This window comes from Pyrgilauda ruficollis, unplaced genomic scaffold (genome assembly GCF_017590135.1).
Source record: "Pyrgilauda ruficollis isolate IOZ18807 unplaced genomic scaffold, ASM1759013v1 scaffold34, whole genome shotgun sequence".
Taxonomy (NCBI): Eukaryota; Metazoa; Chordata; class Aves; order Passeriformes; family Passeridae; genus Pyrgilauda; species Pyrgilauda ruficollis.
This window is the reverse complement of record NW_024524822.1, coordinates 6,917,014-7,056,715: the sequence shown is the minus strand read 5'-3', so window position 1 is coordinate 7,056,715 and position 139,702 is coordinate 6,917,014. Positions and strand designations below refer to the sequence as shown.

The 139,702-nt window shown below is 46.5% G+C and overlaps 5 protein-coding genes across 7 annotated transcripts in view; 3 read left to right on the top strand and 2 right to left on the bottom strand.

Moving 5' to 3' along the window:
• The window catches only part of DDX31 (DEAD-box helicase 31), a 44,384-nt gene extending 21,916 nt beyond the window's left edge, over nt 1–22,468 (top strand). Inside the window, 4 exon segments of the mRNA XM_041474842.1 lie at nt 2,504–2,585; nt 9,182–9,293; nt 14,448–14,628; nt 22,057–22,468. Coding sequence (XP_041330776.1) covers nt 2,504–2,585; nt 9,182–9,293; nt 14,448–14,628; nt 22,057–22,207 — 526 coding nt within the window. The 3' untranslated portion in view covers nt 22,208–22,468.
• Nucleotides 22,469–28,225: 5,757 nt separating this feature from the next.
• Nucleotides 28,226–33,827, bottom strand: BARHL1 (BarH like homeobox 1). The gene is made up of 3 exons (XM_041475166.1): nt 33,377–33,827; nt 30,059–30,281; nt 28,226–28,520 (listed from the first exon to the last, which is right to left on the bottom strand). Exons 1-3 carry the CDS (start codon nt 33,825–33,827, stop codon nt 28,226–28,228), a joined length of 969 nt encoding a protein of 322 aa, XP_041331100.1.
• Nucleotides 33,828–39,316: 5,489 nt separating this feature from the next.
• CFAP77 (cilia and flagella associated protein 77) lies at nt 39,317–96,496 on the bottom strand. Its single transcript, XM_041475180.1, has 6 exons — nt 96,371–96,496; nt 63,672–63,771; nt 62,558–62,780; nt 50,466–50,568; nt 48,985–49,080; nt 39,317–39,418 (listed from the first exon to the last, which is right to left on the bottom strand). The coding sequence occupies exons 1-6, from the start codon at nt 96,494–96,496 to the stop codon at nt 39,350–39,352; spliced, it is 717 nt and encodes a 238-aa protein (XP_041331114.1). The 3' UTR covers nt 39,317–39,349.
• Nucleotides 96,497–96,866: 370 nt separating this feature from the next.
• TTF1 (transcription termination factor 1) lies at nt 96,867–107,821 on the top strand. Of its 2 annotated transcripts, none has more exons than XM_041475121.1 (12): nt 96,867–96,886; nt 97,540–97,640; nt 97,797–98,611; nt 99,404–99,660; nt 99,985–100,170; nt 101,193–101,271; nt 101,550–101,680; nt 102,183–102,411; nt 103,451–103,540; nt 103,758–103,823; nt 104,203–104,288; nt 104,662–107,821. In XM_041475121.1, exons 3-12 carry the CDS (start codon nt 97,806–97,808, stop codon nt 104,853–104,855), a joined length of 2,124 nt encoding a protein of 707 aa, XP_041331055.1. In that variant the 5' UTR covers nt 96,867–96,886; nt 97,540–97,640; nt 97,797–97,805; the 3' UTR covers nt 104,856–107,821. The 2 variants fall into 2 exon arrangements, with proteins under 2 accessions (XP_041331055.1, XP_041331054.1); XM_041475120.1 differs by lacking the exon at nt 96,867–96,886 and adding an exon at nt 96,896–97,222.
• A 738-nt stretch (nt 107,822–108,559) lies between these two features.
• On the top strand, nt 108,560–138,057 carry SETX (senataxin). Of its 2 annotated transcripts, XM_041474870.1 has the most exons (26): nt 108,583–108,664; nt 110,179–110,365; nt 111,488–111,668; nt 112,893–113,100; nt 113,281–113,390; nt 113,817–114,036; nt 114,177–114,296; nt 115,301–115,472; nt 116,048–116,138; nt 116,587–120,789; nt 121,613–121,712; nt 122,118–122,294; nt 122,908–123,137; nt 123,632–123,799; nt 123,913–124,069; nt 124,881–124,982; nt 125,411–125,523; nt 126,189–126,260; nt 126,529–126,678; nt 127,145–127,252; nt 127,992–128,179; nt 128,816–128,908; nt 129,510–129,674; nt 130,113–130,250; nt 132,609–132,696; nt 133,176–138,057. In XM_041474870.1, the coding sequence occupies exons 3-26, from the start codon at nt 111,489–111,491 to the stop codon at nt 134,193–134,195; spliced, it is 8,373 nt and encodes a 2,790-aa protein (XP_041330804.1). In that variant the 5' UTR covers nt 108,583–108,664; nt 110,179–110,365; nt 111,488; the 3' UTR covers nt 134,196–138,057. The 2 variants fall into 2 exon arrangements, with proteins under 2 accessions (XP_041330805.1, XP_041330804.1); XM_041474871.1 differs by lacking the exon at nt 110,179–110,365 and having other exon boundaries at nt 108,560–108,664.
• Nucleotides 138,058–139,702: the final 1,645 nt, after the last annotated feature.

Here is a 139,702-nt window from a genome sequence, read left to right as displayed (position 1 = left end):
GTTTCCCTCCCTGCTCCAGTCGTTTCCCTCCCTGCTCAGGGCTGTGCTGTTCCCCCTCCCTGCTCCCTGCTGCGAACCCAGTTCAGGGATCTGTTGCTGGCGACACGCCAGGGGAGGGGAGGACCCGAGAGGGGGTGACAACTCCGACAAATCAATGTCAAAGGTTTGACATTTTCATTCATAGCCGTGTCAAAGCAACCTTTGCAGGGGGAAGGGGGAGGTCTGCTTTCCTCTTGCTTAAGTGGTTACCATTTATGTTTTAATTTGCTGTTATACTTTTCAAAACCAGACAGAGGAACCCTCGGTTGTCATTTTATGCTCCATTTCCCTTTCTCCCCCATCGATGCCCCGCCTGTCTCTGCATCCTCTGTGAAGGAATCTGTGCATGGGGTGGCCCAGCTGTACTTGGGGGGCTGCTCTGCCTTGTAGGGTGTCCTATGGCCATTCTGGCCCATCCCTTCCAGGCTGGATGGCTGTTCCTCTGCACCTTCTCCTTTCCTTATGCTGTGATGCTGACTTGGCTGAGGTTGAAAAGGCAGGTTGCAAAAGTAAAGGTTTTGTTGCTTTAGCTGGGAAGGATGGGGAGCAGGTGAGGATCACAATATCCTGTCAACACTGTGGCAGAAATTTATCCATTCCTGCTAGCCAGGTGTTAGAGAGCTTGGAGTGAAAATAAGAAGATACCTTTGTTGTTATAATTTCTTTCTGTACTTTACAAATTGAAGAATAGCAGCAATGCTTCCTTTCAGAAACCACAGGCAGCTTTCTGACCAGCTGAGATTCAGGTATCTGAAAATTGTTGGACCCCAAAGATTTCTGTCTTCTTTAGATGGATTTAATCCCAAATGAACTCCTTGGCTTCTTTCCTAGACGTGACCTTTGCCCATTACTGAAAATTTGGGCCCACAGACATCAGCTTTTATGATCTGAGTAATTCCCTTGGAAAGGGGACCCAGTTTGGATGCAGCTGTAATATTAATGGCCTGAAGCTGCACAGCTGTTCCTGTGCTGTCACCTGGAGTGTGTGTGCCCCTTAAGACAGTGTTAAAGAGGACAAAGAATTTCTGGTGTCCTGTAAATGCACCTTTAAGCAGGGCTGCTCACTTGGAAATGAAGCAGTTTTCTAAGCATTTCCTTATCTGGGCCATAGCAGGACCCAGCAGTGTCATGCAAGCAGGACTGGAGAATAAATCATCTGGTTGAGCCTACAGGAGGAATGTGAGTCGACAGAATGAAAATAAATGCCCAGTGTGAAGCCTGGCTAGGACAGCTGAATGAGTCTCCTGTATTTAAAAAAAAAAAAATAAATGTTGTGGAGTCCCTAATGGGCTGGGCTTTGGCTTTGCACTTCAGATGAGAGGGGAGGTGAGTTCTCAGAGCAGGAAAGGAAATCAAACTGTGTGTCTGATGTCAGAGGTGGCTTTTGAGGCTATAAATGAATTGGAGGGTGAGTTTGTCCATTGGGAAGTGCCTCTGAGCTTTCACCTGAGTGAGGCAGCAAGGAGCTGGAATCATGTAGGATCCTTTGGGAAAGAAAGAAATGTGACCAGAGGGAAGGAAGCTGCAGGGGAATTGTCTGATGGGAAAAGGTCCTCAGGGTTTTGTTGTTACCCTCTGAGCTTGAGTCACTGTGAGAGGAAGGAGCTGTGTCTTTGCACACCTTTACTTTCAGCTCTTTGGTGTTGTGAGTGTGGTCAGTAACACAGGTGGAAACAAATGTGTGTAAACATGAAAGTACCATCCTTTGAGTGAGGTTTGAGCACTGTGTCTCATTCCAGAGACTCTGGGAGCTGAATTGGAGGAGGTAAGATGTGGCAGGAGTAGCAAGCAAAGTGGAGCAGGTGTTTCCAGCCTGTGGGTGCCTCAGTCAGTTTCTCACAGTTACACAACCAATCTTCTGCTCCTGAGTGAAAAAAGAAATGTTGGACAACCCCTGGGTTCAAAGTGGAGGTTGCAGATTTTATTCTTTACAGTTACAGAACAAATTTACAAGAAGTATTAATGTTATGAGCTGCTTCAGCTCTGTCTTGAGTTTCTTTTGGTGAAAAGAATAACCAGGTGTTTCCCAATTGTCCTGGTGCTTCTCAGTGCAAGGAAAGAAAAATTATGACAATAATGGAAGTGTAATCCAGTTTATTTCTTTAATCAGTTCCTCTTGGTTGAGAGCCAAGGAGACTTCCAGTGAATGGAAGGTCCACCCTCAGTTATTTTGATGCTCTGCCAGAATTGGAGTGTATGTGTTGTTTGTGACTTAAAACAGTGACAGAATTGTGGGTCAGTTGTGTCTCTGTGCCACTGAAAGCAGGGGTTTGGATTTTACAGTAGTTCCTCTTCCAGAGGTGATGAGGGAGTGTCTGCACCAAGACCTTGTGTATTTCAGGAATAAATTCTCAAGTTAAACTCTGAATCTCAATTGTTTTGCTCTCCATTACCAGTCTGTGGCTCATTCCACACTGTGTTCCACAGCAGGAGAAACAGTAATTTTTTGTCTTTGTTGCCTCAGTGTTTCAGAGCTGAAGATGGAGAAGGTGTTAGCCACCCTGATGAAAGATGATCGCTTCAAACTGCACAGACCAGGAAGCAAGGTGAGTTACTCTGCTGCTTTGGAGTTGCTCCAGTTTTCACTTGCCAGTCCAGCATCACAAGTGTTCCTGCCTCCGTGTCTTTCTTTACATCCATGATGTCAGACAGTGTAAATAATTATAGAACTACCTTATATCACAATTTTTCAGTCTTTTGTTGTTCCCAGAAAGCAGTAGCTTGCTAACTCTTCAGGGACAGGCAGGGCAGGGAAGGTTTCTGGATGCAAAAGCTCTGTGTTTCTTCCCTCACAATGTTCCTGTTTTTCCTGCGTTTCTGCACTAAAATTCTGTTGGAGATGACAAATGGCTCTAAACTTCTCTGAAGAAATGAAGAAAATGCATTTGGTGATGTGCTACGTCAGGGTTTTTATCATCTGTATTTACTTGGAGCCTAAAACAAAGCTCCCTGGGTTGACAGGCACCTTTTTATTGACTTGGGCAAGCTTTGGGTCTGCCTTCAAGTTGCTAATTCACAGAATTCACTCATTTGCAATTGATGTCTCGGGCGTTGCTGTGCTCTGGCAAATTAAATCCTGCCAGAACCTGCATTTTGAATGCAAGTCAAGAATGTGTCAAGCATGATGCAGCACACACTCTTTTTTTCTCTCTTGTTGCTGTTTTGCCTGCCCATGCTTTTGTTACCCCGTGTCTGAGGCGTTGGCTGCTGGGAGCCGGGGTGTTCCTGGTAAACATGGCCTGGGAAGGATGTTCAGTGTTCCTGCACCTCTCACACAGCCAGGTCTGAGCTCAGCTGAGATGCAGCTCTATTTAAAGCTCTCTCCCACCACTGTTTTTGGCTGGAATCAGCCTGTAATGCCTGTGTTTTAAATGGCTGGATCGTGCATAGGATATTGCCTCGTAACAAAGTTCAGTTGTGCTTTCTTAGTGCAGAAATTATTTTAAATAGTTCCATGTATAAATACTTCCCTTTTGTCCCAAATGTGCTTACAGGGAGAGTGACTTCAGATTTCCTTTGAAGACTTTTTCAACAATTCCATTTATGCAGAAATTGTACTTTAAATTTGTTACTCACATGGGACAGAATATTCACTGTTCCAGATGTGGGGATGAATGTTATTTCAAGGAAAGTGGGCAAAAAAGAGAACATGTTTTGTTCCAGGAAATTTCAATTTTAAGTTTTGAAAAGCTGCGGGAGAAAATCCCTTTTTAGCAACAAAAACCTAACCAAGCCTGTTTGGTATTTCTACCATGCTTCCAAGTTGTCAAATGCTTTACACATTTAAACACAGAATTTTTTAAACGCACATCTTTTGGTTTTTATCCTTTCCTTCCAAAAAGCTCTAAACCCAGCCCCTCTTTGAAAGGAGCAGTTGCTGGTGTGGGCAGGCCCTGCCATGCCAGGTGCTGCACACAGGAACTTGCACAGAAGGACTTGGTTCCTTTTGCTTTCAGAGGTGGGATTAAATTCCGCTTTTCCCTCTGACATCAAAGCGAGTGGGATTTTGCTGTTGACTTCACTGGAGCTGAGATCCATCCACTGTGGTTGTAGGATGGTTTTAATCTCTCTCAGGAACTTAGAAATACAGAATAACCAGTTTTTATGTGACTCAATCTGAAAGAACTGGGATTTAAGAATAGAGTTTCTCTTCATGGGAAAAATTCTGTATCAGTTATTGGGGATGGAATTACAGCAGTTCTGTCAGTATGAAACAGACTCCTTCAGGAATGACTTGAAAAATATATTAATGCAATCAAGGACTTGTTGTGTTTATTAGCTCCACGTTTATATTGCATGGAGACTCTGAGTGGTCAGCTCAGAATCTGCAGGAACATTTCCCAATTTTCAGGAGAGTTAATCTCTATTAAATTCCCTAAATTTGCACACGGACAGTACAACAAACTGGGAGTGCAGTGGGACAGGAGGGATTGAGGAGGTGTCAGGAAGAGCTGAACTGATCCTATTGGGACATTGCCTTTGGAGGGAGGTTCAGCTCTGCTCTCAGCTCTCCGTGCTCTGAGTCATGTATATATTATAGTCCTGCACACAGGAACCTCATTATGATGCTCTTCAGTTCTCATTGCCTCAACTCAAGTCCATTACAAGTACCACGTTGGAACATGTATTTTTTGGGCTTCTGTGTGCAGCCGGGGAGCAAGCTGAAGTGCCTGTAAAATGTATATTTTATATTTAGGTATATGAAATATATATGTGGCTATGTCTGGGCGTGTGAATGTTCACCTGCCTACAAAGAGAATAAATTTGATCTTTCAACTTTTATGGAGGGGGGCAAGGGGGACTTGGTGAGTTCTAGAGAAGGTGTGTGGAGGTTAGTAAAAAGTTGTTATTAAAACAAAATCCTTCATTTTGTTTTGAAGTATAATGGAAGCAGGAGATGTTACAGCCTGGCTTTTTGGTGGGTTTCCCCATCCTTCTTTTTTTTTTTTCCTGTTTTAAGAATGAACTTCTCTACCTCAGTCTAGTCTTACTGTGTTTCAATTTTTTTTCCATTATCATGTTCTCTTAATGAAGTCAGAAGTTTTCAGTACTTATCCCAACCTCTCAAACCTAAAACCTGCCATCTTCATCACTGCAAGTTCCCTTCTTCTGACTGAAATCCATAAATCTTTTCCTGGTGGAGTTGGCATTTTTAGGAGTTACCCTGATGTCTCAAACTGGTTAAATAACATTGCATCCTGACTTTTTTCTCTTGCATTTCTTCTTTTAGCTGATAAATATTGTTAATATCCACACTCATTATGCCAGTGGTTTGGGATCTGCCAGAACAGGATTTTAAGGAATCACAAGGCAGAAAAAGTTCTCCTATCCCTCTGTTTCTCCATGATGGCAACAGTGCTGCTTATTTAACAGAGGGATGAGGATGCAGATCAAGCAAACCTCTGGGGTAGGCTTTTATCTTTGGGGTCTTGGAAAAATGTGTAAGGTCTCAAATTAATTGTCCTGCTCATCCAAACCAGGATTAAAGCTTGCCTGTGTGAGTAAAGAACATGGAATGGCTTCCATGCCCTTCCAGTGGCACTGATTTATTTGATCTGTCCAGACACTCAGTCATGGGCAGGTTTTATTTTCACAGTTCGCCTCTGAGTCAGTTTTAAATTTAGATTCTTTTTTTTTTATTATTGGGGTGGGGTTTTTTTGGTTTTTTTTTTTTAGATGAACTTCCCTGGAAGACAGGAATCAAACACAGGTTTTTTTTTCATGCCCATTAGGGTGCAATTTTAAAATGAGTTCTGTCTCAAGGGTCTGAAGGGGATAAAAGACAAAGTGGAGATGGGAGGAGGGGAGAAGCTGTTTTCCGAGGACATTATGTTTCCTGCCATTTGCTTTTTTTTTATTTATATCTCTTGCACTGACCTCACACTTTGGAAATTATGCACCTAGCTTTTTATCCCTCATTTTTGTCTTACTTTTTTTTTTTTTATTTTCCCCCAGCACCAGGAAGAAGAGATGCCTCATTTTGAAACCTAAAGGGGGGAATAAGAAAAGTCCTTTGTAATATATTGCCATATTATCACTAAATCCCCTGACAGTTGTGACACAGAAGCAAGTCACCTGTCACTTAAGCTTGAGGTCTCTTTAATTTTCTCCTGGAATTCGCACCAGGCTGTCTTTAATTTGAGGCCTTTATTGGAATTCTGAAACCTTTCTGCCTCCCTGGTGCTCAGATCTATTCTGAGTGCTGTTACAGAATGTATACAATAACCAACACAGGGATTCAGAGGGGGCTGAAGCACTGTTTATTTAACACTCTGGAGGGATTTTCGTGCTTATTCGGTCCTGGCTACCCAGCTTTCAATATCGCTTTGACAACCGTTATGCCCTTCTCATTAATTTTAAACAGTTAAAACACAGGAAAAAGAGAAAAAGTTTTCATTATTAAAGTGCTTTACTTTTTAATAACAGAGGATTCTGTCCGCCAGGGGAAAGGGCAAACCTCACTAATTTCACATTCATATTAAAAAGCGCTGGGAAGGTGACACTTGGTGCTGCCAGGAGGCTTAACAAAAGGAAAGTGCTGGGGGCCGGGAGGAGCAGGCGGGGCCAGGAAGTTTTGTGTTTCACCTCGGTGGAAAGTTGGTGGTGACAACAAGGAGTGGCCACTTCGGGCAGGCAGCTGCACTCGGGGGTCACTGAACCTCTGCAGGGTCCTTGGCTGGGGAGGGTCTCAGCTTCAGGGCACACCTGAAGTCAAAGGAAGCTCTGAAAGGAGTGCCCAGAGAAGTTGAGGAAGGTCCAGAGAGTGAATTATGTGAGGAGCAGATGAGGGAGCTGGCTGAGCCTGGAGGAAAAGAGGATCATGGAAGAGAACTCACAGACAGGAGGATGCAGCCAGATGGGGGTCAGGACCTGCTCCCAAGGAACAAGGTCAGGAGGAGAGGACACAGCCTCAAGCTGTGCCAGGAGAGGTTCAGGTGGAAAATCAGAAATAATTTCTTCACTGCAGGAGTGGTCAAGCACTGGAATGGGCTGCCCAGGAAGGTGGTGGAGTCCCCACCCCTGGAGGTGTTCAGGAAAAACTGGATGTGGCACTCAGTGCCATGGTTTGGTTCACAAAGTGATGATCAGTCAAAGTTTGGTCTCAGTTATCTTGGAGGTCTTTTCTGACTTAAATGATGCTGTGATTCTGTGAGGTGGGTTGTGAGCCTTTCTTGAGGGGACTGGGAGACAGCGGAGATCAGAAATCTGGGAGAGTTAATGAGTTAAAATAGCCAGGCTGTCCTTGGAGGTGCAGGTGGACAGAAAAGAGGATCATGGAAGAGAACTCACAGACAGGAGGATGCAGCCAGATGGGGGTCAGGACCTGCTCCCAAGGAACAAGGTCAGGAGGAGAGGACACAGCCTCAAGCTGTGCCAGGAGAGGTTCAGGTGGAAAATCAGAAATAATTTCTTCACTGCAGGAGTGGTCAAGCATTGGAATGGGCTGCCCAGGAAGGTGGTGGAGTCCCCACCCCTGGAGGTGTTCAGGAAAAACTGGATGTGGCACCCAGTGCCATGGTTTGGTTCACAAAGTGATGATCAGTCAAAGTTTGGTCTCAGTTATCTTGGAGGTCTTTTCTGACTTAAATGATGCTGTGATTCTGTGAGGTGGGTTGTGAGCCTTTCTTGAGGGGACTGGGAGACAGCGGAGATCAGAAATCTGGGAGAGTTAATGAGTTAAAATAGCCAGGCTGTCCTTGGAGGTGCAGGTGGACAGTCAGTCCAGGCAGTGAGTGAGCAGGAGCTGCAGCCCAGGTGTGTTTGCTTTGCTGAGGAATTCCCTGGAATTCTGGAAGCTGTGGGATCCTGAATTTCAGAGAGGGCACAGTGCAGGGCATTTAAACTACATTTGAGGTCTGTGTCTGGGCACATTTGCTGTTGGGTGCAGAGTGGCACATCTGGGACAGGAGAGCATTTTGTGTCAGGTGCTGGCAGCCCCCACGGTCCCTGGGGTTTGTTTGTGGTGTCAGGGGGATGTGGCTGCTCTGGCCTGGCAGCAGTGCAGAGGAAAGAGGGGTTTGCAGCATTAGCATGCAGATCTGCCAGAGAGGAACAGCAGGATTGCTGCCTTGGCACAGGGCTCCTCCAGAATCCCAGGAGCTGGGTGTTTGTATTCAGTCAGCCCTGCTGGGGTGAGGGGTCTGACCACTACCAAGTTGCTGCCTTGGATCTGGCACTCTCACACTTGGATGCTGGTTCCTGTCTTGAGTCACACTGGAGAGCTGTGCCCTTTTCTGGGAGAGGTGCACATCCATGGATGCTTGGCTGTGCACTTTGCTGTCAGCTTCCCATCAAAAATTTCTCTTGTTTTCTGGTCCACGTTTCCTTTCTCTGCCTGCATCCCTCAGAGAGGGGGAGAGCCTCTCTTCTCCTCCCAGTAACAGCTTGCTCCCAGGAATGTTTGTTTTCCATTTCCTGAACTTCATCCTGCAGTCTGATCCCAGGAAAGCTGGAACACGTGCAAAATTGCCCTTTTGGCCTGAGGAAGTTTATTCTGTCGTGCCTTTGGTGCAAGGGGCTTGTCCTGCTCTAGAGGAGCCAAGTGATGGCAGTTCCAGTCAAATATGATGTGTTGGCAGTCAGGAAACTTCATGTAGAAATCCATGCTGGAATTCATGAGAAGTTCATTTGGTTGCCTTTGTTCACAGCTGCTGAATTTGGTCTCTTCTCTGGAGCTTGGGGGTGGTTGTGGATCTCGTGGTCTCCTGCCCTGGGTGTTTTGGGGAAGTGCACAGGGGAGCTTGCAGCATCACTCTGAAACTGTTAGTTTAGGGTTTGGGGAGAGTTATTCCAAATAATTCCAATGGAAACTGGCAGTGGGATCTGGCCTGTTGTACCTGGAAGCAAAAAAAAAAAAAGGGAAGGGAAAAGAAAAGTAAAGGAAAAAGATACATGATAGATGTTAGAAAACACAAAATTAAAACTGATTTGTTCTCCCCACCACACAGCACTCACTGGCTGCTCTGACTTTAACATCTTTATCTGGATTTTTTTTTTTCCTCTAGTAATATTGAGAGGATTACCTTTGTTGGCCCCTGGGTAGTTGCTGTGTGATTTTACTGTTATTAAATCTATTGTAAACTGCTTCATTATTCCTGACTCAAATTCTCTCTTTCCTCTAATCCTCCTGCCTCCCTGGTAGAAATCCTGTGGCAAGAACCCTCAGGAAGTCCGGGAGAGGGCCACGGTCCTGCAGACAAAATTTGAAAATCATGTCCACTCCAGCGAGGGGACTGTCCAGTGGGCAAAGAAAGGTCAGTGAGTTTCTTTCCACTTATCCCACAAGGGCTCAGAGGAGCTGCCAAGGAGCTGCTTTCTTCTGGGGCACAGCATCAGGGAAAAGGCCTGGAAGAAACATTTTGGGGCCGTTGGGCTCTGCAGGGGGCTGAGGCAGGCCCAGAAGGCTTTGTGGTGATATTAAATGTTAATTTCTGGCGTTCCCATATTATGTGCAAATGAGATTTAGTCTTGGCTTTCAGTGGGATTCACATCCAAGGGCTTTGACCCAGTAACAGGAGCCAGTGGGTTGTGTGTGTTATGCTGGGAAGAGGATGGGTGACTTCCTCCACCACATCCTGCTGCAATTCCCATCAGATGCCTCCAGTTCACCCCAGGGGTGAATTTGAAGCCTGGAAGGCAACATGTAACCCTGAGCAGGAAAGGATCTTGGATTGAAGCTGGTTGTGTGGGATGGGAGATAAAAGAGAGAGGGGCAACAACTCAAAAAAGCAGGAAGAATAAAAACTGGGATGGACTTGATGATTGTAGCTGTGTACAGGTCTGGGGTTTGATGTGCCATCCTTTCCAAGCAGTTGTCACTGAGCAGTGTAAGAGACTCTGCTCTTCTTCCTCTCAGTCTGGAAAATTGAGAGGAAGACAGATTTGGGAGAAAGATTAAAATCTTGCTGGGGATGTGGTAGGAAAAGAAACCCCAAATTGTCCCCTGAGAGGAGCCACAGAGGTGGTGCAGAGTAGGCTCTGTGGGAAGTCAGGCTCCAGAGCTCCTGGGCAATTACTGGAATTTGACTATGAGTTACTGAGACAGGTCCACAAAATGCAAACCCTTTATGAAAGAGACTAAACCATTCTTGCTCACAGTATTTAGGACTGGAGCCTTTCCCCTTTTTTTGAGTCTCCTCTTCCCACATCTCTCTTCCTGACTGTTTTCTTTTTTACCTCATTCCTCTGAGTCAAGCCCTGCTCTCAAAGCTTGTGTAGAAGTTATTTCAGTTCTGCAGCATTTTGAGTTTTAGGGAGTTCTGGTGGGATTAATTTTAATGGTCTGCATCATTCCTGTTTGCCATTCTGGGTACCTGCTGTGTGCACCTGCATACAGGTGTGGGACAGTGTGCCTTGTGTGCTCACCTTCTGAGAGCACCTTCCAAGGGGTCCAAAACCATATGGGGAAATTGCTCTTGGAGTTATACAGTGTTTGAAGAAACTGGAGAAGGAGAGGCTGTTCTCAAGGTAAAAGTTCAGCATGAAAATTGTTTGGAATCTTGAGAAGTGATTGTTCAGGAGGTTGAAGGTGCTGTTTTTTTCTGAAAGTTGTACTCCCTTCTCAGGTGATGACACAGCAGAGCAATCAGAGTATCTCCTATGACTATCTGCTTACCCCAGTTATTCTGCATGCTTTTTTATTTATGTGTGGCTGTATTGAGGGGCAGAGGATTTGAAATTCTGCTGTTTCACTCTTTGCTCTCCCCGCCACCACTGCACATCCCTGGGCTGAAATCTCACCCCACCTCCAGCTGTTGCAGTGCTGATTTCAGTTCCTTGGGGTTTTCAAACACCTTCTCCTGCAGTGGAAGTGCTGGACTTGCTACACAAGCAGCTTGCAGGTGTGTGGTGTAGTTTTGTAGCTGCTCTTTTAAATCCACAATCTCAAAGCACGTGACTGACATGATCATAATCCTTCATTCTGCATGGATGAGCTTCTTGCTGCTCCCTTGGGACTTCTTGTACCCCATGCAAACTTCTAACCTGAAATGCCTGTGACAGGAACAACCAGAGAATAACTCTGGTCACACCTAAAAACCCTCTGTGGTTCCTCTCTACCCAGTGTCACTGTGCACACACCCACCCACACACACACTTGTTGCTGACCTCAGCATAAATAACTTCTTTAACCACAGAAAAGAAGTACAGAAGATACATTTCAGGAAATGCTGAAATACTGTGCATCCCATTTATCTTGTAGAGGAGCACTCCACCTCTTTTTCCAACTCTGCTATCTACATATGCAAATTTTCCACTGCTGAGTGGCTTCCATAAGCCCCTCTTCCTCCCCTCTGAGCCAGGCGTCATGAATAATTAACATGGCAGCTGGCTTTTGCTTTCATGGCAGACAATCAATTGGAAACTGTGCCAGAGATGCATTTGTTTCTCTCTCTTTTTCTGTTTTTCCCCATTTTCTGACCTAGTCAATGTTAATAAGCAGTGTTTGCGCTGCAGCCTGCTTTCAAAAGGCGAGTGGCTCCCTGCCCACTCTCCCCTTCTGCCTCTGGGTCCCGTGGTTTTCACACTCAAATCAAATGGTTCAGGGAAGGTGCTGCCCTTCAAACTTGATTGACTGATCAGCAGTGAGCTGGCTGGGAGGAGGGGTCTGGCTGGGCCCTGCTACCTGAAGGATGAACCTTAGCAAGAGTGGAGCCCCTTTTGGGAAGTGGAGGATGCTCATCGCAAGGCTTTGCGTGGTGGTAGGTGCTTCATTTTGGAGCTGTGGAGCCAGAAGGAGCTCAGAAGACTGATGCTGAGTTACAGAGAGGGTAAGGAAGCAAACCCTGCTTTCCTCCTCCTCATTTCCCCGTTTTACAGCCAGCAGTTGAGCATTTTGCCTCCTCCTTTCTGTCCTCAGTGCCTGTGTGTGGAGAGGCACAGCAGAGTCACAGGAGCCCAGGGCTGTGGCACAATGCTCAAATCCATGGTGGTTTTGGTGCATCCTTCCCTCCTGCTCCCACCTGCCCTGGCAAAGTGCCTCCAGTTTATCCAGCCCTGCTGAGGCCCTGCCCTGGGGCCAGTGCTGGGAGCTGGCTGCCAGCTGAGAGCCTGGTGAACAGGTTATGTCACCTGTCTCCCTTTCATATCCCATTACCCTCTCATCCCCTGGTTAGAATAACAACAAACCAGCCCATCTAACCCCCATCATACATAGAACACACTGGCTTTTTTCTTTTCTTCCTTTGATTTTCCACAGTTGCATTTTCTGGAGAAAAAATGGGGATGCAGGGGTGCAAAGGACCAGTCTAAATCCTCTGTCTTTGATGAGCACAAGTCCAAATCCCACTCCAAGCCAATACATGTTACCTTAGACTTGTGTTGGTGTGGTAAAACCTCTCAACAGCTCAGTCAGTTTGTTTTTGTGGCATCAAGATAAGGAACCCTGTACATGAATTATGGCCTGACCAGCACTGTTACCAGTCTTTGTGAGTTGTTTTCCTAAAGCTCTGTCTCTTTGATCACAAAACCATAAAAGAATTTCAACTTTAAAAAAAAGAAAAATCCAATAAAGCGTTCAGTATCTGGCTACTCTAATTGCACATAAAAGCCAGAAAACATGGCCCTGGCAACACTGAGAGGTCTAAAGACCTGATAGTAAAGATTTTAAAAAGAATCTCATCCACAAAGGTCTTCATTTCAACCTCATGGGTGCTGTAATGAACATCTCAGCTCTGAGCTGCTTGGAGGTGAGCAGGTTCCTGGGCTGGCACTGACCTGCAGCTCCAGCCAGGCTCTCAGCTCGGCTCTGGGTTAGTGCCTTGCAGCTCTCCCTGCTTTTGTGTGCCCTGACTCACAGCTGGATCTGGCAGATGTCTGTCAGGACTTTGGGAAGAGGGGAGCCTTTGACACTTTTGATTCTCTAACTCTGATTTGGGGAGTTGGAACCAGCAGCTTTTCCTCTCTGCACGGCTGGGGGAGGTGAGCTCAGCCTTCATAATAACAGGATCTTTATATCAGCCATTTCAAATGCTGTGAGGCAGACAGCTGTATTAGCTCCAATGGGACTGAATTCAAAGCAGGAGCAAGTTCCTATTGTTCCCTTTGAAGAGTTACCCCTTCTCATAGGTGAATTTGACCAATAACTTTATGGAAAAAAAGAAAAGCAGCAGAACAGGAGTTTTGAGAGCATTTGAGCTGGTTTATAAGCCCTCAGAAGGATGGCCTTCAGACAGGAGACTGAGACAGTATTTGGAATTTAGCATTCTCTTTTTTGGGAAAACACAGGTCTCTTGGTGCTCAGAAGCCTCTAAAAGAGCAGCATTGTGAAATTGGGAAGAAGGTGCAAAAAACTCAATCTTTTCTTCTCATCGATTGGGAAAAGGAGTTCGCTTTGCTCAGTAAACAGAGCTTTGATGGATTCCCTGGGTCCTTCCAGGAGCTGATCTGCTAAAATGACATTTTTATTACTGTTCATAAACTCCAATCTCCGGCTGCTGCCAAGAGATTAGACATAAGCTGTGGGCAAACTTGCTGGTCCGGTGGCTCAACAGGCAAGGGCAGGAGAGGTGAGAGTTTAGAGCTCGCTGCTGCTGGGAGTGAGAGGGAGAGGAAGATGCAGAAGGTGCTTTGGAGTGAGGGCTGGGGGGACACAGGAGGTTTAACAAGCAGAGGAGCAGCAGGGGATTGAGGGGAGGCATTTTCTCAGCTGCAGAGTTTCCTTCCTGGAAGTCCCTTTATTCCCAGAGCAGGGGCCAGCCCGGGTGTAGTGAACGTTCTGGGGACGGGGAGGAGCAGAGGTAGTGCTCATATTAGTGGATGATTGTCTTTAGAGCAATGAGCCCTGAGGGAAGGGCATTACAGGAATATAAAGATGGGAAGGGAAATTTGCACACAGTTCTATTATTTTTCCCTTTTGAGAAGGTGAGCTCTGTTCTCAGTGTGCTGATGAGTCAGGAAATCCATCCGGCTCTCAGATATTTATAAGGGACTAGCTGGTAACTGGTGAAAAATGCATGGACTACTGGGACTCTAATATCAGAGGAGTCTTCCTGTGCCATCTCCATGCTTCTCTTTCTTCATCCCTGCATCTCTGTTCTCACTCTCCTCTTACCTGCTGCCACTCAGTGTCAATGACTCTGGAGAGAAGTGCCACAAACTTAGCTTTTGTGGCTAAAGGAGCAGCCTTGCAGGAGCCAAACCCAGTGCAACTCAGTGGAGTTGTGTTTCAGTTCCTAACACCTCCCCAGCACCTACCTTCCCTTTTGGGATTGTACCAGTACTGTGCAACCTCACAGGTTTTTAACATGCCAGCCTTTTCTGCCAGCTGCTGACCAGAAGGTGTCCCAAAGGACCAGCCCCATGTCCTTTCAGCTGGAACAGCTGAATCTTTAAGTGTGTGTATATATATATATATATATATATAAATGCAGCAGCAAACAGAATTCACTGGTGTTTTTCCTTCCCCTCAGCACTGCAGTCTTTCCTTTGTGCCTATACCACCTATCCCAAGGACCTCAAGCACATCTTCCACATCAAATCTCTCCACCTGGGTCACGTGGCCAAGAGCTTTGGGCTGAGAGATGCCCCCCAGAACCTGACTGCTCTTCCAACTGCAGGCTCAAAGAGGAAAGCCAAACCAAGCCCAAAAAGGTAGGTCAGTCTGATGTTCCTGAGCTGTGCTGTGCTTTGCTCCTCAAGGTGGTTGGGCTTGCTCCAGGAATTGAGTGTAAAAAAAGCAGATCTGTTGGTAGGAATGATCCTTCTGCAAACCTGGAGGTGTGAGTAGCTCTGGCCAAAGCATTTCTGCAAAATCCTGTGGGATCTCTCCTGAGAACAGTCTGCAGCAAGCCCAGAGTTGCAGCTCAGTCTCCTCTGCTCAGGGCTGTTCTGGGTCCTGTTCTGTGTAAGGAGCTGGAGACTCCCTGGTGCTGCTGGAGGAGCCCTGAGCCCTCTCCTGTGCCGGCAGGGGAGCTGAAGGTGCTCAGTGCATCTGATCCTGCCTGCTCTGAGCTGGGTCCACAGGACAGATAATCCTCTCTTTTGGGGTCACAGTGCTGAGGACACGCTCTCTTCCCACTGCAATGGCAGGATCCAGTAAAATCATTGCAATAATTCAAAGGAGGAAAATCTTTTTTTTTTTTAACAGCATCAATTGTGACTCTTTCCGTGTAATTGTTGCTACAAACCCTGTTAGCAAACCTTAGCCATGCAATTAAAGCACTAATCCACATAATTGTTCCAGGGCTGGGCACTTCTCTTGCACATGCACCTATCCTGTGAAAAGAAAAAAAAATGCAAGGGGAAGGGATTTGAAAATAAAAAGTTGGAGCCTGCATTGTCCTGCTTTCAGCAGCCACCAGGGACAGGCCACTGCTCTGCCTCCTGCTCCAGCTGACCCTCCTCAGCAGATGGGCAACAGGATGGGAATGCCCCTGTGAGCAGGGGATTTAAGGGAGCTTTATTTCGGGAAGAATAGCCTGATTAGCTGATAAAGAGCATGTAAGATGGTATGGGGTGGGCTTTGATGTCTTGCTGGCCCAGCAGGGTGTCAAGCTATGACTGACAGTAGCGTGTCACAGGATTACTTGGCCTGTAACAATGCCTCTCTCTGTTCCTGTGATGTTGCTACTCTGTTAGAGCTACTTTTTCCCTTGTTACAAACCTCTTTTAGATGGGGGTTCCTCCTCCCCAAGTCTTCATCCCATTATAGCACAGACAAGCTCAAGATACAGTAGGTATTTACACACAGGACGTGTGGGGTTGGGGGATGTGGAGGTGTTGGAACAAATGGTCTGAGAGTGATTTGGGAGCTCATTTACACGTGGATCACAGAATTGCAGCTCAAGGAAAGTGGGCAGACTTTGCACAGCTCTGTCACGGCTCCAGCTCCAGATTTCAAATCCGGGAGCATCTGCAAAGTTAAGACCCTGCAAAAAAATAGCAAAAGTTGTGGCGTGCAACAATGGTTCCTGCCTGTGAAACTTGGCTTTAATCAGCTTTCGCTGTGTGTGCTTAAAAAAAATAAATATATAAAGAGAGAGGGTATATTAGTATTTATAGGATAGTTTAGAGAAAGTGAATATTGATTCAAATTCAATCTGCACTTGCATAAATCCAAGATTATGCTATTAACTTAGAGAATTGCTCTTGATTTCACACTGACAAAGCAGAAAGCAAAACTTAGCCTGCCATTTAGAAAACAAATGGTTTCTAATTGTAAAATGCAAGGCTTGAAATTATAACAGCACAGTCACAGAGCAATCTTTTTAATTATATTTCTCACATGATGCTGTGAGTGTTGGTTGTCGTATTACACATTGTCTCCCAACATCTGATACTGGTTTTTAATCAGGCTGCTCACTAAAGCCTCATCTCTCAGCACCTGCCTAGAGAATAAAGAGGAGGCACTCCAGGTTGAAAGTGGGGTAAAGGCAATCATTAAATGTTTCCTTACGAGGACAAAGAAAACTTTTCATTTCTTTTGAAGTCTCCTTTTGTGCTCGGCGCCTCCTTGGAGAGCCTGCTGGGGGAAGGTGAGACAGTGAGAGGGAGCAGCCAGGTGTGTGATGTTTCAGTGCTGAAATGTGGGAGCAGCCCTCTCCTCATTGCCCACGTCAACTTCCATGCATTTTTCAGAGGTCTTTGTGCAAACCAGCTGTCCCCTTAGCTGTAGTGGATCTCGCAAAACCCGATCTGAAGACGGAAAAATAATTGCTGGCGATGTTTTCAGAAAGTTGCAACGCTGTGTTGAGGTGAGAGATGAGCACACGAACCAGATACTGCATATTGAATTACAGCACATCAGCTTAGTCAGTGTCTGGGCTCATGCTTTGACTGCAGGCTGGAGCAAGGAAGCTGATCCCAGCTCCATTGAGGGATTAGCTGTCCTTGCTTCACCGTGGAGTCGCAGCACGCCGAGGAAGTGGCTGACAGGCCAGATAGACTTGTCTTTTAACTCCTTCAAAATGCAAATGCCAAAGACCCACTGCCATTCCACCGTGCATCCCTGTGCTGCTCAGGCATTCTGGATCAGCTGAGGGTCTGCTTTCCCTTTGAAATCAGGAAGGCCAGTAGTGTGTGTGCCCCCAAAGGCTTTCACTGCAGTGAGCAGTTGCAACTTAATTTGGCTTTTTGGTGAGTTCAAGCCATCACAAAGAAAGGTGACTCTTCAGTTCAGCTGATTCTGTGGAACTCCCTACTACAGGAATTTCTGATGCAAGAAATGCTCAGAAAGATTGAATTTACTTATGAGTATCAAGAATTTCTACAGCATATGCAAAAAGTGATATAAAAACAAAGGTGCTTCAAAAAACCCCCTGGTGCTTCAGAGTTTAAGCCCAACCCTCAAGTGAAATGGGATCAGGAAGAGGAGTTTGAGAGCTGCCCATCATTATCACAGTGCCATTGCTCTGATGTGGAGATGGGCATGGCCTGAAGGCTTTGGCTGCAGGATCTTTGTGTTAATTCATTCTTCAGCATGGTCAGATAGAATCAGACAGCTCCTGGGAAACACGTCTTGTAGCCCTGTGTCCTTCACATGGCCAGGGCAGCAGTTTCCTTTGGGTGCAAACTCGTGGCCTTTTACCTCATCTCCCCCCTCACATCCTTGGTTCCACTTTTGAACACCTTGGCATTGACAATTTTGAAAAAATACAGGGCTTGTGACTCAAGGCTGCAGCTGAGCCTCCCTGCACAGCAATTGTCTCATCATTAGAAGCACTTTGCTTGCCAGTTTTTATGTGCACATTTAGAGCTTTCCTGATATCACTTAATTAGTCAAAATGCAGCTTTGGAATTCTGCCCACTGGGAATTTCACTTTGGGCAGTCTGCTCTAGAAAGCCAAACTGGAGCTTAGGTGAGAGCATGGGCAAATGGAGCCAAAAATGAGAGTAAGAGACATGGCTGCTGTGAAAGGAAACATCACCATCACTCTTCATTAAGGCAGTTCAGGGACACAGGTGAGTCCTGGCTACCACATCATGATGTTATAAAAGAAATCCTAGTATGAAATTAAAGTTTTATAGTTGTAAAATCCATCTGATTGTTTCCTGCATACAGCAGTGCCCTTTATTACTGCCCTGTTCCACTGTGGCTGCAGCACAGAGCCTTTGCTCCATCTCTAATCAAGTTAACAGTGCTTGCCCACAGAGCTGGAAAACCTCTGTGCTGGGGGCTGTGCACCAAAAATTATCATCTCTCTCTAATTGAAATATATTCTGTTCTCTAGGCTGGGAAAGGGCCTGACAGAAGCAAGAATCCTGGGAGGATCCCAGCCTCCCAGTGCTGCTTTTGGCCTTTTTCCATAGGGTGAAGACCAAGGGATGGCAGTGAAAGTGAGACTGGGGTTTCTGTGTGGCTGAAATGCATTTGACTTCAGTAGGGCAAGGTGGGCTTTGCTGTTCAGCACATCCTAGTGTGGAGACCACCCTGCCCTGAGTGTTCTGGAACAGGCTTGGTGCTCATTCTATCAATTTTCCTTGATCTTCTCAAGCATCTGCATCAGCTGGGAGCAGAGGACCTGGGCCATCTGTTGAGCTGTCGAGAGCAGGGTAGGATTGCTGATGGATTTCTTGCCCCCACTCTGCAAAAACAACAGCAGCAAAACCAACCCAAACAGGGTTGCATTGGCTGCAGATGGTTCATCCAATGCTATAAGTAGGAAAAGCAGGTGTTGCAGCAGCCTTGGCCCAGAGGTAACCCAGCTCTGCTGCTGGCACAGTGTCAAGGAGCTGTTGGAGATGCTGTCAGGCAGATTGATAGTGCAATCCACGTTGAAATGTTTTCTGATAAATGGAACTGCCTCCTCGGGTCTCCTCCAAAGACACACCGTGAGTTCTGGGACTGTGTGTCAGAACTTCATCCTCCTCCTTGCTCAGCTGGAGCAGTTTGGGAGCCTCTGGATGCTGCAGATGCTGGGAGTTGGGTAAAGGTCACTACACCTGTGCACTGCATTGCAGCAGCATCTCACACAGCAAGACAAAGGAGCAGGCAGTGATGCCAGCCAGGTTCAGAGGCACCTCCAGGAACAAGTTCACTCACACTGAGGTGAAAGATGAGCAGAGGCATCTTCTGAGCCAGGAGATCAGTCCAAAGCATTCAGATTTCCTCAGAGCTGGAGGGTTGGGCAGCACCAGCATCCCTAAGATCCCTGTGGCTCCCAGGTGGGGAAGGGGAGCAGCAGGCTGGGAACAGCTCTGCAAGTGTAGAAGGGAACTGAAGCAGAGCAAAGAAGGATTTTACTCTTTCCTTCACTGGACACTTCTTCTTCCACATGTTCCTCTCCTGCCTTTTCATCATTGAGTGATGTGTTTAGTAAAATTCACAAGTTTCTCATGTTTAAACAGTGAATAAAATCATTCCAGTTTTCTGGAGGATAAGAGTTTTTTTTTGGTTTTTTTTTTTTTTTTGTTTTGTTTTTTTTTTGTTTTTTTTGTTTTTTTTTTTTTTTTTTTTTTTGTCTTTAAAATTCCCTGTAGCTCTTTTCCAGCCTTTCAGGAGATAACAAAGTCGTCTGGGGACAGTTCCTCTTTTTCCTTATTGTCTCTCAGCTGAGGGTCTGGGTACCAGCTTTTGTGAGGTTGCAGCTTAATTACAGATGTGCACAGGCAGCTCTAAACCTGAGTCTTTTATTCCTTCCTCTGTCTCAGTATACCATGATACCTGTACATGAGATGCTCATCCTCCATGTGCTTTTCCAGTGATGGGAACATGGGTTCTGTCTGTGTTGCAAATGCATCTTTACATTTACAGCCTTTCTGTGAAGCTTTTAGCCACAGTATCACCACACAGCTCCCTTAAATTAACATCCCAGCAGCCCTCAGCAGCAGGGAAAGCACAGGGAGGATGGACATGGAGGCCAAAGAGATAAAACACCTTGCCCAAGGATGCTCAGGGGATGAGTGTTAGGGTCTTGCTCAGTTCTCCTGGGGTTTGTCTCATAACCTTGGTGAGGGAAGGTGCCCTGTGGTTATCTTGTGCTCTGGCAGAGCCCCAGAGACTGTCACCAGTTGGGCAGAGAGGGGAATTCTCAGCTTTACAGCAGCAATCAGGGCTCCTGACCTGCTGCAGTTTCCTGGTGTGCTGTCACTGCAGGCTGCTGTTCCCTGTAGCTCTTCCATCTCATGGTTACACAGGGCCTTGACAGCTGCTTTTCTTCTGTCTGTGATGAGCACAGGTTCCACAGCACAACTCCATTGATTTTTGTGGCCCTGGGTTAGAGGGAGAGAGCTCCCTTTTCCCTGCATCCCTGCTTTTCTGTGTACAGCTGATCACCTCAGCAGGGAGTATTGATTTACTAATTGGGCAGCAATTTCACCTGATTGATAATAAAGTGTTGGACAACCTCCCTGCTGAGCTGCAGCTCAGCCCTGCAGCTACTGGTGGATTCCTTGTCCTTCTGCAGCAGAGTGCCCTGTTGTTAAGTAAACTTGTCTGTTGCTTGGAAACCCAGGAATTACTGTAGGAAATGCTTGGAGACAACAATCAAAGTGTCAAATAGGAACTTCACCCACTGGTGGAGGGGGCTGAGCAGAGGATACACCTGCACAGGCTGCGGGAAGGGAGCAAGCAAACACCCCAGGCAGCCAGGAGTTCACTTCCCTTGTCCTCCCTGTGGGTTTGGCCTATTGAATGCCTTGATCCATTGCTGCAGCCAGAATTTCTTCCTTCTCTTCAGCACCCAGTTTGGGTTTGGACACCTGAGGGGACTTTGAGGCAGTGCTGGAAGGTGTCACCTTTAGGACTGAGTGTTTAGGGCTGAGTCCCTGTGCTGTCCCCAAAGCTCACTGGTGTGTGTGGAGCTGCTGTTCAGTTCAGTTCCCTCGTGTGCAGAGGGACAAACAGGTTTCTGTTCTGTTTTTCTGGACACAGCTGAGGTCTGTTACAGGTCCTTACTAGAACTTGCTCAGAGAGGTGACCCTGGAGGTGTTCAAGGCCAGGCTGGAAGGGGCTCAGGTTGGACTGGTCTAGTGAAAGGAATGAGGTGATGTTTAGGGTCCCTTCCACCCAAACCAGTCTGTGACTCCGTGGTGATGAGGAGGAGGGTGGGACATGCCAACACCAGTAGCTGTGGACACCCTGTTATGCCCAGGACCATGGCAATGAGCTAGGGAATGACTGGTCCTGCACCCATGAAATTGTGTTTTAAATAACTGAGGGTGAGCTTTGCCCAAGGTTGTAGAGCAGGACAGTGGCAGAACTCGTGGTGGGAAAATGCTGAGTGGGTTTTTATATTTATAGCTGGCAGTTTAGGGCTGCAGGGACATCCATGTTGGAGCTTGGTGGCCATGCAAAATGCAGCTACTCTTGCAAAAAACAGTCTCTGGAGAGGGAGGCTGTGAGGTGCATGTGATGGCTGCAGGACACTGCAAGAAAAGAAAATCTGTTGGATCTGTTGAGTTTAGACTCATGATATTCTGATTTTCCCCTGGTTTATTTGGGAGGGAGTTGTGCTTTCAAGCTCTGGATTTAAGCTGTGTTTATAAAATGTTTCCATTGTTCAATGTCATTGGGCTGTTAGGATTATTATTATTATTATTATTATTATTATTATTATTATTATTATTAGTTCCATCTGTTGGGTTTAGACTCATGATATTCTGATTTTCCCCTGGTTTATTTGGGAGGGAGTTGTGCTTTCAAGCTCTGGATTTAAGCTGTGTTTATAAAATGTTTCCATTGTTCAATGTCATTGGGCTGTTAGGATTATTATTATTATTATTATTATTATTATTATTATTATTATTATTATTATTATTAGTTCCAAACCGCTGTGTCACCTCACTCATCAGCCTTCAGGCACACAAGCTTTCCTCCTTCTCCCCACCACCCTGCAAGAGCATTTGTACAGAACAAAGGCTTGCTTTGAAAAACGCCGTGCTATTTTGCCACCTTTGTGGAAACCTGTCACAACAATACCTAATTTTGCACGAGGCAGAATTTCAAATCAAGCCTCAAGGAAAGGGAGCTGCTCCTTCTCTAATGTGCTACTGTCAGTGGCATTGCAGGAACCCACCCAGCAGGAGAAGGGGTTCTCAATTCCTGAATTCCTGAATTCCTGTGCTCTTCCCCCTGCCCAGGTCTGAGCTGCTCAAGAAGACCCACAGCAAACGCCGCCTTGCTGAGCTCCTGTGCTCTGAATATTCCAGTGGGATGGACACTGCTGGAGCCAAGGTCAAGAAGAAGAAGAAAAAGCAGAGAAAAGCTGGCAACCAGCAGATTCCAACATAAGCCAGGCCCTTCCAGTCATTGGCTGTAAAAGCTGCTTGAGTGCCTCAGCTGGGGGTCAGGGTGACCTGCCAAATCAACTGAGGAGTGTTTCAATTTATCAGGCAAATGTGGGAGGGATCCTGGGGATCTTGGCCTCCTCCCCTTCATTCCATAGGTCCAAGTGGAATGGAGCCTAGGCGTGTCCTGCTGTACTGCTGCAATTGAATGTGGCCTCCTGAAGATGTTTTTTTAGCAACAAAAATAAAAAAAGGCTAAATATGATTTTCAGAGAATCGTGATGTGTGTGCAACATGAAAGTGAGACAAGTTTGGGCAGGCAGGAGGTGCTTTGGTGTTACAGGAACACTCCACAACCCAGGTGAACACGGCAGGGGAGATGTCCCAGGAGCACTTCTGCTCCTGTCTCAGGTAATGAAGCCACACTGCTGCCACCTCCTCTCCTGTCCTCTGTGCACTGGGCAAGGTCTGTCCCTGGTCACTGTTGGTCAGAATTGCCACCTGCAGGGATGCCAGTGGCAGGATTGTGGAGAACTCTTCAGTGCAGTGACACACAGTCCCTTTGGAGCTCATGGGCACAGAACTCCCTGTCAGAGCTCCTGGGAACAAACATTGTCACTGTGGGAAGGAGCCAGAGTGGAATCCAGCAGTCTCCAAACTTCTCCTTGCCTGCAGCGTGCTGTCATTCCTGATTATGTAACACAGAGGGAGTCTGAGATGGCTCACCTCTCTGAACATTAAAGCCTTTGCAGGTTCTTGCAAACCCTTGCCAGCCATGACCCAGCCTTTTGGGGTTCTCTGCCTTGAGCTAATGGATTTCACTTCTTGCTTTTCCCATTTGCCATCCATCTTGTTCCCATCAGAGAACTGGGACACTGGGAAAAGGGATGCAGGATGGCCCCCAGTGTGCTGAGACTGGCACTTGTTCACCACAGTGGGTGAAATGAAACCCAAATTTTCCCACTGTGAGTGGGAAGGTGCCCCCAAAGCCTGCAGGTGATTTCCCAGCTCCTGCAGGTGAGCCCCCTCTGTCCCTCTCCATGTCCCTCTGCTTCTTCCAGCCCCTCCTAGAGCACAAGCACCAAGCAGGGCACAGGTGAGAACAGCACAAACCCAGCCAAAACACAACTTTGTGCTCCTTGCTTGTGTCTTCCTTGAGGAAAGGGATGAGGAAGAGCAGCCCACCATGACCTGAGCCAGGCATGTTTAATGCAGTAGCAGAAAGTGCTCAAATAGTGGCAATTTCAAATGTCAGAAGGAAGACAAGTACTGAAAAAGGAGTGTAAACAGATGAAAATGATGCCTGGTAAATGCAGAATTGAGGGCACCTACTTTGGGCTGTAGTGAGTCATACAAAGGATTGTAGGAGAGCAGCAATCAGCCCCAAAGTATTTAATTTCTGGAGTGAAGGTAACTTTTGAAACCAGAATTTTTATTTCCTCCCAGGCAATTATCAAACACTTCAATTTCACTGCAATACTTTTTTCAACACTTCTGAAAGATGATAGAAAGGCTCCAATATCAAATTAACCATGATTTTTCAGAGAGAATGAAGTTACAAACATTTATTAGATTAAAATAAAATAACAAAGCCCACCTGATTTTGTTATGAGAACTATTTGGAAGAGCAATCAGGTTTAAGGCAAATGTCAACTTAAACAGAAAAGAAACCCCTGAGGATGAAAATGACTCAGAATGATGCAGAGAGTGTAAGTTTGGGAATGATCTGGTGCATGAAGGGAAAGTACATGACCTTCTCCTGGCTGACTGTCACGTAGGAATTAATAGGGACTATTGGCAAATTCACAATAGTAGGAAAAAAGGCCAACAGCACATAGGTGAGAAACATCAGGAGATCTCATTGCTGCCTGTATTAACTGGGCATGAAACTGTACAAATGGTTATGATGAATAAAGCGATTTTTAAAAAATATTAGAGTGCCTTTTTCTTTCAGCTTCGCCATCTGTAGCAGACAGGGCTTGATTGCTTGAGTGATTTGGGAAGGAGAGAGGGGAGGAGATTGTTGAATAAGAAAGTGTTAAAAGAAGTGCACATGCACCTGAGTTTTCTCCTAATAAACTTGAAGGCTGATGAGAAAAAGGTGTTTGAGTTGTGGCTGGGTGGGCAGGAGTCAAATTGTGCCCTTATTTACACTTGGGCAGCTCCAGATTGGCTCTGAGCTGGCTTCACCCTTGTGCACCACTCAATTCAGTAAGAACCTGGTAGGTTTGGGGTTGATTTCACCCAAATCCCCCTTTCATTCAGGCAGGGCAGGGTGTGGTGCTTGGAGCTGTGAGCTGCTCTGGGGTTCCATCATTTCCACCAGCTGCAAATCTCCACCACGTGCAGCAGGACCAGGCTGTTGTGTGTGCAGAGCTTCCCAAATCCTCTGAGCACCCAAATGCCAGAGGAGCAGCCGGGGGTGTCAGTGGATTCCCGTGGCATGGAGCAGGTGGATGTTGCCCTGAACTTCTCCTGAATTTGTCTCCTCTTGCCCTGAGGTACGTGGCGGTGCTGAAGGGGTCTTGGCTGGGTGGGAGCTGCCTGCACAGCTGGCAGGGGAGGGGAGCTGGGTTTGGCAGTGTTGGTGGAACTGCAGCTTTGGTTTTGGCTTTGGTCCCTTTGGCTTGTCTGGATTGTGGTGGAGGGCAAGGGCCTCACTGCCCTGCAGCCCAAAGCCCCTGGGTTTGGTCTGGAAATAGTGGCACTGTGTAACTTTCCTACAAAGCTGCTCGTGAGTCAGACCAGGCTTAGCTGGGTTTGCCTTCCCTGCTCTCACACCCTGAGATTGCAGGAGATGCTCTTGTGTTTTCTCAGCTCTCTTCTGGCTCTGTGTCCTTTACCTGTGGTAGGAGCTCACATCGTCCTCTGCAGCTGGAGCATCTTGAGCTCACACTGCAAGGCTTTGGGTTAGGAAAAAGCAAGGAGGTCACCTTGGGGCAGGGGTCACAGTTAAACACCAGGGGCTGGGTCAGACACAGGACCAGCCCTGGCTGCTGAGAACACCATAACTAGGCAGGGTAGGAAGCAGCAGAACCTCTCTGTGCACAACACCTTGTTTTCCCCATAAACCTGGGAGAGGGCAGGAAAAGCAGCAGTGCTCTGGGCTTTGCATTCTGACATGGTTTGGTTTGGTGCTCGGATGAAGCCATGGAATATCTTGGCTAGAAACAATTCTGCTGATTGCAATGGCTTTGTGTGTGCTGGCATGTCCAGCAGAGCAGCTCTTGCTGTGGCTGTGCTGAGGGTGCTGGTCCTGGTTAAAGCTGTGCCAGGACAGGAGGAAGGTGGCCCTTGAGCTGGGTAAAAGCCTGGAAGGGACCTGAGAGCCAGGGCTGTGTTTGGCCCTGGCAAACCCACTGCACCCTCTGGATCCAGAGCCTGGAGCTGACAGAACCCAACCAGCAGCAGCAGCTTGTCTGTTGGGCTTTGTACCCTGGAGAAATCCCTGGAGCAGAACTGCTGCAACACCCAGAAGTTTCCCTGCTGGGACTGGTGCTTCTGTACTGTTCCATTTTTTTGCTTCATATAATTTCAACTCAGCACAGCCTGTCCTACTCCTGGGGCTTTGCCAGGGTTGTGCCCACCTGGCACCATCCTCTGGAAACATTTCCAGCCTCCTCAGGGGCTGCTGTAGGTGCAGGGCCAGTGCTGGTGGGTTCTGCTGAGGGACACCAGCTCCCATCTCAGTCCCTGCACACAGGCTGGAGGTGAGGTTGGTCCTCCAGCAGGTTTTGAGGCTGCTGAGATCCTCCCACACACAATGCTGTTCATGTGGCAAGTGTGCTGCTTCTTCTTAGAGCCTGTGGTGTCTTCCCTAAACTGTTTTGTCTTGAAGCTTGACTCTGCTGTGAGATCTCCCTGGCAGCAGCAGCTCCAGCCCTCCTGTCCCCTCTGCTTTCTTTCCTCCCCACCACACCCATTCCCCCTTCCCAGGGCAGAGGATTCCTCGGGACTCTGTCCTGCTCTCTCCTACCATGCTCCTAGCACAAACTGGACCCTGGCACCGTGTTATGGTGCTGGTTCCACTGGTACAGGGGAGTTTCCAGCTCCTTCCAGATGTGAAATGGCAAATTTAAATATTGCAATTACAAACGTGTAACGAAGCCTTGTACTTCATTAATGTAAGAGGAGGAATCTGCTACGGCTACAAGGACAATTAAATATTAGAGAATGTCTTTGATTCACATTCCTGCTGTGTAAATGGGAGGAAGGTTGCTGTATGCTCCTTGCCTTTGCGCTCACAAAATGAAAAGCACACCCACTGCAAGTTGTCCTTTGATAGATTTTTAATATGATTTTAAAGAGTTTTGTTTGGCCTCATTCTTATTCAATGAGATTAATTTAAAGCACTTATCCCCTGGGTTTAAGTCAATCCATGTAGGATTTGGGACGGGGGTTGTTGCCCGGGGAGGGGGTTGTTTGCAGGCCTCTCTGAAAGACTCCTTTCCCACTTCATTAACCCCGAGCCGGGAGCGACCCCCCCCTTCCTCCTCCTCCTCCTCCTCGCCCAGCCGAGGCGCGGGGATTTACCAAACTCCGCCATTCACATGCAAAGAGCCGGCCCATCCACAAAGGCCGGGGCTCTGGCCCCCAGGCGTGGCTGCGCATTTGGCCGAGCCGACAATCGCGGGGCTCAGGGTTCCGGGGCAAAGCTCCCGGCACGGAGCCGGCCCGGGGGCACCGCGCTGGGACCCGGCCCGGGAAGCCGGGGAGGGGGATCTGGAGGGTCGGTGGGTGCCGGGGGGGGCTCCGCAGACAGCCGGGCCCGCCGGGGGGAGCGGCCGGGGCCGGGGGGAGCCGCAGCCCATCTGTCGGCTCCCCGAGCCGGGAGCCGCTGCCCGGCTGTCCCGGGCACCAGCTGCCGGGCCCGCTGGCCGCGGCCAGATGAGCGACACTTTTAAAGGGTGGAAACAATCCATTTTCCAAAGCGATCATTTAAAGCACTTTAGGCAATTATACACTTAAGATTAGCGTTATTAATTCACCGGAGTCGCGGCTATCACCGCTCCGGGCTGCCCCGGTTCCCCCCCGCCGCTCCCGTGGCCGGTCCCGCATGCCGGCACTGGAACCGAGCCCCGGGGGGACACCGAGCCCCGGGGGGACACCGAGCCCCGGGGAGCAGGGGGCTCCGTGCGATGGGAGGTGGGAAAACTCCTCTTTGCTTTTCCCTTTCCCTCAGCGGGGCCGTTCCGCCAGAGCAAACAAGCGGGAGGGGAAGAAGGGGCCGGCGGAGGCGAGACCCGTTTGTTTGTAAAGAAGTTTTATTTCCACATTTAAAAAAAAGAGGGGGAGCGGGAGCGGCCGCGGCGCCCCGAGCCCCCCCGCCCCGCGCCCCCAGCCCGGCCGGGCCGGCCCCGGGATACAGACTGACAAGAATCACTTACACAAATACGCCCTCAGGGTTCACAAATAAATAATTCATATACATTTTGCACCGTATTTACATTCCACCGCTTTTTTTTTTTTTTTTTTTTTTTTTCTTTTTTTTTAATTTTTTTTTTAAGTTTAAATTTAAGTTACGGACGTCCCAAAGTCTCGCTGGGGCCACCGGCCCGGGCCACCCCGCGGTCCCTCCCGGCGGCGGGAGCGCTGCCCCAGGCTCGGGGAGCCGGAGAAAGCGGGGAGGGGTCTCCCCGGAGCCCCCTGTGGCAGGTGTGGCTCGGCTCTCCTGATTATTCCGGGGGAGGGGGCGGAGAGGCGAAGCCCCCCCGGAGCATCCGGCCCCATCCCGTGCCGAGGTGGGGCACACGCAGCGGCCCCGCTGCCCGTCGGGGGCACAAGGGGGTGAAGGTGGCGAGTGCCCCGCGGGGTGAGGGGCAGCTCTGCCCGCTCCGTCCTGCCAAGCCTGTCCTTTGATTCTTGCATTCTTTATATATTACTTTAAAAAAATGAGGGGGTGGTTTCATTTATAATTTTTTATATATATATATATATATTTGGGGATGAGCGGGAGTCTGTCTCTTGCTCGCGGCCCCAGAGGTGTGGGGTGGCCCCCTCCAGCCCCCCGGCCCGGCGGGGCTCACCGGGGCTGCGCTGCCCGGGGCAGGACGCCGGGCAGCGGGGGCAGGGGCGGCGGGGGCTCGCTGCCGCCCTGCAGTCCGTGGATGAGGATGCGGGGCACCAAGGGTCTCTGTAGGGCGGGGGGCGGTGCGCTGGGTCCGCGGTACAGGTAGAGGGCGGCGCCGGGGTCCAGGTTGGAGACCAAACTCTGCGGGTAGAAGTAGGGCGAGGGGAACATCCTCTGCAGGGCTGAATAGTTGCCAGCCTCAGCCAGCAGCTCCAGGCCCACCGCCGTCTGCCTTTTCCACTTGGTCCTGGAGGGGCAAGTCGAGAGAAGGGGTCAAGGAGGGGAGGATGCTCCCAAAGCCGCTCCCGGGCTCTTTTTACCCTTTGCACACCCCCTTTCCCCGGGCTCTGCTCTCACTGAGCATCCCCGCTCCCACCGCTGGCTCCCAGGGCCGGCCTCTCCTGTGGGGCAGGGATGGGCCGGGATATGGTGGGATTTAACGGGACGGGATGCAGACCCCGTTAATGGGCGCAGGGAGCTCATCTCCCTGGCGGTCCCGGTGTGAGCTCCCACGGAGCTTTCCCGGGAGCACAGGAGCCACAGCCCGGCTGGGACCCAATGGCGGGATGAGAATCCCGGGGCTAAAAATCGCGACAGAAATTCAGTCTCTTCCTGGGGATGTAAATCCCAGATTGTCACACGACCCGAGGGTGACACGGGGGATCCGTGAGCCGAGCTCGGATGCTGCGATCACCGCGATGCTCCGGGACCCTCTCCCCGGGCCGGGGCTGCCGGTGCCGGGCCCGGCCGCTCGGGAGGCTGCGGGAGTCCCGCGGGGGGACAGGCGTGGGGCAGGGTCTCGGGGAATTCGTTTGCGGCATATATATATATGTGTGTGTGTATATATACATTTATATATATATGTATGTATATACATGTGTCTCTAAACACACATATATATAGATATAGATGTGTGTATGTAAGGGTGTATTTTTATATGCGTATATAGGTATAGGCATGTATATATCTATAAAAATGTATTAAAAATATATATATTCATGTGTGTGTGCCGGATCTCGTGGAGGAGCCCGGCCCCAGGATCACGCCGCCGGCGGGCCGGGCTGGCTGGGGAAGGGCTGGGAGCTCAGTTTCGGCTCTGGCGTGTCCTTGCAGGAGGGATTTGGGGAGAGGAGGGATGATCACAGCCTCCCCCGCCGCCCCTAAACTTCCCCAAAGCCCCAACGTGGGGAGATCTTTGCAGATGGAGAAGCGGGACTGGAAACCATGGGGAGGGAGGGTAAAACCCTGGAACGAGCGAGAGGACAGGGCGGGGGCTGCTCCTCGTTTGGTGGCGGCGGCGATGCTCGGGGCTGGCGCTGTCGGGACAAACCCACCGAAGCCACCGCGTCGCCAGCCCTTTCACAGATTTGTCTCTGAAGCGCTAAACCTATTTCCACCAGTAAATTATTCATCATAATAATAATTGTGTAATTACTGTAAAGGGTGTTAATTATTGATGCCCAAAGCAGTAATTGGTATCTATTATTAATGGGCCGATGTGTTATGCTGTTGTGTTTAGCTGGAAGCCCGCTCCTGCCTCTCCGGGGCTGGGGGCACGGATTGCCCCCTCCCGCCCTGCCTCGGCATCGCTTTTCTCCCCTTGGCTTTGGGGTAAAAAGCCCCGGGAGAGGCGGGGACGAGCCGGACATCGCTCCTGTCCCGGTACCGGCGGAACAGGGCGGTTGTGGGGTGCAAAAGCCCTGCCTGGTTTGGGGGTGCGCGGCCGGGGAGGGGAGCAGGGCGGGATCCCGGCGCTGTGGGCAGGAGGGAACGGTGCATTTTTACCTTCTGTTCTGGTACCACGTTTTCACCTGCGTGTCGGTGAGGTTGAGGGAGGCGGCCAGCTCCATCCTGTCCTGCACGCTCAGGTATTTTTGCCTCTCGAAGCTGCGCTCCAGCTGGGCCAGCTGATGGTCGGTGAAGGCGGTGCGGGCTTTGCGCGGCTTTTTCAGCCGCACCGGGGGACTGTCCCGGGAACTGGAGATCTCTCGGTCCCCTTCTTCTTTCACTGAGGAAAAGAGGCCAGGTCAGAGCAGGAAGGGAATTACCCTCAGCACAGGGGGTGACCCAGTGCAGGGCTCGGCTCCGAGCGGGGCTCAAGGCACGTTTGCTCTGCACCCCCGTAAATTTTAACCCCGACTGCCAGGGGGAACTCAGGGGCTCCCCGAGCCGGGCACGGCTTTTCCCCGTCCCGAGGGTCTGGGATCGGAGCAGGAACGCCGGACTGTGCCGGGAGAACCCCCGAACCGGCCCCGCCGCCCTCCTGCCCAGACCCCCCGATCCCCCTCATTTCTCTCGGGGCAGGACCTTCCTCTGGGCGTATTCCCCCAAACTCAAAAGCTTTCTCGGTGCTTGATTTTTTTAATTTTTTTTTCAAACCCGTAAATTGCGAGCCACATTTCACATTTTTTTTGGAGGGAAATGTTGCCGTGCTGGTCCTGTCTCTCCCCTCCGAGGAGAAGCCTCCGTCCTCCCGGGGATGCTGCCGGGGCACGCAGCAAACCTCCCTTCTCCAGGGCGTACAACGAAATACTGAGGAAAGGAGTTCACAAACCCCTGCCCGGGCTGTTATTTATCTTTAAAAAAGGCCGAATGAGAGGGGTTGGTGGCGGTTCGTTAGCGCGGTCGGTACATACGCGCCGGCGGAGCGATGCGGGAATTTACGCCGCAAAATGTTGGAAGGTGATGGAAAAATTACGGAGCAACAACAAAAATAAAAGGGGAAAAATAAATTCCTGCTTGTGCTCGCCTTCTCCACCCTCCTGGAAGAGATTATGGAGCAAATAGGTTCGATTTATACAAATCGGCAGCGTTCGTGTTTATGATTTTGTTTTTTTACAGGGGTTTATGTTAAATTTGCTGGTGGCGGGGGTGAGCAGGGACAAGGCTGGAGCCGAACGCGAGCTGATTTCTCTCTGTAGGAAGACAATAATCCGGTTAATTGAGCCACCGGGGAGTGAAACCCTTCAACCAGAAATCCTGGCTCTGGCCGAGCGGGCAGAAGGAGCCGGGGATGATCCTTGGGCGGGGAGATCCGGCCCCGGTTCCCGGGGAAGCGGGCAGGGGCATCGGCCCCGCTCTCTCCCGGGAACGGCCCCAAAGTTTGTAGGACTTTTTCGCGAAGTAAAGCGGGTCTGGCCTCTCGCATCCCGAGCAGGAAAATCCCCCCCGGCCCCTGGGCTGATCCTCGGCTCCTAAAAAAGTTCCTGCTCGCCAAAGGGCCGCAGGAACGGCGGCGACGGCTTCCCTGCTCGGTCCGGACCTGCCCCTGGCTACCCCTAGCTTAAAAAAAATAAATATATACATATAAAAATATGTATTTTAGGGTTTTCCGGCACTTTGGCCGCCGGGGGTTAGGCCGAGCTTCGCAGCCCCTTTGCGGAGTAAATCTGGGGCGTTTTGCCCCAGGAAAGGCTGTTTCCAAAGCGGCACAAAAAGGATCGCTCTGGGAGCGGGGATCTTCACTCCTCCATTGATGCAGGGGTTTTCCCTCATTTAAACTGTGGTTTCCTCCCCATTTAAACTGGTTTTTTTTGGGGTTTTTTCTTTGTTTTTTTTTTCTGTTTGTTTGTTTGTTTTTCTTTTTCCCTCCGCTTCGACAGTCTTTTTCCCCTTTCATTTAAGCAGTGGAATTTTTTTTTTTTTTTTTTGCGCCCCATTTAAGCGGTGTTTCCCCAGCAATTTAAAGGATTTTTTTCCCCCATTTAAACGGCATTTGCAGCGTGGCCGTGGCTGGGACGGGAGAGGAGCCGAGGGGCTCCGGGAAACGACCCCCACCCAAAGCCGAACAGTCGGGCCGGGCTCGGCCAGCTCAGGAGCTGCAGAGAACACGCTTTTCTTCTCTCCCCTCGCTTCTTTCGCGATTTGGGGCGGGGGGAGAAGAGCTGCAGGAATTCGGGCCGGGTGACAACAAACAGCCAAGGAGGGAATCGCGGCGCTGCCGGCCCCGCAGAGCGCTGGGGCCGATGCTTCCCCCCGGGGCACTCCCAGCCCCGGCCCCGAGCCCGGGCTCCATCCTTCGTTAGGAGTGGAAATCGCCCCGTGATGTCCAGAGCCTGAGTGGATCCCGCTCTGGATGTCCAGAGCCTGCCGCCGCCTTTGAGGCTTAGTTGGGTGAATATTTTTTCCTCCATGAATCAGATTTCAGCCCAGCGGCGCCGGGCGAGCCCAGGGTGCATTTGTAGCCGGGACGGGGCTCAGCCTGTCCCTCTTTTTTTCCTGCCAATCCCCTCAAATTCAGCAGCCCCACAAGATGCCATCACCTCCTTGTTCTCCGCCCGGCTGGATGGATTCCCTCTCCTTTCCCTCGCAAACAGCCGGAACAGTTTTCCCGGAGAAAAGTTTCTGCAGAGGTGATGAGGGTGGGGTGGGAGAAGGCAGCCGGGATAAACTGCTCCGGGGGGCGAGGTCTGACCCCAAACCCCCCGTGCTGTTCCTGTGCCTCTCCCTGCCCCGACTGCCGCAGGGGGAGGCCGGCAAGGGGCTGCGGGGGCCCGGGAGGCCGAAGCCCCCGGCCCGGGCTGAGCCCCCGCATCCCCCCCACGCCCCGCCGGCGCTGTGGATGCGGCCCGGGATTCCCTGTCTGCACTGCTCGGTTTTGAACGATTTCCAAAATAATAACCCAAATAACAACAATCGAATCAAACCCCGCCGACCGGCTTGCTCGTTTCTCACCGGAGCAGAGGAAATACCCGGCAATTACGTGATTATTTTATTACGGTTCTGTTTTGCTTTGTTTGTTTTGGTTTTTCTTTTTATTTTTCAATTTTTTCCCCCCCAGCAGGCAGAAATCCGTCTCCGCTGCTCCTTTCCCGGCGGGTGGAAGGGCAGAGCCGGATCTTTGCGGCGGAAGGCGGCCCCGGAGCATCCCCCGGGCGCGTTCCATGAAGCGCCGATCGCCCCAACCCCTTCCACCGGGCCGAGCCCCACCGAGCCCCGAACCCCCAAGTTTCCCCAAGTTGGCGCGGACCCCTCGGTCATTCCGGGGGCCACCGATGCCGCGACCCGCCCTGAGCGGGGCAGCGAGATCCCAGAGCTCCGGGAGGCTCCCGGGCCGCCGCAGGCTGCGGGTCCGCACAGCCCAGCGGGCTGAGCCGCTCTTACCTTTGTACTCCGAGTCCGATGAGGAGCTGCTGGTGTTTTTTTCCATTTTCTCCCTAAAATCCTCGCCGGGCTTGGTGGGAATCCTGCCCGCCGGCTCCTGCCCGCCGTGAGGTCCATTGGTGCTGGAGTAAGGCGCGCAGGCTGCCAGGGGCTTGCAGTCGGCCAGGATGTCTCTGATGAGGAAGGAGGAGGTGACGGTCCGGGACTGCGAGGGAGCCGAGACCTGTCCCGGCTGGAGATGCGCATCCAGGCCCGGCCGCGGCGCCGCCGCCTCCAGGCACTCGCGGCCCGGGGAGCGGGGCGAGGGGCACCCGCTGCTGCCCTCCGAGCGGGGGCTCAGCTCCAGCGGGGACCGCCCGTCCCCCACCAGCGGGTCCCCCTTGGGCACGGCCGGGCTGCCGGCTCGGTGGGAGAGGATGGAGTCGATCCCAAAGCCGGTGGAGCCCTCCATGGCCCCCGCGAGGTGCCGGCGCTCACACGGGCATTGGCGGGGAGGGCGCGGCGGAAGCGGGTTGATAATGATAATTAACAATAACAGGAGGGAAAAACAAAAAAACAAAACAAAAAAAAAAAAAAAAAGAAAAAAATAAAAACAAGGTGAAAAGGAAAACCGGGGGGCGGTGGGTGCCAGCAGTCTGGGATCCGGGCAACAATTGCTGCAAGGCTCTCCGAGGCGCCGCGCGTTAGATCCAGGGCTGCTCCGTCTTCAGCATCGCGCCCAGCTGCACTCACAGACAGACAGGAGAGGGGGGGAGAGGGAGGCAGAGTCAAACTTTGGCCGCGAAGGGGGTGGGGTGAGGGGGGACGGACCCCAACCTCACCCGGGGTCCCGGCCACCCCACCCGTGCCCGGAGCGGCGGCGGCGCGGGGCTGGGGGGCAGCCCGGGGGCTCCCAGCCGGAGGTGGGGAGGCAGCGATCGATAGTGAAGGCTTCGCAGCGCCTTAACCACTTAATGATCCAGAAATCAATGGGGAAGGGCGAGGGGAGGGCGGAGGGGGTGGCCAGTCGCCGGGCCGCCGCGGCGCCCCCCTTCCCCGCCAGCACCTCGGACAGCTCCGGGGGGAAAACCGGAGTCACTCCGGAGCCCGCAGCACCTCGGACAGCGCCGGAGCCGCTCCGGTGCCTTCAGCACCTCGGACAGCGGCGGGAGAGCCGCGCCCTCCCCGGGGGGGAACGGGGGAAATGGGGAGAAAAAGCTGAACTTGGGCAGCTCCGGCTGGGGGACCCCCGCACCCCCCACCCACCCGTGTGAACGCGCCCATTGGCCGCCCGGCGTTTTGGGGGATGTCACTCCCCAACAGGCGACACCTCGGGGCTTGATTAACGGGAATTAATTGTGGTCCGGATCCCCGCGCTTTCCGGGCGGTTTCCGCCCTCTTTTGCTGTCATTATCCCGCTGATGGGGCTCTTAATGGGATGATTAGCCGCGGAGGGAGGGGGAGTGTGGGTTGGGTGGGTTATCGAGGGGTTACTGCTTTCTGTGCGTTTCCCCCCGTAATTAGCTGATCTGTCGCTCCCTCCCGAGCAGGGAAAGTTTTGCTGGGCGTTAAAATTAAAAACAAAAAATTCAGGAAAAATAAAAAATAGAAAGAAAAAAAAAAAAAAGGGAACGAAAAAGCACCGAAACCTCCCAAAACCCACAGCACTGAGGCGGCTGCTCTGAGCCCGAGATGAGCCTCGGAGCTGCGAATTTCGTTGCATGCCCTGGAAATCGGTTGTGGCCGAGCAGAGAGGTCCACGGGGCCGCCGGGGCAGCCGCGACCCCCGCCCAGCGCTGCCGGAGCGGCGAGGAGCGGGCACCGCTCTGCCAGCGCCCAGCCGCGGTACCCGCTGGTGCAACTGGGCACGGACCGCACTCTGAGCGGATTTTTTCTGCCGTCAATCGCATTTTAAATAAAACACCGATGGCCTCAGGCAGAGCTGCCCCGTCCTGCCCGGTTCTGCCGGGGACACCAACTTTCCTCCCTCCCGCCCCGTCGGGGGTTTGCTGTTGTTGTTCTCCCAGGCTGGAGAGGCTCACGCAGGATTCCCACCTTCCTGGCGGTCAGACTGGCTGCTGTCTCCTCGAGGGTTTATTTAGGGGTTTTTCCCGTGGATAGAGCCTTCGCCGCGGCGATAGGAAAATGTCCACAGCCGGGTGCGTGAAGCTGCGTCACTTTAAAGCGATGTCGCTGGTTATTTCTCAAATACTCGATTTCTTCTGTTTCCCACCTTCCCGGCCAGTCAGCTGCATCTTGTCCCTCTTCCAAAGCCGCCCTTGGCCGGCAGCTTGGAGGCGACCAAGGAGGGGAGAGCCCCCCTGGGGAAGCCCGGCTGCCAGCTGTCGGGCAGCGGCGCAGGCAGGGCCCCCAGCACCTCCTGCCCTCGGCCCTGCAGCTCGGGGCCGGCTGCGATCGGGGCAGCGGAACAAAAGAACTTTAGAGGAGGACAAGCCCAGGAACAAAATCAGCATCACCAGCCCCGGTCCCAGCCTGTCCCCACCTCGTGCTGAGGGCTGCTCAGCCTCCCTGCCCCTGCTGAGGGGTTCCTGCTGCTGCTCTGCCCTGTCTCCCCCCCAGCACAGAGAGCCGGGATGTGGATGTGGATGGGGGCCAGGTCAGTTTTGCAGTGTCCCCCATCCACGAGGCTGGGCCAAGTGTCCCCTTGGACCGGGGTAGAGCAATGGGTGTGCAGGAAGTGGTGCTGGTGAGAAATGGTGCTGAGACCCCGATGGGGTTTGGCAGCTCCTGGCAGTGCTTGTGTTGGTTCTTGGGCTCTGGGAGCCTCCCTGTTCAACCAGGAGACCACATTTGGGTTGGAAATTTGCACTGGGATCAGGACCAGCGCTGAGGTTTTATTTAGGACCAGGAATGGGAGTGGGAAAGGCAGCAGGGCTGGGAGTGGGATTAGGATCAGGATTTGGATCAGCCATGCAGGGACAGGTTTGGGCTGGTGAGGCTTGCTCTTGAAAAAAGCACCCAGATGAGACCAACTCCCTGATGATGTGCAAGGTTTTGGGAGTATTTGATTGTGGTGTACAGCCCTTCTCCCAGAGCAGGTGCCATGCCCAGCCAAGGCCCTGGGAGCACATATGTCACTCCTAGGCCACACTTGGGGCTCCCAGCAGCTACAGATGCACTGCTACTCATGTTCTAATGACACTAAAATTATTATTACTACTATTATTATTAATGCTATTGTTTTATTAAGTTGTTTCAGAGCTACACTCCCCAAGGCAGAAATGTGCCCCATTCTGCCCATGTCCTACATCACCAGACCCTGGACAGGTGGGGATCCAAGGATTTTTTTTGGCTCCCAGCAGAAACAGGAAATCCTGTGCACAGACCACGGAGCAGTGCACACTCCTTCCCTCTGTGTGCCTGCCCTTAAACCCCGATTTTCAGACTGTTCCTATTCCCAAACAATCAGCCAGGAGGAGACCCCTTATGCCAACTGCATTCACAGTCACCTCCTCACAAGCCTCAGTCACAATCCAGTGTGGATTTAGGATCGTGGCAGCTTTGGGAGCTGCTGTTCCCACCCTGCCGGGTGCTGGGCTCTCCTGATTCCTGTCACCAGCGCAGGTTTGGCCCTGGGGCCAAGGGACAGGGCTGACCCCGGTGTTCCCGGGTGGCTGCGGAGCCCCTTCACAGCTGCGCCAGGGGCTGCTGAGCTCTGACGGTGACTGAGCAAGGGTTAATCCAGAAATATCTGCACAGCCCGCTGTCCTGGAAAGGTCTGGCTGAAGGAGGAACCCCTCCTGAAGGGCGGCTGGGTGCTCGGGAGGCCGAGCCCAGCAGGAACAGCGAGGGATGCTCGGGCTCCGCCGGGATGCTCCGGTAACCAAACGCACCGGCAGGAGAGAAAGGGGGGCTCGGGGTGGGGGCAAGAGGCAGCAAGGGGGGCACAGCCAGCCGGGGAGGAGCCGGGGCCGCTGCAGCGGCGGTGGAAGCCCGTTACCGGTGGGTGTCACTGCAGGACAAGGAGCGGGGGCGGCGCGGGGCCGGGACACGCGGGCTCACGGCTCGGACGGGCAGGGCAGGCCGGGGGGCGGTGGGTGCCAGGGCAGGCTCTGCCCATCCGAGCTGTGACACCACGGACGTTTGGGGCACCACCTTGCCCAGCATTTCGTGGTCAGATCCGTCGGCTCTGAGCCGCACTCAGAGGTGTCTCCTGAACGTACTTTGTTGATTTGTCGGATGATTTTCGGGTTTCTGGTTTCTTTGCTGGTTTCCTGCTCCTGTCCCGAGCAGCAGCTCTGCAGGGGTTTGGTTCACACTGTTTCTGTGCCAGCCCTTCCCAGCCCGGCAGGACTCTCTGGACGTGCTTCCTTCTCTGAGCACACCCCAGGGACCTCGGTGGCTGCTGCAGGGGGACAGGGATGCTGTGGCTGGGCTGAGAGCTGGATGTGGCTCCCAGCAGGCAGAAGGACAAACCCCGTGCCTGGGTTTCTCACACTCTCATAAACAGTGTCATTTTTGGCAAGACAAGTCACTTAAGGCCCAGCTTCCTCCTTCCCTGGGGAGGTGGGGAAGGTCTCTGGTTATAATCCACCTCTGCCAGCTTGGCAAGCCCTGCTGTTATCCCCCTCACTATTTTGGATGGTTTTATTTAGAGGCCTGTACCAAAAAGAGGCAACCAGGTACCAGGGTTTTCCCAGTGTGGAGCAGGTGATTTTGTTCCTCCCTCAGCTCAGATGTGGGCAGGGGGAGTTTGTTACAGCTCCTTCCTTATAAAAGGGCAGGCTGAGGTACAAGTGGTACCCTAAGGAGGGGTGTGGGAAATGCTGGAGCAGCTCCTGGGGAGCCTTCCTTGTCCTGAGGGGTAAAAATAAAAGCTGACTTTGCAATTTACTTTGCTGTTTCATCTTGAGCAATGCAGTGTAATGTTATAAAGAGCTCTTCTCGTTGAGGTTTGGGGTTAAAGGTTTGGCTGGAAATATGAGGGGCACTGAGCCCTGAGCTCAGTGTGGGTTTTTCATGTCCTTTGGCTGCTGGTGGCTGGGCTAATCCCAGTGCCAAGGTGTGGGGGGCAAAATCATGCTGGCACATCCACCTGAGCTCATGATGCAGTTGGGGCTGCCCAGCACAGCAGATGCCACCTCCCAGAGCTCTGGGGTGAACACACCTGAGCCTTCCAAGTACCAATGGGAGAGAGAATATGAAAATTGGGAGATAGATTGGCTTAAAAAGCTGGTAACTCTGAGCTGTAATGGTAGATGTGAGAAGCAGACTGTGTAAGAGATATCAATTATTCCTTTAGTGATAATGGAGATCCACAGTTTAAATAATGGCACTTTTAACCAAGTGTTACTTGAAGTGAAATGCTCTGTTGGGGGAAGATGGATTCCAAATGTGTTGGTTCCTGACTGAGCCTGTGGGTTGAGTTGATGTTGGTAGAGTTTGAGTTTGTTCAGTGAGTGCTTGGACAGGCTCAGCCCTCAGGGACTGCAGGCACCAGCAGCTGCTGGAGGGTGAGTGAAGCTGGCTGGAGCCACCTCAGAGCAGAGGCAGTGCCTGTGGTGAGGCCCAGTTTGGCAGAGCACTCAAAGCAGGTGTTTGAATTCCTTCACACAGGCAATGGCTCTGCTGAATCAGGCACTGATGGGAAGCTTTTCTGGCAAAGAAATGAGGCCTGATGAGATATTACAGATTTGATATCAGCTAGGATGTGGCTGTATCCAATCTATTTGTCCAGAACCAGCAGGGAAGGAGCCTGTCCTGCCTTTCTGTGGGGCTGTGCTGGTGTGAGCACTGCCCTGCTCCCAATATCATCAGGATTGTGCTGTGCACCTGACACAAAGAAATGAACAGGCTGAGACAGAATTGTTCCTCTTATATTTATGATTTATTTGGCTATATCTGCATTAGCATAACTCTGTAAAACCTGAGAGAAAGTCTATTGCATGTGGAATCCCAGGGTCCAAGGGCTGTGCCCAGCACCATCCTTGCTGTGGGGGTCCTCTGGGGAAGGGGACAGCTCACAGGCACTCCTCAGTGGGAGGCACTGAGAGCCTTTTGACGGGATTCAGGGTCTGGAAAAGTCCTGAGATGAGGCTCAGCCTATGAGGAAAGGAGCAGAGAGAGGATTGGTTACAGCCAGGAGCCAGCCACAGAAAATAGGTTGAAGCACAGACAGGGAGGAGACTGCAGATTGCACAAGGGCTTTTGCCTGACTGGGAGATGTGTCTCCAGCTGAAGTTAAACACTTAACCTGCTTAAAATGAGGAGTAGCTTTCTGATTGACTTCAGGAGATTCTGATCCTGCTCTAGCATCAAGACCCTATAGTTTTATTATGGTGTGTTTGTTGTCTGACATTTTCAAAGGCTGCAGTGCCCTAAGGTGGGCCCTGAAGTAAATATGAGTTGTTTTCTACAGCACTGGGCTTGGGTGCTTCACTGAGGGGCCAGGATGGGCTCAGAGCTCCCAGAGAAGTCCCTGGTGAGGTCAGGGGCTCTTACATGACCTGCCCTAAAAACAAAAAAAAGCAGCATCTCCCCAGGAATCACCTTTGAGTGAGGACAGGGTGAAAAAATGCCCATGACAACAAACAAAAGGGAAGTAATCTGGGGGTAGAGAGGTGCCAGGGCCCTTTGGGGTGAGCAGTGGGGCTCACACACAGCTGTGTGCAGCAAACCTGCACGGCAGATGCAGTGACTGGGACTGTGGTGTTTTCCATGGGGGGCTCCCAGCACAATTCCCTGTGCCATACATCTGCCTGTGTGCCTGTGCTGAGCTGCCTCCCACTTCCCCCATCCACCCTGCTCAGGCTGGCTGGATGTCAGGTTTTGCATATGTAAAAATACAGAGCAGTCTTTGCCCTGAAAAGCTTGCTAGTGATCTCATTAATCAAGACAAACAAAGCGTATTTAGCTATTCCCCCTCTCTGGAGGAAGGCGTTCAGGTACTTAAATATGCATTTGAGTGCCTAACTTCAGACAGCTGTTTCTGGATGTTTTTGCTTTCTCACAAATAGCAGCAGTGACATAACCCCTCCTGGGGAGGGAGAGGTGGGGAAGGCAGAAGCAGGGGCTGCTGCAGGAGGTGGGTAACCCCTGAGAGCTGGCAGGGACAATCCCTGCTTGTTCCAACTCCAACCTGCCATTAAAGATGCAGCAGTTTTTCCTTTGCAGCTGGGATGTTTAGAAAAAAATCCAGTGCTTGCAGGTAGGGACAGCTGAGCTGCTTCTCTTGAATGTTCCTCTGCCTTCCTGTCATGCTCCCTCATCCACCAGCACTGGGAACTGGGCACAGGGACATTTCTGCCTGGGATGGGGGTGATGCCACAGGAGAGGAAACAGCAGTTTATTCACTCCAATCTCGGTACAAAGCTCCTGGGTGAGAAATGTCCCACTGAGCCACAACTGGCAGTAATTAAAGTGAGCAGAGCCTTGAGGAAGTTGTGAGGGATGCCAGCTCCTGCCCTGAGCATGAGTGAGTGGGGAGCACCAGGTGTAGGACAGGGGCAAGTGCTGTTGTAAAAAATGAGAAACCTTCCCAGTCATTAGAGTCCAGATAAGGGTGTCCTTGGGTCAAAGGTCTTTTTATGACAGAGACTGGTGTTGAGCAGTCAATGCCAGTGATGAATCCTCATCTCTGATTCTTCTAATTCCTATTTTAAATGATGAACCCAAAGGTACCTCCTCTAGAGACAGCTGATGATCTTTGTCATTACTCTGCTGCAGTTATGGGTTGTTAATGCCAGGGTTTTGTTTGGAGCACTGGCTGCAGCAGGACAGGAATATGGCTTGTAGGAAAAAGCTGAAAGGTTTTCCTTGCAGGATGATGGAGCTGCCATGGGCTCCAGCTGCTGCTGAGGAGCAATGTTTGCTGCTGTTCGTTTCATTTATTATTGACAAATGAAAACCTGCAGGACCCTTGCAGCTGGGGCGTTGTGTTGGTGTTTGCTTCACAGAATTAGAGGGGCAAGAAAAATAATGACCACTCCTAAAACTTTAATATGTATTTGGAGGGTATTATCTTTAGAGTTTCATAGTTATAATGATGTGTTAAATTGGAGGACACATTAAGGCATGTGTGTTAATTGAGGGCTGATAAATTGCAGGTGAGATGCAGGGAGGTCAGAGCTCCCCTGATGGCAGCAAACCCCAGAGACTGAGCAGGGTTTTGTGGCTGCTGGGCCACCGTGGGTGCAAAATAAGCTCAGCTTAAGGGGGGAGTTTTAGTTACTAGAGCTGTGTTTAATGCTTTCTAGTGACTTGAGAAAGAACCCATGGAGAAGCCTGAAGGAAGTAATGAACAGCACCAGGCTCTCCCCCTGGCCTGGAAGGATCCATGGAGACCTGGCTGTCCCTGCTCCTCTCCCAGCACCTGCCTGGCTCTGCCCAGCTGCTCCAGGCAGCTCCCCAGCCTTGCACCATTTTTCACTTTAACAACAAAGCTGCACCGGGACTCAGCCTGCTTCCTCCATCATCCATTTGATCGAATCCTTTTAGCGGGTGACAAAACACTTTCCTGTGCTCACTTTACAGGAAACCAATCTCTATTATTTTCTTTCTTTCTTTTTTTTTTCCTTTCCCAAACCTCCTTCATTTACAGGAGTCTAACAAATCCTGGGGCTTATTTTTTTTTTTTCTTCCAAAACAACACAAAACAGTGGATTTTTTCAGGAAAGGGAGGGAGGAGGGAGTAAAACAAACAATACAGAGAGGGGTAGGTTGCGCTCAGCGTGCCGAGCATCCCTGTACAGACAAAATAAAAAATAAAATAAAAAAACCCACCCCGCGCGCACGCACGCATCGAGATGCAAATGATTTTTCCGCCAAGCCACCGCTTGTAAAGCTTGACAGAAAATAATGAGAAACACTAAATCTTTTATAAGGTCAACACTCAAGCAGCTGTCAAACAAGAAAAGAATTTAGCGAAAGATCCGCAAAAACTTCCATCGCCTCATTAAATCCAACAGGGCCGGGGCCCGGCGTGGTGAGGAGGCACCGGGGCGCCTCCGTTTTGTGTCAGTAATTTGCGGCGGAGGAAGAGCCAAGACCAAACAGCCAACGCCGAAGGGGCCTTGGGGAGGCTGGGGAATCGTTAGTGCGCCAGCAGCGGCCTCGGTTCCTAATTGGAAGCATTGGGCATTATCAACGGAGGATTTGCCTCGGCTCCCTGACAGCTCTCTAGGCCTGGAATGATAGCCCACTTGTCAGTGTAAAAGACCATTAAAAACAAACCATTTTGATTTAATTGGAGGCGGTGTGCTGGGGGCCCAGGTGAGGCGCTTCATCAGCCGATGTTGGCTGCTGATGCCTTTTTCCCCCTGTATTGATGGCTTTTTTCTTTTTCTCCCCTCCCTTTCAAAAACTGTCTAGGAAAGAGAAAGAGGTGCTGAAAGATCCTTCACAGCCGCATCGAGAGCGGCTTTCAATAGGGTTGTCAACAAATGCCATGACAAGTTAGAGAGAGGCAGGTACTTTTAAAACAGACGTTATTCTGTCCAAGATGAGCTGTGCTCAGAGGTGAGTGTTGGATTATTAGGGTTACAAATAATGTGGCTTTTCCTGCCAGGAGCGTGCTTAACTGGCTTAACGAATGGGGTTGATTTTTCTCTCCCCACCTTTCTAAGAACAGAGAGAAATGCAGGATGAGGGAGCCTGGGCTAAATGATCTTTATTTGCTTCAAGCCCAGGAAGGTTTCAAACAGTGCTTGGAGATTTTGGGCTGCTGTATTTAATGTCCTATAGAGATTTGTGGGTTTTTTTCTTCCTGAAAATAATAGCCACAGATATTTGCTGGGGTTCACTGGTCACTTGGTCTGGACAACAGCATGAGGAAAGAAGAATTAACGCACTGGAGCTGTAACCTGGAGTGTGCCCCCCACCTCCCTGGCAGATGTTTCAGGGTCAGACCAGAGCTGGCAGCTTTCACACTGACCTCGTGTGCTTGACATCTGAATCCTGACCCTTTTCATGCCAGGCAAGAGTTTTACTTAAAGTTATCTTGATAAATAGCATCTCTGCAGAAGACAGAACGGGGCCATGAATGAAACCCCAAACCCATTTAAAACACATTTCCATGGAGTTGTGCACTGGCAGCAATGGCAGGTGCTCACCCATAACCCAACACAGCGTGTGTGGTTTCACCCTGCCACAAGCTGTGAGCACCCAAAATCTCTTCCTTCGTGGGTGAGAATCTCCAGAAGAGCAATGGGAATTGGCTGCCAACTCTTCCTTGTGCTGCCTCTGGCTGCTGGGGCTTGGTTGTAGTTGGGGCCTGCCCTGGAGATGATCGAGGCTGTACAGCTGCACAGGAGGCTGTTGTTTTCCTGTGTCAATCAGGATATGTCAGAGCAATGGAAATGGCACAGGAGTGATGGTCACTCTGTCTCTGAGGGAAGTGCTGAGCATGGCAGGCAATGGTTTTTACGAAGAGAGCGTCAATTGAGATAAGATATAAGAAGTTTTTTACAACGAGGGTGTTGAAATACTTGGACATGTTGCCCAGAGAGGTGGTGGATGCTCCATACCTGGAAACAGTCAAGGTCAGGTTGGATGGGGCTCTGAGAAACACAATCTGGTTGAGGATGACCCTGCTCACTGCAGGGGAACTGGGCTAGATGGCCCTTAAATATTCCTTCCAAGCCAAAATATTCTGTGACAGAGGGCAACATTGGATGGGATGAGAGGTTGAGTGTTCAGGGCACAAGGGATAGTGGGAAAACCTGGCTCATGAAAATGCTTTGCTGTGATTTGATCAATTGTATTGCTGGAATCTTTGACTGTGGAGGCAAAATCAAGAAAACCTCCAGAATCTGCAAGTAAATGCAGTGATGGTGACAGGGGCCCAGAGCCTGCAGTTAGCCATGGAGTGGCTGTGGGCCCAGAGGAGATGTGCAGGGATCATGCCCAGGGCAGCTGAGTCTGTGCTGCCTGTTTGGAGCCCCGCAGGGTGTTGTGGTCTCTGTTTGCATTGTGCCTGCCACAGGCCAGTGATGCTGCTTTGGATTGTTACTGCAGGGCTGGGAGCCACCAGCTCGTGTCACTTGGGCCATTGAACAACCATCAGCTGACACTGATTTTAATTCTTTTTGGTCAGCCAAAGTCCCAGCTGAAGGGAGGATTGATCTGGTAGTGTGGTGACAGGAAGCTCTTGAACTCATTGCTTTATTATTTAAGCACTCTTTAGGCCCCAGGAGATGAGTTTTATAGCACTCCATGTCCCAGAAGTTTTTCTGCCCTCAAACCCAGGAGGACCAATGCTGCACCTGAACAGCCAGCCCTGTGTGCTGTGCGTACCAAGCCCAGGTTATTTAAGCAGAATCTGTGGCTTTTCTGACAAGACAACAGCTGCAAGATTACATGAGCTGTGCTTGTCAGTTCAGCTCCATAGACAAAAATAGAGGTAAGGCATTAAAAAAAAATGCAGAACATTTTTGTGTGTACGTGTTAAACCTCAGCTGTTAATTCTGACGAAGGATCAGGCTGTGAGCAGATATCGGATCCCTGGTGAGAATCAAATTCCGGAGCCCAGAATTTTTGCTGCAAAGTTTATACAGTGGGGATTCCTCTAATTACTTTCAGTGGAAATTTACCTGACAGAGCTTTCCCAGGTAATGCAAGGCGTACGCAGGAGAGCCGCTCAGCCGTTGACAGAGCCTTTGATTTTGTGCCAGGTTGCAAATTAAGTCTTTTGCCAAGGTACCCGAACACTTGCTCGTCAATTGCTTATCGCTTATTCATATCGCGCATCCGCGCCGCGCGTTTCATCTGCTCAGGGAGGCAGCGCACGGTGACAAAAGTCTTGTCCAAAGTTGCTGCATTTCCTTTCCTTCCCCTTGCTTGGTCAAGTAAACAAGCCACCTGAGTGTGTCTGTGAGCTGGGATTCTCTAATGAGCAAAGGAAGAACCCTGGTGTGTGTCAGTGACAGGAGGTGCGCGGAGCTGTTTTGACACATTGGTGAATTCTGTCCTGTGTTGCTGCTTTGTTGCTGCCTGAATCCTTCTTGACTTGATAGAGCCCTGGAAATATATTGGGGGTGGCCAACATTGACTTACTGGTTTGGATAGTGACTATCAAACGTTCAGATGGAGGTGGCTGGAGCCTCACCCTGGCCTGGCACAGGTGGACATGCTACCTTTGGGCAGCAGTGTCCTTCCCAGAGTTTGGCTGACACAATTCTGCCTGAGACAGCAGGTGAGGAGTGACACAGGGACAGGACAAATGTGAGGGACAGGAGGCTGAGAGAATTGGGATTATTCAGTCTGGAACAGAGAAGGCTTTGGGGTGACCTGAAGGGAACTTACAGGAAAGATGGGGCAAGACTATTGATAAGAACCTGGAGTGACAGGACAAGGAAGAATGGGTTCAAATTGAAAGAGAGTAGGTTTAGATTAGATACTAGAAATTTTTTTTCCCTGTGAGGGTAGTGAGGCATTGAAACAGGTTGCCCAGAGAAGCTGTGGCTGCCTCATCCCTGGAAGTGTTGCAGGCTGGGCTGGATGGAGCTCTGAGCAACCTGGTCAAGTGGAAGATGTCCCTGCTCATGGCAGGGGGGTTGGAACAAGATGATTTTCAAGGTGCGTTTCCAACCCAAACCATTCTATGACTTATGTCCATGCTGGGTGCCTGGGAGTACAATCCCCCGGGAATGTGGTCCCACATCTACAAATAAATTAAATTTTGGGGCACAGTCCCAGCCAAGCTGGCAAAACTTGAGCCCTGAAATTGTATCACGGCAGAGGCTGTTTGCTTTGGGAGTGGCTGAGGAAGAGGAGGGCAGTAAAAGCATCTTGCTGAGGTGAGTAAGGAGTTAACATCTGCTTGGTTTAGTTAAAAAAATAAATAAAAAGCCACTTGGATGCAGCAACTTTCCCTAATGAACTGCCCATCAGGACAGGACTGGCTCCCTGTGACCTGCTTGCCTGGGTGAGCTGGGGGGCCCAGGAGACCTCGGGCCAGGTCAGTCCTGCAGAGAGACAGCAGGAGCACCCGGTGTGGGAGAGCCTGCAAATCACCCAGTTAGCTTAACAGTGTGGGCCATTATTCTAAAGCAGTGGGGCTGAAACCTAAATCCAAATGAAAATATAGTCAATTTGTCCATACTTTACTGACTGAATGACTATGTAATGTCATGCAGCTCTAGCAAGGCAGGGAGCAAGCAGATGCAATTAGTGGGGAGGGAAAAGCTCCTTTGTTTTCTTCTCTTCCAATTCTTGGGCAAGATTTCATGGTGCCAGGGACTGAATGGAAAGCCCAGTTTAAGAGCCAGCAGAGATATCCATGCCCAGTTTCTGCTGCTCTCTGTCAGGGGTCACGGTCGGAATAAAATAAATCATTCTTGATGATTTTTATGGGCCTAAAGAACAAAATCTCACCTTCCTGCTGCCCCTGTTTTGGATTATAACTATTTCAGCATGTGGGTGTTGCCCCCCTCAGACCCAGAGCAGGGCAGACTGAAAGGTGTTATTATGAGGTGACTGAGTGACCAGAAGGATGGGTGGCTTGAGAATATCACACTCCTGCACCTCACACCTGCCTTGGAGCACATGGAAATAAAGTTTAAAGTGAGGCTGTGGCCAGGCAATGGAGTCTCTGAATATTCTTGCCCAGGGTCTGAAGTATTTCCCAAGTCATGAGCATCTTTTGTACTGGTCAGTGCAGGACAAAGCCACCAAAGAAATATGAAGAGGGAGTGTGCTAACAAGCTTTCTGCGAGGTGATACTTTTGTGGTTGCTTTTCACATTCTTCTTGCACAGTAGGACGAAGTTTTTACATGGATTAGAGGCAGTGTTTTGGCCATTTGTCACCTCAGTAAAGGAGGGACTGACATTGACTCCTGGAGTCCCTGAGTTAGGTCAGTCTGGCGTTCAAAACCATTCCATCATCTCTGTAGAACCCTCCTTTAGAGGAGTAGTTAAAGAACAGTTTGGAGACCACCAAATATCTTTGGGAATCCTTAACTTCCTCCAGGTTGTTACTGCTTTTAATTGGGTAAACATTTATGGATGTTCAAGAGGAGTTATTTTTCCATGGAGGAAACCATGCACTGAAGGTCAAGTGAGTAACAAATTCCTTGATCCAAGTTCTAATGTGGGCTGTGCCTGTTAAATCTGCAACTGGGGAAAGACAAACCTTCCATGGTAATGCAATGAGAAAGGAGGAGTGTGGAAAATCTGCAGAGGCTGTGCAAAGTGAGCTGTCCCTCCTCCCTGGATGCCACTTCTGGGAAGGAAGAGAAAGGGAGAAGAAGAAAAAGGAGAAAGAGAAGAAGGAAAGATTTGAAGGTTTGAGAGCTGCAGCTGGGGCAGGAACCCAACCACAGCCATGGATGAAACAAAAGGGAAAGCACGAAGCAAAACCCAGGCTGAAAAATGAGCAGTGATGGAAAGGTCTGGGGTGAGAGGAGCTCTAAAGAGGAGGCTTGCCCCAGGATCTCGTGTGACTCTCACAATCTGTTTAACAGCGATCGGTCATGTTCTCGCGCTGCCGTGCAGCTCCGAGCTGACAGGCAGTGGGGATAAATGATTACTGACATATGCTAATCGGGCACTCTTAGACAGGACAGGAGAGGAATACATCAAGGTGGTGCAAAGCACATTTCTTGGGCAAAACTCTCCAACTTGTACAAGTAAATTACCTTCAGGAAACCACAGGGCTTCTTTGCTGTTTAAACTGTGGTTAGAAATCAACAGAGTGGCAAAAAAAAAATAACCCCACCAGAAGAAGGTCCAGGACAGAGAGCTGAGAGCTTTTTGCAGTGGTGTCTATCAATGCCAAATATGGTTTTGGCCCCTGCAAAAAAAATTCCCTGCAGGGTTTCAGTGCTTTCACTTTCTGGTGTCTCCTTTCCATTCCACTGGTCCAGCTCTTTCCCCTCTCCTAAAATCCCCCCTAGTTCTTCTTGGGAAGTTTCCATATAATTTACACCACAAACAAAGCTAATGGAATTCTAACAAGGACCCAGAGCACAGCAGGTAGCACAGATGATTTCAGGGAGATGTTTAGATCCCATCACTAGAACAAGAAATCTTCACCTTTACTCTTACTTGGATCAATTAAAGGAAGTGTCAAGGACATCTCTAACCTGGCCAGACCCTTTGCTTTGTCTCGGGGTGAATATTGTCAATCAGGTAGTTTAGAGAGGTACCAAGAGTGCAAGCTTTCTGGAAAACTCTAATCCTGGGGTGGAAAAGCTTCTTGAAACATCTGGTGTGGAGTGAATTAGTTATGGGGAGAGCTGATGAAATGGCAGGGTCCCTGAATGCAGGTGTGACTGTCCTGCTTGTGTAGGGCACTTGTAGAGCAAAGGCCACCCCTGTACTGACAGTGAGATATAAAAAGATGTTTCTCATCTCAGGAAGCTTGTGACAGAAAAATTGTGACATTAAAAAATGTTATTGTCTGGACAACTGCTGCCTCTCTTCCAGGACTTATGGCTGGCAAAAAACATCCCACCCTGATGCTCAAAAGGGGCTGATGGTTGAACATATCTGGGACCATTTTAAGGTCCGGGCCATGGGGAGCTCTGAGTTAAGAACCTCATTCATTGTGTGCTAAGGATGTTATTGGGACACATGAGCAAGGTTGGAGAGTGTCCCTGATTTCAATTAGGTGCTTGTAGAGGCCCAGAAAGTTGTCTTTGGTTAGGGGATGGGTTGTGGGGGCCTGTACCTTCTCGTAGCGCCGGGGGTGCCAGAAGGACTCCTCCTTCACCGGCAGCGGGTGCGTGCGCAGGAACGTGGTGCGGTTCTCGCGCACCTCGCCGATCTGCAAGCAAAGAGAAACACCAGGGCTCAGACCGCTGCACTTCTCTTGTCTGCAGCCAAAAGTGAACAAGAGTGGGCTCAAACTGCTGCACGTCTCTTGTAGCAACCAAAGGTGAACACAAGTGAGCTCAAACTGCTGCACTTCTCTTGTGGTGACCAAGGAGAAACACCCATAGCTCAAACTGCTTCATTTCTCTTGTGTGCAGCCAAAGGGAAACACCCGTGGCTCAGACTGCTGCACTTCTCTTGTCTTCAGCCAAAGAGAAGCACCCATGGCTCAAACTGCTGCACTTCTCTTTTCTGCAGCCAAAGAGAAACACCAGTGGCTCAAGCTGCTGCACAGCCATGCACATCAGCTCTGTGTCAAACAATGCAGTGACACTGGGATGGACGAGGCCAGAAGTTGCTTTGGGGTGATGATCACAATTCCATGATCTGGGGAGTTTTCCATGTCCATGCAGCCAATGCTCATAGTTAAAACACATGAGCAGCTGTCAGCTCTCAGTTTATAGAGCATCCCAGGGAGGTGACTGCTGCCCACTGGAAGCCCTGAGCTATAGCAATGGCTCATCCCTAACTGGGAAAGTCACTTCCAGCACCCCCACCATGCTGGGGTTTCCTGGCTCTCCTGATTAATTTCAGGTCACAGTGCTCAATAATCCCAGCACAAGCCAGTGCAGGCACCTGGATACCCTTAGTATCTGTCTGCTCTGTGGTCTAGGATACAGGTTTGTGTTGCTTAACTCAGTAATTGGTGGCTGCAGGCTTTGGGAGCTTGCAACTTAGTGATTAAAAACATTAGTCATTAATAGATAAAGTAGGGATGCACTTTCCAACGTCCCCGGCTGGTGTATTCATAAAATAGCTGCTAATTAAGGACATTGTATTCCTGCACTTCAACTATAAAGCACAGTTTGTGATGGCAGTAAGCCCATTGAAATTGGTCATTACCATATTAGCCCGACTCTTCTTTGAGCCATTAACTAATAAAACAGTCATTGGCTGCTTTTAAATGATATTACAATTGCTGGTTTGTTTAACAGCACAGCCTTACACTCCAACAGCTGCTGTGGGTGCTGCATCAACCTCACCCTGCCAGGCTCAGGGCTGGGGCTGTCTTTTCAGCATTTGCTGCTTGTTCCTTTCTTGTGGCCACTGTCACAGGTCACCTGAGCAGAGCTGAAGTCCAAAGGACAGCCTGGCAGGGGGATGCTCATCTTTGTTAGGCTTCATCAGCCCTTTAGTAGTCAGGGGGGTGTTTTCCCAGCTGAGAGCCCTTCCCAGGGCTGGGAGCAGTCCATTTGTCCCTTGTGGGGTAGGACAGTGAGGGGTTGTGCCCAGTGGTGCTGTGCACATCAGAGGAAAGCATTGCTGGACTATTCCCACCTTTTTCTTCACCATGTGCTGGACTCTAGTCCGGGCTCTCTGCTCCTCCATCCACAGGTCCTTGTATCTGTGTTGCATGATGTCAAACATGGGAGTGGGAGGCCTGGAAAACATTGAAAAGACACCAATTTAATCTCTGTCTCCTTGTGCTGGCTCACATCTCTGCTCCTGGAAAGTGACGGGTGAGATCATGAATGAAGCCTCGCACTGGGAAAGGATTTCTCCTCCTCAGGAAACCTCAAACCCACAATGATTTGCAGTGAACACACCACAGCCTGCACACACCTGTGGTAACTGTGCCAGGGCATTCCCCAGGACTGGAACCATTGCACAACCTTTTACAGGGCAGGTTTCAGTAGCTCTGTCTGAGCCCTGGAAGGACCACAGGGCACCACATGCTGCAGCTCAACTTTGGGCCCTGCTAGAGCTTCAGGAGAGCATTTTCAGGAGAGCAGCTCTGGCTGGATTCCCTCCAGAGGAAGAACCCCTGGGTGCCAAGTGTGTTTTGCTAAAATAGCACTGCTTTTGCCATTGAAACCTCTCTGGTGGTGCACCAAAGGCTGCAAATGTGCAATGATGGATGGGGTGGAGGAGTAAGTGCTGTCCTAAGCAGTCTGAGTAGGGCTAAAAATGGACCTAATGCAGATGGGCAGGTGTCTGCAGCAGACAGGGGAGCTGAAATGCTGAGCCCTGGTCTGGTGCCTCAGCTGCCCAGAGCAGGTGTGTTTGCACCTTGGAAGAGGATTTCAGGGAGCAAGGAGGAGACAGCAGAGGGGAGGAGCTGCACATGACCCAGGTTCTAGAAAAAGTCTAAAAAGGCAGTTGCTTGTTGGCCAGTGCCCCATTTAGCTGCTCTGAGCTGGTATTAACCTGACCAGCTGGTGGCAAAGCTGCAGCCTGAAACTGTTGAGCCTTGCTCCTTGCAAGTGAGGATAGTTCATCAGCCACCATGGCAGCAGACCTGGCAGTGGCAGGGACAGCAAATCAGTAATTCCCATGGTCCTGCTGCTATTCCTTTCCCCCAGAAGCAAATACTTGAAAGTGATGAAGAACCTCAAGCTCAAGTTTTATTGGTCCTTGTCCTTGCACACCTTGCTGAGGAGGGACTTTTCCCGTCTTGGCAGCAAATGATGACTGTGGAACTCTCATCTCTAGCTCTGCTTCCCCCTGTAGCCTGCAGAGCCCTCAGCTGCAGCTCCCACAGCAGAGCCACGGCTTTCCCTGCCTATCCAGAACAACTGCAGGACACTGGGGACTTGGGGTAGCTGCTGGGCTGCTGCCGGGCCACCAACTCCACCTGTTTCTGCAAAGAGCCCACATGCCACAGAGTGAGCTGGTGCTTCGTGGCTTCAGGCAGGAGTGGATCCAGAATTGACAGCTGCCAGCTTTTAGCAGCCTGGAGAATCCTTGATGATCACGGAGGGCGGCAGCAGCCTGTATGCAAATAGTAACTCTTCTGTTTCTTGTTCCTTCACCCCCGTGGTGACTTTTATTACTTAATTATTGCACACCACATGCTTCAAAACAGCCTAATCTATGGTTGTGTTTTCTAATGATACTGGATGTGCAATCCAGCAATATCCATCCCAAGGGGACATTCATATCAGAGGAGACATCCTTCTGCAGGCCTCCTGTTTCATAGATCACATGCTGCAGGGCTTTTCAAGCCTTTGCTTGCAAATCAGCTCTGCTGCTCCAGATCGTTATCTAGAGACACGTAGTGCCAAAGGCAACGCTGACATTTACCCTTTGTCCCCTCTTCTTTGCCCTCCTTCCCTTCCAGTTTGGCATTTCATGCTGATCACAGCTGGGCAAAATATTTAAAAGGTTAAAAGGTGTGGCAAAGCGGTAAAGTGTGTTATTATCTGTTTGAGTCTCCAGTCTTGTAGTGTGGTGTAAATGTTGGTACTCCTGACACCAGCACATGGTGAGCATTGCTTGTTTGCTGCTGTGCCTTTGCTCTCCAAGGCAGGAGCTTTCCTGTGTGCAGGAATAGCAGGGAGGGATGCAGGAAAGCACTAAGCCTTTGTGTGCAGTCTTTGATTATTGATTTTTGGGGTTTTTTTTGAAGTTGAATGTATTTTCCCATCTCTATGGAGGTGACTTTTACCATCTCCAGTGGACCAGGCAGTTGGTGACTGATAGTCCACAGCTGGCTTGTAAGTAAATGCTTGAAAGGACACATTTGGGTTGATGCTCTTCAGAGATCCTTCCCTGCCGTGTGATTAATCACATTTAAGTCCTGATCCAGCAAAGTATAGAATCATGCCTGGAACGATGCACGCATGAACTGCCTCTCTCAAATCGGTGGGAATGACTCGTCTGCTCCAGGCAAGCCCTGGTGGGGTCTGAGGCTTCCTCTGGCTTTTCCTCCTTTGAGAGAAACTCTGAGAGAGCAGGGGAGAGCAGGGGACATCAGGGAACACCTCTTTAAGGTGACTGCAGAGATCTCAGCGAGGTGGCTTTTCCTTTGTAGGTCAAAGCCTGATCTCAGCAGAGGGATGGGGAATTTGGCCCCGGTCTCGGCGCTGCTTGGCAGTGTGACAGCCCTGACTTGCAGCTGGCCTTTGGGAAAATGTCCTTTTGCCTTGGTGTTACTTAAGGACAGGGATCAATGGCTGCTGTGTTCCCTTTCCTTTTGTCACCCTGCCCAGATGTTGCTCCTGAACAGGGAGGATTTTGCCGTTGCTGTCTGCGGGTGCTGCAGGGAGAGCAGGGGAAGCATCCTCTGGAAATGCTTATTGCACATTAAAACCCATCTCAGTCACAGTAACTCAGATCTCCTTGTTTTGGCACAAGCACCCTGCCACAGAAAGGAAAGGCAAAGAAGTTCTGATAGGATGTAACAAATTATTTATAATTGTAGGGGGAAAAAATACTCATCTGCTTCCTTTTATAGTCAAATAGTTGGAGCCACTTCTAATGCTGACATTTCCTAAATATTTTAAAATTTATCTGTGCACATTTTCAAAACTATTATCCCTGAAACAGTTCCTGTCTCTTTAATAGAATCTCTATAATTTACTTTCAAGAGTCAGGGTACAGACCTATTTTCAACTGAAATGACAAGCACCTGCTAACTTGGTTATACAATGTGGAATTCTAGTCTGCCAGACATCCCCTGGAAAAGAAGCTGCAGCCTCCTAATAGGCTATTTTACTGTGAAAACAGTGTTAAAAAGTATAATAAAGTATTAACAATATTAAAATAAAACAGTGTAGGCCTTAAATGAGCTACAAACTAGTTAAATCTATTCCATTCAATATGAGCCTTCAGTGCTTTGCAGCTGATACCTCAGAGCTGGGATTTATCTAAAATGAAGGCACCAGGGACATGCAAGAGAAATGGTAATTATAATTTGCAAACATTAGGCTGACACTTTTTTTGTGTATGTGTGTATAAATCCTGACAGCTGTGATTTGTGCCCATGCCAAATAGTGGTCCAGTATGCACGGAAAGGCTCACTTTGTGGCAGGCTGTCCTCAGAGCAGCAGCTCATTAAAACTTTGGAGAAGGAGAAGTTGCCGAAAACAGGAAGGCATCAGAACCATCTGAGAGATTTTTGGTACACGCTTGTTGAAAGGCGTTTGAGAAGAGAGCCTTGGGTCTGACAAACTGGAATTTTAGTACGCCTCCCCGTTCACAGTGGGGCAAAATAATTGGTCATCAGTGACTACTAATTTGGTTTAGTAGCCAGAGGCATTTTTTTTCTTCCCAGAAAATCAATGACAGTGCCGAGGTCTGTTCAACGTGATTCAGCTCAAGACGGGTCCTCATTTAGCTCTTGATGCTTCTTCCACTGGAGACAGCTATTTTGTTAAAATAAAATTAAAATCTATCTATAATACTGAGCTCAGGGAGCCGCGCCCGTCAATGCCATGCTGCTCTTGAGGTTTCAAGGTTGTCAGTCTCCCCTCAAACTTATTTTCAAAGGTTTATATATCAGCTGCAGAAAAAAGTGCTTGGCTAAAGTGGATGCAAAGGACTTTGCTCAGGAAGGGGGTTTACACCAGCTTGAAAGGTGCAATCAATTTGATTGCTAAGTTCTGTGGCAAAAGGGTAAAAACTTGACTTGTGAGTGCTTTTTTTTTTTTCCTGTATAATTCAAAAGCACGTAAATATTTCAGTGCAGAGCTCAGCCCGTGGGGTTTGTGTGTGGCTCTGCAGCCAGGGCAGGGCTTTTCCTGCTGCTGGAGCAGGGAGCAGAGGATGGGTGCAGGCAGTGGCTCCTGGGGCTCTGCCCAGAGCACTGCTCCAACCCCAGTGGCAGCTTCCAGGCAGCAGATCTGGCCCTGCACAGCTGCTCATGCAACAGATCCATCACAGAATGGAATTTATCCATGCCTGTGACATTAAAATTGTGTTGCTGTACCACTGCCTATGCTGAGACTTTAACCCTTCATTGAAAGGTTAATGAGGTTACAGGGGGATTTAGTTCTTGTTGCTGTCCTTCCACCTAAATGTGCTTTTGCTGCACAGTCAGGATCTGTCTTTGGGGCCTTCAGTCCCCAAACAGCTACAGGGGCACCACTTTTATATTCTTTACTTGTGTCTTCTTGTTGGGAAGGATTTGTCCAGTGACAGAAGTGTTCATATAGAATCTCCCAGCAGAACCAGTTCCCACCAGCTCAGGTTGGTTCCTTACAGAACCATTAGGGTTGGAAAAGACCTTCAAGGTCGAGTCCAGTTTCTTACTGGGGAACACTTTGGTCTCCAGCACCTCTGGACTGTGAGGCTCCTTGGGGCAGCTACCACCAGAATTAACTTCAGCAAGCAAAGCTCAGGCTGGGCTCTGTGATTCTCTTTGGGGCTGTGGGGTACCCCCAATGCAGGCAGCAGTGAGGTATTAGTGCTCAGGTCCCTCTGCCCTAAAAGGGGGCTGAGAGCAGAGGAAAATTCAGGTTATGGCTCCCTTGTAGTGCTGCATTGCCTCCTGCCCCGCTGGTTACTGATGGGCTGCAGGTAGCAATCTATCTCCCATTAATTTCTCTCTGTGTAGCCCAGCAGGAAGCTGGGGTATGATTACAGCTCTGGCTCCTGTGTGAGAGCCGGCACGGCCCCGGCATCCCCCTGCAAACTGCGGGCTCTGCCTCGCCTTAATTGTTCCCCTTTGGCCCCTGGACCTGTCTCTTCTAACAAGGGCTGCGAGGAGGGCCGAGGTAATTGAAGCACTTAACCACACTCCCCAGCACTGCCTCCTGCAGCTAATTAGGAAAGAGGGCCGCTGGGCTCTTCATTATTTCTTTTAATTGTTTGTGGGTTTTGCATAACAGTGAATGGCAGAAGAGGGATGTGCAGTTAGTGGTGAATCCTTGACTTTGAAATTTGTATAAAAGGTCACTTACAATTTGTTAAGGCTTTCATAAGGGTGAATTCAATTAGCAGCTCCAAGTCCCTGCACACACGTGTGTGGGTGTGTTTGTGAGGAGAGGGAGACATGGCAAAATGAACTGGTGTGAGTCCAAAGGCTCCTCGTTTTCCTAAACAGCTTGTGGAATATACAGTAAAGTTATAGCCCCCTTACAGCTTTATGCTTCTCTAAATAGGTCCTGGCAATAAACCCATGGAGAGGCCCAAAAGATCATTTTTAAATGATCTCCACTTGTCCTTGATTTCCATTAACTATTGAAGAAAACAACAAGAGAAAAATTGGTAGAAAACACTCAGGGACCAATTTTTTTTGCAGGCTTTGGGCTCGCAAAACTCTCAGTTACAATAGTGGGTCTTCCACTCATGTGGCAACTGCAGGATCTGAGCCTCCAAAGCACTGATTACTCTGAATTTCTGAAGCTTCTTTACAGTCCTTGTAATTTGGGTGAGGAAATAACAATATAAATTATTTCACTGCGGGCAGCCAATGAGGCAGTGGCTTCTTCCAAGTGTCAGAGGATCTGTTATTTTGCTCAGAGGGCTCATATGTATAGAACAGTAAAAATAATAAAATCCATTGTAAACATGCACTTTAAAAGATTTATCAGATGCTCATAGCTGTACTTAGGAGTACACATGGTTACAAGAGCACCAATTTGCTTTACTGTTCCCTCCCAGGCCCAGTGAGATGTTTGCTTGCACTGGTCCTAAAAGCACATATGGAAACCTGTGTCTTGCAGTGAAGATACCAAGCCAGATCTTACCCATTAAATAACTGGCTTGACAAGCTGAAATTTGTGTGCTAGCATTGATTTTAGGGCTGGAGATGCCCTTTGGCTGACTTAATTGAAGATTATTTAGGTTTGTCTTCAACACATTTGTCTGCTGTTATCTGCTGTTGTCCTCTGAGAAACTCAGGTGGGATGTGATTGTGGGACAGAGCCTGGAGGCCTGGAGGTCCAGATCTATGGCTGAGAGTGAACAGTGCTCAGTCTGCAGCCATCAACAAATGCAAAACATCCCAACAAGAGAAAAACCAAGAAAAAACTGCTCCAATGCTGAGCAAAAGAAATCAAAGCATGAGGTCTTCCCCTTGACCTCCATCCCATGCTTGAATCTCTCTGGCTGGGTGGGAACATGACTTTGTTTGAAAGGAAAAGATGTTGATGAGGGCTGAAAAGCTTTCTTTTCACAGAAAGGATTCTGTGATTATTCCCCCTGACCCAGGTTTTCATTGAACAGGCTAAAAAAGCAAAAGTTGGCAAAGAAAAAAGTCCACTTGTGGCCAGAAGTAGCTCTAGATGGTGAAACTTTGGAAGAAATTCTTCAGCTGGCTGTAATCAATGGAGATAAACCCACAGACAACAGTCAGTCTGTGTGAGAGTAAATTACTTTCCTATTCAGTGCAAACCAATTGGTAATAAGGGATCCTAATCTGTCCTTCAGATCTTTTTTTTCCCATCTCTATGGCTGATGTGCAGGACTTGAACCTTATGTCAAACCATGACTTGGCTGTTTATTTTCTCTTAAACCATATCAGCCTGAAGCAGTCAGAAACTTTTACAGCAAGCAGATGACCACTCTGGAGGGGAATCAGTATCTTCATGGTGCACTCAGGGATTTTTGGAGGGTGTAACAGGTCCTTCTGCCCCAGCAGATGCTGCAGGCACCACCTGCACCGCGGTGCAGGGAGCTCTGCGACCACACACCCAGCCTGGAATGTTTCCAGGAGAAGAAAACTACTCTTGAAATAGAAATTCTTGTCTTAGCAGTGTGAGAATGATGGCAGAGGCACCAAGTGCCTTTCACTGTGGAATTGGATGGGATGTGTAATTATCTGAGCTGGTGGGAGTCCTGTGTTTTTTAACTTGCTTGCGTTTCTCTGTCGCCATGAGCCTGACAGTGATTCCACTCACTGTGTTATATTTTTACAATCTGTTTTGTCAGTCCTCAGGTTGTTTTTTTTTTTTTTTTCTGTAAAACTTTTTTTGCCCTAATCTTTAGGATTTTGGTGGCTTTACATTCTCTTTGGCTTCCAGTGATCATGGGTCAGATGCACACTTGCTGTAATACTCAATTTTATTGCCTGTCCAGCTTTTCCTGGTGGGTTCTTTCCAGTAATACATTATTTCCTTGACATATTTGCAGCTGGTCTACATCTAGATAGCAAGCTGAAATGTTCTTTAAGTATCTCAAAAATAAATCTACACCTCAGCACCTCTTGAGCAGCTTTCTAAACTTTGTTCTGGCTGTGTGCAAGCAGCACAGACACTTTGGGCGGAAAGGCCACTTGCTAAGCAGAGAATGAGCATAGAAATCTCCCTTCTCAGGGAAGGTGAAAGGTTGGGATGGTTGCAAATGATCCCAATTAAAGAGGAGCTACTGGGTAACTGATGCCCTTGGCCAAGTGTAACAATTTGAAGAAGAGAGATTGCAGTGACCAAATGCTTTGGAGAGGTGAGTTTGCTGCAGGGACACGATGAAAACAGCTGCCAAAGATTAAGGAGCAGTTTTAGAGAATGGGAGGTGGAATGGAGGCAGGAGATGAAGACAGAAGGAAAATGGGCTGTAAAATTCAGAAAAGGGACAGTTGAAGCGAAGGCAGACAGTGGGGGGGGCCCGGCAGGAGCCCTGGGGATGACAGAGTGCCAGGGAAATCCTGCCAGCACACCCAAGGTCAGCCCAACCTCCAGGCCAACTGCCAAGTGCATGGCAGCCCGTGGGAGGCAGGGTTATGGCCATGCAGGGTTTGGAGCAGGTACAGGTGCAGGATGGCAGAGGATGGCACGTCTGTGCACTCCTCGTGCCCAGGAACAGGTTCTGGGGCGTAGCAGGCAGATTTAGGACGCTCATCAAGAGGTGACTGGAAGCTTTTCTCTCCTGGCAGGGCTGGGCAGTGTGTCCACGCTGAGGGTGCACTCTGCCCTGCTCACTCCTGGGGACAGAACTGGTGCTGGAGTGTTCTGCCTTCAAACTCCTTGTGTGACCTTGCACATATCAATAGCATCTAAAATCCAGCTGTAGACAGCATCCACATCTTTGTGTTTACTTCTCACTCCAAAAATGATCCTTTAATGTTTCCTGATTTCAGCGCACAGTGAAGCTCAGCCAGAAAAGGTGGCCAGGAGGATAAATGTAGGTCTGGACATCTATTTAGGTTTCCAAATGCACCTTGAATAGCAGGCTGGAGTGACACCAGTGAAGATCCTAGATCTTCACAGACCCTCTTGCCTTTGGGTTTCCAGTATCATCAAACCCCAGCCCACTCAGTACCCTGCAGCCTTCTCCTTGTAAAACAAGGCCATTATTGCAGAGTATGGGGCTGGACACACCTGTGGGGTTATTTTGAATGAAAAGACCTGGGAGGGCAGCAACCCTCAGCAGCTCTGTAATGTGTTGTGCACAGAGCACGTGGATGGGGTTTATCTCCTGGAGGAGACTGTCAAAGATGGGAATTTTCCTTGGAAGATGAGCCTGTGGAGCTGCGTGTGGTGGGGAGGAGGGCTGGGAGAGGTGAAGCTGAGCCTGTGTGCTGTGAGCCCAGCCCTGCACTCAGTGTTCCTCTCCTGCAAAGTGTGGTTGCACAAGGCAGCTCCTGGAGAGCTCAGAAGCTGGAGCATGAACTGGGGGAGCCTGGCTGGAGGTTGCCCCACGGGGGAGGCTGGGAGCCCACCCCATCCTCGTTACTGCTGACCTTGGCACGAGCACTGCCTGCTGATGGATCGGCTCTGGAGCTGGACAAGCCCCTGGGGAACCACTGCATTATCTGTTATGTTCCATCAGTGCCTCCCCTGACCCCTCCCAGCTCCAAATGCCACAGGCATCAGGGAAGGAATAAATCTCTGTCTGCTACTGAGAGAGAGAAGGGAACGAGAGCAGGAAAAAGGAGAGATGAAAAATGTCCTTTTTATGACTCTCACAACAAAGCTGGCCACGTGATTCGTAGCAAACATTACTCTGGGAAAAGGGAGGGAGAGAATGGGGGGGGGGAATCAGCAAAAAGCAATGCTGCTTCTCTCCCCTGGAAGGTGCCCAGGGGGAATATAGAGGGGTATGGGTGACCTTTGAAGGTAAATATCCCAGGAAAAGAAAGGAAAGAGGCCTCAAAGCTTCAGAGAGCTTGCCGCAGTGTCTGAGGCTGCCTGGTGGAATGCTGCACACACCGTGAGCAGAAAGCAGAGGCACAAGTGATCTGAGTTAGAGCAGCAGCAGGGCCAGGCAGTGATTAACAAGGCACTAATAGCAACCACAGCTTTGGTTCTTGTTTCTGTTTGGGATGATCCAGGAGAGCTCCAACCTGTGAGCCTAGGGAGAGCTCCTGACCCTGGTGCCTCCAGGAGACAGAAGCCTTTAGCAGCACAGCCCAGGGCCTGAGGAGGGGCTGGAGATGAGTTGCCAGGGCTCAAGAAGCCTCTTGCCCATTACCCACCAACCCCAGCCACGTTCCTGTGACAGTTATTTGGATTATTTGAGTTATTTGGTTTACCAGGGAAGCAGCCCAGCCCTGAGGCTGTGGGCTGGCACCAGCTGCAGTTCCCACTGTGCAGAGAGCTGCAGACTGGGCAGGGTCTGCATTGGGATTCTGGGCTGTCCCAGAGCACCCCATCATCAGGCAGGGTGTCTCAGCTGCATCCAGTGCCATGGGAAAGCACCTTTGCTCTCTGGCCTGCTCAGCCACCGTGAGGAGTGCTGTCAGTGCTGGGGGATGACAGGCAGGTGCTGTTCTTGCTGAAAAATTCACTGCACCCGAGATGTTGATCAGATCTGTTATTTCTTAAAGACATGAAGTGCTTGGAGTTGTGAAAAATTACCTTTTGCCACTCTTTTTTTCTGCCCCCAGACAAGCATGTGCCTCACTTGTGAGCACCTTCCCAGGAAGCAGCACTGAGATCAGTCAAACAGGGCTTGGAGTCCAAACCCAACTGAAATCCATTGACAACCAGGTCATTTTTAGGAAGATGGGTCTTGCTGTAACCAGAGATCAGCTTGTCCTGGGAATGCTCACTAAAGCTGGTCTCTCTAACTTGCCAGTCATGGAAAAGTGTGTTAAACTCCCACTTTTACCAAAATGGCTGTAACAACTCCTTGATAATCCCAGTAATTTGGTTTTATCTATAACGTGCTTTTAAAGTAAAGGGATACATACAATCAGTCTGCATAAAAGGTAGCTATTAAGAAGAAGGCAAGTTGTACAATAATAACTTTCAATTAAAAGCCCTTTCTCACTACTTCTGCCATTGTGGGGTCTGCAGATTTTCCTTAAAACTTTTGAAGCATGCCTGGGCTTCTTACAGGCAGCCATTTAACCTCCGTTTATGAAGAAATAAAGCAAAATTGATGTTGATTTTGGCCTGCATTGGGGGATACTTTTGCAACATAAAAGCCCTTTTGCCTGCAATTTGCAGAGCAGCCCTGTCACATGGATAAGGGCTGATACTGATAAAGATAAAGCTTTATGGCTGGGGCATTTGCAGCTAACAGCAAGCTAATGCTACATTTTCATTTTGATGCAATTAATGTTAATGTCTGCTACGAAAATTGTCATTAAATACCATTTTAAAATCCATTCAATTTGCATATGCAAAGCCCATTTACTATCATGTAAAATACACGGTGCCGTTCATCATGTCTTTTCTCTAGAATTTGTAGCTGTTATTTTTCTGGTAGTGATTATTATCTAGCTCTTAAAATAAAACCTAATGTCTGGTCCAGACCTGCACAGAGCAAGAAACCCCCTGGGCTCCAGCAGTAGCAGGACTTTCAGAGGCTTTGAGCACTGGTTTGTGCTGGAGTTACACTGGCAGGGAGAAGCTTCTTTGCCTCTTTCCTGCTCCACTCCCAATTTCTGCCCAATGCAGAGCAATAAACTAAGTGGGAGAGAGTAGGATAAAGAACTTTGAACTGATCTTTAACTCCACCAGAGTATTTCTACTAATGCAGACAGGTAGAAATGCTGTTCCTCTGATTTTCTCACCCTGAGATGCCAATTTTCTGGCTTATAGCTCTTCATATTCCTTTAGATTAAAGGGTTGGCATTGAAGATATTTTTAAGAGGCTTCAAGCCCATAATACTATGTGGCATTCACATTTTCTGGAAAATCCCTTTGCCTGGGATTTTTCTCCTGGGAAGCTGAGAAGCCTCAGAGAAAAAGGAAAATGATAATTATCTGATTTGCTTCTCCTGTGTTTTGCTCCTTTGGAATGTGTTTGGACATTGTTTACCAACAGCTGATTGTTTCATTGGTTTCTGCTGTGAGTTGTTTGGACTCAATGGCCAATTGGGGCCAAGCTGTGTGGAGACTCTGGAAAGAGTCACGAGTTTTCATTATTATCTTTTTAGCCTTCTGTAAGTATCTTTTCTGTATTCTTTAGTACAGTTTAGTTTAGTATTCTTTTATGTAATATAGTATCATAAAATAATAAATTAGCCTTCTGAGAACATGGAGTCAGATTCATCATTCCTTCCTACCATGGGGCACCCCACAAATACAATAACACTGCAGGTGAAATGAGGCTGTGTTGTGGCATGTATGTTAGATTCAGGTAGTTGATTATCTGACAGGAGTGCCATCAGACACGGATGTGATGCTGTCACTCAGCATATCCAGGTTCAGGACACTTCTGTTTTGGGGCCTGTGGTAGCTGAGATTGGGCAGGGATGTAGGTGTGAGGGTAGGAAGGGATAATTTCTTGCTGAGGAGGGCCCAAACCTTCCCCCTTACCGTGGTGGCCTGCCAAAGGTCATGCCTGGAGGTGCCTTGCCCCCATATCTGAGGATGCCCTTGTCCTTGCAGCGGATGTCCATGTACTTGTAGTACAGAGCAAACTCCCGGGCTGTGGTGCAGCCCTCGTCCACAGCTGCACGGCCCATGGCCACGAAGTCCCGGGGCATGACCCTTTTATGGGGCTGAGACTTGGCCTTCACCGAGTCCCAGTGGCCTATGGCTGGAGATGGAAATAGAGACAAAGAGGAGAAAGAGAATCTTGGTTAGCTCCTTTTGGGAAAGCAGATTAATATGTGTGCACAGAGAATGGGGGTCTTATGGAGCTAAGATTCATGGCCACAAAGTCTCAGGGCATGACCCTTTTATGGGGCTGAGCCTTGGCCTTCACCGAGTCCCAGTGGCCTATGGCTGGAGGTGGAAGGAAGCAGAGACAAAGAGGGCAAAGAGAATCTTGGTTAGCTCCTGTTCGGGAAAGCAGATTGATGTGTGTTCACTGTGCATCGGGGTCTTGTGGGGCTAAGATTCATGACTACAAAATCTCAGGGCATGACCCTTTTATGGGGCTGAGCCTTGGCCTTCACCGAGTCCCAGTGGCCTATGGCTGGAGGTGGAAATAGAGACAAAGAGGAGGCATCTTGGTTAGCTCTTTTTGGGAAAGCAGATTGATGTGTGTGCACTGTGCATGGGGATCTTGTGGGGCTAAGGTTCCTTTTGTGACCTTCATACCCCATCCCACTGCATCCCATATCCCATGTGAATCGGATGTCTTCTCACCCTCTACCCTGGCTGGCTCAGGATTTTACAGGGAAATCGTCCCTGAGAGCACAAAGCAGGAGCCCTGACAAAGTTATGACAGTGCCCAGGTGCATCACCTTTTGCAGGTGCATCCTCCCTGCTTGGGCTTTGTGTGAGCCTCTGAAAGTTTCCAGTGTGACAGAGAAACTTCACTGGTCACCAAGAAATTGGGGTGGTATCAATGAAAGTGGGTAAGTGTTGGAGTTCTGCACTTCTAGCTTGATGAGAAGTATTGAAGAGCCATGGGAAGGAGAGGAGACTTCCTACTAGCATTAGGACTTTGTTGCAGGTCTGTGGTTTAGGGGCAGTGCCCTACCTTCAGGAACTCCTCCATCTCTCTTGTGCATGTATATCCCATAGGTAAAATCAGGGCCTGGCAGGGAGTAGCAGTTTCTCATGGGCTTTCCAAGTTCTGGCTGCAGAAATAGGAATAGAGAAGCACATAGAGCGTTAATAGGGAAACATAAAGACCTTTTCTGATAAGATAAAGCCCCTGAAAACAGAAGTTTGTAATAAAACACAGCCACAAGTACCAGGAGTGTCCATTTGGCAAGGGCTTGAATCCCACTGCACCAAGTGAGTGCCACAGTGCAAAAAGGAACTGAAGTCTAAAGAATGCTGAATTTCACACAAGTTGGGTTTTGAGTTATAAAGAGACCTAGCCTTGCTGGAAGGAGGGATCCTGACTCAAGAGATATGAAGTCTTGTTTGGTTAATCTCTCCTTTGGTGAGAATGCCCAACTGTGGTGTCTGCTGGGGAGACAGCAGATAGTCTTAACTTTATGCTGAGTTATTTCATTTCCAAGTTGTGCATCTTCCCAGAAAACTGATGTAAACTTCCCCAGGCACAATCACATGGCTGTTTCTGCCTGGGAATAATCAAGACACAAGGCATGCTGCAGGAGAAGGGGGATGAAGAAGGGAGAGCAGAGCCTGGGCTTTATAGCACAGAAAACAACTTCAGCTCAATAACATAATTTCCATTTAGTTTTCAAATGAACTCTTCCCCAGCTCATGTGTGTCCCAGCCTGGTGGTGTCTGTGGGATTAACTGACCTCCCCTCACCCTTTTGTCTCCACTCTCCCATCTCCATGGTGAAGTCACTGCAGGATGTGTGTCTTGAAACCTCATTGCTGCTTGAAAGGGAGGGAGGGGGAGAGAGCCTGGCACAGGAAAAGCTGGAGCAAAGTCCCCAGGAGCCCTGAGGGCAGGATGTGGCTGCTTTGGGACAGGTTATTTTCCATGGGAATGGTGTTAGGAGAGCTGGGGCATTGTAGGTGTTGGCAGGTCTTGTTGGGAGAATGGAAGTGCTGAAATACCACTCTGGTGCTTCTCATGGGTGAACACTGACACTGAGATGACCATTATCACACTGCAGAGTGAACACTCTGGGTCAGGAGCTGCTCAATCAAACACAGCCCTTTCTGCAGAGACACGGTGGAAAGGAAGCAGCAAAGGAGCCACCTCCAGCTTCCCACCATGGCAGGCTCAGGCTGTGCAGGCTGATAAAGACCCAGCTTACTGGAGCTGCTTGTGTAGGAGCATTGTCCACACCACAATTCTCCTTTAACTCCCAGTCAGCACCGTGCAAGCCCTGGCCAGGGCCTCAGAGCAGCCATGGCTCCCCTGTACACTGCCAGCATGGTGGCTGCTTTCCAGTGTGCTCTTCTGCACCACCCTCAGCTCAGGCAGAACTCTCACTGAGCCAGTTTTGCCTGGAGAGTGAGGGTTAATAACCCCAGCCCAGAACAGGCACCCTTCCAGAGGGCTCTGTATTGAGGTCTCTAAAATGTGCTTGTAATTCCTCCAGCTTTTACACTTCACACTCTAAAGGAGGTGTGGCATTTCCACTGCTCTCAAGAGCGCAAATTCCCCAGAAAATGAGTTTTAGGGACCTGCCCTGTGTGAAGCTGCAGCTCCTTTGTTGCAAACAGCCCTTTCTAAAAGCCATCGACCCAGGGACATGATGCCAGCACAGCTGCATTTCCCCACCTGTCCCCTATCCAGCCCCAAGTTGGGGGGGACTGAGTGGGGTTTTAGTGTCACCAGGGCTGTGGTGGCAGTGACAAACCCCGTGTGCACTCTGTGTGAGCCAGGAGCTCGTGCAAAGCACTGCCAGCCACGATAAAGGAGCTTTCATTGCTGATCTGCTCCTCCTGTATTTACAGCTGTTTTTAGGTGGGTTGGCACTGGTGTGCAAGGAAATGGTGTAATGTTCCTCAGATGCATGAGAAAAGGCATTTTCCTGGGATCACGTTCTGGTAACGGATCAGGGAAGTGAGGTCAGAAATCTGCTGTGATGGCAAAGGTGTGTCAGATGGGAGAAGAATCACAGACAGGGCAGGAGAGAGGTTTGTAACCTGTGGCAAAGCTGCTTCCAGACCCTCGAGTGCAGAACTCTGAAATTACAGGATTTAAAGAGTCCCTTCTGCAGAGCACCTGAAGCTAACACAGTTGGGTGTTTACTCCATCACAAAATGAGTGCAGGCTGTTTCCTTTTATGATCAGGTGGCATTTTACAGTCACTTTGCACTGAATAAATAAAGCTGAAGGTGCTGGATAATTAATTAAAAAAAAAAAAAATCTGGTCCAATATGTTTAACATGGAGAGAATCTGTGCCTGAAGAAAAATCAACGAACTCAGAGGATTCTGGTTGCCTGCCAACATTTTTTACCTACAAAAGCAAAGAAGGGGAAGGATGTAGCAGGAATGAATCCTGCTCGGTGTAATCCACAATTACAGCCTTTCTCATTCATAAATTAGCAAAATCTTGTTTCCAGCTCATGGGCTGGTTTCATTTGTTTTTCCTGAGGCATTATAGGTATGCTCTGTCATAAAGCAGTGGGGAAACTGAGCCAAAGTTGATGCAGAAGGTATTTTTTTTCTTTCTTTCTCCCCCAGTTCCAGCACCGTTCCCTGTGTTCAGGTTTAGCCTGTCACAAAGCTGCTTGGCTGGAATACAGATCTGTCTGACAGCTGTGCCCATCAGCAGACAACTTCATTAAACCTCATTAAGATGTCATTTCTCTGCCTTATTTCCCACCTCTTGGCTCTAATTAAAACCGTCTCTCTCTACATCCCAGGCGGTCCTAATTTTCTCTGGGTACCTTCTGCAAGTTTTCTCCCTTTACGACCTCGGTGAGGAAAATCCAGCATCCTAAATGCTGTTTATCCAGCCAGTTTGGAAAAGACAGCTCTAGACCTTATCCTGAAGCATTCCCAGAGCACCCAGCAGAGATCAGCACCTCTCAGGGCTAGGAGAGATGAGCACTGAGGCTTTGTTTGCTCTCTCAAACTGTCTTTAAGGGCTTGGCTGGTGCATCCTTTCCCCTTGGACATGATAATTTCCCTGGTGGAACCAGGTGTGTCTGGGCTGGGTTTGGAGGGTCATGGTGCAGTGCTGGGGGTGTTTGATCAGGGGGGATACCTTGGCTGGGTGAAAAGTGAGTGCTGTTGGGTGTACTGAGTTATCCTGAGCCTTTGCCAGGTAGTTTCTGATCTCTGCAGCCCTGGGCTTGAGCCCTGGATTTGCAATTGAGTGTTGGAAAATGTTTGCTATGGAGGGAGAGGAAGGCTCTGAAATGGGTCTGTTTCTAGAGGTGGAGGCATTGCAAAGGTTTAAGGAAGTGCAAAATTTTTACAGATTCCAGGTTTTGTTTCAAGATTTACTTGTCTTCTGTCCCCTGGTGTTCATGGCCCAGCAGCACACATTGCATCAATTTTCTAAAGATGCCTGAGAGAGCTGGGAGATGTGTCCACACAGAGAGGTACAGAAAGAGACCGAGATGTGGATTTTCAATCCCTGTCTCCACAGCCTTTCCCTGGGAGGGGATGCTGGGCAAATCCCTGAATCCTCTGTGCTCCCACTCAGCCGGGGCTGCCCCATCCCCTCCTCTCTGGCTCTGCCCTGTGGACACCTGCAAACTCTGTGCTGGTGCATTTTCATCCTGCCAGGCCCTGCCTCCTTCCTACCTTCTGTTCCCCTTTTCATTACACCCCCTTGTACAGTAAAGCCTCCCGTCACGCTGCCATTACTATTATTATTGCAGATTTACTGCACTTGCAGAGTGAAGTGATTGCAGTGACAAGGCCCAGCATTTTTCCCTCCTTCCCCCCGCGACAGCTTGAAATCAAGCCCTTCATTTGCATTTACATGATCTTGCTGTGCAGCTTATGAGATCGGGAGATTTATTTGCTACTTAGCTTGATGTTTGATTACACTCTAAGAAGGCAGTGAGCTACAAAGTGCAGGGATACATCAGAACTGAGCTACTGAAAGCCTCTGGGGGACAGTAACTCAACATCAGGTTTAGGTAGATGAGAAAGGGAATGTTCAGTGTTTTGAGAAAGGCAAATTTGATGAGATTTTTTTTTTTTTTTTTAAAGGTGGAAGGAAAAACTTACCTTTTATTTTGGTGAGAAAGTAAAACAAGAATGTTGTTATAAAAACACACCTGAAAAATCTGGGTTTGTTAGTGCAGAAGAAATCCTAGCAGAGGCTGGTGGCTGCTGGGCTGCCTGGCACCAACTGCTTGTAACTTCCACTCCCAAGAAGATTATTAATAATAAGTTGGCAGTTGTCTTTAAAGGTTTTCATAAGCATTAAAGGTCAAAGCCAAAGTAAGTTTTGCTTGATGGACAAGCATGAGATCTGTCCCTGATTTATTAAGCTTCAAAGCATGCCACTGAGCATTAATATTCTGTAACAAAGGGGAAACTGAGGCAGGGAATCAGTGTGCCCATGAAGGACAGCAAAGGGAATGGAGTTTGGACTGGGGAGAAAAAAGAGTGAGATCAAATCATTCAGGTGTCCTATAGCAGTGTAAGAATCTTTTCCTTTCCAGAGAAAAGGGTGATGGTTGGGCAAACTGCTGCCCTTGGAGTCAGAAATGGCAAAGCTCGAGGATCTTGCTGTGAGTTTGACTCCTTTCATTACAAGCACTCCACACAGATCAGCCACACTGCTAACCCAGAGTACATCTACAAGTGCAATCTCCACTAACCTGTGCTCCTGACTGACCTGCCCTAGGAGCTTCAGCCTGATTAGACACCAGCCTTTGAGTGTCAGGTGTGGATTTGAATGATTTTCCCCTCTAGAAGCCGTGTTTTGTGTAAGGCCAGCAGCAGAGCTGTCCCCCTTGCTGAGTTAGAGAGGTCAATGAGAGAAGGCAGGCAGCCCTTCCATCCCAGATTCTCCCTGCACAGCCCCTGGCACCAGCCCCTTGCCATTTTCTTGCTCCCAAAAAGGCAGGAACACCAACAAGCAAGGGCCACACACAGAGCCTGACACAGAACCCCAGTCCAGGAAGCACCCACTGTCTGATACACTCACTGCACATTCCAACTGTTTGCACTTAGCTTTTAGTCTTGAAAATTGCCATGAGATATGCTATTACAATTAATCATTAAAGACTTAGGAAAGAGTATACCCCATTACATAAAAGACTCCAGCAATGATCTTTATCCAACTTGTAAAATGGGCAGACTTGATGCGACTGAATAATTTCCCTCTCATCTGCACAAAATCATGAATGCAAGTCAGACTTTGAACCTGAAGTGAACACTGAGAGACCAGCTTATAATTACCAAAACTGAAAAAAAGAACAGCGTTTTCTAATGAATGACAAGCCACTAGGTGGAAATCTAATTTGGTCTAATTAAGCAGCCTTTGTGAGGATTTGTCTTTAGATGAAAAGAAGGAGCCAAAGAGATCTAAATGCAAATGAACTCTATCATTTTGGTTTTAAAGGGCCAGGCAGATATGAAAGTATTTGTGTACACAATACTTGCATGTGTCTTCATGGGCGTATTTACCTTCTAATTTTCCATTGAAAAATCCTGTTTGCCCCAAAATTCTGGGACTCTGAATATTATTGACTCTTTATGGAGTTAGCAGGTAATGTGCTGTTGAAGGGACAATTTTAACAGTATGGCATTGCAACTGTTAAAACTGCCTCTCTCTGTAACAAGACTGCTTCTTTCTGCTGTTTGAAAATGGCTTTATAAAAAAAAAAAAAAAAGGGATTTTTTTGCTAAGGAGTCAGATCCCAGGTCTGCCACTGTCGATGTGTGGCACCGTATAACTCTCAGGTCTTCAGGGGCACCTGCTGGACCCTGAGCTCCTCCTCAGCTCCTCCGTGTCAGGATGAATTACTTCAGCCTTGATAAATCACCAACACCTTGCCCAGTTGTGCTATTTCTGCTGATTCTGCCGACAGTTTCCACGCTGGGAGCAGCCAGGCCAGGTACAGCCCCAAAGGCTGAGACTCACCGAGGTGTTTGACTATAATTGAGATGGAAATATTGAAAACGATCTTCTCCTGCTCTATTAAATCTGCTCCTGACTTTCAGATAAATTTGTGTCTGTGTAAGGTTTTTGTGCCAGCGCTGAAGGTCAAAGAAGCACATGTGTTTCTGTAGAGGGTGTCACAGCTTGTGAAGTTCACATCAGCCCTTGCCTGCTCTCAGTCCTGAGGAAGAAACGTGGGCTGCAGTCAGAAGACAAAGCCCTTGGCAGGAGGGATGGGTTATTCAGGCTAAATGAATGTGCAGGTTACAGCTGCTGCTGAGTGAGGTCTTACCTGTGCCTGATTTTTCTTGAGCTACAGCCATCATTCACCTCTAAGAGACAGAATGGGCCTGGGATAGATTTGAGGACGCGTAGGGACAATGGCAGGGGAGGTTTGGGACAGCATGGGGTGGTCCTGGAGCAGCTGGATGGAGAAGGACCTTTCTGAGTCCTTGTTCTCCCTACAGGCAACATCAGTGGGAAAATGGAGGCATGGATGGACAGATCAGTGTGGGAAAAACAGGAAAATAATTCTGTCTTTGATGTGGCAGCAGATTTGGAAGCTCAGGGTATAATGTGGGCAGAATAGCATGCAGAAGCTTAGCAAAAAACCTCAAATTTAACATCTTTGCTGTTGACTTCTCAGAGAAAAGTGGGGCCAGAGAGGATCTGGAAGGGGTGTAGTGGGGTTGTCATTTCCCAGAGAAGCACAGCCCTGGAGATACCTGCTGAACTGCAAACCCTGAAGTCAAATTCTGCCAGGGAATGCTGTTGCTCAGTGACTGGCTCCAGTGAGGACACTGAGGTTTGGCTGAGAGAAGGGTATGGGCTACTTGAGAATGAGAGAACATTCTCTAATTGTTAAAGAGACAATGGCACTTTTTTTTGTTTGTTTGTTTTGTTTTTTTTTTTAAGGTCCTTTCAGCACTTATGACCTTTTCTTTGTGTTTCATCCTTAATAATATCTGTTCTTTGAACCTCCCCATCTGCTACTTCAAGAAAAATCCCTTTATGTTCTCAAGACCAGATGTTGGCCCAGATTATGTCCAGAGCAACTCAGCTCAGTGAAGCTGCTGCTTACACCATGTAACTCCCTGCTGCTGCTCCAACTCCATACAGGTAGTTTTTATTTGACTCCCCTGCTTTTATATGGGTGCAATAGAACATACTAAGCTAAGTGCTGCCAGTATAGCCTTCATATAAGTCACACTGACATTAAAGGAGTTGAATTCAAGTGAGAATTTGACTGTGGGTCTTTCAGAGCAGACTGGATATGACATTTCCTATATAGTAAAATAGTTCCCCAGCAGCACAGACCTCTGATTCTTAGGCCAAATTAAATCCCTGGCTGCAAATGAGATACTGGCTGCCTTGAGAGCTACCTGTTATTTCACAGCAGAATTTGTCTGAAGTCAATACACTTGTGGTACCTCCTAGAAGAAAATTCAAATATTCGAGATGAGGAGACAACTTGTTAAATTCAGGCGAACCTCTGGTTCAGGAATCTCTCAGCTTTCACTCAAGGAGAAACTCTAATCTCTGATCAAAGATGCAGGAACTTACCAACTTCAGTCACCTCATGTGCAGAATAATCTCCATTTTCATTAGAGAATAGATAAAGTTTTTGCTGTTAAAAAAGGATGCTGTTTCTTTAATGTAATAAAACCTCAGCAGGACAGAACGTCTTTACTAGACTATCCCTCACTATTCCCACAAGAAATCAAATATAATCCTATTTAAGAAGCTTTAAATAATTTTGAGCTTTCATATTGACTTATTAAAATGCAGCTTAAAAAATGCCTTCCTTGCAATCCCTTTACAAGGGTCAGGGATATAAAATTTGAAGAAATATGATTAGTAGATCAGTTGGAAAGATATGCGGCAGCTTCCAATTTTATTATTTAAAACTCCCTTTAGGAAGAAAAGGTGATTCTGTAAAAAGAGTGGCACCACCTCCCTGAAGGAATCCAGTCCTGGGGCTTCCAGTCCTGTCTCCTGCATTCAGAATTCAAGACTTCTGCCAGGTTTTTCTTAGACCTGAAGAGCCCTTGCAGCTGGGATAGAAGAGCTGCTTTCTGTGTGCTCGTAGTCCAGAGAAATTGAGGCTTATCAGGCTCAGAATAAGCCAGGAGCACCTGTGGCCATTCCTGCCTGGCTCAGAAGACAAAGTGATAACAGAGATGCAAATATGCCCCAGAGGACAGAGCCACTTCAGGGCTGAGCTCAGGTACAGTTTGGCCCCCAGAGCCTTTCTTTTAGCACCTGCAAACTTGGAGAAGATGAAGAGCTGTAAACTTTCAGATGTTGGTTGGAGTGGGATCAGTCCCTTTTTCACTTTCTAAACACTACGTGTTGGAATAGAAAATTGTGGGATGAAACAAGGCTCCTGCTGTGCTGACTTGAACTCCCTGCAGGGTGAACTGTGTAGCTGCAGACTCCACCTGAATCCTGAGGGGTCCAGGCAGAAATCTTCTTCCAGCACATTTCAGTCCAGTTGCCCATGTTCATTCCTGTTGAGTTCAGAGGAAGTGCAGATCCCCTGGGATCAGCAGGGTTGTAGGGATGTAAATGATGAGACAATTTGACCCCGCTCTTGAAGAATATTAAATACAGCAGACACTCAAATCGTGCTGTCAGTTGGGCACAACTCCCATTAAGCACCAGGGGCCTTGTGCTGATGCAAGAACCTGCCCGAATCATTTGCTCTGTCCTACAGCAAAATGTATTCAACCTGCTGAAATGTAACTGCAAAACCCAGGGAGCAAAATCACACCCTGCCCATTACACTTACAGCCAGCTGCTGTGAAATCCTAATGTGTCAGGCTTTCTCCAGGAAATAAGGGAACTAATAACTTTACTCCTGCCTAAGGCTGGACTTTGGTCAAGGCTGTCAAAGCTTCTATGATTTTCCAGTGTTTTTGAAAAAAAATATCCATGATTTTGACATTTTGTGTGTGTGAGCAAGCAGGGAGTTGTGAGAGCTGAACTTGCCAGAGCTGCAGTGCTCAACCTTGGGTGCTCTGCACAACAAACACCAAAGGGTCCTGAGCCCACTGGTGCCTGTTTTCAGCTCCTGAGGAGCTCAGTGCCAGTCAAACAGGGTTGACTCCTGCCCAGAGTTTTATCCTGTGGCAGAAAAAGCAGCAGTGACAACAAAGGCTAGACCAGCAAGCACTGGAGAGAGCCTTAATCCTCCAAGGAGCTGCCATGAGGTTTTTCCCTGTCCTGTCTTCGTAATTTTCTATGTTTAAGACAATAATTGTGAAACTGAGCTGAAATAGCAATGGGGAGTTGCTACCAATGCTTAAAAACTCTCATTGCCTATAGGTTGATCTTATTAATGGTGCTAAAACCATGGCAGAAGTTATGTGCCTTACAAATTAATGCTTGCTTTCTTCACTCTCTCTACACATATTTCTAAAATTCCTCATAATTCTACATCTGACTCCCTCATTGCTTTCCCCACCAAATGTTCTGCTGTTTTTCTCTCCAGTCCCTTTTTTTTTTTTTTTTTTTTTTTTTTTGAAAGGATAGAACATAAGGGGTTGGGTACTGCTCAGGTATGACATACATGAGCAGCCCAATTGCTTTCAAAGGGGCAACCTTCTGAGGCAACCAAGAGTTGGCTTGAAAAAGTCACTTCCTAATTGCACCATATTTGCTAAATCAGACATTTTATGTGTTGAAGAATTCTCCATGTTCCCTTCGTGTTCAGCCATTACAAAAGGCTCCTGCTCTGCTGGAGTTCTGACCCATATTTTCCCTGCTGCAGTCCAAATATGGTTGCTAAAAGGTAAAAAAAGGGGGGAAAAAAAAATCTCTGCCTCATCACATGTCTCCCAACCCCTGTTCAGCTGCTGTGGTATTTTCCTTCATTATGCTGCTGCCTCAGACTGTAAACCTCTCTAATTTCCTACATCGCAGCTATTTATTTAAATGCTAACTCGCATTATGAAGTGATAATCCACAAGCGCAGGAGATAATTTATGAAGCATTTAAATTAAGAGGAGCAGCTAATTGGGAGCATGTGTCTTATAAGCCTTGCTAACACCAGAAAACTACAAATTAGGGAGAAAATGGAAGATATTTTTATCTTGCTTTTTTCTTTTGTAATGCACTGAGGAAAAATATTACCATACATCACACAAACACTGCTGCTCACAGAAGTCTTCTGTTGTTGGCTTCGTAGTTACTGGAACACACAATGCTCTCATTATTACAAATTCCTCATTATAACACACAAAATCATCTTTGCTCTCAGAGAAGGTGGAACGAGGTGGGGTTTTCTCCAAATAAAGCGGAATAAATTTTCCAGGAAAGGTCCCCTTCTCAGCTGCATGCATTAATTTAAAAGAGCTAAGACTCCCTTGTTATATAGCAATGTTAAAGTGCATTTAATTTAGGACTGCATCACGCTGTAAGAGTTTTATAGGTTTTTGTTGAAGTGGGAATGAGCATAAATGGCTGTGAATCAGGGAAAAGCAAATGTGCTGTGTCCACAAGGCTCAGGGAAGGTGTTTTGGATGTTCTGCTCAGATTTTTGACACCAAAGTTACAGACTTTGTTTTCACTGCAGCTTTGTGGTGGCTTATTCATTGAAAAACTAATATTGACCTGAATCTGAACAGCAACGTGCCCCATGCTGTGCAATTCCAGCTGTATAATGGAGATGGCTTCACTAAATGCTGCTGGGATGGGCTGAAGGGAAAGGAGGACACCCAGGCCAAGACAACAGCATTGGGGAAGGTGATAATTATCCCAACTTGAAGGTCACAATCCTGCACCAGATTCCCTGCGAGGCTGTTGTCTCAGCAAGGCTGGGTGTCCTCAGGGGCCAGCTGCTTTTCTTTGTAAGTGCAGTGCCCCTGTGGTGGGGTTTTTTTGGGTGTTGGTGCTTTGATCAGAGCAAACGTCTGGGATGTTCTCCCATAGGAGCCAGAGGGTTTCTCTGCACTCCCCAAAGAGCATCCCAGGCATCCAGAGGATTCCATGAACACAGTTCTGAGGGAGCTCATGGCATGTGGAGCCTGAGGCTGACAGTGAGGACCACCTTAACATGGATCCTCTGCCAGCCTTCAGCAACCACTTCAGTTTTTGTACAGCTGAGAGAGTCTTTAGTTAGGATCCTCCTTTACCCAGCAACCAATTCTTGTGGCTCCCTTGTGTGGCTGCTGGAGACAGATTTGCTGTTAGAGTGAAATATTGTGTGCACACCCTGCCTGGCAGGGTGCTTGGGAAGCACAGCGAGATCCTTGGACAGAGAATGCTCTGGCAGTGTGTGTGAGTCCAACATGAGTGCATATGTGTGCACTGCATGTCTAGAAAATAGCTGCCTCTAATCTCTGCATTCTCGTTTTTGCTCTTACAAATCTCCCTTTCTGTATATCCTGTCAGAAAACAGGCAGCAAACAGGCTCTGGCATGATTGGAGCTGCTCCTCGATTCGAAGGAAACCATAAATCTGAAACTTCAATCATATCTTTATGATCATTCAGCAAACAGAGATGGAGGATTTATTCAACATGGGATAGCAAAGGGGAAACTGCAGGGGGTTATTGCAGGAGATATTGGTTTAGCTAAGGCAGAAGTGCTCCCTCGGGCCTCTCTAGGGCCGAGCCAATGAACAATGGCACCAATGACAATAACAAGGCAATTATGGGGAAGAGGGTGAGGAGGGGGTAATGCTTTGTTAAAGATAGAGGTAAGATTCCAGCATGGTGTCTCTTTTGTGTGCTTTAGGAACTGAAGGATGGTGTGTCTGCCTGGGGTGGTCTTATTAGGAGCTGGTGATCCTAAAAACACAGCAAGTGCTTCAAAGTGCCTGTAGCTTGCATGTGATGGTGCTGCTCTTAGGAATTTATGATTATTTCCTCCCTAATTAAATAGGGCTGGCAGAGGGTTCCTCTAATCCATGCTGCACTAGAGGGCAGGAGATAAGTATATCAACCTCTGCTGACAAAGGTTTGTCTTTCTGACTGTGTGATGGTGTTGGGATTTCTGCATTTAGAACTAACTCTTACTCTCAGGAGGAGACTCAGGGGATGTGCCCTTGCTGGGAAGATGTCAGACCTTCACCCAGCTGGCCACAGTGTTGTGCCACAAACACTAAAACAGCCCTTCCACCAATCTGGCCTGGAAAGGCTGTTTTGAGATCACCCTGTGACCTGGTGCCCAGCCTTGCACTGCTCCCAGATTCATATTCAAGATGATATTCTTAATAACAATAGCCAACTTTCAAAATCCTGACTGGGGAGAGAAGCTCAGTCCTTGGTTTTCAAATACAAAAAAACTTCTGAACAACAAAAACAGCATCTGCATTTGCTCTCAGGGGAACAAAATGGGGAAGCACTGGAGGGGTGGCCATGGGCTCAGCCTTGTCCTGGGAGTACAAAATGGGAACACAAAAGTCTTGGCACAAAGGGGTGGAAATGTTCCTGGGCGAGCTGGATCCTGCCACTGCTGCCAATGGATGGGACCTGCATGAAATTAGCATGGCATCTTGATGATGATGATCTAGATGAAATGGCATCTTTTCAGAGTGCAAAAGACACAAACCTCTCTTTCTCTAAAAAAAAAAAAAGATGCCATGGTGCAAAAGCAGGAACCCAGCGATCCATCCCCACCTGTCCTACCTCCCCTCCCTTTCTTTTAGCAATTTTTTCCTCTCTTCCTTTCCCTCGTGAGCCCCTGGGTGGTTTGTTTTTGCCTGTAGAAGGAAGCTTGAAATATAGTGGAGGGGTGCAGGCAGCGCTCCCTGTGGCCCTGCCCCTGATGGCAGGAATGCAGCCATAAAATAACCCAGCGCCATCCGTAACCTGTCGCCAAAGCCCCTCTCCGAGGTGAGAGTTTTCCTCCCTGCCGTGGCTGTTAGCTGCAATGTATTTCTCCCTGCACTAAGCACCGTCTTTCCCAGGGCTGCATTACAATGATTTATAAACCCCATTTCTGGGGAAAACTAATAGATCAAAGTGAGGAGAAGGAAAAGGAGACGTGAGCAGCTGGAAGAAGATATTGAAGCATGAAACAAAAACAAGAATGAAAAAGTAGTTTGTGGCACTAGTGAGTTGTTCTGTGCTGCACTTCTGTTATTGAAAAATAATAGGGGGAATCGGTATTTTAATCCATTTTTTTAAAGAGATGTTCAAGTAATGTGAAAAGCTCTACCTAGAGCCAGCTTGCTTTTGTGTGCTTGTGCATCTCTTACAGAACCAAACACTTATTTTGCTGTTTAGCCTTTCCCTGTCTATTCTCATGTCTTATTTAGATTTTCCATGATTTTAAGCAACATCTAGATTTTCTAACAGGGTAACAGAAAGCATTGCATGGAGGATTGATGCTCCTCTGGACCTGAGCCTAGGATGTGCTTGTTCCTGAGCTAAGACTTGGTCAGTTTTACAAAGGAAACATGGACTGAGGTCAGGGTGCCCAGTGAGGTGCTCTGCCTTTGTCTCTGTTTCCTCTCCTGCACAGTGGAGGTGATGGAGGAGATTCATCACGTAACTCTCAGCATCAGTCAAGTTAAACCCGACTGAACTGAGCCAGGAGCACAGACCAATGCTCATCTCTCAGTTCCACAATGATGAATGCATTAGTGTTTGTAAGAGCTTTAGTGATACACAGCTAATTGGGCTTTTGTGTGTGTTCTGCTTGTCTGGTTCAGCACCAGACATCCCTGACTTCAAACATAGGCAGGGGTGGAGCATTATTATGAAAATAACCATAATCCTTGTGGAGTGCTTCATATATTCACAGGGCTGCACAAACCTTCTGCCTCCCATCTCCCCATGTGGAGTGGGTGTGAGAGCAAAAGTTACACACCTCTGATGAAATGCACTGAGTGGGACAAACAGCAGATTTGACAGAAAACAGATGTGTGTGGCAAGACCACAGGAGCTTTTCTGAGAGCTTGTACAGAGCCATGAGAGGGAAGCTGAAGAATTATCCCCAGGCACATCCCAACCTTCTCTGAGGTTTGTAGGTTTCCATTCAAAGTATTTTTCTGTGTTCCTGTTGTTTAAATTTTCACTCTGCCTGGCAATTTTCTGTTGCCAGTTAATGCTGCAGTGCCGTGTTCACTTTAGGCTGCCTGGTTTGCCTTGGTTCCTGATTTCTGCTCCATCCTTTGGTGTTGGTAAAGGGTTCCTGGGGGAATGCAGGTGCAGGGATGTTCATGGATGTGCATAATTGATACTTCTCACAGCTAACACAGGAAACAAGCACGTGTTGAGCTGCTCTGCACAAGGAAAGGCTGTGCTTGTTCTCACAGAGGAGCTGTGGGGGCAATCAAGAGCTGTATTTTCATTTTGGTGACTTTGTAAAAACATGGCCTGGAGAAGACACATCCAGGACGGCATTCAGGAGCAAGCATCCATGACAAGATCTGCTTTCACTCCATGTCTCACTGTTGATACGAGAGCCAAACATTGCCACTGGCAAGATCAACACCTGCCCATTCAAACCATCTTATGGGTCTCTTCCACCCTGAGATACTCTGTAATTCTGTGGCTGAGCCTAACTTTCGGCTCAGTGCTTTGATCAGTAAGAATTGGGCGAGTTAAAATGAAAATACAATTAATTTTCTAAAAACATGTTTAAAAATGCTTCACACAAGAGAGGTCATATTGCTAAAACATTCAACCCCTTCCTTCCTTTGGCTGTGCAGCCCCAAGGAGCCCCACAGCTCCAGAGAGCCATGGTGTCACACCAGGCAGCTGCAGAGGCTCTGGTTGGGATCCTGCATGGATCCACTGCTCTGCTGACCACAGCCTGATGCAGCTGCCTCTCCCATGGACCTTGCTCTGGTAGCTGCATCCCCTATTACAACAGGTAGAAAAATCATCCATGCTCTAATAGCTATTGTAACCCTCCTAAAACTATGACAGAGTCTCTCTTCTGACTCCCTATGGCCCAGCCAGTCTTTACTCTTCTTCTGCTTCCTGTCTGCAGAGTGAGCTGGCAGGATGAAAGACAGCTGGGAAGGTAGGGAGAGCTGAATGTGGACTAAGAGCTGCCAGAGGAATATGAGAAGAGAATTTTGCCCTATAAGCTTTAATAAGGTGGTGGGTTAAGAGAAATGCAGCTAGGGAGAAAGATGGGGAATGTTCTCTCTCCAAATGGGCACTGCTTCAGTTTGTAAAAGCACCAGGGATTCCCCATGTGGCTTAATTTATTATTTTCCCACTCGTTAAATGCCAAAACAATAAAGCAAAATCTATTGTTAGCTTTAAAATGCAGGTGATTTGCATATGGCTGTGATAGTCCTACTGCTGCCTTCATTTAAACTCAGTAAGCCAAGGTACCTTTAAAAATTATGACTTGTTTTACATTTAATATACTGAACTATGTTAACATAATATTAAGAGGCTGACTTCACAGCTTAATTGCTGATCACGTAGAAGGCAGCTTTAGCAGCAGCATTAGTCTGGCAGAGCTGTGCAGCCTGAGATGAGCAGCTGGAGGAGCAGCCTGCACAAAGGGGCTCAGAGCTCCTTCCCTGCCATGATGCCCCCCTAAGAGCACCCTGGAAACCCAAAATCATTTTTACTCCCTTGTGTTAGAAGGTATTTGGCTCCCTAATGCAGAGCAGAGGCTGTGCAGGGTATAATTGCACCTGGACAAAGCAGTGTTAGAAAATCAGGTGGGTTTGATCCCCATCCAGTGAGGCTATGCAGAGGGGGAAGGCATGCACCATTCCCTGGCAGAGCTGGACACACACTGCTCTTCCCAGCCCCAGGTTCTGAGGTTGCTGCAGAGATTGTGCAGTTCTGTGTTGGTGTTGTATATTCTCATTTTCTCCCTTCCTTCTTTGACCCTTAGTTGTGTCAGGCTGAATGCAAAGAGGGCAGGAATGGGAATGGGAGCCAGGCCCAGGCAGACTCTTAACCTCTCCTTGTTGCAGAACCCTCTGACAATATTTTGGTTGATACAGTTGGCTGAGGCTGCACAAGGCTGCTTGGCAAGGGTGAATTGCTGCAGTTTCCTTTAGTCCCTCTGTATTTTCAGCATCCTGAACCCTGGGCAGCTCTCAGCTGCAGGGCATCACCTTTAAGGAGGCAGCTCCTGCAAGTGGCTGACTTGTCCTTGATCCCCAAACCCCCAGCAGGAAAGTGGCACACGGTGCTACCCTTCTTGTGCATTGTCAGAAATGTAATTAGGATCCAAATATTGCCCCAGGGTGTGCCCAAAATAAAGGGATCCTTGGCTTTTCAGGAGCTGAAAAGGTACCCAGGCATTACCAGCTACTCACATCCATGTGTCTCTGACTTCCACACATGGCTCAGATTTTGAGGTCTGGACTCCTTAAAAAAATTGTCTTTTTCTCTGTGAAAAAAAAGCATCCAGATTGACAGAGATGTACATCAAGTTCTAGCCCTCTATGATTTAAAAGAGCAAAGTTATAGGCCCCTGAAAATTGAGGTTTATAATAGAAGCACTGGCAAACCCTTAACTACAGAGAAGCTACCAGGCGTTGCAACAATAATTGGGAAGGGAGGGAAAAAAAAATCACACTGTGTTTTTCAGTGCTTAGCTAAGAAATACAACAAGAGAGTTTATTGCTTGCAAAACACAGCTGCACTGCCTCAAATTGGATGGAAAAACGAACCCTGATAATTTATTACACCCCTAAAGTCACAAGAATGTACCCATAAATTACTTTTTTGGAGGGGGAGGGAAGTGGTACCACTGTAGTCCATTCTGCACAACCTACTTATTAGTATCATAATTTATTATTATTATGCCCTGCTGCAAATAGAGAGGCAGATAAAACTCAAATCTATTAAAACAACCGCTCCACTTTCTCTGAGCCACTGAGGGACACCATTCCAAAGGAAATGAGATAAATTACTAAGACAAATGGATGGGTCTTGCATTAGAGCACGTAGCTTGTATATATGCAAGAGCAGGAGGATAATTCAAGCAAAAAAAGAGTCATGTTAAGTTTTACCATTCAGGATTCAACACAGAGGGACTGGGATAACATCAAGTGGTCAATTAAATGTTTCTAATGTATAGGTTTTTTTTTTCTCCCCCAAGATCCTGTGTGTTCACTTGGAATGAATTTTCAAAGCTGAAACAACTGCCCTGCTTCTATTGCAAATGTACCTGGATCAGCATATATTTAAAAATATGCTTTATCCAGCTATTGTGAGGAAGAAGGCACTGTAGTGATAAGCCTGAAAATTACATTGATAGTATATATATATATATATATGTAAAAATAGATATATCCAACTGGTGCTGATCAATTACAAAGCTGATTTGAATTTAACTTTGGTGAAAGATTGTTTTAGATTCCCAGAAGAGCAAAAGGCAGAACCAAAGGTGCCTTTATCAAGTTTACCATGTGCCAATGGGTCAACAGGAATTTTTGTTCTATTTTTCCTTCTCTTCATTTCTTTCTGGAGCAGGCAGCTGGAGCAGCAGTTTTTAATGCTGTCCTCCACTTTCCTGCCACATGGATGGATTAGCAGAATTTATAATTGTTTTGGGAAGTTATTGCTCAATTGCCCTCTTCAGGACATGGTATTGCAAAGTCAGGGTGGGTTTGGTGCTCTTGGCCAGAGTCACTGGGGTGTAATAGAGCCCTGCTTTTGGAAGCTGCTACTCCAGAATGGGTTTGGGTACAAAACTGCCCGGTTTGAGAAGAAACCTGGCAGCAACCTTCTTTCTACACAGCCAATTTGTGGTTTTCACTTTAATTCTTTTAAAAAATATAGCCACTATGTATGTGATACAAATTCATCTGGACTTTCCTAAGTAGTGTTTACTCTCGGAGTGGAAAATGGAAGTATATAAAATTATTTCCTTTCTGAGCTAAAAGGTACATGAAATACACTCATAAAGCTACATTTGACACTGCTCCAGGTTTGGACATATTTGCTCCTGTAACTTTTCTAATTATTTATGTAAGATCATGAGGGCAGAGAAGGCAGGAATTTCTTCCACCTTCATTTGAATGTCGGTTGGCAAATCCAACAATTGTAGCTTTTTCTTTCTGGCCCTTTGCTCAGATCCAAGGCATCAAACTTCCCAGGGAAAGCTGAATTTCCACTCTTCAAATAGCATGCTGCTTCCTTCAGATGTGGCATCTGCCTCTAGCAAAGTGCAGGGCTACTACTTGAGCTCTTTTGTCAGTTTTTTCCTCCCACTTTTGCTCTTTCCACATGGAAATGTTCCATCTGCATGGCCTGGCAGTTTCTAGTATTTAGTTTGGTAGCTGGTTACCTTCCTCCTGAGGTTCTGGCACTGCCCATTTACAAGCATGTTACTGTTAAAGCCAAGTTTCCAAGCCACTATTCCCTCTCCAAAAGGGAAGAGAGTGATAGGAGCCTAAGCAGAGCAGGGGTAGTGAAATTTTAAAGTATTATGGCACACATACATTTAATATTACATCACATGTAAGGGAACCAGCACATATGATTGCAATATTATATGACAAATACAAGTCCTACAACGTTAAATTTAGTGCCTTGTGATTGATGATCCTTTGTTTCCAGGTTTTCCTCTCTGTATATATTATTTCTGTAGGATAAGCATCTTACCAGCTGGAAGAAACATACAACTTTTTTATTTTCTAGCATGTAATTTCTGTTTGATTCACAGCTAATAAATAGGTCATCTTGTACTTTTGAAATGCCAACATGCAGTAATTCAGTGAAATAGAGACTCTACATTAAAAAGCTGTCAACCCCAGTGCAATTTTCCTGCACCCTATGCTCTGGAAAGATACCTTGTCACTCATGGTTCAGCTCTGTTTTCCTGAAATATCTCTTCTTCTGCATAAATAATGAATATAGTTGCATGAAAATATCTGGCACAATGTCTGTTCTTCCTCCCACTCTAAGGAGCTGCAGTACAGGCTCTGTATTTATTGGCTGATCTTCCCAACAAATCTTGCTGAAATCACAGGGGTGGTAATAGTGTGGCCCCCTCCCAGGTGTTCTCTGTGCTAAACCCATCCTGCCCTCCTGCTTCAAAGCAGGCAAGTGCTGCCTTCAAAAACACTTTGCTGTTTAATTCTTCTCAAAATGTAAAGGCTACAACGACACAGAGTAATTTAAAACACTTATTTGCTTTCAAGCTCTTTCCATTTCTAATGTGTCACGCAGGTCTCGTGCAGGAAAATATCAGCCTGAAGCAGATCCATTAGGAGTTTTTAAAATTAATTCTATTCTTTTAAAAAGCTTGCTATAAATCCCACCAGATTACTAAGCCTGTCTTCTAATTCATATGATCTGAAATACACAATTTACTGGTTTTTATGGCTTTCTGCTGGTAGCTCATTAGAGGTGACACAAGGATGGCAAAAGCTGGTTCTGAGGCTCTGATTTCCACCACAAACATTGGAACTGGGCTGCCCTGTTTGCTCATTGAAGGAGCCCCCCAATTTTCTATTCTGATCTGTAAGATCATGGTGCATCCAAGAGACCTCACTTCCTGAGACAGTTTCCAGATGCAGTGCAGGGAAATCTCTGCAGTGCTGATCTCCCAGTCCCAGAGTATTCATAACCCATCCCCGCAGCACACAGACAAAGTCTGAAGCCAAAGACTGAATCCTGCAGGTGTTGCTCACATGAATGGTTTCCCCTGATCCCAGCTTGATGATGTGATGTGAGGCAGGGGCAATGCTGTTTGAAACTGGATCAGCTCAAACCATGAAAAATTTGGCGGTGCCTTTTGTGGGTTTGAATCGACCGAAAGTTGAAACTCGCAGAACGCCAACCCTTGAAAATGGGGAAAGCAGGGTGTGCTAAACCCCTGGGAGCCAGGTTTTACAGAGGATAAAGCTGCTGAATCCTCACAGTGAGGTCCAAAAGTAATTTAAATCTCTTCCCCTCTCCCCCTGCTCCCAATTTCCCCATCCCAGTTGTTGTGAGATGCATCAGCTGAGAAGGAAAGTTGGAAAGTGACACTAATAAGGAGGGCTCAGACGCACTAAGAGTATTAAAAGGTTAGGTCATGGTGTGTTCTATTAAATAGAATATTAATTGAATTCTTGACATCTGAGGTGAACTGTGACATGCTCATGGGATAAATATTGCATTTAACAGAGCATCATGACCTAAAGCTGTAAATACTATTGAGCATCAGTGCCAATCCTTCACAATAGATCTTAGCCCCAGTCCTCAGGGTACGAAAGCTCCCTTGGAGCTTTGGAAGCTTGAGCTTAAAACCAGCTTTCACATTTCTTCTTTCTGGTCTCAGTTAAGTCTGAAATTGCTTCTTCCATCTCAAGGCTACACTCTGCCTCAGAGCTGTGGTTACAGACTCCTAATATAAAGCTAGAACTGGATGTTTCAAATGCCACGTGCTACACGGTGCAAGAAAGGTTGAAAGAAAATTTCTCCATTTCCACCCTCACACCATAAAGAAGATTAAAACATTACAAAGACCAATTAAAAATAGGGAATCTCACAGCAACATTTTCATTAACCCTCCCTGTTTCTTCTTTCTGTCTCATTAGTCATCACAGGGAGAGGAAGGATCATTTTAATTAGCAGCATTGTAAAGCTTTATTTAAGGCAACTGCCCCTCCTGCTGCTCTCTGGATTACCCTGACGGCTTATAAATACAATACCAAATCATTACCAGCCAAAAACAACGCTGCTGAAGGGCTTGGAAGAAAGAAGATCCACTATGGTCAATGTTTAGGGCTCTTTAACAATGTCCTTTCTCCTTATTCAGGCATAATTCAAGCGTAATATTGGGCTTTACAAAACAACTCAATATCCTCTTACAGCAAAGTCCTTTCTAGTTGAGGATACCATGTGTTCAACTCTCTTCCCCTTTGTTTTCAGGGCAGGGAAAGCACAGAACCACATCTGATAGGATAGACATGGTAGATATGATCACAGGTTTTCCAACATCACAATTTGGAATTACTTGTTAAATTCCTAAATTAAAGGGACTGTGGGATGCTGACAGCCTTGCAGGAGGGAGGTGAGCAGGGAGACCCCAGCTGGAGGAGGTTGGGGAAGTGTTTTAGAAAAGAGGATTTTGAGAGTTTAGGAGGAAAACAAAGTGAGAGCCCATATTTCATGGAAAGGAAATTGCTTTTTCCAATTATCGCTTGCTGAATATCACGTTTTTGTAGAAATTAACCCAATGGGTCTGCTCTTTTAAGAAACCCTCAGCCAGCAGTTTCCACAGCTGGGAATGCAGTCCAGGGTGCATGTCCTTTGCTCTCCCCCACACCCACAAAGGTGTGAGTGACTCCACTGCAGTGCCTGGGTTTATTTTCAAACCAGTTGGAGTCACTGCCTTGCAAGTCAGGGATTTGGTGCAGCCCAAGATCTCTCACACAGGAAAACATCACATTTCTTAAGATGTGAGCTGCACAAAACATCCTCCTCCACGACTCTGTTAGGGTTATTAGGATTCCATTAGGATTATTAGGATTCACCATTTAGATCCATGGCCTACTTTCCCTGACCTGAATATTTAACTATGGATTCCTCAGTACACCTGGGTCCTGCAGCCTCTAATTGTTCATCACTGTCCAGCCAAGGCAGCTCAGTCTTTCCCTTGAAACCCCCTATTAGCTACACGTGGGAGTTTCAGTGCTGTGAGTACTCTGGTGGAGTATTTATGGTGGGGTCACAGTCAGGATTTGATTTTTGACAGTCAGAGCATCACACAGCTGAATTTAGCTGAAATTTGAGGTACCTTCTTTGCTGTGGGTACCAGCAGAGTAAGGTTAACACATGTTTGCATTAAGGTATATCAACCACCAAATTCTTCCACTTTATTGCTTGACATGACAAAAAGAAAATCAGACCAGATGACAAAAACTCTTTAACACTGAAGGGTGAAAGCACAAAGTGCAGTTCATCTCCCCTGAAAACAAACGCATCCTGACTTCAGCTGAGCACTGAGCACAAATACTGGCTTCTTCAAAAACCATATCTATTCCTTCACAAAGGTTTAAAAATTATTCTGAGTGCTTGATGTTACCTATGTGAACTATTTTAAGTAATAACCAAAAGGAAGACAGTAATGATGTATCACTGAATGATTAATGCCTTGCTTTGTAGAGTTTATTTCATATTAAGGTCTGTATCTGTGGAGGCTTGCAGGGAGAGGTGATGTCTTTTATGGAAGTAGCTGCTACATGTCAGACTGTCACAAATATACATTAAAGGATTTCCACTTTAAAAAAAGAAGAAATCAAAGTTCCAGTTTGGGACTGACCAGAGCCTCAGCCAGGCTGAGCAGTCACACTCCTGGGCTCCTGTCCCCAAAGGCTCATCACCCAACCTGGGGGAGCCTTGCAGAGACCAGAGCACTGCCAGGAGAGCTGCAGCTTCAAGGGATCTCAGTCTCCAGAGATCACAGATGCTAAACTCACTTACAACCAGACAGTGAAAAATAGTCAGAGTAGCAGGGATTGTAAAAGTTTATATAGGAGTTGCTTTGTTTTCTATTTATAGCTGCACTGTATTTTTCTTGTAATACATTTTTAATGACTTATAAGGCCTAGTTATTTATTCTCCTGAAGCCAAATATTTTCTCTACCCTGATGATGCAAGGAACAGAGCTCTGCACAGAGGAGCTCTGTGGGAATGGCTGGATCTGCTCCCTGCACTGGCCCCAGGCTGGGGGGACCCTGCCTGGCCCTGGGGACCCCCACAGCACCCAAGGCACTGCTGCACCCCCAGCATGCAGCTCCCCACTGCCTCTCTGCACAGGGACTGCCTGTGGAGAGCCCTCCCTGGGCCAGAATATTTTCAATTTGCTGATTATTCTATCTGCACACAAGGGAGTCTGTTTTTATCGTTATTTTGCTTTACATTTCTTAATCCAAAATTAACTTTACTTTAAAAACAAAACAACCCCCAAACCTGCAGTGCCTCATAGGCAGTGGTCCCTTCCATCTGGATGCTGAAAAGTTGAGTATGAACAACAGACCAAAGAAAGCACGAGATGGGACACTTTGAAATGGCAGCTTTTAGCACAAAATATAATTAATCTGCAAAACCAGCATCCATCCCTAAGCACAAATGCTGATTGCCTCATGATGAGTCTAACCAGAATGGTATTAACTCTACTGTTCTTTCTAAATTGTTATATACCCAATATTTTCTTCTGACTCTTCTTCATATTAGATTAATAACTATGTAATTACTTCATTAGTTTATTTAGATTATGTTATTTTAGGAAATTATTGTTTAGATCAGCCTTGTCCTTCCCATCTCTCTGTGCCTTCCCAGAATTAAGTAATATCTGAGGAAACCAATTAATTGCAGCTCGACCGCTGTAATGGGGTCTGTTCTGCAGAGTGGCAATGTCTAATGGAGTTTTAATTTCCCCGTGGTGAGTCAACATTTGCTTAAAGACAGAAAACTCTTAGAGCAAAACATTGCCTGAAACACACACAGCTCCTTCCACGTCTGTGGGGCTGAACATTTTGGGGCTGCTGCTGCTTTTGTTGGGGGTAAAACTCCCAGAGGGGCAAAGCTGGGGCACCAAAGAGCATCAATTCCCACCAGGAGACATTCAGCCCAATCCTACACAGCTCTCAGGCTGCACCTCCCAACCCTGCAGGGTCCTGGGGGCTAAAATGAGTCTGTCACCCAGTGCAGCTTTGACAGCCCTTTTTAAAGAATGGTGTTCCTCAGGCAATATTCATGTAAGTGTCCTGGGCCCTCACTCTGCAGTGGCACCAGGTCCTGGTCGTGGAGCAGAAGCCCTTTGTGCTGGGGGGCTGTCAGACACAAACCCTTATCCCCAAGGAACCTGCTGTGAGACACATGGGACAGCACAATTTACAATGAGATTTTTCCATTAATTGGCTTGTTCAGAGTATTTAGTACTGCCAGAAGTTACATTTGGGATTCTGGGTGGAGGCAAAGCACCCAGAGCCTTTGAAATGCCCCTGGACCCTCCCTCTCTCAGGCCCTGAGCCCCTTCCCAAATCTCCAGTGTTGTTTTGCTTGGCAAAAGCTGACAAACTTCTAAAGTCACTCTGGTCTGCCTTCCCCAGTATCTGAGAGCTTAAAAGGTTTGAAACAAAGCTACATTATGATGCAACCAAATTCAGCAGCATCTGATTAACAAAAAGGAGGCCACAGCTACCTGACAGCAGCTGGTGGTTATTTTTTATTCCTAAAACAAACTGATGGCCTCAAACATTCATACATGTTTGGTTTTTTTTTTTTGTTTGTTTGTTTGTTTAAATGTCTCATTTCCTGGTTTGTTTTTCTCCTGCATCGTGCAGGGAAATAAAGTTTTGCAATTCTTCTTCTCATAATAAGTCTGTCCAAAAATGATGTCGCTCGTTGTGTTGAAAGATGGTTTCATTTTCTACTCAAAATTGGTATGAAAAATTTGCCTTGCCAAATGAACATTGTATACTGAACTTGTCAAATCCTCTCTCCTGACACAAATAAAAGATAACATTGGGTGGCAGCATGTAAAACAGCACTGACAAGACAGCTGGGATGGAAGCAAAGAAATGCATATTTTTCTCTTTCTCTCTTCCAGAGCAGGGAATGGGAAAGATCCAGGTGAGCGAATGCTGGCGTGTTACAACCAAAAATACATCATCTAAAGACTTAACAAGCCATTTCAAGGCAGCTTCTGAGATGAACATAAGCGATTCCATTTCTGATTAGCAAAATCATGACAAAAGCATCAACTTTATTCCAAGCAGCCAAGAAAGCTGCTAAGTAGGAAGAGTGGCTGAGTAAAAGGGGTGTTCAGTTAAAAGTTCACAACTCTGCTGTGCAGGCTGGAAGGACTATTCCTAGCACTGCAGAAAATTATCCCGAGTATATTTAAAAATAAATAAGGTAATGATAACACTTTCATTAGATCTGCAGTCTCTCCATGTATGTGAATTGTTTTTTTCCTATTAAAATCGTTGATTGAAGGCTGTTAGCTATTTATCAGCCCTGAAATTACATTTCTCCTCTCCTCTTAAAAATCACAACAACTGCATAGTTAGTAACAGGAAAAGACTCCTAAAACTGCAGTTTTGGGGTGTGGGGGAATAGGAATACAAGCATGAAACACAGATTGCACCTTCAAATCCCCGATGGCATCACGCTTCTTTGTTCTGCTAAGAAAAATTAACCTCAATCTCGGCTCAAGGTCCCCCGATTGATTATCATAGTCATTTAAATACTGTAATCTCATTTTCAGCATCAGGGAAAGGGAGCGAAAAGAAGAAAAAGAGAAAGAGGTGGGGAAGCGAGGGGGAGAGAAAGAGAAAACAGAATAAATTATCTGACAAAAGGAAAAAGGCCCTTTCTGCTTACGGAGCCTATTTCAGATCCTTCCACTTGATTGGAAAAGTTGATGAAGTTTAAATGAAGCAGAATTAGAGGCTCAGGCCACTGAGTATTGACAGGGGCCCATGGAAGAATGTGCAATTCAATAGGCCTGATTTCTGTGGAAAGCAGGGGAAAGGCCTAAATGGTATAATCTTCAATCAAATCTAACATCGACACTGACAAGGCAGGGTAATGAGATAGGCCAGATCAGGCATGTTGGTTAAAGAAATTAATCCCTCTCGCTGCACCAAGAGTTCAGCTTTGATGCCTATTGTACAGAGCCCCGTCCCAGCCTATCTAAATGCTAACTAACTGCCAGTGTGATCTGGGACTGTGCTTTTCAGGGCTGGGGCTAAGCTGGGAACAATTTTAGCTGCCTGATTTTGGTGGCAGAGGTGGGACAGCACCGGGAGCAGAGCAGGGATGATGGGTGCAGGGAAAGTTGCATTTCTGGTTGTCTTAAGGCTTAAACACACTGTAATACGTGGTAATTAATGGAGTTACAGTCATGACCATCCCACTGGAATCCCCTGGGAGCCACCAGAGGGGTTGGGCAGCCAGGAGGGTGATGGAGACAGCAAATGCAAGTCGGGAAGTTGAAAAGCTGCAAACAAAGGGGCTCTTCTACCTGGGCGAGCAACCCAAAGCTCCTGATTAACACCAGCGCTATTTTTCAGGCTGGTTTGCTCTTTATGGAGCAATGCAAGGTTCAGTGTGTTTGCTTTGAGGGTTTTTATCCCCCCAGCCTGGGAGTTACGCTATTATTTTTAATCAGGTTTCACTTGTAAGATTTTTAGGCACAAACCTCATGTTGGTTTGCTTAAACAAATCAAACTAGATATTTCCCTTGATATTGAAGTTTTCTTAGAGGCTGTTGCTGGAAATCTAGTAGTAGATCCCACTTGCATTTATCTTTGCTACTTCAAATAAATGTGAGTGGGAAAGTCAGTGTAATATATTTTATAAAGTACAAATGGTTAAAAAAGAAAATATTCTCAGAAATGCAGGTTCTGTCTAATCTGTACAATGCGAGCAGCCAAGCAAGAACAAAACAATCCCTGCAAGATGACAAAAGCTTCTGAAATCAAATAATTAGGCATAAGAGCATCTCTAAGAATTTGCATGGAAAGCAATCTGCCCTTGGGAAAAGTGTGGCTAAAAACTCCCAAAAATCAGGAACTGAAAACGCTGGTCTCTGTGACTGCTGACAACACGCTCTCTTTGCTCTACATTCTGCACTCAAAAAAAGGTGAAAGATTGTGGGAAAGGTTTAAAAATAAAGAGCTTTTCACCTTTTCCTTGGGCAGCTGCCAACTGCTTGCCTGCCCAACGCCCTCCTGTCCAGCACTGTCCTCACTGAGCCCCCAGCAGCTTTTCCTCTGTGCTCAGGGCAATTTCTGGTGCCTCTTCCAGAGGAGCATTTTTATTCTTGTTGGAGTGAGAAGCTGAGGTTGGAGAGGAAAGAGGACAGAGATATTCCTGTGCTGTTACAAGTTTTAGCTGGTCTCTGGTGCTGCTCTCAGCCTGCTGGGCTCCCTGTCCCTGCAGCAGGCTTGGTGGGTTGAGGACACTGCAGTGGGATTTGGGATATCCCTGACTTTCTCTGTGCTGTCTTCAGTTTGTGTTAGTCTGAAAATCATCTCTTGCCTTAGTGTGGTTTGGGGGCAGCACTAAAACAGGCAGTGGCTCTCCCCCAAAGTTTCTTAAATCTGAGAATAAAGCCTGAGTTTTAGGTTCATCATAAAAATTTATAGCCTGCAGCAGCTCTGGGTGCACTGTGAATGTATGGATCCATTTGTGACCCATTTCATTTTAGTTTTTTCCCTATCCTGCCTACATCTTCTCATCTTTCGGCTGAATTTTTGTTTTTACATCCCCACCAAGTCAGGCAAGAGGCTGTACAGATGTTCTCTGCTCTGGCAGCACTGCTATTAGGGTCACAATGCAACAATTTGGTCTAACCATTATTATTGTGCTGGCTGACTTCAATAATGCACTTTTAAATCAAAGAGCCTTTGAAGCTTTATTTCCATTGTATTAGACAAATAAACATAGAAGATTTTCACAAACATAAAAGGCATTCACCTTGTAATGCTTCTGGGCTTATTAGTCTCACCAATTTGCATTGTTTTGTTCACATAAAGGATCAAAATGCCCTTTTGCTTGATTTTACATCCTGCCTGTGGATCTTGGGAGTGAGCAGCTCCCCAGGCCCGTGCTGCTGGGGCTGTCCCTCTGCCTGCTGAGTCACAGCTGGCACTTTGGAGCCTGTGTTCAAACAACCAGGAGGAAAAACCCACTACTTTCATTCGTGCAGAATGTTTACTTACCTCTTGGAAATACCTTATTTATTTCAGCAGTGCCTGTGCAAAATATGGGAGAGCACTAAAGCTCATAAGGAGTTTAATTTTTAGTGTACCAAATAATTCATTTAAAATCTTAAATGAGTTCATGCTGAGAAGAAAACCCTTAGAAGTCAGAGCATTGGAAGGAAAGCTCAGAATCAAACCTAATGATTATTTGACTAACCAGCCCTTCATTAGTTTATTTCTCTAATGAATTATTGAGGCACTGCGTAGACATCTCAGAATACATTTTTAAAAGCACAACACTGGTCTTAGATTGCAAAAATATAATAGTACTCGTGATATAATAATAATAATAGCAATAAGCACACAAAATGCTGCATAAACACTAATTAAACCTCAGTGTCCCCAAGCAGCAAGCACAGAAGGCAGAATGTTCAGCACATTTGAGGTAAAGAGTATAATTAACACCAAATAAAACAACATTATTCCAAATACAGCTCACGATACTTGTGCCTGCTCTGCTCTGTTACAAGGGAGAGACAGAGAAACTGAAATCTGCTCTCTGCCCAAGTTCCCAATAAATGCATTGATCCCCAATAGCTGTGAGCAGGTTTGGGTTAGAGGAGGGAACAGAGTTATTTAAATCATCAAAGCTAACACCTGAGGGACGTTACCCAGACCCTCTGGAAGCTGCCTCACAGGGCTGTGATCAGTTTGGCTCTGGGAGGCTCTTGGTTCATGTGCTGGGAGATCCTGGTGTGGCTGAAGCCCCAGGTCCCTCGAGGGGAGCAGGGGGAGCTGAGAGCCCTCCCTGGGCTGGGTGGGTGCTCTGTGCAAATTATTTTGCTCCTGTCAGTCCCATTCCTCACCGTGCCGAGTTCACCTTGACTCCTCGACAGGCTGGTGCCAGAAGAGATAAAGAAGACGAGTGGATTTGGAAAGAATGTTTAAAAAAAACCGAACAAATCACCCAGGAAGCTGAGGGTTAAAGGCTCAAAGATGAAGCACAGCTTTCAGATGTAAAAGCCCTGTTGCAGCGATAGTCCAGGTCAATAATAAAAGCTTCAGAGTGATGGAAAACCTGCCCCGTCAGTAATTTCTATTCCAAGAGATGTTTGTGATGATGCAGTTTACAGCTTGAAGTTGTAATATTCTTTTTCACACCATGCATTTGTCCAGCTTTGTCTCTTGCTTAATTACAGCTTTTTCTTTTCTTTTTTCACGATGTGACAAAATGTTAGTTTGACAAAATGGCCCCACTTGCTTTTGTAGTGTCCATCCTATGAATCTTTCCAGAAATCAAAATGATTTTGCAACAATTGTCAGCAGTGCCTTGCTCTGTGACAGTCAGCTCAGAAATACTTCATGATGAGCTTCAATAGGCACAAAAGGAAACAGAAAAACGTGGTGGGTGATTTCTGCCTTTACTTGGTACCCACATAGAGAGTGGAGCCCCTCGGGTAACAGGGAGCTGCTGTTCCTGGGCACGGAGCAGGCTCCCGGGTGAGCCCAGGGAAAGCTCTTCTCTTTGTCCCCTTCACCCACCAAAAAAGGGTAATTCACTCTCCTGGCCTGGCTAATCCTTCCTTTTCTGGGAATTCCAAAGCCAAGGCTATCAGTGTGCCGGTTCCTGTGGTTTTGGGAGCTTTTTTGATCGTATATTCTTCTTCTGGAGATCGTAGCTGATGAGATTTTATTGCCTGAATCCTGTAGCTTCTGTTCAATCTCATTTGGAAAAAAAAAAAAAAAGAAAAACTTGCAGCCCTCGGGGCTGTAGAGGAAAGCTTAGGAAAATGAACCCTAAATGCCCTGGCATTCAGACCAATAAAGACAGCCTGGCATCAGTTGTCATGTAAATAACAAGCTTGTAAAATAAACACTGCACATTCCAGCGGTTGTTTGTTAAATCTGCTTCTCCTGCAGTCTGCACAGGGACCTGGTGCCAGCCTTTCCTGGCCAGCAGAGCACCAGCACCATCCTCCTCCTCTTCCTCCTCAGAACTGCCAGCTTGGGAACAATTTTTCCATGTTGGGAGCAGCAGTAGGGGCTCTGAAGATGGGCCAGATGCTTCTCAGGGCTTTTCCTGGAGAGCAGTTCCTGCTCTCTGCATGGCCCCTGGCTCCACCTGCACAGGTAAGGGGATGCTTTGGCACATGGGGCTGGATTTCCCACTTACCTTCACACATTAAGGAAGGTAAATCCAACTCCTTCCTGGTGACAATACTTTGTCAGTGATATCTTGAACTTAATTGTACTATATTATACAGAAGATGTTAATCTAAATGTAATCCAACTGCTGTGGGTCACTATTTCTGAAGTCTGTGTTGAGCTTGCCAGGGGTTAAGTGTGGTAAACACTTATTTCCTGCCCAGATCTGTTTTATTTTTGTAACACAGGAGTTTTCAGTAAGTTTGTACTGGAAAAGTGCTTGGCTAAGGCTTTTACTGGTGAAAACAGACCAAAAATGCTTTGCTCAGATTTTTACTGGCATCAGTAGATGAAATGCTTTCCTCAGTTTTATGCTGCAAGCAAATATATACTGATAACTAAATTAACTCCTTGATTAATTAAAACACAACATACATTCTAGCAGGGAAACAGAGCTTTCATCCCTAGAAATGTTTACATGAGAAGATGATGGTTTTATCTGTGATGGCCAGAGTGTGCAGACACATCCTGTGGGGAGGCTGGGGCTGGGCAGGGCTGGGGCAGGAGGCTCAGCCTGAGCAGGGATCTTGTTTGGATACGTGATGCCATATTTAGAACATACATAAAATAACTCAAAGAGAAAGAAGGATGTCCTTTGGCTGCTGCAGAGTAGATTTGTCACACTTGCACCACTGTTTTGTGATCTAACTGCTGTTTGGAGGAGGATCAGGGACTAAGTGTCCCATCCATCCCCACTGACCTCAGGTTTTTGTGTATTTGCTGCCCGGAGACCCTCCCTGGCAGCTGTTGGAGCTGTGTGTTCCTCATGCCCTCCCTCGGCTGCCAGCAGCACTCCTCCAAGCTGCAGTTGGCTCCAAACCTTTTGTCCTTTTCTCCTAAACCATCTTTGTGTCCTTGGGTTTCAGCACGAGGGCTGGGTCCTGCTGGCCATCCTCTCCAGAGTGCTGGGTCCCCAGGGGTCTCCTGGGGAAGAGGGGATTCCAGGCTGCAGCTGGAAGCAGGAGGAGGAGGAGGAAGGGCAGAGGGCTGATGCTGTCAGTGTGTCACCACCGGTACGTGCAGTGCCAAGTGCCAGCACTTGTCCAGCAAACTGCCACCCCAGCCCTGTCACCTCCCGGCAGACAGGGACACGCTGGTGAATCCAGCACTCCCGGGGCAGTGCGGGAAGCAGCTGGCAGGGGGGGCAGCAGTTTGCTGCACAAACTCCACAGCAGAACCCACCATGAAGTGGAATTACTGCTGGTTCCAAGAGTGAAAGTGTCCCTGTTATCACCCTGCTTACTCCATCAGGTGGATGCAAATCTCCTCACATCCCCACCAGCAGAAACGCTCCTGCAAAGAAGCCTTGAGAAAATAGAAATCGTCCAAAATACTGAACTTTAACATGACCTTTTCCTTCTAAAACTTGCTCCAAGTTTAGTTTCACCAGATTGCAGAAATCCAGATTGTGTCTTAAATTTATTAAAATATCCCAACCATTTAAAATTGCTCAGAATTCCCAGTGCCAGGATGCTCTGCAAGAATTCTCCTTCCCATCAAACTTTGGGGGTTCAGAGGAAAGAAAGTAGAAGTTGTGGATTTGAACAAGTGAAACCGCTTTTGAGTCCTGATGCAAAGCCTGCCTTTTTTTCTCTGCCTGACAAAATTCCCCAATATATTTTTAGAGTTTCATAAGTAAACAAAACAATTCAACACTGCAAAACCTCACATTTCCAGTGACACTCCAAATTCCCTAATTTTACCGCCAACTTCCAAGCCTGCCGGTGCCAGCTGCGATTACGGAGGGAACCCAAGAGCCGAACTCCGGCTGGAAAGCCGCGGTTTAAGCGGGGAAAGAAGGCTTGGGAGCAGGAATTGTGGCAGGGGAAGGGCAGAGCAGAGCTCCGGGAGCCCGGGAATGCTCGGGCTGGGAGAGCACGAAGCCGTTCTGCGAGTGCCATCCAGGGGACGAGAGCTGCACTTCAGCTGCTCTGGGTGTGGAGGAGGAACCGACCGAAGCCAGGTGATTAAAAGTTTGCGAGCCGCCGGTGCGCAGGGATGGGAGCGGGAATAACGAGCGCCGGGAGTTTGGGAAGGGAGCAGAACCTCCGCAGCAGGTCTAAAAATGCTAATTACAGAACCACAGAATGGCTTCGGGTGGAAAAGATCTCCAAAACCATCGAGTCCAGCCTGTGACCCATCAGAACTTTGTTGCTCAGAGCAGAGAGATGAGTGCCGGCTGTTCCTTGATCTTTCACGAGTACAAAAAATCATCACAGCAGGAGAATAAGATAGTGCAGAAACCGGGGGTTCAGCAGTATGGGGGCTCTGCCCAGACTGGGACAGTTGATCTCCCACATAATTTTCCAGCAAAGGACAACTCCAACAGGAACCCAGGGGGAGATGTGAGAAACGGATTTGTAAAGGAGTCTCCAAACCTGACAGAAAGCTCACACGGTCTGTACATCTGTGTGCAAACTGAGATGAGCTGTGCTGCCTTAGGAAGGCCATGGAATAGAGATGACATTGTTGAGAGAGAGACTGAACTAGAAACAACTTTCAGCAAGTTTCAGCTCCTCCTGAACGGTGACTCCAAATCGCCCCGGGCGGCCCCTTCCAAGGGCGGTGTAATTTAGGTGGATACCGTTTGTGTGACCCTCTCCCCGAGACCCCTCTGCAGCCCCAGTGACATCTGACCGTGTCCCCAAGTGCTTCCCAGACCTCGGGACTTGGGAAAACCCTCGCAGGGAGATCCCATCCTGCTCTGTGCCCATCCCCGGCTGGGCACCGGTCCTTAAAGCACGGCCATGCTTGTGAAGGAGCAGCGGGGAAACACAATTTCCTTGTCAGATAAATCAGTGTGGGGGCAGAAAACCTGATTTTAACCGCTTTAAGGGGAAGCTTTTCTGCTGTGGAGCTGCCAGCGGCGGCCGTGACCCCCACCCTCCCCGGGCTGTGGGATGGGGGCGGAGGGAGCGGGGGTCGCGGGGCTCACCTTGATGATGAGCGGGTTTCGCAGCATGCTCAGCCGGACCAGCCCCAGCCGCTCGTTCTCCGTGCCCGGGCCCGCCTCGGCCAAGGTCATGGGCCGCCGCCGGGGCCCCGCTCTGCCGCCCGCCATGCTGGGGGCCGCGCCCGGGCCCGGCGTCTCCGGGCGGGCCCAGGCCTGGGCCGGGAGCCGGGGGCAGTCTCGGCTGTCCCGGTGCCGGGGCTGGCTCGGAGGTGCCGGTGCCGATCCTAGGGGTCTCTGCACGGTCCCGGTGCCGATGCTGATCCCGGGGCTCTCTGCACGGCCCCGGTGCCGATGCCGATCCCGGGGCTCTCTGCACGGCCCCGGTGCCGGTGCCGGGGTTCTCCCTCAGAACTCGCGGCGCGCGCGGCGGCGTCCGTCTCCAGGCAACAGGCGGTGCGCCGCTCTGATGGGTCCGGCTGGGGCCGCTTCCGCCGGGGGAACGGATAAGCGAGGCGCGGGGCGCGGTGGGCCAGCGGCGCGGGTGCACACCGCGTGGAGGTAGCGGCAGGCCCGGCGGGCCCGGGGGCGGCGGGGCCGGGAGGGGCTGCGGGCTCCTCACACCCACCCCGGAGCTGCCGAGAGCGCTGTGGGAGCGCTGGGAGTCTTCCTCGGTAGCCCCGGAGCGGCGGGGTCCGGCCCGGCCGCGCTCAGCCGGGGTTTATCGGTATCTGGGCCTAGGGGCGAGCTGTGCTTTGAGCTCCGCGGAGCTTTCGGGCCGCTCGTTCCCCTCGCTGGCGGGGAGGGGATGCCCGGGACCGGCCGGCGGTGCGAGCCGCCCTGGGAATGCGAGATTCAAGGGCGCGTGTTTCAAACGTGACGCGGGGGTGTTGCGTGGTGAGTGTTTTGTACGTGCTGGGTGTAGAAAATGTGCTAAAAATGCTTCCTGCCACCTCTGTGTGGCTGAGTTCTGCCGGCAGGGCTGAGCTCGGCCCCTCGGACACTTCTAATTAGAGAATTTTGGGTTTAGTGCTGATGAGTCTCGTATTTCTTTGTTGCTTTTGGCTTGGCGCTGTTTCAGGGCTGAAAGCTGAGTTGAACAGTTGAACACACTAGTCAGACGTTGCTTAGCTATTGAAAATCAAATAGTTATTAAATTAATAGTTAATTATTAATAGTTATTGAATTTATTAAAGCATTTCTTGTTGTTGTAGGGAAGCACTTTGGAGGCTGGGGGCAGCTGTGATGCACATCTGTTTGACAAAGGAGGCATCAGCTTTTCCTAGGCACTTTACAGAACTAACTGGATTGAAAAGTAAGAGCCTAAGATACAATTGAGTTTTTAATTGTTAAGGTTTTGGGTGGGGTTTGTGCTTTTTGTTGGTTTTTTTTTGTGGGGGGCTGTTTTGTTTTAAACAAAAACAGTGTATAAATGACAACACTTCAATAAAACTCCTCTCTTTTACTTAAGAGAAAAAAGATGAAAGTCAAAGCACATGCAGATGATTTTCAAGTCCAGGATGTTGTCAAGAAGAAGAAAAAGAAGAAGAGGAAACCAAATGAGTCCAACAACCATGAATATGCTGAAACTGTGGAAGATGCAGAGCCTGGCCACATTTCCCCAGTGCTTTTTGAAGATCCAGCAGCACAGGGCAAGGAGGGCAGGGAAAAGAAGAAAAAACTAAAAAAAAAGGCTGAGAAGCAGCAGACTCTGCTGGATAATTACTTTGTGAAGGTGGAACATGGGATCAGCAATGGGACTGGAGCAGCTGCTTCCCCGAGGAAGAAGAGGAAGAGGAAGGGTGAGGACAGCAGCCACGAGCTCAGCGATGCCAGCTGTGTCCCTGTGAGCCAGGACTGCCAGGAGGGTGCTGCTGGTTATGTTTATTCTAAAAAACACAAGAAGAAAAGGAAACGGAAGCAGCCTGAAGAGGAGGAGGTGTGTGAGCTGCCTCCCTCAGAGGAACACAGCAAGGGCCACAAAGAGAAAGCCAAAAAGAAGAGGAAGAAGAGGAGGGAGCGCGGTGGCCAGGAGGACACAGGTGGAGCAGCTGAGCCACTGCTGTCACCCTCAGAGCAGGACAGGGGGTGGCCTTCACCTGCAGGTGAGGATGGAGGCTGTGATGCTTCTTCTGGCATCACTGAGGTCTCCATGGAGCTCCCTGCTGGCTTTTCCACACCCAGTAAAGCAGCTGGGCGAGCTGCAAAGACTCCAGCACTTGCTACAAAGGCCCCTAAAAGCAGTGCTTATGTCATGGAAGACAGCTCTTCAGAGTCTGATGTGATGTAAGTTCGGGTTTTGTTGTGGGGTTTTTTCCTTTCTCCACTCCCCAGATATATTCCTTTGGTGTTATTTGGGTTCCAGGTTTGTCTTCATTCTGTTTTGTGTGTGTTTTAAAGGAAAACTTGGAACTTACACAGCATTTGTGATGTTAGAGACCAACTTTAAAACCTCAGTTTGCTGGTGGAGTTCCAACAACAATTTTTAAGAACACTTCAGTGTAGGCTCTTTTCTCCTCTTTAAAAACTGTAGGTATAGAAATAACTTAGCTGCAAACATTTCACATTTAAAAAAAGAAAAGTGGGGGGAAAAGAAAAGGATTTCATTCATTAAAGTTGATATTTACAGTGAACATTTGCATTTTAACCGAGCAGCTAGTAAGGGCAGCTAAACAATTGAATGTCCTGTGCAAATAAATGCTCATGTAAGGAGTTCTTGATGCCTTTGCAGTGTCTAGAAAACAAAACAGGAGCACTAGTAAGAGACAGATGGAAAAAATCTGTGGGCCAGTGCTAGGAAGAGGCATTATTTCTTCAGTGTGCCCATGTGTGAGAGTTTTGTGGATTTTCAGAACTTCAGAAAGCTCCTTGATTATTGTAAGTATAGAAATTTGGAAATAAATTACAATTATTATGTTAAAGGGTTAGAAATGCAAGGTAGTAGATGTGTGAAGTATTTTTTGTTCTGTAATTAACAAATATCTTAATTCCTTTAATGGCAGAGATGTTAACAACATCTCTGGTTTGGAGTTCTAGTGGTGTATTTTATTTTATTTTTGCCTTTTTTTTTTATATTAGGACACCAAAAGCCTTGGGATCACATGAAGAGCAGCAGAAGCAGCAGAACAATTCCTTTGCTGAATTAGCAGCCTCTGACGAGGTCAGTGTGGATGGTGAAGAAGGGCTGGACTCTGCCATGACTTCATTTGTGGATTTGGATACTGCAAGACAAGAACTGGAAGAGTTTATTCCTCATGTGAAGAATATATCAGACAGTTCAATCAAGAAAATGGCTGGAAGAGACCTAATGAGGTTTAAGGAGTTTAAAAAACAGGGTGAGTTCTCTGAAATCCTGTTGCAGTGAGGAGGGACTGTGCAGCTGTGCTGATGTTTGGACAGAGGGACAAGTCTCTTGTGTCGTGTCTGTTGCACCCACAGTCTGGTTTACTTCATTCCATTGACAGATTTTCTGTTTCTCTCTTGTAGCATCTGCTTCCACATTGGCAGATTTCAGTCCAAACTTGTGTGTCAATTGCTGATTCCCAGCTGGTTTTGTCTCTTTCAGTTTTCTCTTTTCCCCTCTGAATCCTGAAATGTGCAAGAGATGGTACTTGAAGTTTGACTCTTTTTTTTTTTTTTTTAACCTTTCTGTATTTTAGGTATAGCTATCAAGTTTGGCAGATTTACCCAGAAAGAAAATAAACAAATCCGGAAAAATGTTGAAGAGTTCTTGGCACTTACTGGAATAGACAGTGCTGAAAAACTTTTGTTTACCTCGAGGGATCCAGAAAATAAACACACCATCCAGCGCCTGAAAACAGAACATCATTTTTGTGAAAAAATCTGTGAGTATTTAAGTTCATCCTCAGACAGCTGAATGTTGCATTCTGCAACCTGGTGATATCCTGGCATGTTCTGTAAAATAATAAATAATAATTCTGTAAAATAATTTTTATTTGAAAGCACTGATGTTGCTAAATTTGGTAAGAAAAGAAGGTGCTGACATGGTGTAGTTGATAATCTGCACAGTCCACTGTTCTTATTACCTGGTCTCAAATAGGAAGAGTTTAGAGATTAAATATGGTCAAGACCAGTAAAGACTTCCAGACTTGCATTTGGGCTTTATGGCTTTAAGTGTATTATTTGCTAAACTGTAATTAAGGTTACTGATGGCAGCTGTGAGTGATTAAGTCCTGTGTGAAACTGTCACCAGTAAATAGGTGGCAGGTGCAGGACTAAGGGGGGGTGGAAGAAACTTGAGCCATGCCAGTCTTCCAAGACACGGGGATCTCCTCAGTCACCAGGAGCTTTATTCTGTGTGCTTGCAAGGCAGAGTAAAGGGCAGCCTGCCATGGATCAGGATGCTGGAATCAAGCTACAGATTTGTTCCTCTGTGGTTCTTTCAGACACAGAGTCCTTCCCTCTGCATCAGCACATTTCCCTGATGCTGACTTTCATTCCAGTCTGGGAGTTTGCTCCTGGGCTGGGAGGATTTGGCAGAAAGTCTCATCAGTGTTCTGTGCCTTGCAGTCCCCTCTGCTGGGCACTGCTGCCCAAGGGGGCTGTGTGTTCCCAGGGGCTGGTCTCTGTGGATCTTCCCTGCAGCAGAGATCTTCACTTGGTTTCTGCTGATGCCCCCAGTGCCTGCTTTTCCCAGCTGGAACAGTCTGGGAACACCCAGGGTCTCCTCAGCTCCTGCCTGGTGGCTGTCTCATGTCTCTCTTTAATGGGTGTGTCCAGCATGCCAGTTAAATTTTAATCACACCTGGATCAAATGCAAATGTGTGGTGTTGGGTTTTGGGGTTTGTTTCATTGTGGCCTCACCACTGCTAGAAATGTTTGTTAAAAATGTTCCTTTTCCTTCCAGCTGAGGGCATCCCCCGGCCCTGGAGGCTGATATATTATCGAGCAAGGAAGATGTTTGACCCAAATAATTATAAAGGAAGGTAAGGGAATACTTTACAAGTGTTTCTGAATGCTAATAGCAGTCTGTGTTGATTATTTGTAAATTAAAAATGGATTCAAATGAAGATCATCTCTCCCATTTGTGCCAGTTACTGTGACTTAATTGATAGCTCGTTTTCCCTTTTTGATTCCTGTGTTCTGAAATGTGACTTGAAGTGATAGTGATGATCAACACTAATCACCTGCAGATGTTACAGCTCTTTAAGAGATTGAAATGGTTTGAATTTACAGCTGAAGCTGTGCCCATTTCCTCAACCAGGTATACTACAGAAGAAAAAGAACAATTAAAGAAGTATCATGCTCTGCATGGCAATGATTGGAAGAAGATTTCTGAGTTGATGTCCCGTTCTAACCTCTCAGTTGCTATGAAATTCTCTGAAATCAAGTCAGGTATGTAATTTTAAGAAAAAAATTCATTTTGTGTAATGTTACTTGAACTTGTACAATGTAGGTGCCTTAAACATAAGGAAAAAGTCCTTCAAGTATGGGTTTTTTAATTAATTAATTGATTTGTAGTGATGGTCCTCTTCACACCACTGACTGCATTTTCATGTGGAAAGGATAAGAAAGATCTCTGAAAGAAAATGGAAAAAAGGTGGAACAAATACAACTCTTTATCAACAGAACTGACATCTAAAAAAGATGATTTCATGGGGAGGGCAGAAGGAATTTGGCAGCCAGGTTTAAAAAGATAACAAATTGAGATCAGACTGTTCTTTGGTGTTTAGGCTGAACTCTCAAGCTTGGTATGCAGAAGGGTTTCTAGGACATGTGTTAAGAAGTTGGTCCTATAAATAAAAATAATGCAAAGGGAAACATTTGCTCTTTTGCCTTTTTTCCCTTAATCATTCATTATAAATTGTGCCTTAACCTGGTGGGTTTTCAATTTTAGCTATTAACTATGGTCCTTGGACAGAGGAAGAGACGCAGAAGTTAGTGAGTGCAGTGAAAGATGTGATGAGGAGAAAGCTGAGAACAGAAAACCCAAGTTCTCTTTCCTCCCTGGAAGAATCAAACACAGATGTCTGGATCGACCGCGAGCAGCTGTACCAGCCACTGCCATGGACTGAGATTGAAACCAAAGTGGGAAGTAGATACTGGAGACAATGCAAACAGAAATGGTGAGGGCTTGGACTAAACTGGGATAGTAAAATGTGTTCTGGGGTGTATTTATTCTGCAAAACTTGTGGTTTGTACCATGATGATCTTTGGTAGGACGGGTAAGAGATTGTAGAGCACAGAAGAGGCATTGCAGGTGAGTGTGAGACAAATAACTCCTTGCTAGCTGCAGCAAGTTCTCTGATAGCAATCTGTTTGCTCTGATTTCTGCCTGGTGTGCTGAGGCCTGAGCAGCAGAGTTGACTTACATGCTGAACCCTGGGCATTGTGACTAACACCAGCAGTATTATTTAGCTAAAAATAGATGATTGAGACTCTTATGCCAGCTGTTTAACACCAAAGCAGCTGCTTCAGAAACTTTCACATAACCTTGTGTAGTTATCTGAAAGAAATATATCATTTTGAGAAACTTTCCCAACTGACAGGAATAGCAGCTTCTTTGTAGGATATTTTAGGGGAAATCCTTCCAGCCAAGGCCTGGGCCCTGGCCAAGCCTTGGCCCCTGCTGGCTGGGAAGTGTGCCATCAGATCCAGGTGTTCCTGTGCTAAAAATATAATCAAGTCACTTTGACTTGCTGATTTGTGGCCTATAAAAGCTGGACCCATTTTTGGGGTGAATTTGAAGACCTCACCTGGAGGTAGACACACTGTGTAGGATTTCCCAGTTGTTGGGAAGGGTTCTCCAGGTCCTGCTGTGAAATGAAGCTCCCTAGTGCCAGGATCTGGATGATGGTAAAATATTGAGGCAATTGGTGATGTATCTTTCTTAATCACTGTCCTTTCTCTCATATAATAATTATATTCTCTTACACATTTTTGCTTGCACATTTTTGCAAGTGTGTAGTTTTATTGAATGTATAATTTTACTTTTTTGTTGTCTTAATATTCATAGTAAAATAAGACCATTCTTCCCATTGATAACTGTGTCCCTTCAATTCCCCTTGTCACTTGGCAGAACACTGCCTCTCTGTGACAGCAGCAGCATCTTAATGCTTGGAGTTTCTTGAAATGATAGAAACTTGCTTTTGTGTGTTTTCAAAGGAATTCAATTTTAACAAACAAATTGACCAGAGGGCAGAAGTTGCACAGAGGGACCAATGGATTACGGACCAAGATCACCCTTATTAAAAGGTACAGTCCTGAGCACTGGGATGTTTTTGTATCTCCCACTGTTTGAGCTGTGCTTATAAAAGTTGGCAGGGTGAGAACAGCCTGCTTTGCAGCTTTGATACATGGTTTGTAATCATTCTTTCTCTGGACAAAATGTCCTGGAATTTCTGGGGGAGCTGGGAGCACGGAATGATGTCTTGAGTTCTGCTTGCAAACTGCTTCTGTCTCACATTCACAGGTTGTATGAAACAAAAGCAGAGGATGCCAGTGAAGTAAACTGGGATGAACTCAGTAGTGCTATGGGGTAAACCTCCTTTCCCTCTTTTTATTGATGCAGAGGAATCAAAGTTCTGATACCTTTACAACTGTAGGAAATATTCAGTTTGGAAAGATTACAGTTGCATATCCTGGCATAGCACTGAGCAGGAAGCCAAGATCTGAAACCCTTAACATTCCAGATACTGGAGTGTTGTGTATTTGGGCTTCCAAATGTTCATCAACTAATGGGAAAAATTATGATTTGATATTACAAGTTAATTTTTATTTGAATTCCATCCTTTCTGCCTGAATCTAAGCTGGGGTTTGACTTGCATCACTCTCAGGAGTGGATAACTCGGTAACAGTTAAGCTTTATGATAGCTCCTTGCACCACTAATTAATTTTTTGAACTCTTCTCTTTGCAGAGACGTTCCTAGAGCCTATGTTCAATCCAAGTTTTATAGGCTAAAAGTGTCCTTTGTCCCTTTATGGAAAAGAAGGACTTTTTCTGGTCAGTATGCCAGCTGTTTGTATGTGCTCTTTAAGGCTTTGGCTTGAATCTCAGAGGATACTTATTCTGGTTGAATTTTTTTCCTAACTGGCTAAAATCTTAGGCTTTATACTTATTTTACTAAATGCTTTTTTAAATAATTTTCAATGTTCTCTTCATGCAATTGCTTATGAACCTGTTCTTTTTAATACCTTGGCTTGAAAAGTTTTAACACTGTGCATTCTCTTTGCATGTTTGAGTTATGCCTGATCTCCCTGCATCCCCTGTGATCAGAACAATACAGAGATTTTGTGCATTTAACAATGACAACAATTTCTGTGAGATGCTGTTCCTCTACAGATCCAATTAAAACTTTTTTTTTTTTTCCTCATAGAAATCATTGACTATCTGTATGAAAATACACTCCCAGAACTTGAAGAAAAGTTAAGGGAAGAAGAGGGGAAATGCAATAATTTGGTCAATTCAACAGCCAGTCAGCAGCAGAAGGCTTTCAGATTCAGTGACATTTTTGACTCCAATGACGAGAGACTCAATGACATTTTTGACTCCAGTGATGAGGGTGATTAATGGATTGTCCTAAAAGCAATGCCTGATTTGCATATTTAACTGCAAATGGGTCTGGTTGAAAGTGGGTGCAGCTCACCACCTGCAAGTACCAGGCTGCTGACGATGGGAAGAGCCAGGATAGGCACCTCTGACTGCCTTGTTTCATCTTGAAGATTGAGTTAAACAGAGCTTTTGTGCCACATTTTATTTAATTCAGCTCTGGTTTTAGAAGTTTTCATGTAAGCATACAAGTTGCTTTCTAAATGTTTCAAAATACTTTTTTTTTTTTTTTTGTGGAGTTGAGAGCTGCTGTTTTCCCTTTATGAATGAACTTGGTTTTCACAACTTTATTTTTTTTAAATTCATGACACTGGAAAAAGGTTTCAGTTTGCTTTTAAAACTGTAATAATCAAGTCTTAAGACAACTGTGTTGATGAAAACAGCACAACTTTTAGTTGTTTTTTTTTTTTTTTAAACAGGTATCTTATTCTTAAAAGCAACTGCTTTTATTTTTGATGCAGACTTACACTTTTCTCAACCCTTTTAGAGAAAAAAGACTTTTGTCTGTTACTGTTCATCATTGCATGCTAACCAAAACAAATAATTTGTTGTATTTAATATTTGGAATACAGAGACAAAACAGTGTATATATATACATATGCATACATATATATTTTTATTTTACCAAGGAGAATTTCTACGTTTTAATAAGAAAATTAAGTAATAAGATGGAGGTTGTGCTTGTGTTTTGTATGATAATTTTAACTCTCTGCCTGAAGTGATTATTTGTAAATTGACTCAATTAATGTAAAAAGCCCCAAAGATATCTTATTATGTAAATTCTTTATAAGGCTTGTTTATATTTCCCATGTGCTGTTCTAGACAGTAAATTGTATTTCCCATGTGCTGTACTAGACAGTAAAGCAAGAAAACTCAGTCCCTGCTTTTTCAGGGTCATTTTGATAAGTGACAATTTCCCTCTTCAATTCTATTAATCATCAATGAAAATCCAGAACTTCCAATGGCTTGAAATAAAGGCCTTGTTGGGGGGTCTGGAAGGTGACTTACAGCAAGGGATTTTAAAGAAAAACTTCCCATATTTAATTGTGTCTGGCTTTAGTCTCTCTGAAGATAGAAAGCACTGGGATTTTTGTGAGAGAGGCAAAACCTGCCCTGCACCAGCCACTGCTTTGAGGCAAAAGTTTTCCAGCTAAGAGATGAAATGGGATGGGGGAAGGAAAACACACACCACTTCCACTTAGGTCTGTGTATTGCTTTATGGGTTTGAAGATTAAAAACTGAAAAACTTGAATTTCTGAACCTAAAAAGTTTGTCTTTTTTAAGGTGTTGGGTTTTTTTTTTTTTCCTGGAAAATGTGTGCAGGCAAGAGCACAAACAATGCCTGGTTGTAGAGTTTGTAAAGTAAATCTTGCAGAAATAAACTTTGTCTCCATGCTGAGATTTATTTTATTCTTTGCTTTAAAAGAAAAGAGTTGTGGCTAAGTGGAATGCACCTCACTCCAAAGAGAGTGAAAAGAATACTTTGACAGAGTTCAATAAAGTTGATGGAATTTAATGAAGTTTTAACAGTGGTTTACCAAGGTTTGAAGTTCACCTCATTAATGATTTATTCATTAGTAGTAATTCAGCTGCTCTCAGTCACTTACCAAGGGTCTGGTGTGAGTAAGGGATCCCAAACCTTGGGAGGTTTCCCTGCTCCAGGGCATTCCCCTGGCCTTCAATCCAGCTGTAATTCAGTTATTAGGGTGAAATTGATGCTTGTTAATCAGCAGTACAGACAGGACAGATGCCTTTGTTTTAACTCATTCTCCACTCATTATCTTGCATGTTTGGGCTTCAAAACCACCTTTCAAAATATTTTTCTGAGGTACTTTCACTCCCTTGGCCAGTGAGCCAGGATCATTCAGCTCCAAGGGTCACCTCAGGGCATGAGCTCCTGTTACTCCCTCCCAGAAACTACCCAGGAAAAATCTTGCTGATACTCCTAAAAAGCAGTTTCTGCTAAATATGAGCAAGCCAGGGCTGGAATTGTAAACTTGGAGCCATCACTGCTCTGGCTGCTTTGGGCAAACACAGACTTGAGGAAAGAAAGGCTTCCATCTCCCTGGGAATGGAGCAAGGAAACTCCTTCCCCTTCAGCTCCTTGGGTGAGGTGTCTGCAATCTGTGAGCACAGGGGCAAATAATTGCTTGTTGATTATTTCCAGGTGCTGAAAGGCACAAAGAAGGAGCTTTTCCCTTTGCCATCCTCTTCCCCAGACCCATGGGATTACAGGCAGCTCTTTCCCATGGATATTTCAGTATTACTGCAAACAGAGCAAACTGCAGAGGTTAAAACAAAAAAAGCCAAAGAGGCTCCACAGAATGATGAAGAAAATAACATTGACAAAGCTTTGTGTATCAGACTGCATTATAAATAAGACCATGACAGATCCTTCAGGCGTAAAAGCACCCTAAAAATTTGGGTGTTTCAAGCAGATGTGTCGCTTCAAGCATTTCCCTGGCATCTTCATGGCCTGAGTGGTGTTACAGCACAAAACTCTTCAGCTGTGTGGCATTATCAAAGACAGACGAGTTCCAAGGCTGTGTTTGCAGCACTTCAAAGCTGAAGGAGCAGCTGAAGATCAAACAGGGATTTGCTTTTTTTCACCCCTCTTTCCTGTAAGGTCTTAACCAAGGAGGTGGAGAAAGGTGATGGTGATTTAACTTGGGTCAAAGTTACAAGATGCTTATGTAGCTTGAGGTAAAGGACACCAATATAACCTTTGTATATTTATATAACCTGAATCATAGCTTTCTCTACAATGCAGTAGCCAGTATATGGTTAGCTAGTTGCTTAATGCTTAAATAAACAGAAATTTGCTAGGTGAATAATCTCAGAAACAGACAAGTGTAGCTATACTGGGAAGCAGGAGGATGTACAAACGAGAAATTGGCAAATGTAAAGCAAATTAACCACAAAATGAAGAATTTTGTCTGGTTAGATCCAGAAAGACCAAGGAACACCATAACTGCACATGCTCTGAAGACAAAGCTGAAAAGTTCAGATGAGAAGACCCCCCCAAAACACCTAAATTCAGAAGGAGCAAGCTCAGTACACAAAAACTACTTATAAGCATAAGCTAGCATTATGTAAATTAGCTCCAGCACGTATATGATGATGTTATAATGACACAACAACACTAAGCAATACTTACTGTATAAATAAACCACAGCACTTGACAAGGGTGAGTGAGTGAGTGAGGCGGAGAAACCCCCCTCGCCTCCAGCGCTGCAATAAACAAATACCTGCTCTGTTGACACCACCATCTATGGTGGTTTATTTCCAGCCAGCCTTTTCGAGCATCACCGTCCGTCCCTGAGGCAGTACCGGGGCTATAACACCGCCCGGGCCCATCACCGTCGGTCCCTGAGGCGGTACCGGGGCTATAACACCGCCCAGGCCCATCACCGCCCGTCCGTCCGTCCGTCCGTGAGGCGGTGCCCGGCTATAACACCGCCCAGACCGATCACGGTCAGTCCCTGAGGCGGTGCCCAGGCTATAATAACGCCCCGGCCGATCACGGTCCGTCCCCGAGGCGGTGCCCGGGCTATAACCCCGCCCGGGCCCAGCCCCGTGCCTCAGTTTCCCCGCCCGCCGCCTCTGGGCCGGCCTGTCCCTTTAAGGCTCCTCCCGCGGGAGGCAGCGAGCGCCCACTTCCGGCCGCGTCCGGAAGCGCGGGCAGCGCCGCGGCCTCAGGGCGGCAGCGGCGGTGCCGGGAGGGCCGGGCCGTGCCGGGCGGACCGAGGGGCCCGCGGGAGCGGCGTGAGGTGAGCGGAGCGAGAGATGAGCTGAGCGACCGTCCGCTCGCCCCGCACCACCTTGGAGCTGGTGCCGCCGCCGCGGAGCCCGCGCTCCTGCCCGGACGCCCTTTTGTGTCGGTCCCTCACGCCGCCTCACGGCGGGCCGGGTCCCGCTTGGCGGGAAGGGACGGAGGGCACCGGGCAGGGCGGCCGAGGCTCTGGTGGTGCTGTCGGGGCGCACCAGGGATTAGGATGGGGGTTGGGATTCCGATGGGGCCGACACCGATACCGGGGCGGGTGCGGCGGCTCCAGACGGGAAACCGAAAGAGTTTTCGGTGCTCCGTGCGCAGGTGCCGGGGCTCCGCGGCCGCTGCGGTGTCGGTAGCAGCGTTACAGGGCACGGCGCTGCTCCTGCCGGGGCTCGTTCGTGTGCCCGCCCGGGCTCCTTTCAGCCATTCCCTCGCTTAACGGGCATAGGTAAATATTTACGCTTTTTGTGAGTGAAAAGCGAGGCAAACATCCGCATTTGAATGACAGAAGGGATTGTCTTGCAAATCGTGCTTACCGCTTCGTGAAATGCATTAATGCAGCTGTTAACCTAAATACCAGAGCAGTTCTTAAGTGCGAGCTGGACAGATTTCTGCTGATCTACTACCTGGAAAAAGGTTACATCAGGTGAGGGTTGGCCTCTTCTCTCAGACAGTGAGGGACAGGAGTGGACAGAGCCTCAAGCAGTGCCAGGGAGGTTCAGGCTGGGCATCCTTCAGGCAGGAATTCCTTCACTGAAAGAGTTCTTAAATGTTTGAGTGTTGGAATGGCCTGCCCAGGGCGGTGGTGGGGTCACCGTCCCTGGAGGTGTTCAGCTGCGTGTGGCACTCAGTGCTGAAACAAGGGATTTAAGGTTTAATAGGGAATTTAGGGTAATTTAGACAATAGATATGTGAACATGTGGTATTCATTGTTCTACTCGTACGGGACTGAGATAGGGGACCCTCTGAAGGATACCTGCTACCTATTAAAATTCTGCTGAGCTCACAAATAAGAGAGACCCCTGATAATAACTGCTGGGCTTGCCAGAAAATTCAAAGCAAAGAGACACTGTGCATGAGAAAACACTTGAGTTTGAAAGTTCAACAACTATGAAGACTTTGAGCCTTCATCTTTGCAGGCCCCCAGACTCATTTTATTAAAGACCACCGACTCAGTAAAAAGGATAAACTGTGCAGTAGCAGCTAATTTCCACACCATGCGGAGAATGGGCGGGGTTACATACTGAATATGTATAGGCGCCATAGAATATGCATGATCTTTGTGAATAAACAGAGGATTTGTGAATGTTGAGGTACGCAGGATTTGGGAAGATGCTCTCCCCCTGTGTCCAGGGCTGAATAAAATACTTTACAACCTTTGGTTGTGGAGTCGTGACCGTGCTACAGGTGACAAGGTGGTGCTTGGTCACAGGCTGGATTCGGTGATCTCAGAGGTCTTTTCCAGCCGGACTGATCCCGTGATTCAGTGGTTTGATTTCTGTTTTGCTCTAGATCTTTGAAACACCACCGAGACTTGGTCACCGGGGGGTGGATTGCTGAGGATACGGCTCTGCCCTCTGCATTCAGGACATGTATGGCTGAAGGGCTCAGCCCCTTCCCTGGCTGCAGGGCAGCGCTGTTCTCCTTCCCACCATGTGACCTGGCACACCTGCACAGCAAATAGCTGCTTTTTTCAAAGGTAAATGCCACAGTTGTTGGGTTTTCCCAGTATATGTGTATGTATGAGGAAACTTATGGCTTGGCTTTATCTGCTTTTTTTTAATGCTGAATAAAAGAAGTAGTTACCATCTTTCTTTTTGTATGGTTAGTTCAAGAGTTCATGCTTTTGCAGCCTTCCATTATCTGAAGGGTCTTACAAGGAGAGGGACCCTTCATCAGGAACTGTAGTGGTAGGACAAGGGGGAGTGGATTCAAACTGACAGAGGGCAGGGTTAGATTGAGTATTAAGAGAAAGTTCTTCCTGTGAGGGTGCTGAGACCTCGGCACAGCGTGCCCAGAGAAGTTGTGGTTGCCCCTGGATCCCTGGAAGTGTCCAAAGCTAGTTTGGATGGGGCTTAGAGCAACCTGGGACAGTGGAAGGTGTCCCTGCCATGGCAGGGGGTGGAATGAAATGATCCTTAAGGTCCCTTTCAACCCAAACCATTCTGCAATTCCAGAGTTCTATGGAATTCTTCAGGCTAGCAGGATCTGAGATGACTCCATTGCTGCTTAGTGAGGGATTTTTGTTTTTAGAGGAAAGCAATCTGTGGTGAGAATTTTAGCACTCTTTCTGTCTATAAAAATAAGAAAGACAAGAAGGTTCTGCGTAAATATCCTTAGCTTGTGACAACAGGGATTTGTTGACCTATAAATTTTAGTAGGAGATTAAGGAAAGAAGCTAATTAAACTCTCTGCCACTAGACCTAGATTCCAGAGACACCAGTAAAATAATATAAAGAGCTTTGCACTGTAGTTCTGGAAATCGTGCAATGTGTAGGTAAGAAGATATTTTTTTTTAATATATAAAATGAGTTTTCACCTTTTTCTTCTTAATTTGCACATTTGACTACGGTGCTTTACTGTGTGCTATTCCTTCCACAGGCATTTTTTGTGTGATGTCCCTTTAATTGCTTTAATCTGTTTAACTGCATGCACCTGGATGTTGTAAGAACACCTGCGTGGAGGCTGCTAATGAGTAACTGAAATCCTGACGCTCCTCACACTTTAAAATTGTTCTGGCTGAAAGGGAACATTTTGCCACTTGAGGGCTTTAGTTGCTGCTTTAATTTGGGCTTTAATTGCTGCTTCTTTGCCCCCCCAGAATGAGCACATGCCGATGGTGCACACAGAGTGGTGCTGACACCACCGAGTTCCTGAAGCACTATGCTGCTCAAAGGCTGTCCCAGGAAGATTTTGAAGGCTCCAATGATGACCTCTGTTACTGCCTGGAGTGTGTGGTTGAATATCACAAAGCAAGGGAAGAATGTCCAAGATTGCATGAGGTAATTAATTAAGAGATTAATTAAGATGCTTCTGTGGTCCAGCCTCAGTGTAAGGGGAGGGGTTGTGTTTTATTGGGTTTTGGGAGTAGGTTGTGTTGCTTTTTAACTGTCTGGATTTACAAACTGATTGTAAAACAGAGGTCCTCTTTGCATATATTCAAACTGGCAAGAACTAAACCAGCAGTTGTAAGTTGCTGACTAGACACTATAGCTTGGACTTCTTTCATGCTGTTGATGGTTTGTCATCTGAAACAAAGAACATCTGCCAGACTAACAGCTCATTTCTTTAATGTATTTTCTCTTTTCCGCTGGTTTCTCTTCAGTTATTGGTTTCTTCCTGTTTCGTTTGCTTTCACTTCTCATTTGTAGTTTTCTCCTGTGTTTGAATTTCAGAGACCAGACCTTGCAAGACTGTGCAATTAATCAAAAAAATTTAAATCTCTTTTGCAGTTCTCCCTTAGTAGTATACAATTTTATATTTTAGGGAAGCTTATTATAAAACTTATTATATTATTAGCTTATTTTCCCTTCTATGTATGTAAAGTATGTGTTTTTAGCTAAAAGGTTGCTCTTTAGATTGATCAGCTAGATTGCTCTGGAGTGCAATTCCATGTGACTGGAAGTTCCATAGAATGGAAATAAGAGAAGTGTCTGGACCTACTGCAAGTTCCTTTTTGTGTCCACTTACTGCAGTGAATAAACTTGGTGTCTAATTGAGGTTTGGAGCAGTTACTTAAGATGAGTAAGTTAAGTGGGTGAATCCCTACAAATATCCAAATCAGTCAGCCTCTTTGCTTTGTTTATATTTTTTTTCTTCCACCAACTGCAAAATCTATAAAAAGGCAAGATTTTATATTTGCTTTTCCTGTCTTTCTAAAGATGATATTTTCCTGTATTGTGTCTTTCTGTGTATTGGCCAGTGGAACAAGGTTTTGTGACTAAGCTAAAATAAGTATTGAAATGAATATTTAACAGAATTATGAAATTGCATCTGGTTTGAAGGCTGTTCTTTTAAAAATTACTTTATAGTCTCAACTTTAAAGTGAGATATTTGTGCTTTGTGTAATTGAATTACATTTCAAAGCTTTGGACCATTGGTAGAAAGAACCTTTGCAAAATGAAATTTCAATTTTTGAACGTGTAATTATCTGCATGTGGTAATAAATGTCCTTAATCACTTTCTTCACAACTACACTTTGATTGTTGTTTTCCCCCACTGAATAGGACCTGTGGGACTTGGAAACCTCCCGCCTGGTTGCCCACATGGAGAAATCCATGAATGAAGAAGCAGGAGAGGATGAGCTGTTTCTGGTCGATGAGCATGGGGAGACACCTCTGTCTGGTTATGTGGGCCCGAATTTTGAGAACAACCTGCGAGTGCCCCTGCTGGAAATACTGAAATACCCATACCTGCTGCTGCATGAGAAAGTCAGTATGTATCTGATATCTCCCTGTGGAAGGGACTGGTGGTGTTCCACTGCAGGAGGTGAAAATGAACAGTACTTAAACCAGAGGAACAATGTATAATTTATTTTGATACTAAATACACTTTTTTTTTTTTTTTTTTTGAGGCTGTAAATTAGTCCTTACTATAACTATCTTACCCTTTTAGGTGAGCTGTGTGTAGAAGTGCTCTGCAGAATGGAACTAAGTCAAGACTCCTTTCAGGTGTTTGAGAAATACCCAGGAATTTATCTCTTTTTGGTACACCCAAATGAGGTGGTAAGTTCCTTTTTCTGTTTAGCTAAGTCCTGGTTATGGGCACATGTTAATACTGAAGGGATTGAGTGCTGTCTTGCATGATTTTAGAAAATGTGTGGTGCATTTATCTGCAAATAAAACTTGATCTCTGTTACGGTGTGCAGTTCTCTGATTAGAATATCTTGGTCAGTTTCATGTAAATAACATAAAATTAATACAAACCAACTGTTGCACATAAATCCCAAGGAATTTTCTTTATAGGTATTACCCTAAACAACATCATCTTGTAGATATAGCAAGCCTGTTTCTAAGGTTGTTTTGAAGACTTATTTTTAATTATTCTATTAGTAAAAATATGCCTTTGTCCTATTTGTAATAGCAGTGCTTCCTCTTACAGAATTTATTTCTTCTTTTTATTAACATAAAACTATTTGTTTCTACCCATAGATTCGTCGATGGGCCATCCTAACAGCAAGGAATTTAGGAAAGGTTGACAGGGATGATTACTACGACTTGGAGGAAGTGCTGACTTGTTTGTTCAGAGTTATTGAGTTGGGGCTTTTTGAGAACCCAGATATTTACAGCTCTTCAATGTTTGAAAAGGGTAAACTCATCCTTCTGCCAGCTCATTTGTATGATACAGCCAACTACAAGAACTATTGGCTGGGTGAGTATTTATGATCAGAAATGAGTTTGTGTGGTCTCCCATTTGTAAGCAGTTCTTTCAAGTCAGAGCTGTATAAATTCATAGGTGCTGTGTATTTTTTCAACTATATAGACAGGCTGCTTCTGTTTTTTCTTCTGCAGGAATTTGCATGTTGCTGTCGGTGCTGGAAGAACAAGCTATGGACTCTTTGTTACTGGGCCCAGACAAACAAAATGATTTCATGCAGTCTATACTTCACACTATGGAGAAAGAAGCAGCTGGTAAGTGGTTTTGATACTGAGATTAAGACAGTTCATAGCTCATTTTTCATCTTTAGGAAATTCCTTGTTAAGTTCCTAGTAGTGTAATGAGAGGTAGTTTTACCTGAGGTCTATTTATCTTCTGAAAGGTGCAATATTTGGGCAATACTGACAAATACTGAAAGATGACATCCAAAGTCTGGAGTGAAGAAGGGATAGTGGTGCTTTTGCTAAATCTGGCTTAGATGTTTTGAGAGGACAAATCTGCAATTTCTATCACTATTTTCATTTAATGTACAAGCTGCATGTGCACACAGAGTGCTCGTTTCATTGTGACATGAAGTTTGAATTTTGAGTCCTGAAGTAAAGAAATTCCTTCTGAATTGCTGCAGTTTGCCTTAAAATTTGACTCTTCCATCTGTTCATTTCAGGGGACCTCCTTTTACAGCTGTAAATTTGGAAATTAGAATTTAGACTTAGTAACCCCGTGAGTTTCCATGGCATAGTCTGGGAATGGCCTGTGAACTCAGGATTGCCTCTTAAATGAGCAAATTTTTATAAACTTTGTGATTATTGAGGGTATGGTATTTTCTTACATGAAGGAGTAAGAACACACTTGAAAGAACCAATTGCTTCTAGTATAAATGTGAAGTATAAGTTAGCTGTGTAAGTGAAAGTATAAATAACTGTGTAAGTTGTGCCACTTCTTAGCACACCCCTGCAAAAACCAGTTTGAAAGAATCAGTTTCATAGAGTGGGGAAATACCAGTATTATTTAATAGTAATAATGGGCATCCAGGCTCATGTTGATTTAAGACTGCATAAGGAGCAGTGTCTATACAAATGAGGGAGCTTGACTTTTTAAATTCTTTTTCCAGTAAAAAGTACTGTTGCAATTTACTAGAATACTTTTCTATTGATATTTTAGAAAAATCAATAAGAACCAGCTCTTTCAATTTCTGCTTAGCCTAAGAATATCCAGGATTTGCATTTCAACCCTCTCCACTGTTCCTGTTGTGTTTCAGATGATTCCACTGACCCCTTCTGGCCTGCCCTACACTGTTTCATGGTTATTTTGGATCAGCTTGGGTCTAAAGTTTGGGGTCAGCTGATTGATCCTGTCCAAGCCTTTCAAACCATAATCAACAGTGTCAGCTACAACAATGAAATCAAAAATATTCGCAGTAGCTTCAAGAGGTCAGTTCTTGTCAGTGCTGCTGTAATTTGTGTTGGGGGAGGGAGATGGCAGTTAAAAAAACATCATGTTTCCGACTTCAAGCAAAGAAAAGTTGAAGTCCCCTAGAATTGTAAGGTTCCTTCAAAAAAATACATGCTCGCTTCTCTTTGGTAACTCTGGTGTCTCTGTTAAACTTGTTAGGATTTTATTTTCCTGAATTGGGAAGACTGTTAACTGTTCAGTGCTTATTTAGTGCTACAACCAACTTTTACTGAAGGTTAATGAAAATTGCCATGTTCAAGGTTTGGTAAATTTATGGTAATTCCTGAATTTTCAGTAGATGGCATTCTGGGCATTTGTTCTATTTAGGCAAATCTGTGACTCAATAGAAAGCTTTTTCCTGAGACAGTCACTTCCCCCAACTCTTACAAGCTGGATAAAACAAGCTCTACACTTTTAAATATGGTACCTTTTCACTGGTGTGTTTTATTGCTGACAAGTTGTAATGCTCACTTGGTACCTGAAAAGCAATGTCTGTCCTGAGTTTCTTAGGGTTTTAATTGTGGAGTCAGTAGTAATCTGTGTTTCTTTTCAGGACAAAAGCTGAACCAGAGTCAGACTACGGTGATGACATGATTTCTTGCAGTCAGATTGTGTATAATTATAACACAGAAAAGCCTCAAAAGGTATTAAACCAGTATTTTATATTCCTTTTCTTTGAACTGGGATCACTTAATTACATTGTCAAGAATAAACATTTCCAAGTGTGGTCATCTCTTGATGTCAATGTATTGCATTTATGAAGTGTCTTTTAAAGACTTTCCATGTGTTTTTGATTATCTGACATTAAATTATGTCAGCATGACAGTGTCTTTGTGTGTTCATAATGAATTTCGAAGGAACTGGTACTTCATACCAATTTAATAGATGATGTTTTAGGAAATTAGTTCCTTATTACGTCTGTGTGCTCTTTATTTTTTGCATTTTTTTAATGGCTTACTTTGGGATATAAGAGATGCTACTGTTTAATGAACAAATATATGAAAGGAAGTAACAAAAAAGCTTGGCTACAAAAAGCTGCCATATTAAACTGTGCATATCACTGAGGCTGTTGTGTGGTGAATGTATTTTTAGGACACTGGCTGGAAGGCTGCCATTTGCCCAGAGTACTGCCCCAACATGTATGAAGATATGCAGACCCTGGCTAACATGCTTCAGTCTGACATTGGCAGAGACATGCGTGTCCATCACAGCACATTCCTGTGGTTCATCCCTTTTGTTCAGTCCCTTATGGATCTCAAGGACTTGGGTGTAGCCTATATAGTAGAGGTCATCCACTACCTCTGCTCAGAAATCAAAGATATCCTCATCGAAAGATTCCAGGAGTGCGACAAAATCTCCGAGTTCTTCCTCCTCATCTTGGTGTCCATTGTTGAGCTGCACAGAAGTAAGAAGTGCCTGCACTTGCTGTGGATCAGCTCCCAGGAGTGGGTGGAGGCAGTGGTGAGGTGTGCCACGCTGCCAAGCAGAGCCTTCACCCGCTGCAGCGAGAAGGCGCCGGGGCTGTTTGCGAAGGGCTCGGCTGTGGGGTCCTTCCAGGCCCCCAGCTCGGTGCAGCACGCCTGCGTGCAGCTCATCCGCAGCCTGCTCAAGGAGGGCTACCAGATCGGCCAGCACGCCCTCTGCAAGCAGTACCTGGACAAACTCAACCTCCTCCTGCGGGGAAACCGAGCTGTGGGGTGGCAGCTGAGCAGCCAGGAGGCCCAGGAGCTGCAAATGTGTTTAAAGCAAGTTATAAGAAGTATAAAGGGCAAAGCACTGAGCACCTCTTTGGCTGGAGGGAGCGGTTCAAGCTCAACAGCTTTGCCAACTGTCTCTGCAAAGCACGAGAGGAATGCCTGTGATGATGGATACAAGACGAGTGGACATGAGAGGAGGGACCTTTATTCACCGTTTGTCATGTCAAAGGAAGGCAGAGATTGCCAAGAGAACCCTTTCCATAGGAGAAAGAATGCCTGGGAAGAGGAATGTAGAAGTTTAACATCTTGCACATCCACAGAAGGCCTCTTGATGAATATTAAAAAGGAGCCTAATGACTTAACAGCTCAGGAGTTTATCTTTCCACAGAACTCTTTGGCAACAAAAGTATGTGGGAAAGTTCAGGAAAATAGGAGCTCTGATCTTGTGGCAGGGAAATGCAATACGGATGATCAGTGCTTCAATTCAAATACTGAGCATTCAGATTTCAGGAGAGGCAGAGAGTTAGAAGTGAAACACAAAGCAGAATCCAAAACACCCCCATATCTGTCTGCTCAGACTCGTGATTCTCCATCTTCAAGGAGTTGCAAAAGTATGCAAGAGACAAGTGCAAACAATGTGTTCCAGTCCAGACTGGTCCCCACTAAACAGGTGTCCAAGGAAGCATCCCTGGATTCCTCTAACTCTGCTAGAAATGAAGCTGGTGTGCAAGGGAAGGAAGATGACAGTACTTTACTTTTAGGGCGTAATGACACCTCGCTGAAAAAAGTATCAACAGAAGAAAAATCAGGTCCATCATTGCTGTCTTTCTTTAAGAAGAGCACTAACGTGCAAACTTCAAACCAGGAGCAGCCTAATTTAAATGATTTGAATAAATATGACTGCAAAAATCAATTTTCGGAGACCTTTTGTAGGGATAAAGTTTCAGCGTATTTTCCATTAAGCTCTGAAAACAAGAGGGATATGATCAGGCCACTGTCAGTGAAGCGTGAATCAAGTGACAGGTTGTTTGAGTTTTCAGAATATTTCAGGAGGGAAAACAGTTCAGTGGGGAAGAAAGAGGAGAATTTTGTGAAGACGGTTTCTAATGATGATTTATCAGACTCCGAGGTTGATAAAGAACTCAGTAAATTATCTTTAGCTGCTTATGCCAAAAGTGTTAATTTTTCCATTGCATCCAACCAGGAAAGCTCAGTGTATCACAATGCGTCTGATATTAAAAGGAAAGTGAAAGGTTCTGTGAGATCTTCCAACGAGGGCCAAACTGCCAAGTGTCCCAGTGGTGGAGATCGCCCTAGCAATCAAGTCATTGTCATTTCAGACTCCTCTGATGAAGAAAAAAGTGTGGCTGAGAAGGAGGAAACAAAAACCAAGAATGAAAATGTGTGTGCAGAGCCAACTTCAACTTCCAGCAGCACTTGTGATAGTGACACGAAAAGAGAATCAAAGTCTCCAGGCTCTCCCATGTTACTGGATGACTGCGATTCTCAGTACTTTGAATTTGAAACAGAAGCTGAGGTTTTTTCAGCTTGGCAAGATACTCAAGCATATGCTGTGGAAGCAACTCAGGATTACAAACAAGATCGTGTTTCACCAGCACCTGAGACAAGTAATTCAGATGACTGCCTGAATGATGACTTAAATGACTGGGGCTATGATGTGCATTACTTTAGTGATGACACCATGGAAGAGGCAGCAAGCTCAGTAGAAAAGCAGACAGAAGATACTTCTTATCAGAAAGAAGCGGATGATAAAAAAGCAACTAATTCAACCTTGGAAGAATCAGTTGGCAAGGAAGATGCAAAAGGTCAACTGGAGAAATGTGCAGACAAAGGTACCGCTAAAGGCTTCACCCTGGACTCAAAAGTGCCTGAACCCACAGCATCTACATCTCCCATCTCATTAGCTTCAAAGTTGGCCCTTAAGAAAAACAGCACAAGCCCACAGAAGACCACAGCAAAATGTAAATCAGCACCGTCTGTTCAGAGAAGTCCTAAAAAACCTCCCGTTGTTAAAACAGGCAAAAACAAAACACCACTCCAAAGCACGACAGAACGTTCTCAGCCTGGCAGGTCAATGCCTGCTGTGGTTCCTCCAAGGAAGGTGCGGCAGAGTCCTGCTCCAGCGTCAACTGCAGAAAAGCTTGGCCTAAAGAAGGGCCCCCGCAAGGCGTTCGACTTGTCCCAGCCCTCCCTGGAGAGCCTGGCTCTGCTGCGCAGCCACGGCAAAGCTGCAGGCAGAATTGGAGTTACACAGAAAAAAAGGACCAAACAGATCGAGGCTCAGCGTTTGTCTGTAAAAGGTAATAAAAAACTGCTAGCCTGCCAAGACCGGCAGTATTCAAGGGCCAAAAGAAGTGTGAAAAGTTCTGCAGGAAGTTCACAGAGTAGAAACAAAGTTACCAAAATGTGTGCAAAACCTGTGGAACAAAAGCCTCAAAGTTTTGAACTGGCAGCTATTAAAGAATCTGTTGAAAACCAGAGGGAGAAAAAAAGAGAAGAGGCTGCTTGTCCTTCTGCCAGTGAGAGAAAATTTGAGAGCCTCTCTGTGGAGGAGGTGGCAAATGCCTCTAAAATGCCTCGTTCTTCAGACTGGAACAGCAAATGTGAGGGTAACAGTGTTGTGGTTCCTCCTGTCCCTCTGGATTCAAGTCTCTCTTCCACCGCACTTGAAGGTGATAAAGAGGAGTCTTCAGGAAAAGGTTGCACTGTCCTGCCTGAGAGCGAGATGAAAACTTCAAAGGAAAATGGGTGTAAATCAGATGAAAGCAGTGATGAAGGTGATGATAATCTGTTTTTAACTCAGTTAGATCCTGTGGATATGGAGTTATGTTCTCAGGAGGAAAGTGTTCAAGATGCTGCTATAGGTAGGAAGACCCCAGAGGAAATGGATGTTGATGAAAGCCTTCAGCAGAATGAACTCTCAGCTGTTGTGAAATGTAAGGACAAAGACTGTGTGGAACAAGTGGAAAAGCCTGGAGAGTACTGCAGTAAACACCCAACCACCAGCCCAGGGGCAGATCACGTGTTTGCCAAGCCTTCTCTCCCACCACCTAAAACAAAAAAGCCTTCCACTACCAAAATTTTCAGCTCAGCAAGTTCTTCACGGAACGCAGCCTTCAGCAAAGATCTGGAAGATGTCAGAAAGTTGCCCCCACCTTCAAAAAGCAAAGTGAACGCGGCCAAACCAGCGGTTGTCAGGCCACCACTGTATCCAAAACCTGCACCAGCAGGAAATCCGACGAGCAAATCTTCAAGTTTCAGTAATGTACCTCAACCCCTTAGTTCCAATAATGTTCTCCAGTCACAAAATAAACACTATGACAATGCTTCAAATATTTCCAGGGGGCCTGGCCGAGAAACCTACTCCTCTTTTCTTGGTGCTCAGCAGCGCGATTACAGTATTTTTGTTAACCAAGTCCTAAAATGGACTTACGAAATGTTTGCAAACTTCAGCTGCTTTGGAACTCCAAATAATCTTCTGCAGACCATAGTAGCTTCTGTTCCTGTCCAATTTCCGGGCTACAATGAGTATTTTAACACATTTTTTCCTCTGATGATGCTCAATGCCTTTGAAACAGTAAGTAGCTTTCTGCCTTTTGGTTTGGTTCCATCAACACTGATAAATTTTACCAAGAGATTAAAACCTGGTTTATGTCCTTTATTTACCTTTGAAAACATTCAGATAGAGATCAGAATAGAGGAGCAGTTTGGGGTAGATAATCCAAACAGCTGTGTTTAAGATTGAGCACTACCAGAGTTGTTCACCTCAGTGAAGTGTTTATTTTTTCCTGGGTGCACACCCACAGTAAGAGGAGTGGCAAAGAATGAGGTTCCTCTCTCTATAGTGTATAAAGCTCAAAACAGAAATCTTTAAGAAACTGAGGTCTTTCAGTGACAGAGGATGAAAACTTGAGTTTGGTTTCTGTTGAACTTACATGAGAGGGAAGGTTAATCCAGGAAGTATTTTTTTCCCAATCTTTGTTGGTTTATAGTTTAATAGTGACAAAACACAGTGTTCCTTCAATTAATGTCTAAATGCTTTCAAGTTCAGTCATTGCATCACTTCTTCTACAGAAATAAGGTAGAAAATAAAGCCAATGCCAGGTTAATACTGATATTTTAAGGTGAAAATGCAGTGAGGGAAGACTCAGAGTAGTTGTGAAGAGGTTTAAGAAAGTACATGAAATGGGTGAGTGGCAAGGAAGAACTTCTGTTTGCCCCGTGTGTTTATATGTAATGGGTATGCTTATGTGAAAGAAAAAAAATGGCTAAGACCCTTGATATATTTACTTGACAGTCTTATAGTTTTATTTCATTTATTTGCCCTTTGAGTCATGGTAAGATTTTCTTCTGATACACTAAACCCTTCAAAGTATTATTGCTTCCTTTTCAACATGTAGCTGGCACAAGAATGGGTAGAAAACCAGAAAGTAAGAGAGAAAGGTTATTGCTTCTACTTAGAGAACTTTTCTGCTGACATGAATACAGCACATTTTACAGGTGAGGGTTTTTTTTTTTAAATCTGATTTTTAAGTAGATGATGCATTATAATGAGCTGGTAGTTAGAGGCAGAGTTTTTTGTGTTTGCTTTAAATATGGAAAGGATTTGGATTTTGCTACAGAATGCATGTAAGAGAACTATGTATTTTGCAAGGAGTTGGTTTCTTCCATCTCTCTCATCTGGGATTTTTTTTTCAGCTTGTTTTGATAAAGTTGTTCTTGACTTGCTCTGTTTTTATACACTGCTGTGCTCAGGCTTAAGAATGCAGGATGGAGTTAAAATTTTCACAATAATCTTCTGCTATACCCTTTAACAGCTTTATAAAGTTAACAATACTTCTGCAGTCATGTAGAAAATGTAACCATTTTCTTTTCAACCTTGTGATTTTAATTTGTCTTGGGTAGCTCATCTACGAGAGAGTGATTTGGTGAGGCAGCTTCATCCGAAGGAGGATGACTTAATCCTTTTGAAGGTCCACAAGGAGAAGGAAACTTTTGGGGAAGAAAGTGGGATGGAGTACCACACAGTGAATCATGTTGGCCTTGTGACACGTTTTTCTCGTGCATCTGGCTGTGCAAATAGTGAGTAGCAGGGCTAGAAATAAAAATGGGGTCCTTCTTGGTGCCATAAAATGTTTCTTCATAGCTGGCTGTTGGTAATTGTAATGTACCACTGGCCTCAGAGGAAATGGAATTGTTTTTCCTCTGTTCTGTAGCAGGTCTGTTCTATGCTAGAAGCTTTGTAAAAATCAGGAACTGGAGCTGCAGCCCTGCTGTCCATCATTTTTCTAGAACTTCATGTAGAAACAGAAACTAGTGATGAGTAATGTTCTGCAAGCATCTTTAGCATGGTATTGCCAGGAGATAGGAAGTGCCATGAACTGCTGTGATCTCTCTGTCTAAAATTGTCAGTGTCTTTGGGAATTGAAACTGAGTTACCAGGATTACCAAGTACCCAGAGCCTGCCTTACTGAAGCAGGGATCTGCGTAGTTGTACAGAGCACTGGTTTTTTGTTTGGTCTTTTTTTGGGGTGAAGAAGTGTTGGGATTTTCCAAGAATTCCTTGTTGATTCCCTAGCAGAAGACAGCATCTTGTTGTAGGGAATTCATTAAGTGACTTACTGGAGTATCTTTCAGTTAATGATTTGGATAATTTTTCAATTAACAACTTGGTTTTTTAATTCTTCTTTAACAGGACAAAAAGAGCAGCAAACTGCCTGTCATCTTACTGTGCAAACCCGAGGCAATTTGTCCTTCTTCGTCCATAAGCAAGTGAAGTGTGTGGTGGTTGGCTCCCTGGTGACCACACACAGAAAGTTTAAAGGTCTGCTGCTGCTGAGCAGGAGCCCCCTGGCTAGACCCATCATAAATCCAAGTTACAATGACTTCTGTCCCAGAGATCTGCCTGTTGCCTCAGGAAGTGCTGTAAGTCGTGGGGCTGGGAGTGCCAGGGTTAACAGAAAAAACATTTGGGCCTCATGAGTTTTGCAGGTTTGGTTTTTCATGCTGGTTTTTGAGATGACCAAGAGAAAATAGCCATGTTTCAAAAGCACTGAGACACTGCCCTGTTCAGAGTTGGCTGCTGGGGTAGAGGAGATGAGTCTGAACTTGCTCAGGTGTTTGTGCTCTGTTGTTATAGTGAGCTTCGAACTGCTTTCCTCTTACTGGGGAATTTTCAGGAAATAAAACAGAATGGAAAAGGTATTGTAAAATAAAAGTGTGGGGAGTGAGCAAAACTTTTGTTACAACTCAGGTGAGGACTGAGTGTGCATCTAGAGCAAACCTAGAATCAAAAGCTTCCCTGCCTTTCCAGCTTTTGAGTTCTAGCTAGAGAGGTGAGGACATTTTGAAACTATAGAAGATTGATGTGGAATGGATCAACATGAATTCATTATTTTTTGCCCTGTCTATTCCTTCAGGTTTCATATATGAATGAATACAATGAAGACCAAAAGAGAGCCATTGAGACAGCTTATGCCATGGTAAAGCAGCACCCAGGACTTCCCAAGATCTGCCTTATCCATGGACCCCCTGGGACTGGGAAATCAAAAACTATTGTAGGACTCCTGTCCCGTGTTTTGAGAGAAGTAAGTGAATGTGATCATGTACTGGGGTTTGGTTCAGATGAATGTACAGTCTGGCTTCTCAGTCTCAGGTGAAAACAATCTAAAGAGCTTGTTTGTTGTTAATTAATCTACAGAACACTAGGAATGAGAAAACAGCTCGGAAAAAAAATTCTAAGATTAAGCCAAACCGTTTTCTAGTGTGTGCACCATCAAATGCTGCTGTTGATGAACTCATGAAAAAGATCATCGTTTCATTTAAGGAAAAATGCCAAAACAAACAGGAGCCTTTGGGTATGGTTTGTTTTTAAATTGTTTTAGTGTTAAATGGGCAAAACCTGGAGGAGGAACTGAAACAGTTGATCATGTACTGTACTTGCATGCTCCTCTGAGCAGCTTCTTCCTCTTGCAGAACACAACTGCTACATCCTCTTACACTGTAAACTTTAATGTGATTTTCTTAAAGGTGTATTGTAAGTTATTTTAAAATAAGTTACACTTTGTTTTGTATAGACATTGCCCCTTTCCTCATGCTGTTAGTTTAAGTTCATACTCTTTGGGGATTTGAAGTCCCTTGCCTTTATTTTGAATAAAATTGGACTTTGTGGGTCATGGGAAACAGACTGGTGAAAATGTTGATATGTCTAAGCTTCTCATTTTTCCTCCTCCCAGTTTGTGACTAGCAGAAAGTAGATGAATTCTGTTTAAGACATCTAGTTTGTGGCAAGGGGAAAAATATCTGCATTGTAACCAAATTTTGGTATTGACTTACCAGTTGCATTACTTGATGGGACTCAGCATTGTCAGAGTTAGGAATTCTGGAAGTTTTAGATAAACCTGAGAATAAGAGGTAGTTTCATTAATTTAAAATAACATTCTTAATGTTAGCCATCACTAAAATGTGGGCAACATCTTTATTTTTTAGAGTTTGGAATTACTGAATTTTTTGTAGCTGCATTTAAGTACAAGTCAAGTGTTGAAAACTCCAGATAAGTAGAAAAGCCTTGTTTGATATCCATGATGTTTTATATTTTTTAAACTGTCATAGCAAAGCATAGAAGACAGAGTCATTTAAGAGTACTTTGACTCCTGATTTTGTAAACAGGAAATTGTGGTGATATCAAATTAGTGAGACTTGGTGCTGAAAAATCAATCAACAATGAAGTGCGGGGATTCAGCCTGGATAAACAAGTTGAACACAGAATGAGTAAGTAACATGGAAATCAGACTTTTCTTCATTCTTCTCTAAGAGCTTGGTGGTGTTTTCCACATGGGATTATGTGTCCTATAAGAAGGAAGATTTTTCTAAAATAGTATTTTATAAAACATTGTTTTTCTCAGCCCTAGTGGGGAAATGGCAGTTTATGTATGAGCCAGGATCTAAGGAAAAGAGAAAAAAATAAGCAAAGTGACCTTTTTCATTAATAAATTACATTGCATACATGTTAAAGCCATCATTTTTGGAACAGTGCAGCATTTGAGAACTACAGTTGGAAGCAGTTCTCATTGTCTTCATTGTACAAGATAAAACTTGCATAGAAAATGGGAAAATGCAGCAAAAAATGCATTTGTCCAATTTGGAGTCACTGTAACAGCTTTTCTGTTCCTTTTATGTTCTCCTTTGGTTTATTACAGAACGAAAGCCAGGAGACTGTGACCAGGACATTCAGAAGAAGAAGGAAGCTCTGGATCAGAAGCTGGACATGCTCTCTCGAGAGCGTGCCATGCACAGATGTGAGAAGAGAGAGGTAGCAAGACAAGTTTTAATCCTCTTTGTGGTTTTGTGTTCCTAACACAAAAACAATTCTGCTTTTTGGAGTAACTGTCTCTTCACCTACTTTTTGAACTAATGGAAAAGTTGGTAGCACCATGAAAGGGAATGGAGAACTTTACATCAGGAATTTTTTTGTTTATTTATGCCAGTATTTTCCACTGGTTGATCATGCCACTTGTTGTTCTGTCATTCAGTAGCCTTCACTTGGTTCTGTCACTAGTTAGATTTTAATATAACAATATTTATAAATCTTAATGGTTTAAACTGATTATATGTTCCAAAACTCTGTTTTTGTTTCACTGAAAATACAGGAAGAACACCTCATGATCTGAGATTTTGGAGTATGTGTTGCACTTGAAGTTTTCCATTTTTTTGTTTAAGAATTTGGCATTTATGCCAAATGATAGATTCCTGGTGGTAAACCATTTCTCACTTGCACAAATATGTAAGATCTGGTGTTGTAGTGCCTAAATACAAGGACAGCTTTCCAAGAAACTGATTGGCTTCTTCAGACACATTTGATATGAAAAGACTGTCTGAGCAAGTCTACATGTTTGGGAAATTAATTAGGGCTTGAGAAGGTATATGGGAAATGGGTGGTGCTAAAAGTGGTTCCTCTTTAATTTTTCCCCCATCTAGAGTCAAATGTTAAATGATGAAATTGGTAGACTTGCAAAGGAGAGACAACAACTCGCTTCTCAGCTAAAGGAGGTAGGAGAATTTATCTCTAATAAACTTCAGCTGATGTATTTTTATACCTGGTGTCCTTTAATTGTGGTGAAATTTGGTTTTGATGTAGCTGGGAGCATTTATAAAGAAGTGGGTAAATAGATCAAGGCCAAAAGCTGAATAAGTTATGGACAGCCAGCTGTGAAATCTGGGTGTGCTCTGGCTGCATATTGGGAAAAAGCCCAAACAGGAACATTCACTGCTGCAGTTAAAGGTGAATTTTAACCAGGGTGTCCCGTTGTGCTTGAAGGTCCGGGTGCACTCCCAGAAAGTGCAGGCTGACATCATCCTGGAGTCTGACATCATCTGCTGCACGCTGAGCACCAGCGGGGGCAGCCTGCTGGAATCCGCCTTCTCCCGCCAGGGGCTCGATCCCTTCAGCTGTGTCATCGTGGACGAGGTCAGTGCAGCTGTGGGGAACTGCAGCCTCCTCCACCTCCACACCTGCCCTGGGCTCTGCTTTGGCTGCTGCTGCAAAATTTGTGGGTTGCTTGCCCAGTAGAACCACGAGGAGAAATAATAACTTTAAACTGATTCTTTTCCTGACTTGTTGTTTGGTGCTGTAATGGCAGACAGCTTTTATTTAGAACCACGCTTCAGCCATGGTTTTTTGCTTTAGAGATTTCCAGATGGTTTGGTTATATTTTTATCTGTTTGGAGAGCTTTACATATATAATAATAAAATAAATCTGTTTATAGTTTTTACTAGAGAAAAGTCCTTATTTTTCCTCTTTTCTAAATGTTTTTTTTTTTTAATTTAGAAAACTTAAAGCATTTGAGTTACTCTGGCTGTGTTACAAGAAATTTAATATACTTCCCTGCTTTGCTTACAACTTCTACTTTTGTCCTGTTTGCATATCCAAAAGGCAGGGCAGTCCTGTGAGGTGGAAACACTGATTCCACTGATCCATCGCTGTAATAAACTTGTCCTCGTTGGAGATCCCAAACAGCTCCCTCCTACTGTCAAATCAGTAGTAAGTGTTCAAGCTCTTTGCTTTTTTCTTGCCATAGAATGGATATGGTTAAAGAACACTATCTACAGAAAATATGTAAAGAGGGGAAAAAAGATACATTTGAATGGGCAGTACAAACTTGAATGGGCAATACAAACTTGAAGCTGAGCACTTGGTTTGTGAGGGATATTGGGTTGTGGCAGGCTCTGTTTTCTCATTTTGGGAGCTTCAGTCACTACTCTGTTCCTTAAGGAGGACGAATACTTCTTGTTTGTAGGGACTTCCTGACCCTACAGGTGTTTAAGAATAAATATATAGGAGCACATCCTTGTCTCCAGCAGTAAAGGACTGTGTTAAACACCTGCTAAAGAAAGGAGGAAAACCAGGCTGGCTTCTTTAGAGGGATAAATTATCTAGAGGTTGTGTGTTTATTTAACAAGATCCCACCTGGAAAGTCTTGAAAGTCTTTCTCTTGAAAGTCCCACTTGAAAGTCTTTCTTTTATGGTTGATGGTCTTAAAATTCTGCTGTGTTGTGAGTCACAAGGAGAAGTTGGCTTGTTAAAGACAAGACATGAAAATTCAGATTTGTGGAGGTGGCCTTTACTGAAGTAAGACCAACACACATAGAAAACTGAGTAGTTGTCATTTTGTCAAGTATTTAGAAGTTTAAAACACCAAATTGACTTTGAAATTCACCAAAACACTTTGCCTGGTGGGGAATGAGATCCCAAATGAAGTCTCCTGTTGTCCCTGTGGCAGAAAGCTCAGCAGTATGGCTATGACCAGTCCTTGATGGCCCGTCTGCAGAGGCACCTGGAGGAGCAAGTGCAGAGGAACATGCTGCACAGCCTGCCTGTGGTGCAGCTGACTGTGCAGTACAGGATGCACCCAGACATCTGCCTCTTCCCATCCAACTATGTTTATGGCAGGACTCTAAAAACTGCCAAGTGAGTAGCACTTTATTTTTCTTTCTGAGCAGAGGGTATGTCAAAGCAAATTTTTCATATCAGGGTGTTCTTGGGAGTTTAAAAATGCTTGAGGTTGTGGGAGGGGGAAAGATGGTTAATGGGAGAAAATGTGCATTCCATCTCTGTTAGTGCTGGGTGTGATAGGTGAGGTAAGAGCCCTTAAAATTATGCATACAGAGTACTGAGAGTTCATTTTCAGGTCTCAATCTATTTGGGTAGCAGGGAAAGTTAAACATTCTGGGGAGGAAAAGAGCTGAAAGTTACAATCATAAAATGATTGAAGTTGGAAAAGACTTTTAGTGCCATCAAGCTCATGTGTCAACCATTTCCACCATTTAATCATGTCTTCACATGCCATATCCACATGATTTTTGAGCACTTCCAGGAATGGTGAGTCTCACTTCCCTGGACAGGCTGTTCCAATGCTTTACAACCCTTCCTGTGAAAAAAATGTCCTTATATCTAATCCAGACCTCCTTTGGTGGAACTTTGGGCCAGTTCCTCTCTTCCTAGAGAGTTGCTTGTGTTTGATAACCATGATATAAATTAATGGAGTGTAAGTTCTTAGAATTTCTTAGTTGTATGGTTGCCTAGTGATAAAAATATTATTTCCAGGGCAATAGAGGAGAACAGATGTTCTTCAGAATGGCCATTCCAGCCCTACCTGATTTTTGATGTAGCTGATGGTCGTGAGGAGCGAGACAATGAGTAAGTCCTGCATTCTAATTCAGCCAAAGTTTAGATTTTCTGAGAATTAATTGCCTACAGAAGAGCTGTGTTCTCTCCTTTGTTGTTCCAATATGCATCAAGTCGCTAGAACTGCATTTTCCAGCGATAATATTTAATTTCACAAAAATCAGAGGTTTTCTTAAATCTGAAACTGGTTTTAATCCTTGTTTGACTCAGTGTTAGATGCCAATAAATGCCTGCAGTCTCTGTTAACTTTACCAAGAGTTTGAATTGCTGATTTTATCAGTGAGTTCCCTTTCCCGGGTGCACACTGAGGAGATGCCAGGAGGTGGCAGGCTCAGCCCTCCCCATTGCCTGTTCTGTAAGGAGAGCACAGCTGGAGGTGCTGAGGGAATGTGGAAGTGCAACTTTTCACTGCCTGCACTTCCCAGGCTTAGTAGCCCCTCCTCAGGATCTGCTTGCCAAGTTCTTTGATCCTCTGTGTGAAAAAAGCTGCAAAAGTCCAAAACGGGGGCTGTGACTCAAAATTCCCAAACAAACTGGGCCAAAGCTTTGAATTGGAAGATCTCTCAAATCTCTCAAAGGTGTTCCTGTAATGTTTCCTTTTTGTCCTGTGCAGCTCTTACAGCAATCCTCGGGAAGTGAAGCTGGTGATGGAGTTAATTAGAACAATTAAAGAAAAAAGGAAGGATCTGGGCCTTCGTCGCATTGGAATAATTACCCCTTACAGTGCACAGAAAAAGAAAATCCAGGAACAACTGGACAGTGTGTTTAAGAATAACAGGTAAAGAAACCAAGAACTTTCAAATTGCCCTTGGCTACTGCATATTAATCCTTTGTTTATCCTCTTAAATAATGGTAAAAAGTCTCCAACTTCTTTCTATACTGCTAAAATTTGCACTTGGTTGTGCCTTTAAATGGGATGTATGACCCTTTTGCTTAAAACAGGCATGGTCTCTTTGTGGCATTCTTAGTTATTACCCACATGCTTTGATTATAGTGCTGTTCTGAATAAAGGAACCTGAAATTCCATGCTGTGTCCAAACAGATTTTCAGAATGATGCTGATCTCAGAAAAGTAGGCTCATGTACTGGAGGAGAAACTTACCCTGGGTGGTTTGACACATGAGCATTAAGGATAGTGTTTAGGCTGTTTGCATCAGTGTGTTACTTAAAAATCCAAGTCATAATGGTCAAGCTGCTCAGTTATATTTCTTGAACAGCCCAGGAGAAGTGGACACAGTGGATGCGTTCCAGGGCCGGGAGAAGGATTGCATCATCGTGTCCTGTGTGCGGGCAAACAGCTCCGAGGGCTCCACTCTGCCATACGTGCAGGCAAACAGCACCAAAGGATCCATTGGGTATGTGTCCTGCAGGGATTTGCAGTCCCATTTCCAGGGACACTGCAGAGAAAGTTGCATTTTTAATAGGGCTGGTTAGAAAGTTACAGAGAGCAAGTCACTTCTACCGGTCAGTGAATAAAGGGTATCTCAGGGCAGGAACTGGTGCTCGTGGTCTGAAATGTCTGAGCAAGAGGGACAGGGAAATGCTGGTGGTGTGCTCTGTATTATGTGCTGATCCCTTTGCACAGCTCCCTTATCCTGCCACTGCCTGGATTTGGCAGGGCTGGCCTTGGGATCTTGGCTCTTTGCATTATTACTGCAGCAGTTATTGTTCTTGTGGCTTTTGGTGGTACACCTTGTAACTTTCTGCATGCTGTTCTCAAAATGAAACCCATTTTCTGTGGCTGTTGCTGTCCTGTTGATGTCTGTAAAAGTCTTGTTAATTAATTGTGTATGTCACTTGGAATATGATGTAGCAGACTTGGATGTGGGATTTGTAGATGAGTGTGCTTGTCTTCTAAGATAAGGACAGATTAGCAGCAAGTCTTAACTCAGGATTGCAGATTTCTTAATTTTATAGTTCTTTTCTGTCTGAAACAGAAGGAACTAAACTGAGTGTGCTGCTTACCCCCAGAGCACTTAGAGCAGTTGCTGAGTTCTGTAACTTGTGGATCATTTTAGTTTAAAAAATGGTAGTGAAAATATGAAATATGCCTTCTTAGAGTTCACTGCCTTCTAAGTTAAACTAGGAAAAATCTGGTCACATAAACAAAAAACTTTCTTTCTGCACACAAGTTTCACTAAGCTGCTTATTTCTGTGATACTCATTCTCTGCAAGAAAAATGGCTTTTAATTGTGCTGATCCACTTTGGGAAGAGAAGGAATCTTATAGTAAACAGCAATAATGCCTTTTGAAGACTTCTTAATGTGATTGATTGAGTTTGGGAATGGAAGGCAGCTGGAACCTGCCAGTTCTTTTGGCTGACATGAGATTTAACCTCTGTCTGCCCTTTCAGCAGGAACTTTCCAGCTTACTGTGTTCATACATTAATATATAAAGGTTTATCTATTATAAATATATTTATATATTCAAGCTGTGCCAGTGCAGTGCCTTAGCAGCTGTACATGCTGTTGGCTTGAACATCTCTGTTTCAGGGTCAGGTGCCCTTAGCAAGGTGTGATAGGGTATTTGCCACACCCTTACTTATGATGTAGCCTGAGTGAAGTATTTTGTTCTCCAGGGTTGCTAGTCCAGCATTAAATTTACTCTGAAAGTAACTGGGAGGAGAAAACTGCAAGGGATGACAATGGGTTTTTTTTTTCCCTCCTTCCTGGGAAAATAATCTTCTTGTCTTTCAGTTGTGAAAGCTGTCAGGAATATTTAGTAGACTTTCAAGGTCTCCCCTCTTTCATTTCTCAAGACCTAGAGAACTCTATTTCTGCTGCTGGATCCATTCTGCTGTCTGCTTCTCTTATTTCTTGCACTGTCCAAATTTTTTGAGGTGACTCTGTGGTTTTTGCAGTCTTCACTGCAGGGTTGTGAATTTGCTGCAGATGAGGTCTCAGTGACCACAGAATCAGGCATTGATAGTGAACCTGCTCAAATTAGGCTGGATTTTTGAATTGTGGATTTTGTTAGTAAAGAATAAGCTGTGTATTTTGGAAGCTCTTTCATTAGAGAAGAAATAGTTGATATTAGTCTTACAAACCTTTTCTTTGACTTCTGGTAAATGAGTGGTAACAAAAATCAGCCTTTAAGAGTACACTCAGCATTTGTTTAGGTTTCAGTACTGTGGATTGTGATCCCTGAAAACCAAACTAGACAATTTTCCTAATGCAAAACTAGATTTCTGCAAGGATATACTCTCCCCTCTTGAAGCATGACAAAGCAAAAGCCTGCCTTGATGTGCTTCCAGTGCAGGTCACCTTTAAAATAAAATATTCATGTGCAGTGTTCAGTATTTCAGTAGGGTGTTTTCCCATTAATACTGCCAAATATTATTAATCTATTTCAGTTTGAGTCAAAAAGAAGCTTAAAGTCTTGATAGGTGAAGTGAGGTTGATGTCCTCAGTACTTTGAGGAACGTTTAAGGAAGCAGTGGTTGGCATTAAGAGGAGATTTGCTCTAAGAAAGGAAACAGCAACGGCAAGAGCTGGAAAGAACTGGAATTCCCTGCAAGGAATCAGTGGTGAAAGAAAAAAAACACAATTCATGCTCAGCATTTCACGTAAGGCAGGGCTGCTGCCGCGGGGTCTGGGGAGGAACTGCTGCTGTTAATTCCAGTGACATTTCGTTTTATGTCTTTTTCTCCTAACCCTTTAAACCTTCTTGTGGAAGAAGTAGTTGAGGAGCTTAGTTTTTGTCTTGTCACTCAGGTTTCTGGCGAGCCTCCAGCGCCTGAATGTCACCATCACCCGAGCCCGGTTCAGCCTCTTCATCCTGGGCCGGCTGCAGACGCTCATGGTAGGTGCAGTGGGGATGGAGAGGGCTCTGTGAGCCACCCCTGGGCTGGGGGACCGAGCACCACGCTCAGGCTGCTCCAGTCTGTGCAAGAAAATGAACTTTGTGTCCGCAGGGTCCTTGGGTTTTGGGATTTTCCGAGGGAGGGGAGGGGGTTGTGTTAGTCCGCCACTAGGGGGCGCTAAAGCCCCGCGCCTCTAAGGGGAGCCCCTGGAAACTGAGAATTTGAGGAATTTGTCACTTTTGGAAGTTCTGATGGCTCAAAGTGCCTTCCCTGTGTTACAGCAGCCAGAGTGTCTGTTGCTGTTTTGCACCTGAAACATAAGATTCTTCCATTCCAGAAGGAACATAGCATTGGTTTCCATGACAGTTGTGTCAGGTACCTTGATTAAAGAGGTTATACATCCTCTGACACCTCTGTCCATTTGTGTTGATTTCTTGCTGGTAACAGGGTTTTTTTTTGTTTTCCTCTTTTTTTAAAGGAAGATAAAAACTGGAATCACTTGATTCAAGATGCTCAGAAAAGAGGTGCCATTATTAGGACAACAGAAAAAAATTACAAGAAAGAGGCTCTCAGGATTTTGAAGCTCAGGCCACCAGGACAGCCCCCAGCCAAAGGAGGGACGATGACATCTCCTGTGGTGCAGGCTGCTTCTTCCAGTGGCAAGAGGAGTGAGCCTGGAAATTCTGGGAACAGCCCACGGGAACTTACTGCTGGCCCTGGCCACGCAGTGTCCCAAGGAAGCCGAGGGCCCACACAGCCTGCAGGGGCTCCAGCTGCAGAGTCCAACAGAGGCAGTGCCCCTGCATCCATGGGGGCTGCAGCTGCAGATTCCAGGAGAAGCAGTGCCCCTGCACCCTCAGGTGCTCCAGCTGCAGACTCCAGGAGGAGCAGTGCCCCTGCACCCTCAGGTACTCCAGCTGCAGACTCCAGGAGGAGCAGTGCCCCTGCACCCTCAGGTACTCCAGCTGCAGACTCCAGGAGGAGCAGTGCCCCTGCACCCTCGGGGGCTCCAGCTGCAGACTCCAGGAGGAGCAGTGCCCCTGCACCCTCGGGGGCTGCAGCCCTTGGTGCCATTCCAGAGAAGCCACGGGACCCGAGGCTGGCGAGCCTGGCCAGCCGAACTGAAGGCAAAGGCAGGGAGCAGCCCTCGAGAGACAGCCATCGGTCAGCCCAGAGCAATCCAGGATCAGCACCACAGCAAGGCCTGGGTGTGTCCTCAGCTGCCAGGGATCAGCTTTGCAGAACAGAAAATGCCAAGAAGGCCCAGCAAACAGCAGGACAGTGCAGTGTGCTTCCCCCAGCCCCTCACTCAGCCCAGCACGAGGGTGACCGGAGAGCAGCTGCGTCCAAAAGCGGTTCCAGAGCCCCCAGTGAGGGAGGTCAGAGCAGTAGCAGTGAGTGGAACAAAGACTCTCGTGGTTTGTCAAGGAGACCGTCCCAGGAATCACCAGAGAACACAGAATCAAGCTCTGCCAAGAGAAGAAAGTTCTTTCACTGACTTTACTATCGGCTCATTACTGAAAATCTATTCCCAGATTTCTGTCTAGCAAGGACTGTATTTTAAATTATTTAGCACAGCTGGAACTCCCATATATTGATACCACTACTAGCAGAAGATCTCTTTCCCATCCTGTCCCTAATTGTGAAGGGATTTAATACCTGACAGATGGTACCTTTGAGGTTTTGAAAAGAGAAGTTGGGTAGCTGCATTGCTTGGAAGAGCAGTGGGTTTAGTCATCTAGGAAGCTGAGGTTGTAAATGTTTAACAGTGTATATTTGTACAGTATACAGAATTATTTTAAGATATTTGGCAAATACATAGCTTCTTGTTTTCTTGTGTAAATGCTAATTTCTTAGAGATGTAATTTTTTATGAAGAACCAGAGTAAAGCAAAAACAAAACCTAACCCCAAAATCCAAAAGACAGACTTCTTTTCCCTTTGCACTAATATGTCTAATTTATTTCATAGCAAAACTGAATGTTGAAAATGTGGTAGCAGTGGTTCTTGCTAGTGCTCCACTACTGCCTCAGGGTGGAGTGAGGCAGATGTACATTGGTTGAATGGAGAGAATTCTACTTATTTTGTATATTTTATTGCCTGTTTTTATAGGAACAGAAGAGTTTTTGTTTATACAAACGTGCCTTGAGTTTTGCTCTTGCTGCTGCTCTATCAGTTGGAATCCCTTTCTTGTTGCAGTGGCAACACAATCTGCAGATTAAAACCTGTGAGGTCTGTTTGGTCCCACTGTGTCCCTGTGAGGAGGAATCAACAGCACTGTGGAATCTTGGTCCAAGATCTAGTTACCAGTTATTGGTACTATCACTTGAGTTTCTTTGTATGGAGCTTTTGGAGATCTACAGGGATGAAAAGGGCAGGTAGATCTTTGTAGGTGTTACTGCTGGAGTCTTTCCACTGTGCTGATGAAGAACATGCAGCCAGTAAAAGAGGACAGCGAAAAAACAAATTATTTTTAAGAAAACCTCCCTCACATCATAACATTTCACAATAAAACTGGAATTATTTCTACTAAGAATTCCTTTGGGTCACTGTGAAGTATCCCTTTCTGTTTTCTGGAGCTTGTGTGTGTCTCAGGAGATGGAGAGCAGCATTTCACATGCACTGAGTTTTGTGTGGAGATAACCTGGGAATGCAGCTCTCAGGGTTGGTCCAGCTGGGTGCACAGAGTGGGCCAGGTTGTGCCATCTCCAGGTGTGTTCAGGGACAGCCTGAAGCAGGGAGTGTCCTGCTGTCCCTTGTCACGGCATTGTGGCTTTGCTGGAGCAAGTGAGCCCCAGTTTAGCCATCATCTTCAGTTCCATTTTTGTTGTTGCAGGGTTAACTCCAGCTTTGTCCTTTGAGCCCACTGCCAGGCAGGGCTGTGTGGCCAGCTCAGGGAGACACCAGTGCCTTACTCTGCCAAGCACCAGGTGCTGGTTCAGGCTGTAATTACCAGGAAAACTCTCCTCCCTAATGCATCCACACCCAGAACAAACATGCTTTACTGCTAGGAGCTGCCTTGGAGGAGTGTGGGGAGGCTTTTATTGCTGGCTGGGCCTGTCCAGCTCGTTGTGCTGTGCAGGACTGAGTGTTTCAGTGTAATGGGGAGAATCTGGAGATCCCTGTGAGGTGAGATCAGCATCTGTGCACTGTTCAGCTTCAGTTATTTGTTCTGTTGCATTCTGAATCCTTCAGTGACCCCTGACTCTTCCTGGCAGCCCTGTGTGCTCTTCTCCAGCTGCTGTGACTCTTGTGAGGCTGCTGAGTGACTCTGACCTTAACAAAGTGGACATTTCAGTCACTGCCCATCACAGACTCCATACCCCTTGTGTTATTCCCCTTTTTGTTAATAGGAATATTTAAAAACTGTCATCTTCCAAGCCCCTTGGCTCTTGTTGGCAGGGCTGTGCTGCCCTGCCTGCTGTTTGTACTTAGCACATTAAGAGGCTGCTGCTCTGCAAACCCCATGGCTGTGGAAGCCATTTGGATTGCCTTGATGTAAATAAAGTGAAGCTGGCAACAAAATTAATGAGGAGATGCTTTTCTGGTTATTAAATGCGATTTGGTCGCAAGAATGTTGCTGTGAAACTTTTCTTCTAGTTTTCTTGCTTCCTTGGCCTGCATTTCAGAACGTGTTCTGAGAGCAGTACTTGCCATGTGCTGGAAGGAATTTTGTTTTAACATTTCTTTTTTGTTGTACTCCATAATGCCTATGTTTTTCCATAAATCATCTTTGAGGTGTGTTCAGTGGCTCAGACCTTTTTGCTGGTTTAATACTAGATTTATCTGACTTAAGTTGTCAGTCTTCAGCAGCAGGTTATTGCTGCCATGTCAGTCTGTATCATTAGTCCTGTATTTGTCAATAAAAAAATCTTGGGTTATTGCACTTACAACACTTTTCCCTCTTCACAAACCACTCAGAGTAGGTTTGTAGCTTTACCTTCTCCTCCTGTTGTCTATACCTGTAACATGGAAAACCAAGCAAAATCCAATCCAAAGCACACTTCTCACTGACTCAGATCTGCAATGAGGAGCAAACAGATCAGGTACAATTTTCATAAATTCTTTGCTGTTCTCACTGTGTGGTACAAAGCACTGAGTAGTGATGGGCAGTCAGTGTGTAAGCTGTGAGTAGAGACTTGCTGTAGTAATTTATAACTCCTCAGAGCTGGTGGCCCTTGGAGGAGGCTTTTCAGTGGTTACTGAGTGTTAAAGTTAGAAAAGTCAGTAAAGAAACACTACAACTTTATGTAAAACACTTTATTGGAGGTTGTGCCAAAACCCTTTGGAAGAAGCAGTATCTAGGTTTTTATAGAGAGGCTTCCATGCTGCTTCCAAGCTTGGAGCTTAATTCTCAGTGCAAAGCCAGTCCCCTCTGTGTTCTTGGGAAGGAGGGAAAGTCTCTTCTAAGAGCTGCACTATGTTTTGTTCAGGGTTTTCAGAGTGTGGAGGTTTTTTTAATTTATTCTTTGTACACAAAATAGGCTTTGCAGTAAAGGTGGGGTATAACTGGTTATTTATTTTTTCCTTTAAGGTTTGCTGTAGTTGTTTTCCATGTCATTGCTCCCAATCATGATGTGAGAGCACAGCAGCTACTTGTTTAGCCTGTGTTCCTTACCTCTGGGTCACTGTGCCCTGTGCTGCTTTCCCAGCTGCTCTGGGCTGTCTGTGGGGCACCAGGGGGAAACCAGCAGTTCTGTCTGTTTATTTATCAGTTTATTATCTGCTCTGGCAAGTGCAGGAGGGAGGTGTTGGCTCCTTGCTGGTGCGACCAAGGGGTGCTGAGAGCTGGAGGTGCCACTGGACTGCGCTTGGCTTTCACAGGAGCTGTGCCAGGCTGCTGTGGGGACACGAGGGACATCAGCCTCTCCTTCCTGCCAGTCTCCACTCACTCCCAGTGCTGGTGGGACCATGAGTTCTTACAGTGCTGTCTCCTGGAGCAGCAGCTAATTAGCAGCTGGGTCTAATGAGTGGTGGCACAGGAGCTGGGAGCCAGGGCTGCAGGCTGGCAAGGCACTTCTGCTAATCCATGGAATGGGAATAGCCCCCACCCCTGCAGCACTCCTGGGGAGAAGCACAGAGCAGCCTGAGCTTCCAGATCAACACAGAACTTGTGACTGCAACAGCATTCCCAGACAACATCTGAAAAATAACATGGAACCCCAGTAATTCCAGAGATGACTTTTGCTTTTTGGCAGTCTCTGAAGCATGGTGAGAAGGCAGAGACCAGAGTAGCCAGAACTGGAGCTGGGCTCTTCATTACAGCAGCCCCATGGATGAGGAGAACCATGGTCCTAAAACTGCAGGATGCTCTCTCCATTGTGCATGAATAAATGATGGATGAAATGACTGCTGGATTGTAAATGGAATTTATAATATTAATGATATAATACAGTCTCTTGCCACAACGGGTCTCCTTTCTTGTCTTTTTAAGCTGCTTGGAAAGGAGCCCAGTGCCTTATTCTTTAGTGCAAATAAATGTAAGCTAAGCAGCCTTGTACATTGAAAATCACTGCCATGAGACCTCCTGGCCATATGTACCTGTCTGCTGCTCAGCCCTTGGCTAATTTGCCACCAACTCCCAGGAAAAGCATGATAGAAATGAAGGTGGTCTGAGAGCACATTACATCTGGTATTGGGAAAACATAGGAAACCTGATTTTATAGCCTGGTGCAGCTCTGCAATGTTGCCACTGATTTCACTGTGGCATGAAGCAAGAACTCCCTTTGAGAAGCCCCATCAGTTTCCCCTCTATTTTAACCCCTGGAGTGACACAGTGTGGTCAGGATGGAGCTACAGTGAAATCCCATCAGTTTCCCCTCTATTTTAACCCCTGGAGTGACACAGTGTGGTCAGGATGGAGCTACAGTGAAATCCCATCAGTTTCCCCTCTATTTTAACCCCTGGAGTGACACAGAGTGGGGTCAGGATGGAGCTTTTGGAGCCTGGTGTTGTTGCTGGCAGTTTTGTGGTGAAAATGGGTGGGTTTAGGCTTTCCTCACACGTTTCACCTTGCAGTGAAAGTTGTTACAACACCTCCAGAACCAAAAAGCCAAAGGAACTTTCAGGAGGGCCTGAAGCTTTTCTTTGCATCTCAAATCAGGATGTGATTTTTAGCCATTTTCTGTGTGATTGTGGCCAAACTGTCCAGCTCCCAGCCAGAAGGGCTGAGAAGGTGTGGATATAAAGCTCTTCAAAACCCAACTCTGCTCTTATTTCTGAGCAAGAACACTCAGCTCTTCCTTTATACTTTGTTTTATTTACATTTGAGGCTTCTCATGAAAGCAAATTACAGAGCAGAACAGGGCAGTGAGACCATTTTATTCCCATTAAAAAGTGTTGGTTCTCTCACTCCTCCAGCCTCTGCAGGGCTCCTCATGAATCACTTGCAGATGAGATGTCTGCTGCCTCATCTTTAAAAAAACAAATAACATACCTGGGAACTGCCAATGGAATTCTTTCCCCATCCTGTCTCCAGCTCCCAGGAACTGTAACTTTAATATTTTACCTGGCAAGTGAGCAAATGTGCATCAGGAAGGTTTTTCTTGCCTTGGGGCTTTTGGTTGTTTAGATTTGTCAGAACTCTGAATAGTTAAAATCAGAGCAGAATTTGAGGTAAACAAGAAAAATCGAGCTCTCTACTTGTGCTGTTTGGAGAGGTCACTTTTTGCAGACAGAAGTGTAATTTAAAAACTTTTCCAAACTAATCAAATGCTGGTGACAGGATGCACATGGAACCTCTTGAAAGAGCATAAGTGGCTTTTCTCAGAAAGAGAAGTACCTTTTGGGTAACCTTTCCACAAGTAAAGTATCAAGCTCATTGGACAACTTCTCCCATTTGGAAGCAATAACTGATGTACAAAACTTCTACCTTAAAGATGAACTTTGGGATCTGTGGGTACTTGCAGTGATGGTTTCTCTGTGTTGTTTTAATGATGCTCTGTTCTCTTTGTGCAGACACCCTGCTAACAGATGTCTGCAGTTAATGGGTCTTCAGTGCTGAATCT

What these genes read in the sequence shown, in the direction of transcription:
- BARHL1 (XM_041475166.1), bottom strand. Translation starts at nt 33,827, where the DNA reads ATGGAGGGCTCCACCGGCTTTGGGATCGACTCCATCCTCTCCCACCGA. An exon ending in ATCGGACTCGGAGTACAAAG is followed by an intron (nt 30,282 to 33,376) that starts GTAAGAGCGGCT and finishes TCTTTTCCTCAG; the next exon opens with TGAAAGAAGAAGGGGACCGA. An exon ending in ACGTGGTACCAGAACAGAAG is followed by an intron (nt 28,521 to 30,058) that starts GTAAAAATGCAC and finishes TTGCCCCTCCAG; the next exon opens with GACCAAGTGGAAAAGGCAGA.
- CFAP77 (XM_041475180.1), bottom strand. Translation starts at nt 96,496, where the DNA reads ATGGCGGGCGGCAGAGCGGGGCCCCGGCGGCGGCCCATGACCTTGGCC. An exon ending in GAAACCCGCTCATCATCAAG is followed by an intron (nt 63,772 to 96,370) that starts GTGAGCCCCGCG and finishes CTATTTCTGCAG; the next exon opens with CCAGAACTTGGAAAGCCCAT. An exon ending in AGATGGAGGAGTTCCTGAAG is followed by an intron (nt 62,781 to 63,671) that starts GTAGGGCACTGC and finishes TTCCATCTCCAG; the next exon opens with CCATAGGCCACTGGGACTCG.
- TTF1 (XM_041475121.1), top strand. Translation starts at nt 97,806, where the DNA reads ATGAAAGTCAAAGCACATGCAGATGATTTTCAAGTCCAGGATGTTGTC. An exon ending in CCAAATAATTATAAAGGAAG is followed by an intron (nt 101,272 to 101,549) that starts GTAAGGGAATAC and finishes TTCCTCAACCAG; the next exon opens with GTATACTACAGAAGAAAAAG. An exon ending in AAGATCACCCTTATTAAAAG is followed by an intron (nt 103,541 to 103,757) that starts GTACAGTCCTGA and finishes TCACATTCACAG; the next exon opens with GTTGTATGAAACAAAAGCAG.
- SETX (XM_041474871.1), top strand. Translation starts at nt 111,489, where the DNA reads ATGAGCACATGCCGATGGTGCACACAGAGTGGTGCTGACACCACCGAG. An exon ending in TATGGAGAAAGAAGCAGCTG is followed by an intron (nt 114,297 to 115,300) that starts GTAAGTGGTTTT and finishes GTTGTGTTTCAG; the next exon opens with ATGATTCCACTGACCCCTTC. An exon ending in CTGTTGCCTCAGGAAGTGCT is followed by an intron (nt 123,138 to 123,631) that starts GTAAGTCGTGGG and finishes CTATTCCTTCAG; the next exon opens with GTTTCATATATGAATGAATA.